General features: G+C 38.2%; 2 protein-coding genes across 6 annotated transcripts; one reads left to right on the plus strand and one right to left on the minus strand.

The window, feature by feature from the left end:
• The first annotated feature begins 5082 nt into the window (after positions 1–5082).
• MFN1 (mitofusin 1) lies at positions 5083–44173 on the plus strand. 5 transcript variants are annotated; one of them, XM_074190984.1, is made up of 18 exons: positions 5083–5101; positions 9911–10031; positions 12584–12719; positions 18762–18924; positions 19876–20000; positions 21289–21397; positions 22440–22547; positions 24139–24292; positions 24418–24485; positions 30572–30693; positions 31420–31546; positions 31649–31753; positions 32698–32800; positions 33093–33322; positions 34042–34194; positions 39058–39254; positions 40805–40939; positions 42202–44173. In XM_074190984.1, exons 2-18 carry the CDS (start codon positions 9917–9919, stop codon positions 42269–42271), a joined length of 2220 nt encoding a protein of 739 aa, XP_074047085.1. In that variant the 5' UTR covers positions 5083–5101; positions 9911–9916; the 3' UTR covers positions 42272–44173. The 5 variants fall into 5 exon arrangements, with proteins under 5 accessions (XP_074047085.1, XP_074047087.1, XP_074047083.1 ...); XM_074190986.1 differs by lacking the exon at positions 5083–5101 and adding an exon at positions 5795–5881; XM_074190982.1 differs by lacking the exon at positions 5083–5101 and adding an exon at positions 6243–9792.
• A 606-nt stretch (positions 44174–44779) lies between these two features.
• GNB4 (G protein subunit beta 4) lies at positions 44780–98926 on the minus strand. Its single transcript, XM_074190987.1, has 10 exons — positions 98825–98926; positions 70432–70544; positions 62564–62602; positions 59966–60072; positions 59388–59451; positions 57683–57845; positions 56771–56837; positions 56475–56676; positions 49986–50202; positions 44780–49065 (listed from the first exon to the last, which is right to left on the minus strand). The coding sequence occupies exons 2-10, from the start codon at positions 70486–70488 to the stop codon at positions 48959–48961; spliced, it is 1023 nt and encodes a 340-aa protein (XP_074047088.1). The 5' UTR covers positions 70489–70544; positions 98825–98926; the 3' UTR covers positions 44780–48958.
• Positions 98927–144179: the final 45253 nt, after the last annotated feature.

The raw sequence follows: 144179 nt of genomic DNA on the forward strand, positions 1-144179 counted from the left end.
TTTTTAAAAATGATTCTTTCCTCTGTTTTCTGAACCTCCTTCACTTTGTACCCTATACCATGCCAAAGAAACTTGATTTGTACATTATGTAAATGCATACAGAATTACACGTGTGTTTATATAAATATATGTTGTCTGTACAGTTTTGCCCTGCCATGTTTGAATATATCAGATATGTTTCATTTTAGCTTGTGAGTAGTGGGCTAATTTGTTAAGTATACAAAAGAATACCATGCAAGTCTTAATAAATATTTTTAAATGATGAAATGTTGTGCTTAAATTATTTCTGATCAAAACTCAAAGATCTTTTAACATAGTGTTGCCATCTTCTCACATATGATTTCCAGATCTTTATATTTCTTGATTCTTGTGCCTGTCTGACTGTTCTTTCCACAGTCTTCTTGGCTGGATCTTCATCCTCTCAGTTATATATATTAACTAAGGTGTTCCCTCCCCCCCAACCCCCAAAGTTCTCTCCTGGACCCTCTTCATTTCTTTCTCTATACTACTTGATAATCTCATTAGCACCCAAAGATTCAGTTATCATCTTTATGCAGAAAATTTCTGTTTTATGCACCCTATCTTAGTCGTTGCAGAGTTTTAGTATCATCAGTTTTGTTTTGGTGATATCAATCTGTAAGAATAAGAGTCATTCCCCTATTGATACATACTCTAAGTATATGAAAAGGTATTTCTCAAGGAAGAAACTCAGGTATATCTATAGCACATGAAAAAAATGCTTCAAATCACTAATTGTGAAATGCAAATTAAAGCAGTTTTGAGATTCTACCTGACACTCAACAGGATTGGCAAAAATGACAAAAGGAAAATGACAAATGCTGGAGGGACTGAAAAAACAGGTACATACAGCCATTCTGGTAAGGGAGTTAGAGTAAAGGGAGACACTTGGTAGACTGTGGAACAATAAGGTAGTTAATAGCCATTGCAGAGGCCACAGTCTTACTGATGAGCTGTCAGAACAAGAGGAGGAAAGGAAGATGATGGAAAACTAGATGGAATTGAGGAATGATGGTCCCAGGGAGGACAGAGCCCAGTAGCTTATGATTCTCATTGGTTTAGTTTGCATAATGTACAATGTTTAATCCTCTGCCAAGGTGGGTTTACAGCTTCAAAGGGCAAGCTGGTCTCCCTCCTAGAATGAAAGATGAGTGGAGAGAGGGATCAATAAATATTTCTGTATTTGGAGTCCTTAAAAATAAAACAAGGACTTCAATGTAAAGAACAGGAGAAAAGTGACCTCAAGAGGTGGAGAGAAATTCTGGATTGTGACAGGACCTTGGAGGATAAAAGGACATAATAGAAAACTTCCCAGATTTGTCAAAGCAGAACACTACTCACTTTCTGGTCATTTCTATAAGTGCAAATTATACTCTTCAAAGGAACCAAAAATTATAAAATCTTGGATAAGAAGTTGAAGACTGTCAGAAGCATTGGGTAGCATTTTCATCTTTGCTGCCTACAATAGCTAAAAGCATTCAGATAAGAAAAGCTGATTTTTGGGGTGGCTAGGTGGAGCAGTGGATAAAGCACTGGCCCTGGAGTCAGGAGTACCTGGGTTCAAATCTGGTCTCAGACACTTAATCTTTACCTGGCTGTGTGGCCTTGGGCAAGCCACTTAACCCCATTTGCCTTACAAAAACCTAAAAAAAAAAAGCTGATTTTGGGAATAGTTTTTGATTTACTTGATCACCTAATAACAATAGAAAGGATGATTGTCATCCTGAGGCATGATGATGACAGAGCATGATAAAACCAAGGCATGATGGAGAACCTGTTGGGAATTGTGCTTCTACTACCCCCTTTAGATTCATGTGGGCTACCTGAAGCATTGCAAAATCTTGGATAAGAAATTTAAACAGTAACCAATCAATTCTTAAATGTTTGTTACAGGTCAAACCCTGGCCAAGTGCTAGAGCCATAAAGGCAAAAAGTACCTGTCCTCAAGGAGCCTACATTCTAAAGGAGGAGACACCATGGGGTTGGAAGTTACTCTAAATGGGCTGAATTTAGAAGCCTGGGAAAGGCCTCCTGGGTGGCATTTGACCTTTTTTTAAAGGAAACTGGAATAACTAAAAACTTTTTTTCTTTAAAAATAAAGTGAAGCTTTTGGGGACAAGAGTAGTGTTTTTACTTCTGCTGCCTATCAAAGACAAGAGATTCAAAAAAGAGAGAGGCAGAATAAGACATAAACAGTTCATTGAGATGATGTCTGAGAATGGGATTAGTGTCTGTGGGCCACACCTAGGAATGCCCAACTCCTCAAAGATGGAGCACCTCAGGGCCTGCTAGGTGGTGCAGTAGGTAGAGCACAGGCCCTGGAGTCAGGAGTACCTGAGTTCAAATCTGGCCTTAGACACTTAATAATTGTTAAGCTGTGTGGCCTTGGGCAAGACCCATTTACCTTGCAAAAACCTAAGAAAAAAAATGGAGCACATCTAACAAGGGTTGATAAGATTGTATTTGGTTTATTAAAGAGACTTTTGATCCTGATCATAGGATCTTGGGGCTAGAGTTGAAAGCTGTGAAAGACACAAATACAAATGGAGCATTCCTTGCCCTCCAAGAGTTTAAATTCTATTAGGTAAAGAAAGCTGTACACAGATAAGATAATACAATCAAATCCTACTTCCTGGCCTTGTCAGCTCCCTTTTTATATTGTCTTCCCAATAGAAGAGTTGTCTTCCCAGATAGAATATAATCTTGAGGTCAGTAGAGTCTTTTTGTTTGTATTCCCAGGTTTAATATTTATTTCTTCCTCCTTTCCAACAAAACTTAGATGACATAGTGGATAGAGTGCCAGGCATGCATGGAGTCAGGAATATCTGAGTTCAAGTCCAGCCTCAGAAACTTAACTGTGTGTACCTGAGCAAAATCACTTAACCCTATTTGCCTCAGATTCCTCATCTGTAACATGAGTTGGAGAAGAAAATGTTAAAGAGTTCCTATATCTCAGCCAAGAAAACCCTCAAATGGGGTCATGAAGAGTCTGACAGGAATGAAAAAACAAACAACAAGGGTTTGCAGGAGAGCAGGGGAGGAGGGAGAAGAAATTAAAAGTTAGGAGATAACATGTTTTGATTAGAGAATTCATTCAAATCTGCTACAGGAAGTAATGTTTAACTGGTCTCCAAAGTTAACTGCAGGTAGATTATGAATAGTTTAAAGTGCCAAAGTTTGAATTTTAGAGGAAAAAGAGAACCACTCAGATTAGTCAATTAGCAAGAACTTGAGGGTCTAAGGCAAGGAGACAACCTTTATTCATAAGTATCAATGAGACTTGATAGGAGACATTGGAGTAGAAATTTTAGTCCTGAGCTCATTCTCTTGATATTTTGGGTTTCCCAAAGGTGCTGATGATTGTTCTCTTAAAGATTTTAGGGATAATCACAAGGAGTTGGAGCTTTCAGTGGTTAACCCTCTCTGTACTCTCTACTATTGATCAGTTAGGGGCTAGAACCAAGGAGGCAGAGAAAAGACAGGGACTCCCCTAAGTTCTCCCAAGTTCCCCTCCAAATAATTTTGAATAAAGTCTCAAAACAGATTCTGGAGAGGCAGAACCCATAAAAGCATGGGGGTAAAACAATTTTCCAGCCCAAGTCAATGTTGCAGTTGGAAGGAAAGGTCTGTCACACTGGGTGATGTAGAATACAGGCTATGTCAGCACAGGTAGCAAACTAGGAGCAGACTCTGGGGGTGACAGAGTCAGCAAAGGCAGTGACAGAACTCTCAAGGCATAGACAGTAAGGGAATTGGACAATTGGACAGAAGGAGATTGTTGGGGTCCCTTTGCTGGCATTGGGGACAGGGCTCTGTTACATCTAGGTCAAAGTCCAAGGGCAAGGAGGAGGACTAGCATACAGAGCTTGTGGCCCTAGGGGAGTAGAGACCTGGTCACAGTTCCTGAGCAGAAAAGAGTGCTTGCCATAGCTCACAGACCAGAGCATAGGCCAGGATAGTAGTAAACACACCTATCCTTAGGCCATACCATGTTGGAATAACTGAAAGTTCAGAAAACAGCTGCACAAAGAACCTAAAGCTTGGGACGATGCTCCTTCAACCCCAGGAGCAGAACCTAACTTTAATATAAAGTTAAAAGTTAAGAAAGAGGTTGGAAAAATGAGGAAATGATATAATAAGATCAAAACACCAACTCAGAAGACAATAAAGTTATTCCTTCTTTTCAATGAGATTATAAATTCATTGGGATATTGATATTTTTATCTCATATAGAATCTAGTCCTTCCTTGGTATAAAGTTGAGATTTATTACTGTGATTAAAATTCCCTTTACAATGAATTCTGGGATGATTTTTATTTGCTTGAATAATATATAATATATATATTTAGGTTTGGGGTTTTTGCAAGGCAATGGGGTTAAGTGGCTTGCCCAAGGCCACACAGCTAGGTAATTAATGTCTGAGGCTGCATTTGAACTCAGGTCCTCCTGACTCCAGGGCCAGTACTCTATCCACTTTGGCAACTAATTGCCCCATCAATATATTTTTTCATAAAGATTTTATTTTGTTTTGCAATTTTCCCCTCATCTCACTTCCCTCCCCCCACCCCACAGAAGGCAATCTGTTAGTCTTTACATTGTTTTAATGGTATACATTGATCTAGGTTGAATGTGATGAGAGAGAAATCTTATCTTTAGGGCGGCTAGGCGGCACAGTGGATAGGCACCGGCCCTAAGTCATATCTTTTTTTTTAGGTTTTTTTTTTTGCAAGGCAATGGGGTTAATTGGCTTGCCCAAGGCCACACAGCTAGGTCATTATTAAGTGTCTGAGACCGGATTTGAACCCAGGGACTCCTGACTCCAGGGCTGGTGCTTTATCCACTGTGCCACCTAGCCGCCCCAGAAAGTCATATCTTTAAGGAAGAAAAATAAAGTATAAGAGATAGCAAAATGACATAATGAAAACAAGAATGTTTTTTGTAATAAAATGCTTTTAAACATCCCATTGCTAGGATCCAGAAGGGACTGAAAAGGAACCTCCATCGCAGCTGGGTGAAAGAGCAGGCTTCACAAAGTGCTCAGAATGCCAAGGCAAAGGGTGGCTCTTTTCTCCCCAGCTCTCAGGTGCGTGTATTTTGCATTTGCAGCTCTCCAGCATCTAAGTGGGGTTTGCCCACGGGTTTTGGGGGGCGCTTTGAAGATGTGGGAGCAGAGACTGAAGAGCGCGGCTCATTCCTTCCTCACGGGGGGCTCCGCCGCCCGGGCCACCAGCCGCTGGCGCCTTGGGCGGGCGAGCCCGTGGCATCCAACGGGACGCAGCCGCGTGGGGCAAGTTCAAGGTCGGGGGGCGCGCTCTCCCCTCCCCCCCGGAGGTCACGGCGGCTGCTCAAGGGCGGCCTCCCGGCCCGGAGCCCCGAACGCTCTCTGCTTCTGCGGGGGGGGGGGGGGGGGGGGGGGGGGGGCCAAGTCTGGCAGCACCGGAGCGGAGAAGAGCCAAGGCCCGCATCCCTGCGCGTGCGCGCTCGTTCCGGGCCCGGGCTAAGCGCCACCGTGACGTCGGCGCGGCTCACGGTCAGGGTCAGGCGGCCGTGAGTCGCTGGCCCGCCGGCGGCTGCCCTCCTTCCGCCCTCAAGGAATATGGCGTCCTTCCGGCTCCCATCCCCGGCGGGGCGGCGGGGCCCGGAAGCCGCCCCGCCCCTTCCGGCCGTCGCCCCGCCCCCGGCCCGGCCTCGACTTTTCCCGGCACGGGACGATGAGGCGGAGCTGGGAGGCGCGGAGCGGCGCGGCTGCGGGTGAGCGGGCTGCGGAGCGGGACGGGCTGCGGAGCCGGCTGCGGGGACGGGCTGCGGAGCGGGGCCGGCTGCGGGACGGGCTGCGGAGCGGGGCCGGGCGAGCCGGCGCACGGTAGGCCCTCCGCGGGCGCCGGGGGCCGGGGGCCGGGGTGGGGGAGGGGCGGGCCTGGGGGGCGGGGGGCGGCCGCGGGGCCGTTGGAGCCCGGCCCCTCCCCCCGGGGCGGCGCGGCAGAATTGGGGGGGCCCGGGCAGAGGCGGGCACTCCTGACCGTGACCTTGGCCCACTCTCTGCCCCCCCGTTTGCTGCCCCTACGGAGCCTTCCCCGACCCCCCGATAGAAATGTGGGCCCGCTCGGCCGCGCACCCCCATTTCCCCAGGAAAAACGCGAGCTCCCACGGGGAGACTTCCTTGGGGCCCCCGGTGAGGGCCCCCGGCCCGGCCGCGGTGCCCCCCGCTGCCCCGGACCAGTGCCCGAGTGCCCTGCCCTTGATGACTTCAGTGGGCAGAAGCCGGGGTTCCCTTTATATTCCCTGAAGCAGTTATTGCTTGGCTCTAAAGCTCGGGATAGCTTTTGCCCGTCTGCCCTTGTTTTTTGGTAACAAAAACGAATGCCAGTGGCTTCTAGGGCTCAGAAATCATTCTGTAAGGTTTTTTTTTTTAGGTTTTTGCGAGGCAATGGGGTTAAGGGGCTTGCCCAAGGCCACACAGCTAGGTGGTGGGATTTGAACTCAGGGACTCCCTGCACCGCTGAGCCACCCCATTTTATGTTTGTGAATAAGTTATTGTTTCCCGACTTGCTTTCTTATCCAATTCCCTGGATAAGTAAAGCCTTCTGTAGTGACAACATAATTAAAGTGGATTCTTATCACTTAATTATAGTAGAAAACTTGTCTGAGGATAAGGGCCATCTTGACAAAGATAACGACCAAGTTTTCTCCTCAACTTCTTTTGAAAACCAATGTAGGGGGCGGCTAGGTGGCGCAGTGGATAGAGCACCAGTCCTGGAGTCAAATCCGGCCTCAGACACTTAATAATTACCTAGCTGTGTGGCCTTGGGCAAGCCACAAAACAAAAACAAAAACAAAAAACAAACCCAAATGTAGCCTTTAAAAGACTGACACAGATTTTCTGATACCTTGAAAAAAATTAGGAAAATGTTCTCTTGGAGTTTTTGTAACTTTAGAAGAAAACAGATTCATAGAACTGGAAAGAAACCTTAAAAAATCAGCCAATCTAGTTGGCTCCTGCCTAAAAAGATCTTGTTAAACTCATAAACTAAAAAACAGACCACTTTTTCTTCTCATCTGGCATTCTTCTCTCCCTTTTCTCTTCCCATACCAAGTTGATTGAGAATTCCCTGTGAGTGTGAAATTTTTTGTTGCTTTATTAGTTCACAGTATAGTTTGACCCTAGAAAATAAGGATCAAGTCTGTCCCTTGTTGGAGCTAAAGGATGTGAGAACAAACATGAGCAGAGACCTGCCCTGCTTCCTTCTACACAATTGGTGTATTAACTGAAATGAAACTGAATATTTTTCATTCCAGTTACAGTCTAGGACCTGCTTTTGCAAAGTGTAAGGAACACTGATTTTGTACTCATAAGCCCCAGGTTTAAATCTGGTCACTCACTTAAATTGTTTCCTATGGGACTGGACAAACCATTTAACTTCCCTAGGATGCAGTTTTCTCTTTTAAAATGAGGAGTAGTAGGTCTCCAATGTTTTCTCTAACTCCAAATACTATGTCCTGCCTCATTTGAGTATAGCAGTGATCCTGTGTTCTCAGAGATAGGAAGCTTCTACAATTCTGCTGTCAAAGGTGGAAAGATTACAGATGCATTGTGGCTTGATCCTTAGAGCAAGTTTAGCCAATTTGGGAGAGGCTTGTAACCTAGCCTGCCCAGGGAGGGGAGGGAGAACCCACCCATTCACCCTGATGAAATCCATTCACCCTGATGAAATCCCAGGCCTTTGGTTGTAATTGAAGTCCAGAAATAGCTGACACTGGAGCACTGGAGTGGATGAGGTCTCATTTGGCCACCAGCTCAAGATGTTATAGATATGATCCTTCATATTTGTTACAAATTGCAAACCTGAAATGAAACCTTGAACATTAGAGCTAAATCCCTTGTTTGGCAATTCACTTTTGCTCTAAAATTTCCTGTTATTACTTGAAACCTCAGTCAATTTCATGAGTTCTCCATTCCCTAGGATTCCCTAGGACCAGACAGGCTGATAAAGCACTTATTATGTACAAGAAACTATCTCTTGGGATATAAATACAAGCAAAAAAGGCTGACCCAGCCCTCTGAGATATAGTCCAACTGCATAAGATGACACATAAAAAGGAGGGAAGATTGGAGGCAGGGCCATGGTCACTACATTCAGAGATTTGGAAGCACAGCCCAGAGGGCATTGGAGCATGCCTGACTTGGGTTCTTCCCCCAAATGGTGGCCAGGCTAGGAGAAGAGGACTGGCTTGGGGAAGGGATATTACAGGGTGAGAAGGCAGCCTGGTCATGGTGGCAAGGACTATTGGGTTGTGGCAAAAATTATACTTAGAAGCCCCATAGGGGAGAAAATCACTCATCAAATCCTCTGGTTGGCATTTAAAACTTTTCATAGTCTTACCCTGTCTTCCCTTTCTAGCCTTTGTTTTTATTTTTGGTGTTCGGTCAAACTGTCCTCTATTCCTCATACATAACACTCCAGCTCCCATCTTATACCTTTGCCCTGGCTCTAGCCCATGCCTCGAAGACTCCTTCCTTACTCCCTCCTCTTGGTTTCCTTCCTATAGAAAACCACCTTCAGTTGGTACCTACTCAGTAAACATAACTAGGTACTGTATTAAGTGTTGGGGATACAAAGAAAGGTAAAAAACAGTCCCTGCTCTCAAGGAACTTACAGTCTAATGGGGAGACTACTTGCAAAGATTATGTACAAAGCTGTGTTCAAGATATATTGGAAATAATCAACAAGGGACAACATTAAAGTTTAGAGTTTGAGGAAGTTTTCTTGTAGGTGGATTCTGGTGGCCAGGAGTTAGAGATGGGGAAGAGGGAAATCCAGACAAGGAGGACAGCCAGTGAATCTCCCAGTCTGAAACCCTGAACAGGTCACTTAATACTGTTTTCCATAGCTCCTTCATCTGTAAAATGAGCTGGAAAAGGAAGTGGCAACTTGCTCCAGCATCTTTGCTGAGAAAACCCCAAATGAGTCAGGAAGATTCCAATGTGACTGAAAAATCTGAAAAAGTAACAAAACTGGAGATGGGGACTGATGTCAGTGGGTCACAAGTTTCTGGTGGAGTGTAAGTTGTAAGAGACTTGGAATAGTACTAAAGGATGAGATTGTGAAGGACTTTGAATGGCAATCAGAATTTTATATTTGATCCTGAAAATTAGAGTCCCTGTAGTTTGAGTTGGGAACCTGGAGTAGGGATGGAGTGGAGTAGAGATGATAATAGAATCAGTGGAAGTTGGTGAGGTCATCAAGGGAAATAGCATAGAGGGAAAAGAAGGCCCAGGACAGAAAGGTTCTCCATTCCTTTTCCCTGGCTTGTCTTCATTTTTATCATTCTCTCCCTCCTCATTTCTGCCTTCTGGCTTCCCTGACTTCAAGTGGAAGCTAAAATCTTCTCCAGTACTACCCTCAAGACTGCATCCTGTTTGCCTTATATATAAAATTTGTTTGCACACAGGGTTTGCATGTTTTCGTTTACAAATTAGACTTTGAGCTCCCTGAGAGCAGGAACTATTTTTTTTTTTTTTTTTTGTCTTTCATTGTATCCCCAGCTGTTAGCATAGGATTGGCACAGTGGAAGCATTGGCTGGAGTAACTTCTTGTAAAAAAGTTTTTTTTTTTCCTGCTCACCCTTACCTTTGTTGGTGTCTTCTCCCCTAAGATTACATTTTTATCTGTTTGGTTTGGAACTATAGATGACTCCTTCATTATAATGGAAGCTCTGTGAGATCAGGAACAGTTTTTTTACTTCGTGACTAACAGTGGGATTGGTACATAGTAGGTACTTATTTCCACACCAGTAAAAAAGGATTTTACATGTTTTAATAGCTTCATTAAGCCTTACAGTCTTTGTGCTTGCCTTCCCTTAATTGTCTTGGTAACAGCTATCTTTTTCACAGTTAAAAATGGCAGAAACAACCACTTCTCCACTGAAGCACTTTGTGTTGGCTAAAAAGGCGATTACTGCCATCTTTGACCAGTTACTGGAGTATGTCACCGAGGGCACCAATTTTGTGGAAGGTTAGTTGTTATAAGGTTGTATGTGTAGCATTGTATCAGAGGCATTTTATGACCACCCTTATGTGTATAAATTATATTTCCAAGCTTCCAGAAAATTTTGTTGCTAGAATATATTTTGGATCTGCCTAACAATATAAATCTAAAAGTACTTTTGTTTTCCAAGTTTGTATTATTTTAAACTATATCTGGAGGAGCAAATGTGTTCTGCCGAAGGGAGTTGAGCATTACATTTTTGAAGCAGAAGAAATGTGAATATATAGAGACATCTCTGGACCATTTTGGGCAGTATGTGTGAAATGGAGGATGATATGACCTTTAAAAGTCCCTTCTAATTTTAATATTTTAATTTAGAACTTAAAAAGGTTGTGACTCTTAAGATCCTGATTTGTAGATGATGAAACTGAGACCCTGAGAAGGCAAATAGATTTTCCTGGCTCTTATTGTTGGAGTTAAGATTAAAAAGCAAGTTTCTGAATCCTCTCAAAAGGGGTTTCAGATCACAGCAGAGGAGACTGTTTAGTAGGTGGTCCCCAGTTCTTCAAGGTTTGATTATGAAATTGGCATGAAAGGGAAATGTAGAGCAGGTTCATTATAGACATCTTTTGGCTCACAGCCATAGTTTATATATAGATATAGAATGATATGACATTCTAGATAGTCTAATGAAATCAGAAGTAACACTTTTCTCTAATGAATTACTTTGTATTTTTTGCCTAATAGTAAAAACAGGCAAAATTAACTTGGTCCCAATATTTTCCAGGTCACTAGTTACTTTGTGAATGAAGGAACAAGAGTTTAAAAAGATTTTTTTGTTTGTTTTAATTATTAATTATTCTATTAGAAATTAAAGCAGTCAGGATTGCAAAACAAAATGACAGGATACATGACATGACATCCAATTGTGCATCTGTGATCCCTAAAGAAAAAAAGAATCTTACCACCCCAGCCCATTTCTGAGTCTTTGACATGCTTAGATTCCTCAAGTTCATCAGATAGATTTTTTTGGATGCAGAGGGGCTCCTTAATCCTGTGATATGCAGTGCATGAGACAGGAACCCCTATTTTTTTATATTTTAAAATTTAATTTATTTATTTTGAATTTTACGGTTTTGCCCCTAATCTCACTTCCCTCCCCTCACCCCCCCCCCCCACAGAAGGCAGTCTGTTGTCTTTACATTGTTTCCATGGTATACTTGATCTAAGTTGAATGTGATGAGAGAAATCATATCTTTAAGGAAAAAAAATAAAGTATAAGAGAGCAAAATTACATAATAAGATAACAGATTTTTTTTTAAATTAAAGGTAATAGTCTTTGTTCAAACTCCACAATTCTTTCTCTGGATACAGATGGCACTCTCCATCAAAGTTACCCCAAAATTATGCCTGATTTTTGCACTGATAGAATGAAGGAACCCCTATTAATGGTTTCAGGAACCCCTACATTGGAGGAAAAATCCTAATGATGTTGGCTTTAAAAATCCATTAATTCCATTTTGGAAAAAAAATGACTGCTAACGACCGTTATCACCTATTGGCTTCTTGTTAAAGAAGTTAAGTATGAAGATAATGAAAGTGGAAAAGAAAGGTTAAAAAAAAAAGAAAATTAGGAATCTAGGGGGGGGGAAACCCAAGAAAAGAGTCTCCTAGCTGACTACTTGCCTGCCTATACCAGGTAACCACCCAATTGTCCTATATAGATCTTGGGTCATTCAACCTACTTGGATAAAAGGGTTAATAATAACACTGACAATTAATTTACTAGATAGTAAGAACTTAACCAATCAAATTTGTGAGGTTTGTGAGGTCTTTAGAAATTTGCTTGAAAGAATTTGAAGTACACTTGTGCATGATCCAAATGGCCATTGACTTCCTGGATGATCAGAGTTCCATGTTAGAGCTCAGCAGATTCTATAAATTTGAAGTCCCTTTACTTTAGAACTATCCTGCTAATTATAGGAATTAAAGGATCTTTCTGAGTTCAAATGGGTCTCAAATGTTTCTTTTCCCAAATTCTAGTCATTTATGTGTATATCCTTTTCTAGACTCACATATTTCATTCTGAATCATTTTCATATTGATCTTTCCAATATTTTCTATATTCAGTACATTCACCATTTTGCACTGCACAAATGATGTTCCATTATATTCATGTACTCTAAGGAGTTTGTTTTTTAGCCATTTGCCAATTCAAGGGCATAAACTTTGTTTACAAATTTTTTTCCTTTCATAAAAACCTTTATTTTTATCCAAGACTTCCTTTGGGTTTAAACCTTGTAATGGAATCTCTGGCTCCAGAGAATGGACATTTTAGGCTTTTTATTTGCCTGATTCCAAATTTCTTTCCAGAATGGTTGTATTGAAGTACAGCAACAATGCTCTAGTATACCTGTCTTCCCCAAATCCCTCCAACATTTACTGTGTGCCCAAATCTTGTCATCTTTGCCAATTTGAAGGATGTGGGGTGAGAATTGAACTGTGTAAAACCCTGTCTGTTAATCTAGAAGACAGTGATGTCTTATCTTCATCCTAATGATGCCTTCTTAATTTCATAGCAACATACAAGAATCCAGAACTTGAACGGATAGCCACTGAAGATGATTTGGCCGAAATACAGGGCTATAAAAATAAATTGTCCGTCATTGGCGAGGTGTTGTCTCGGAGACACATGAAAGTGGCGTTTTTTGGCAGGTAATTATATTTTTCCTATAGAGTTTCATATAGTTTTTAAAGTAAACAAGAATTCCATTTCCTTTAATGAAATTACCAACTTTGGCAAGTTGTTCATTTTTCCTTAAAAATATTCTTTTTAGAATTTATATATATATTATATATATATAAAATTTGAATTGTAATATTGGAATGTCTTTCTATATAAATGTAAATAATTATATTTCTGATGGCTAATTTTTTATAGGTAAAACTTGTTTGTTTGGTTAAGACCAGTGAGCATATTTGGACTTAATTCTTTGGCATGTAATCTAAAAATGGGTAATTCACAAATACATGTAAAGTAGAATTATTAATTTTTTCATTGCAATAGTACTCCCCTCCAGTTACATGTAGAGATAGTTTTTTTGTTTAATTTTTTTCAAATTTTATTTTTATTTAAGGCAATGGGGTTGAGTGACTTGCCCAGGGTCACACAGCTAAGCAATTATTAAGTGTCTGAGGCTGAATTTGAACTCGGGGCCTCCTGATTCCAGGGCTGGTGCTCTATCCACTGCACCACCTAGCTGCCCCAAAGAGATAGTTATCAATGTTCATTTTTGTAAATTCTCTTTCTACCTTATCTCTCCCCTCCCCAAGACAGCAAGCAATATGATTATAGGATATACATCACAATCATTTCCAAATTAGTCATATTGTGAAAGAAGAATTAGAACAAAAGGGGAAAAACCACAAGAAAGAAAAAACAAAAAAATATGAAAATAGTATGCTTTTGTTCTGTTTTTAGACTCCACTTTCTCTAGATGTGGATGACATTTTCCATAGGATTATTTTTTATCTATTAAAGACATTAAAGGGTCAGCTAGCTAGGTGGTACAAAGGATAGAGCACTGGTCCTGGAGTCAGGAGGACCTGAGTTCAAATTCCTTCAAAAAATCAATCAGATAACTGATATTTACTAGCTGTGTGACCTTGTTTAACCCCATTGCCTTGTAACCGCTCCCCTCCAAAAGGAGACATTAAAGCAGAAATTGCTTTAGCATTGAGAAGAAAAGAATTTAGAAGTCATATTTGGGAATTGTTTTTTTCTTCTGAGTTCATTAGAGATTATCTGGCATAGTATAATAGTATTTTAAGATTTTCTATTGTCAGGTGGAAAACATGGGGGTGAAGAGACTCAAATACCATCTAGAGGAGGGTGTTGATGAACTTAGACAAGTGTTTGCTAGTGCTCTTACCTGCCTAGAAGAGTGCCCTTTACAGATGGTTCTTACTTTTCATTCCTAACATGATTTCATCTGTTTGGTCATTTGAGACTTAAAGCCAAGTGAGGCAGAGGACAATGTAATTTAGATAGATTATGGTTTACCTTGTGTCACATAGCTAGGAAATCAGCCTCCCTAGTTTGAGTTTACTCTATGCCACATTGTACTTACTAAGGTGATTCTGAGGACTTGGTCTATGGTAGGGTGGTGAGTGGCACCAGTCACATCAGCATCCTCTCTTAAAGTTACTGTGGACTCTCTTCTCTTGCCTCTTATTTTTCAGATCTCATTATGACTAACCTTTTCTTAAATGAGGAAAGGGTAATACAAATTCTTGCTAAAGTTAATCCTTTTCTCTGTGCTCTTGATCCTATCATGTCTTTACCTTATCCAGTTCTCCCTATCAGATGCTCCTTCCCTTCAGCTTAGAACATCCCATTTCTTTCTGGACTTTTTTTTATTAAAGATATTATTTGAGTTTTACAATTTTTCCCACCTAGCTGCCCCCCTTCAGATAGTTTTCAGCATCCATCTTTGTGCAAGCTTTTGAATTCCACATTTTTCTGCCACTCTTCCCATGGCAGTGAGCAATCTGATATAGGTTGTACATGTACAATTGTATTTTACATATTTCCATAGTAGTCATTTTGTGAAGGAATTGGAACTGAGAAAAAATCATGAGAAAGAAAGAAAAAAACATAAAAGAAGTTTTAAAAAAGCAAACCTTGGGGGGAACAGTTAGGTGGTAGAGTGGATAGAGCACCGGCCCTGCAGTCAGGTGGACCTGAGTTCAAATTTGGCCTCAGATACTTAGTAATGACCTGTGTGACCTTGGGCAAGTCACTTAACCCCATTATCTTAAATTTAAAAAAAAGCAAAGCAAACCTAGTATGCTTTGCTCTGCATTCAGACTCCAAAGTTTTTTTCTCTAGATATGGATTTCATTTTCCATAACAGGTCTCTCAGGATTGTCTTTCATCACCATGCTGAGAGAAGCAGCATCCATCATATTTGATCATCTCACAGTGTTGCTGTTAAATGTGTATAGTGTTCTCCTGGTTCTGCTCACTTTATTCAACATCAGTTTATGCAAGTCTTTCCAGGTTTTTCTGAAAATATGCCTGTTCATCATTTCTTTTAGAGCCGTGACATTTCATTGTATTTATATGCCATTTTTCAGCCATTCCCCAATTGATGGGTATCCCATCAATTTCTAATTCTTTGTCACTACAAAAAGAGCTGCAATGAATCTTTTTGTGTATGTGGGTCTTTATCCCCCTTTTTTTTGTGATCTCTTTGGAATACACTGCTAGCAGTGGTATTGTAGGATCAAAGGGTTTTTATAGCCCTTTGGGCATAGTTCCAAATTGTTCTCTAGAATGGTTGGATCAGTTCACAACTTAACTCACAGTGTCCCAATTTTCCCATATTTTCTCCAACGGTTATCATTTTCCATCACATTAACCAATCTGATAGGTATGAAATGGTATCTCAGTGCCATTTTAACTTGTTTTTCTCTAATCAATAGTGATTTAGAACATTTTTTATGTGACTAATAGACAGCTTTAATTTTTTCTTCTGAAAACTGCCCTTTCATAGCCTTTGACCATTTACCAGTTGGGAAATGAATTGCATTCTTACAAATTTCACACATTTCTCTAAAGAAATAAGACCTTTAATCAGAAACAAACACTTGTAAAAATTGTTTCTCATCTGTCTGCTTTCCTTCTAATCTTGGTTACAGTTGCTTTTATTCTAATTTTCTCTTAATGTCCTTAATGTAAGTCATTGGTTTTTATAGCTTGTTATGATCTCTAGGTACATAATTTCAAAATTTATCTTTTTAGTCTTATCCTCTTTCCAGACTCTAGACTCACAGCTCCATCTCTTGGATGTCCCTTCTGTTTTTAAGTATGTCCAAAACTGACCTGAACTTTGCCATCTATTCCTGATCCATCTCTCGTACTACCACTCCAGCTCTTCATCTCAGTTAAGCAAACATTGATTTATTTTTTTTAATATTCCTTTATTATTTCTCTTAACAATCCTTGGGTACACTAGAGATGAAGGCAGTCTTGGGGTGGGGGGGCACAGGGACCTTGGCCAGCAAGAAGGGTCTATAGCACCCTTCCCTCCCTCATCCCGTTTCTGGAATCTGAGGCAGAGGCCCAGAGTAGAGCCAGGTGAAGTGCTGGCCCCTCTCCTTGTTTGACTATCCAGACCGGAGACTGAAGCTCAGAGGCAAGAAGAGTGTGCCCAGTAAGGGATCATGGGTACAAGGTTCTAATGACTTGAAAAGCAATTGGGGACATTTTTATACTAGGGCTATCCAGCTGAAATATAAAGGAGGGTCACTAAGCTGCTAAGATTGAATTTTAAAATATCTATATTTCTTTCTATTTTTATTTATTTTGTTAAATATTTCCCAATTGTGTTCTAATCTGGTTTGGGCCACACTTTGGAAGGTTCTTACCTGACTAAGAGAGTTTGGGAGTTGAGATATTCAGCAGACATTTATTGAATGTCTGCCATGTGCTGGCCATTGTGGTGGGTGCTTTCAGTAAGTACAAAGACAAAATTGTCCTTTTCCTCCATGATGGGCAAAGAAGTGATAAGCCAGGAAAGGGGAACTGGAGAGCTTTGTCATATTCTAGGACAGAGCAACTGAGAGTGTTGGTCTTGTGAGATCTGTTAGGGAAGTCGAACCCAAGAGACTTGTCCACAGATGGGATGTGAGGCATATCAGAGCCCAGAATTACTAGCAGCCAAGTCAAGTCAGCAAATCTTTATTAAGTGCTAGGCACTGTTCTAAGGGCTGGGATTTCATATTAAGGCAAAAGACACCCCTGCTCTCAAGGAGCATAGTCTAATGGAAAAGATGACAGGCACAGGTCATTCAGATAAATTTCAATTGGTGTCAGTGGGAAGGCACTATAGTTCAGAGGGACTGAGGAAGAGGTCATATTGAAAGTGGACTTTTAGATGAGACTTGAGGGAAGGACTAGCACTACAATATATAGGGACAGCCAGCAAAAGACACAGGAGATTGTCTAATGTAGGAACAGCCAGTAGACCAGTGATACTGGATGACAGAGACTGTAGAAGAGAAGATGTGAGAAAACTGGAGAGAGAGAGGAAGCAGCTAAGTTCTGAAGAGCCTTTAAAGTCCAACAGAAGATTTTGGTTTTGGATAATTGAGTTGGGGGGTTGTGGTTAGACTGAGCTTTGGAAACATCAGTTTGACAGCTGCAAGGATGATGAACTGGTGTAGAGATGTCCAAGAATGAGGGCTGGCACAAGTTGGTAACAGTATTGAGGGAGAAGGGTGCATATCAAGTGATGTTGTGAAGGTAGAATTGGCCAAAGATGGTATGAGGAAGAGGCGCTAGTGAAAGGGAACTAGATCTTAAGCCTGGTTTACTGGAGATAATAATGGTACCTCAACAGTGACAGGGAAGTTAGGAAGAGGAAAGTTTAGGGAGAAGGAAAATGAGTTCAGATATAGGCAGGCAGAGTTTGAGATGTCCAGTAAACAGAAGTGTGAGAATGGAGGGCTGGATGGACCCTAGGGCCGGGCAAATAGATTTGAGAATGATTTGCATAAAGATAATTCAAGCCATGGGAATTGATGAGATCACCAAGAGCAATTCAAGTATATAGAGAGAAGACACAGAGAAGGAAGAAAATGGATTTTAGAGACATAGGATCATAGCTAGTAGGGGGATAGATTATGTGAAGGGTTTTTTGAGGATAGGGGTGTTGGGAGTATTTTTAGCCAGCAAGAACGTAGCTAGTAGATTGGGAGAGATCAAGACTATTATTATTTTTAAAATATTGGTTTTTCCAACATACATGCAATGATAGTTTTTATCTATTTTTTTGGCAAGGTTTTGAGTGTTACAATTTTTCTTCCTTCCCCCCCCCAACAGAAAAACAATCTAATATAGGTTCTACATTTGTAACCATGCTAAACGTAGAGCTTTTTTTTTTTTTTTCAATTTAAGGCAGTGGGGTTAAGTGACTTGCCCGAGATCACACAGCTAGGTAATTATTAAGTGACTGAGGCCAGATTTGAACTCAGGTCCTCCTGACTCCAGGGCCAGTGCTCTATCCACTGTGCCACCTAGCTGCCACTTAAACAGATCAATATTAATCATGTTCTGAGAGAAGGGAGATTAAGATTATTAGGAGTGAAATTGATAAACGGGAACAATCTGCTGTAGAAGACAGTGTGGCATGGGATATCAAGTGTGTGTGCATTGGGGTGTGTGCTGGCAAGAACTACCACTTCATAAGAGACAGTGAAGGATGAGATAATGTGGGAGAAAACTGAGTGACCAGAGATGAGGGAGCTCAAGGTGAATGGTTTTCTTTTTTCCATGAAGTATGGATCAGGATTCTCAGGGAGTTGAGAGAGTGAATCCCTATATCAGAGGGATTCTACTGGTTGAGATGTCACAGAGTTGTAATGGATTCTATCAGTACAGTTTCATGATTTTTTTCTTCTAGTTCTGGTAGTTAGGGAACTTCATGAAAAAGGCATCTCATCCCCTTCTCCTCCATCAAGCCCTCTCCCCCAAAAATGCCCACCAAAGTTCAAAACTCATATTCATAAATTTAGGGGGGGATAAGAATGAAAAAGTGGGCAGGAATCTTAACTCTGAGACCTGGCCATGGTCAGAGAACTTGATATTTTGAATTATAAAATTCAGGTTCTGGTTACCTTTGAAGAGGAAGAGATTTTATTCTCCCAAGTATTTTTCTGCTTCTCATCTTCTTGTGCCCTCTTGCTCTTCAGGACAAGTAGTGGTAAGAGCTCTGTCATCAATGCGATGTTATGGGACAAAGTTCTTCCCAGTGGCATCGGCCACACAACAAACTGCTTCCTGAGTGTAGAGGGAACAGATGGGGATAAGGCCTACCTGATGACAGAAGGCTCAGAAGAGAAGAAAAGTGTCAAGGTGAGCCTTGTTAGTGAAGGACTTGTTGGGAAGTATTAGCCTTTTCAGCTTTGTTCCTGTGGCTTTACTTCATTGTTATTGATCAGGACCAAGACATTTCTGTGCAAATGTAAATATCTTTGTAATCAATGGTAGTTGATTTTTTGAATTTTTATCAAATTAAGGACTTGCTAATTCAGATCAAGGATAAATGCAGAAATACAAGAAGCACCTGTTTGTATCTATTTAAACCTCTTTTCCTTTGGTCCTGACCTTTTATTTGGAAAGGGCATTAACTTGTCTTCACAGTAAACCATTCTGAGAGAGTTTGGTGTCTGGGGCCTTGAGGAGTGGTAGGTGTGGCCCTTGCTTTCACAACTGTTGGGTGGCAGAAGGTGGAAGTGAACGAACCCCTGTCTTCTTTCTGCCGAGACTGGCTTTCTCAAGGACTCCCACATATGATCTCAAGTTATTATACTCAACACTTAATCTCAGGGAGGAAATTTATAGCCAGTCTCTGCCTACCCATATCATCATGGAATAGTTTTTTAAGATAATGAAAATTCTCCTGAATTCTCAGCTTGGATGCTAGAGGCAGGGAAAGCTTCAGGTTAATCTGACTCTGAACTAGCTTGCACTGAGTCAGTCAGTAAATATGTTTTTTATTCACCCTATTTATCATTTTACATCCAGACTTAAATATATCTTAAGTCCTAAGAACTGTAAAATTCAAGCATACACATTTACACACACACACACACACAGTAACACAGTATTCTAGACAAAGAAATAAATCCCCAAAATGGATTTGAAATAGACATGAAGGTAAATAAAAATAAATAGAAAGGAAAAATAACTTTTTTTTTTAACAAAACTCTAACTTCCTTACTTTACTGGAAAATATGTAACTTACTGGGGAGTACCACATTGACTGTAGCACTTAAAGATCTAGAAACCTCTTTTTCTTTTTAGACTGTGAATCAGTTGGCCCATGCTCTTCATATGGACAAAGACCTGAAAGCTGGCTGTCTCGTACATGTATTTTGGCCTAAGGCAAAGTGTGCACTATTGCGAGATGACTTGGTTTTAGTAGACAGGTAAGACTATGGGTTAAAATGTCTTCTTTTGTTGATTTTTATCAGACTATCATTTAACCTAGTATGAAGAAAAAGTTCATGATTCAGCCTTGGTCCAATTCTTTCTCTTTTTTTAATAATTCACTTTTCCCCCCAATTAACATATAAAGACAATTTTTAATATTCATTTAAACAAATTTTGCATTCCAAATTTTCATTCTCCATCTTAACCATTCCTAACAATTTCTTTTCTTTTTTTGAAAATTTTTTTTTTACTTTTTTTTTTTGCAAGGCAAATGGGGTTAAATGGCTTGCCCAAGGCCACACAGCTAGGTAATTATTAAGTGTCTGAGGCCAAATTTGAACTCAGGTCCTCTTGACTCCAGGGCTGGTGCTCTATCCACTGCGCCACCTAGCCTCCCCCATTCCTAACAATTTCAAGATGTTACAATCTTTCACTTACTTTGGATTGTGTTCAAAATATTCTATGTCTCTACATTTGAATCCAATTCATCTACGAACTGTAAAGATTTATTCATACTAGCCAGCAATGAAGTTGACTCAGTTCTTTGATCCAGTTTTCTCTGAATACCTGTAACGTATCTAGTAGTCTTTTAATTGCTCCCTTTGATATTTTTCTCCATTTTTAGCTTTTTTTAATCTGCATTGTACAGTGTTTAAAATAGCCTAAAACAAACAGTTGAACCTTATATACTAATACTGAATAATCTTCTTAGCCATAAAAAAATGTAAAATGTACTGGGTCCCACTAAACTTAGTGTTCCACATACAACTTTTGTTTTTAGACTATAGCTATACTGATTATTTTCCATGTAACAAATAACTTTTCAAGAAGTAGTTTACAGAGCTAACTTGGTTAGAACAATGCATCTAAAGGATGCAGATCAGTTACAGCTTTACTCTTCCATAGTAATAGAAATGCTATACTTGTATTAAATAGTTTCTTCAGTTTCAATGACCATGATGTAATAGAAACCATGTTGAGTTGACAGCAGTAGAACCTGATTATAAGTAGAACAAACACTGTCCAGACTATAAGTTTTCACTTTACCAAAGAAATAAATCTCACTTTTATAGATAAGCATAATTTAAATATTAGGCCTTGTTGATTACTAGAAATCATATCTTTATGAAAATTGTTTTTGATGACTTATCATATTAAGACTATAGGATAATTATTTTACTTAGTATTTTATGTCTTCAATTTATAGTGTACAGGTTTTTAAATTGAATTTTCACTCAGAAATGTATTTTGTTTTATAACCATGTGTTTATTTTACTCCAATAGTCCAGGTACAGATGTCACTACAGAGCTGGATAGCTGGATTGATAAGTTTTGTTTAGATGCTGATGTCTTCGTTTTGGTAGCAAATTCAGAATCAACTTTAATGAACACGGTAGGACTTGAGCAACTTGTTATCTTATAATGTTAGCATTCTGCCAATGTTAATTTTGAAAAGTGGTAGAATGGGGTGGGGACCAAGTGACTTTTAGAGATTTAGATTTTAGAGAGTTGTGTCTCTGCAAGAATTTCCAAGACTTCAGGAATTTTGTTCATCCCTTTGACCTCTTCTGATCATGACTCGAGAGCAACATAGTTGTCAAGTTTGATCTTTGGTAGACAGAGAAGTTGAAGTGTACGGAACAGAAAGGTTGCCCTGTGGCACCTAGGTGGCTCAGTGGATAGAGCACCAGCCCTGGAGTCAAGAGGACCTGAGTTCAAATTTGGCCTCAGACACTTAATAATTACCTAGCTATGTGACCTTGGGCAAGTCACTTAACCCCATTTGCCTTATAAAAAAATAGAATTAACCAAAAAAAAATAGCAATAAAAGAAGGGTTGCCCTTGTCTTCAGAGAAACCTGACTACACTGGCAATTTTGTATGTTCTCGGATATGACTGCTTTGCCATATGAGTTTCCATTCCTTTGCCCAGTTCAGCAGTGTTTGAGGTTAACATGGGTTACCTTCAGGGAGACCAGATACAATGTTGAGTTAGTTTGGTCTCAAGGGGAATTTACCAGACAGAAGACTAATTAGGGGTGGGTAAACCACTGTTAAATTCATGGACAGTGTCAGGCTTTCCCAGCTTGCCTTAGCTTGCTCTTCAACTTCTGTCTAAATAGGTATAGAGACCTAGAATGATAAAGATCTAGGACTCAAGGGATTCAGCATAAAGGCATTAGGGTGTTCCTCAGTCTGTCACTCACAGACAGGTCTAACACTTGCGTAAATCAGTAAATCAATTTGTGAATTAATTTTATTAAAATATGTGTAAAATTGTTGTTCAGTAGGTATTTAAGATTTTTCTGAGAGATCTAAAATGTTTGCATTACAATAACTAAATTGTATATATTTATATATATAGACAACATAAATATAAACTGACAAACATATATTTGAAAAAGTGAGGATTCTGTGATTTTTGGCTTCTTTTAGGAAAAACACTTTTTTCACAAGGTAAATGAGCGACTTTCCAAGCCTAATATATTTATCCTGAATAACCGTTGGGATGCCTCTGCTTCAGAACCAGAATATATGGAAGATGTAAGTTATTTTGCCTTCATTTCTTTTTTTATTTGGAACCTTTTAAATTATAATTTAAAACTATTTTGTACCAGTACAATATATTAATTTTTAAAAATGTAAAATTTTATCAGCTGTTAAAGCATTTGCAAAAACCACACATCCCACTTGAGCTTTTATTGTACAATATCCATATGAAAATGTTAATTTTTAAATTAGAAAACATAAATTATGCTTTCAGTATAGAAGAGATGATCTGATTTAAGACAATACTATATAAGAAAATTTACCCAGAAAATAACCAACTTTCACAGGTCACCAAGCTCAATGGGTGTTGCAGAATGCCCAGTTTCCAAAACCTCTAAAACCAGTACCAGGGAATCTTCATACAATTGTATCTCTGTACTCCATTATAAATCAAGTTGGTTTATTTAAAAAAACAAAAAAGTTGAGGCATTTTTTAATGTGAGCAAGTTTTCTAAGTAGCTCTTTCTGTACTAATTATTACAGTTCCAAGGGGACATCAATTGGTCCAATGAAGTCTGCAACCTATCCACATGCTCATCTTCCCTCACATACTCTATTCTGGCAATATTATCCCTGTAATGAGGAAGTTTTTCTACCCAATATAAACAAAGGCTAAGATTAGTCTTTTTTTTTTTTTTTAAGTTTTTGCAAGGCAATGGGGTTAAGTGGCTGGCCCAAGGCCACACAGCTAGGTAATTATTAAGTGTCTGAGGCTGGATTTGAACTCAGGTACTCCTGACTCCAAGGCCAGTGCTCTATCCACTGTACCACCTAGCCACCCCTAAGATTCAGTCTTTTACAAAATCAGTTTATATATTTTCATCACACAAAAAAAAGTTAGTGTCAAGAACATTGTTTGGTCTTCCTTGATACTTTGTAGGACATGGTTTTCCCTGTAGTGTAATATGTTGCCTTCATTTCTTAAGTGATCACAGAAGCATTGAATTGTTACTCAGGAAATCTTTCTGCATTGTAGAGCCTAATATTTTAATCACTAGATCTTTGGTCTGAATGCTGATTTAGAATAAAACAAAGTGATCTGGCTCTGAATATGAGCCCTTTAAAGGAAAATGAAGAATGAGAAGATTAGAAGATATTTTCCTTTTATTTCTAAGTAGTTTTACTCCTGGAGGTTTTAAAGAAGATATTAAAATAGTATAGATCACCTCATGTGTCATACTGTTTTCTGAATATCTTAAAACATCTTTCGTACTTTTGTCATAGAAGGAATTTTATCTCCTATTCACAAACCCAGGTGCCATGGAAGAAAAGTTTCTTGGAGTTGATGAGTTATGTTGAAGCATTGCCACTACCCACTATCCAGTAGAATTTATTGTAAGATTGTTCCTCATGAAACTGTGTGAACACACATAACTTGTGTAATGAACTTGAAGCCACTCCTGTGGCTCTGGAGAAAGTTCATTTTGAATGTTTTTATTTTAAATATTCAGATCTCTTTAAAGGAATGATTACTGAGCCAGCAGGACTTCCAGTCTAACACCCTCATTTTACAAATGACCAAACATGATTTGCCATCTTTCTTTCTTCAAGGTCATGGGTTTTTCAAAGCTCTTATTTTCTGCAGGTACGACGGCAGCACATGGAGCGTTGCCTGAATTTCTTGGTGGAGGAGCTCAAAGTGGTGGATCTCTCTGAAGCACAGAATCGTATCTTCTTTGTTTCAGCAAAGGAAGTTCTCAGTGCACGAAAGCAGAAGGCTCAAGGGATGCCTGAGGGGGGTGGGTACACTGATGCTAAAGAACTGGATGTGATCCCTGCTATTAGCTAGTAGTTGAGTTCATTGCAGATCTTGACTTTTTAAAAAAAATGTCATCATTATAGAATCTTTTCCTAACTATTTCAGGTGGGGCCCTTGCTGAAGGGTTTCAGACAAGATTCCAGGAGTTTCAGAACTTTGAACAAATCTTTGAGGTAGGATTTTTTGGATTTCCAATTTAGGTAGGTGGTAAAATAATACCAAACCCTTGCTATGGTTTCTATTAATTCTTTGTAACCCTTCAGTCAGTTAGTACTTGTGTGTCACAGAAAGGTTAGATAGAAGAGAGGAAGAAGCTGGGACCCAGCTAACTTGTAGGTTTCAGGAGTGGAGAATACAAAAAGGATACTTTTTCTTCTTTCTCTATGCTTTAGAGAGAATTCTTGTTATGTTTTCCTCCTTATATATGTTGAAGAAAAAACATTTGTAATGTGCTTTTTGTTTTAGGATCAAGTCTGTCAAACAGTCTTTATTAACATTATTCTCAAATCCAGGCATTTGTAGCTTAAAGAGGATACTGTCTAAACCAGCCCCCTTCCATGCTCATGGACCTATTTATTTCCCATAAGTAAGATGATTTGAGGTAACATGGATTGGAATATTGATTGAGGAAACTCAAAATATGTTAAGTCTAGTTTGAGATCCACCTTCTGTTCCTCCAAATAGAACAGTAGTCAATTAATGACTTCCTTCCCTGACCACATCCCCTTCCCCCTTCCAGAATTGGAAGGGCCCCCCCAAAGGAAAAAGAGGGCACTTTCAGTAAAAAGACAGGGAAGGTCAAAGGGGAGAATCACCGGCCAGAAGATCTATAGAAAAGCAAGGTGAAACAAAAATTTTACTAAAGTACAGGGAAATAAAAATCATCCTAGATTTTATTGGAACCTAATATTTTGACCTAAGACTCTAGAATTGAAGGCCTTCTCCAGTTTTGTTGGGGTTTTTTCTGTGCTTCATCTCTGTGTACTCTTGACTGCTTAGGGATTATAACACAGGAGAGACTAGCCAGTTGCCCAGAATGGTTGCACTATGGCTCTGTGGGAAGCTTTCATGAGCTCGAGTCAAGCTAGGAGTTTTGATGGTCTGTCAAGGCAAGTTTGAGAAGATGTTGATCATCATTTTCCTCTCACTGACTTCTTGGCTGGAGGATTAGTCATGGCTTCATTTCTCTGCCAGTCATCAAAAGGGATGGCTAGAGAGATTGAGGGACAAGAGTGTGCTCTGTGTCTCTTATTACAAGACTAGCTGTGAAATTTGACCTGTCCATCTTATGCTGACCGTGCTTATGTTGACTTTTGAACTGTTTGTGATCTTCTGCCAACCCTTAGCTATTGTGGTATGGGTGAGGATTTTTCTCCTCATATATCATTACAGTTAGAGGTAGGTAGTTTGGTATAGTGGATAGAAAGTTGACCTCAGAACCAGAAAAAAAGTTGATTTCAGTACTGTCTTTGACAGAAAGTTTCTGAGGCCTTCACATAGCTCTTAAACTCTCCTGGCCTCTTGAAGGCTGACTCTCAAATTGTATGGGTTACAGAGAAGGGGCTGACATGTATTGGGTTGTGGAAATCAAAAGGAAAAAAATCAGTTCTATCCAGAGATTCTTATTTTGTAAGCAAAGGAAATATACTGAGAGTATCAGTATCTGTATATTATCATAAGACTTCCCTTTCTACAGAAAAGCAATAAAATGAAAGGAAATGCTTTTTCTTTTTTTTTGCACTGGTTACCTTAACAAAATATAGGGATTGAGATCATTAGAAACTTAAATGTTAAATTATGTATGGTAAAGATGATAAATTATAGTTAATAAGACATCTATATTCAGGACATATGTAATAGATATGCAGACTATTAACTGCATCAAAGAAATAATATTTTTGGAAAAGGATAAAACAAAAAAATGTCTCCTCAGATATAGTGTTACACTTTGGTGGGTGGAAGAGGAGATGATTGAGGAAACAGTTCAGTCTTCTGAACATATCAGTTTATTAAGCAGTATATAATAAATCAGAACCAGATCTCCCCAGCTTAGGGCTGGACCACAAATACAGAGGAGATAGATTTTAATATGGTTTTGGGGTTTTTTTGAATTTTATAATTTTTCTCTCACTCAAACTCGCTCACTTCCCTCTAACCCCCACAGAAAGCAATCTGATAGTCTTTACATTGTTTCCTTGCTGTACATTGATCAATATTGAATGTGTTGAGAGATCAGGATGGGGCCAATTTTCAGTCATGACTCATGGATTGCTTGAACTGTATAATTGTGAAAATTCATGCAGGGTTTCTGATCAGCCACAACTTAGGTCCTTAGTTAAACGATATCTAAGCAGAAGGAAAAGGTGGTCCAGTTTCCTAGCCACACAGGACTGGGTTCAAACAATGCAATAACATTTTCTTCCAATTCCCACAATTGAATACAGTTTTCTCACAACACAGAAATTGAACTAGATGCATAATTGAATAGAGAGGGAACTGATCTGGCTTAGAATTAAGCCACAAGATGAAGTCATTATGGTTCATTCAATTCCAACAATTAACCACTTGCTATCCTAATGCCCTCAAGTCCCTCCCATTGCCCTAAGTGTACTACAGCAAGCCAAGATGGTGTTACTTAGGTTCATAATCAATTAGGCTTCATTTTTTTTTTTTTGGTAATGGGATGTTTTTTATCAGAGAATTCCTGAAAACTAATGAATTCACAGCCCCTTGATCTAGCCTTCCTCAATATTGTGTACCTTTTTATGTTTTCCCAAGGACATCTCCCAAAGAACACTTGGGATAGATGGAATAGACTACAGAGCTAGATAAGTTACTCTTTCATAGGTTACCTTCCAAAACCTTGGTAGTTCCATTTTGTTTTTTTACTTTTAGGGTAACTAGCTAATTGTGTGGCCTGAAAATGATTTAAGCATTTAATCATGTCCTTAACAAGAATTCTTTTTATACTTCAGAAACACTTGAAATGATTACCATGGAATGAACATCTCAAAAAAGATTACTAAGTCTCTAATGACTCCTGGATATCTAGCTTTATTATAATGACTTATGGAGAAAGTGAGAGGGAGAGTCAATAGAATTCATCATGTCTTTTGAGAATGAAGAAAACAGCAAATCTAGAAGGGAAGGAACCTCAAAATAGAATGGATGGGTTGACTTTTTGTAGTGGCTAATTTGGTCCTAAATGGAGTAAGGTGAATATTAGAAAGAAAACTAACCTTGAGGTTACTTCACCCTGTTAAATGTTATTTCTAGCAAACATTTAGGGCAGATACTCATGACTTAAAGTTGTTTGAAATGAATGTTAGTCCTTTTGTTGCTTTAAAATCTACTTGATTGCCACTTTTATCTTAACTCTGGGCTTTCCGCAGGGCTGCTCTTCTATCCAGTCACCTACTTTAAAAGGCATTTGAGGGGCGGCTAGGTGGTGCACCGGCCCTGGAGTCAGGAGTACCTGGGTTCAAATCCCATCTCAGACACTTAATAATTACCTAGCTGTGTGGCCTTGGGCACAAATGGGGTTCCATTTGCCTTGCAAAACCTTAAAAAAAAAAGGCATTTGACTATTTGTAAAGTAGGACTTAAATTTAAATTTTTCAACTTGTAACTCTTCCTCACATGAAAATGAGAAATTTGACCTTTGCTATTATGCCTTGTAAAATATGGAATTCTTAACATTAAAAGCAAAAGCTGGTAGCTTTGGAAAGTCAAAGTCTAGATGTTTCACTGCATGGAATGATAATTTCTACCACCACCTGGGAGCTGCTTATGGTGTGACCTCAGGTGGGTATAGATAGCTAAGTAAGCAGTGAGACAAAGCACTCCTATAGTACTTGGTCTGTTTGTTCTTCTCTCAGACTCTTTGAGGTGGGTGCTAAGATAAGAGGGTAGTTTAGGCCAAGAACACAAATGTACCAAATTCATTGCTGAATGTTAACCTCAACAAAAGTATGTTGTTTATCGTGTTTTGTTTTACTGAACCCATAAGGAATGAATAGAAAGTTTTGCAAGGATTGTATAGAATAATCACATGAAGTCAGATTGTGAAGAATGGATCTTATAACAAATTTAGTTGAGAGTTTTGTGTTTGGAATATGATGATTTCACATTTGTTTTTAAGTTACTTGGATAAAAAGCATATAAAAAACAGTTTTACTACAGAGAAATTTGTCTTCTATTCTTGGTCTTGTTTTGTTTTCTTACTTAATCTGTCTCCATTTGCATCACTAACCTTTGGAGCTCTTCTTTCCTATCCTGTCTAGCTCTTAAATTGTGCTGTTTTTATTAAACTGAATCTTCATGGCTGAAACCTAGATCTACTTCGCCGAGGAGCACTGCCTACTTTTAACTATTTTTTATTTTATTTTTTTCTCTTTCTAAAATTTGTCTTTTTCTGTTTTTCATAAGCTTTGGGCAGTTTAACTTGGGAGCTGAATCCATAATGTCTTTAGGATATAGTTTACAGCTCATTAAAAATTAGCTGTTCTCATTTTTAATGTTTACATAAACTAATATACTAGAGTGCCAGTTCTAAAGAAGTAAAAACATGGAGTTGATTAAGAGAGACATCAGACATGCAGGCATGGCCCACAAGACTCCCCAGGGCAGCTTGGTTCAGATTAAAATTAACTGGAAAGTGTCAGAATTAATAAAATGTTACAAAACATAATGTTAAAAAAAATAGTTTTCTGAGTCTGTAGCCCTTAGGGATCCTTAGTCATAAGTAGTGACTCTGTTTCTATTTAAGTTTGACACCCCTGGTTAAGGATACCTGTTTTGTTAAAAATTATAGTCTCTCCTATTCCATACTTTCCAGCTATCCAAGATGATGTGAGAGCAGAGATCTTGATCTTGATAGCAAAGTAGAAATGGAGCTTCACCTTGATTTGAAGTAGGATTTATGGGAGAGAATAACTTAACATGGAGCTCATTGGCTAATCATTAACCAAAACTCAGGAAAAGGATCTACTCACTGGTTGTTCCTATTTGAGGTTTTTAATTTTAAGAATCCTTCATATTTATTATACTTCATCCCTCCAATTCCTGCTATTACACCTCAGACATGATAAATGGATATGAAGAACTGAGGATAAATTAGCAAAATTTAGGAACATTCAGTCTAAGGAAAGATAAAAGTTTAGGGAATATGGTAAAAGTTTTAAAAATAATGAAGAATAGCTAATTTAACCATGCAATTATTTACCAAATTGTGATGCCAGATCTACTGGATATCTCTTGAATCAATTCAAAAGGTGTGGAAAGAAATAAACACCATTTTTACCATGCTAGAGACAGTGTTTCTTAAAGGATCCAGAGACTTGACTTCCAAGCCCAGAAAGCCTCATTTTTCTAACTACTCAACTTAGGGAGCTCATTTTAGCCTCTTGGGAAATGGTACAAACTTAACATTGATATTGGTAAGATTACCTTAAGGAAAAACAAAGCTCTTTGGTATCTTCCCCACCTTTTCCAAACCAAAACATGGAAGGCAACAGTGTTCTGTAAAATATACCTTCATGTCGGACTACCTGACCCAATGCAATATTTCTTTCATTGTTTTGAAACATAATAAAATTTAGCTACTTGAGTATTAAAGTTAATAATATTAATCCTTACATGAATTAAAGGGAAAATGGAGCTAATTGATTCTGACCTTTGATTTAGGAGAGTAAAGCATATTGGAGTCATCTGACAGTAGCTGTCTAAACCCAGATATATCTAGATTCATAGTTTTCAAAATTACAGAAATTTTATGAAACTCTTCAAAATTTGAGTTTGGTTTGAATCTAAGAGGTAGAATTGTGAACATTAAAGAAAACCTGCCCCCTTCCCTTGTTAGGAAGATTTTGTATTTTGTGCTAATGTATAAAATTGAGCTGCATTAGGTTGCAGATATTTAAATAGGTTCATAGTAACAAGAAATTCAAATGGAAGAAATTATCATGCTGCTTTATGTTGGAATTTTTAGCTCATTATTTGTCCTTATTTACTTTCTTTTTATGATCTTTGTTATGCAGTTGACAGTGCACATTACTGGAAAAGATAACACAAAGAGACAGACTTGCTGTTCAAAATATTTTTTAAGTTTTGAGTTTACAAATGCTTGGTACTTTTATTTATTTGGTTGTTTATTTTTTGGGGGGAAGGTTAATTTGATAACAGCAAGATTTTGTGTTTGAAATTCCTGAACATGTTGAGATGGAGTTACAGTAATGTGTTGTGGCTTGGGCCCTCGCAGGAGTGTATCTCGCAGTCAGCAGTGAAAACAAAGTTTGAGCAGCACACTATCAGAGCTAAACAGATAATAGATACTGTGAAAAACATAATGGATGCAATAAACGTGGCAGCTGCAGAAAAGAGGTATGAATTCACTTTATTCTAATGAAAGAATGTTAGCTCGTGGTAACTACTTAAATTTCCATGGTCAGAATTTTAACAGAATATGTTCCAAAACTGTCCTTGATTTACTAAGTATCTCCTTGTGCCCTTTTATGGATGATAATTTTATATGAATTACAAAAGAGTCATAATTCAAATATAAGTTTTGGGCACTCAAAATTAATTGTCATTGAGACTTTTTTTTTTTGTAAGACCGAAAATACATTTTCAATAGCCACAATACAAACCAATTTAGCAGAATATGAGAGAAGGGGATCAGGCCTGTTAATTAGATTGTCAGAGTTTCTTAGAAATGGAGGCTTATTTCAGGGAAAGACATCCTTTTTCTTAGGTTATTTTATAATGCATAGAATTATTAAGCTATGAGATTTGAGTAATATTTCTTTGAAAAGAAAATCTGGTTTGTGCCAGAAATCAGCCAACACTGGAGTGCCTCCTTGGTTCCTGGCTTTGCAGAAATTCAGAAAGGAGGGTAGCCCTAGCATCTGGAACTCACTCATGTTAGTGTAGCAATGACTAAATTAAAATTATTTTAACCTCTCAAATTTTTAACATCAGTGGTCAGCTATTAAGTGTTTTTTTAAAATACCTTATACCACTAGATGCATTTTGTGAGCAAATATAGACTTGCTTATGTTCTTTGTAGCCTCCTTCAATATGTGTTGTTGTCCCTTCATGCTACCTTAGAATTTATTCCTTGGAAGACAGGGAAGACCAGACTGACAGACTGGACTTTATTAGAAACCAGATGAACCTTTTAACACAAGATGTTAAGAAAAAAATCAAAGAGGTCACTGCAGAGGTAGAGAACAAGGTAAGTTGGAGAAGAATCTGGAGGGATTTGTCTTGGGAATGCAAGAATTCTGGAATGTTTTAAGAGGTTTCTGAGTTGAATGACTTGTTTTGATGCTTTCAGGTTTCATGTGCCATGACAGATGAAATTTGTCGTCTTTCCCTTTTGGTTGATGAGTTTTGTTCTGACTTTCATCCTTCTCCAAGTGTCCTCAAAGTGTATAAAACTGTAAGTTTAATGACCACCTAGTTCTCTTGAGTGATATTTCCCTATTTTGTATATATTTTTAAAAAATTTATTTAAGAAAGTGGATTAAATGACTTGCCCAAGGTCACACAGCTAGGCAATCATTATCTGAGGTCAGATTTGAACTCAGGTTCTCCTGACTCCAGGACCATGCTTTGACCACTGTGCCACCTAGCTGCCCCTTCTGTTTGATATTATTGAGATATTATCTTTTTTACGATCTAAGAAAGGGTCAGTTTCGAATTTTAGTCTCTTTGTATCTTTTGTTTGCTTTTAGTCTTTATTTCTATATGTCAAATGTATAAACTACTTGTCAAGTTAGTAGTTAGAAAGTACATTCAAAGAGTCCACTCATGAGTCTTATAAACTGTAATTGTCATTGCCTTGGTCAGTAAAATAAAGTTCATTTAGTCTCTTCTTCCATACAGTAGTATCTAACTTGACCTAAACATTATCCAGGATTTTATTCCTTTTAATATGTTTTGATTTGCAGGCTCTCAGCACATTGAGTTGAGTTCACTGTCCAATACATAGGTGCATTCATTGAAGGCTAAAATAAGGAAAGACTTTCCCCCTTGAAGAAGCAATCATTTTAGAGACATGTGTGTGTTTAACTTAAGTAAAAATTTTGGGGCAGCTAGGTGGCACAGTGGATAGAGCACCGACCCTGGAGTCAGGAGTACCTGAGTTCAAATCTGGCCTCAGATACTTAATAATTAATACTTAACTAGCTGTGTGACCTTGGGCAAGCCACTTAATCCCATTGCCTTGCAAAAACAAAAATAAAAACAAAAAATTTAAGTAAAATTTTTGTTAGCCTTTATTTTTTCCAGTTTTGAGACTTACATTATAAAATGTAAATGTTTTATATCAGAACTGGGATTTAATTGGTTATGAGAAATAATAATATATAGATTTAACAACAGGAACTAAACAAGCACATAGAAGATGGTATGGGAAGAAATTTGGCAGATCGTTGTTCTTCTGAAGTCAATGCCTCAATGTACCAGTCGCAGCAGGAAATGATTGGTAATACTTGTGTTGTCCTAAGATGGAGATTCTTTCTTTTTTAAACTCCTAGGATTTGTCATTTGCTAAAAATTTGTGTTTGTCCTTAACTATATTATGTTAAGTTTGGAAATTATATAACTAACTAAGAATGTGGTTTGTGGTAGTTTTTCTGCTTTCTTACATAGTCCTAAGACATTTTTACTTTTTTAGAGTAAAACAAATATAATCTTACTCCATACTCATTGTAGAAATTTTAAGAAAATTCACACAAAATCAATTCAAACTTGAAGTATTTTTTTCTGTTTTCTAGAAAATTTGAAGCCATTGCTTCCTGCTGGTGTACAGAATAAGCTCCATGTATTAATCCCTTGTAAGAAATTTGATCTCAGCTATGACCTGAATTGTCACAAGCTATGTTCTGACTTTCAAGAAGATATTGTATTTCGTTTTTCCTTGGGGTGGTCATCCCTGGTTAGTAGGTTCTTGGGGCCAACAAACGCCCAGAGGGTACTCTTAGGATTATCAGAACCCATCTTCCAGGTAAGGTAAAACTTGTTGAAATTCTGCTAAAAACTAAAAAACCAGAGCTAGTAAACTGATTTATTTGCCTTCCCTTTAGCACATGAACCATTTGCTTTCAATCCAGCTACTCAATTTGATTGCCAAACAATGTATTAGGCCTTAGATTTTCTGGAGTAGTCATAAATCTAAAAAGTCGATTCTCCTTGATCCTTGAGGGTTCTGTGTCTCTGAAGATTTTAATATCTGAATTTTTCATCTCTGGCACACTTTTTTTGGGGGGGGGTTAAGGACCTTGACTTGTAAAATGATATTAGTTGTAATTAGTGGGCACTGACCTTATCATTGGCCCTTGGTATTTATTTGCCTAAATTCTTAAGGACTTTGTGTCTTTATGGCAACTGATTTTTAAGATGCCAAAGGCGTGTCCTTGTTTGACTCAACTTCTTCATAACTGACTTTTTGAAGGTGGCCTTGACTTGGAGCACAGGTGGAGTTTTCTTTGGGCATTATTTGTGCACTATTGTCACATTTATTTTCCTCAGAAGAGCTTTGTGACCTACTCATGAAGGGGGACTTTTTTTCTTTCTAAAATTGACCAAATTTTAAGAGGACTTGCAAGGTTCAGAGAGAAAGATGGGTTCTCTACCCAACTGTTAGCTTGAAAGAACTAGAAAGGGTGCAATTTAGTCGTTTTTATAAAAGCAATAATCTGTTCTGTTTATTTTCTACACTGCCAGGTGCCTCGATCGATCGCTTCTACGCCTTCTGTTCCTCCGAATCCTGCAACACCGGATCATGTGTCTCAGGAAGAACTGATGGTCACTCTAGTAACGGGCTTGGCTTCTTTAACATCAAGGACTTCTATGGGCATCATTGTTGTTGGGGGAGTGGTAAGTAACAAGATTCTATCTTTTAATGATCACTAACATTTTGACAGGAATGCTTTATAGGACTAGGAAAAGGAGCATCCATAATTTCAAACCCAACAATAACATCTGGAAGTTTGTAGGTTAAAAATAAGCAATTTTGCTAACATTCTGTAAGCCTTAGCATAGACATTTCTTTATGAAAGCTATACATTGTCTCAAGACAGTCTTCAGTATTGAAGAACATGTTTTAAATGGTATGGTTAGTAATATGGAAAGTAATGATTTGGGAGGGAACATTTTGCTTGAAATGAGGTTTTCTTTTTTTTTAGGCAATGGGGTTAAGTGATTTGCCCAAGGCCACACAGCTAGGTAATTATTAAGTGTCTGAGGCTGGATTTGAACTAAAGTACTCGTGACTCCAGGGCTGGTGCTCTATCCACTGTGCCACCTTAGCTACTCCTTGAAATGAGTTTTTAAAATACCTCAGATAATTTTGTTTTTGTAGCTCCAAACCCCCCCAGATGTGTTGAAATAACAGATCTCAGAGATTTGCAGTTCTTAGCCTGTGAGATTTTGAGATGAAGAAAATGAACTTATTTTTGAATTTAATTTTGTTTGAGAGATAGTGAAATTTGAAGTTTGTCTATATGTGATTATCTCTAGCACATGGGAAAGTTGAATGAATTCCCACATCCTTGTGAGAGTTCTCCTTTGTCCACAAAATTTGAGAGTTGGGAAGGACTTCTGTGACCAAAAAGTTCCACCCATAAGGGAAAGAAAACTTCAGCATTGATATAACTAGGCTTGGCTTGGAGGAAGACCTGCATGAAGTGGGGGGCCCACTGGGAGGCAGCCCCTTCCCCTTTTTTTGGGTTACTTCCACTCACTGCTGTGTCTGTCCACTAAGACCAAGTAGAGCAGGCCTCATTCATTTTCAGTGTAATGGTTTTTCAGCCTCTCTGAACATGATATCCCTTCTACTTTCTTCCCCTGCAGCCCTACATCTAGATTTTTCATCATCCTGGTCTTCCTCCTTGAACATTATTCAGTTTGGTGATGGATCCTTCTTAAATTCCTTAAAACTTTAAACTGAATCCAGGACTTGAGATGAGTTCTAAGAAAGGTGGAATCCACTGGGCCTGCCAGTTCCTTATTCCTGTTAAGTTCCCCTACCTTTTCCCCCCACCCCTGATCGTTTTCAGAACAAAATGCTGCCTAACTATGCCTCATCCAGCTTTTATTGGTTAAGTTTATTTCTTGCATAGCCAAATATTTATCCCTATGCTCTTTAGCCTCTCAAGATACTTTTTGCAATCTGATGCGGTCAGACCAGTGTGTTAACTATCCCTGCAAGCTTCACATTATTTGCAAAGTTGATGGCGTTACAGGACTTCTCTTTGTCAGATTTGTTGATAAAAATGTTATTAAATATTCCAGGTCTAAGCATGGATCCCTGGGCACTCCCCTGGAGATTTGCTGTTGCAATGACATTGAATAGTTAAGAGATCCTTTAAGATTAGTCATCTAGTCAGTTGGGAATCCTCTTTCCAGTTTAAAAGAGCTCATGCTGAACAATGTGATTTGCCTCATTCTACCAAAAGGAGAACTGATGGCCCCTGAGGGGAAAGTCAAAGGCATATTTTCTGATTTTTTGCTTTTTGTTTTCTTGCAACATGGCTAGGATGGAAATCTTTAACCATGACCTTTTATTTAGAATGATTATTATATTTCTTGCCTTCTTGTGGAGCTAAAAATAAAAAAGTTAATGTTAAGGGGGAAAAAAAGATGGTGCAGGACTGAGTCAGTAAGATTTTGTTTTCTATCTTATCACAGATACTGTAGTTGTGTTGCTTTGAGGTAATCATTTGATCTCTTGGCCTTAATGCTCTGCCCTATAAAATGGGATAATAATTGGATCTGTTTATCATACTTATGTGAATCAAATGGTAGGACAGAAAAAATACTTTGCAAACTCTATATTAAAAAAAAGAGTCATTTGAGTTACCTTATGAAAAGTATTGCTAAAGTCTAGTTAAGCTCTATCCTTAGCATTCTCATCTATTCATTTAGTAATCCTGTGAAGGATGGGAATAAGATTAGTCTGGCATGATCTAACCTTAATGAAGTCATGTTGCTTTTTTACAGTCTGATTCCCCTTTTAGATGTTTGCCAATTATCTCATTAATGATTCCCAGGAATTGAAGCTGTTGTTACCCACCTGCAGTTTCTGTGCTATGGTCAGCAGTACACTAGACATAGTGTTAGGAAGACTGGATTTAGGACCTGGAGGGAGTAGCTGTGTGTCCATGGACAAATCATTTAATCTCTGTTTCGTTATCTGTAAAAGGAGGATTTGGAAAAAAAGGATTTTAAATTTGATAGCTTCTGAAGCCATGATCCTTTTTTTAATTGGTGCATTTGTATTTCTCTTTAGGGAAGAATTATACTTCTTCCCTAAAAAAGTCTTTAAAATAACACTGATAATGCATGGTAGTCACACCTGTAAGTTCTTTCAGAAACCAAGTTCATGTGGGCTAGGTGACTAAATTAAATTTTTATTTCGATTAAAATCAGTTTCCATCTCACCACCAATCTCCCTTTTTTGTAAAATAGTCATAGTCAAGCAAGACAAATTTCCACATTGGCCATTTTTTTTTTTTAGGTTTTTTCCAAGGCAAATGGGGTTAAGTGGCTTGCCCAAGGCCACACAGCTAGGTAATTAGTAAGTGTCTGAGACTGGATTTGAACCCAGGTACTCCTGACTCCAGGGCAGGTGCTTTATCCACTACACCACTTAGCCACCCCGATATTTTTTTTTAAAAAAAGAATAATCTCTTACCACTCCAGGTTCCCTCCCCTCTTTGTTTGTAAGGTGACTGACTGCTCATTTCATCCTCATTTGGCCTTCTAGAATCATAGTTGGTCATTGAACTGTTGAGAGTTCTTACAGCTTCCCAAGATGTTTGTTTTTTAATGTATTATTGTTTCTTTGTTAATTCTCGCTTCTGCTCCTTTTACTTCATCAGTTCATATGGGTTTTCCCCCACGTTTCTCTGAAACTCTTCCACTCATCATTGCTTATGTCACAATAGTATTCTATTACATACATATACTATCATTTGCTCTCCCTTAATCTCTTTGATATATAGGCCTAGTAGTGGTACTGCTGGGACAAATGATAGGCATAGGGGGGCAGCTAGGTGGCGCAGTGGATAAAGCACCGGCCCTGGAGTCAGGAGTACCTGGGTTCAAATCCGTTCTCAGACACTTAATAATTACCTAGCTGTGTGGCCTTGGGCAAGCCACTTAACCCCATTTGCCTTGCAAAAACCTAAAAAAAAAAAATGATAGGCATAGTATAATGAATTTAGAGGCTTGGTTCCCAATTGCTTCATTCACAACTCGGTAGTGCCTTAATTTTCCTATTTTCTTCCTGAAGGTGACTTAAAGACTATTAAGTTCTTTTAGTTCTGTTTAAATACTTACAGTCGTGTGACCCTGAGCAAATCATGCAATCTCTGCCTCAGTTTCCTCAACTGTTAAAGGAGAGATTGTAATAGCACTTAAACCTTCCAGAATAAGTACTATATGTATATGTTAGCCATTAGAGAAGTCATTTTCCTTAGTAGTAAAGAACACTCCAATGTGACATAGGATGTTTATCATTATCCCAGTCAAGCTAAAGTTCTCTTCATTATCTATCTTTTTTCTCTCTGGCCTCACCATTCATTAGGATACTTGACAGATGTAGTCCATTGTCTGGCCTCCCTGCCATCTTTTTTAACATGTTTTGAAAATCTAAATTGAATGAGTTCCCTGGGCAGCACAATGATCTTTTTTTACACATGTGTTGGAATTGCTTTCCGTTTGCATCTTAAGAATTTCCTTCTTTAGTATCACCTGTGCTTCTGGGAGGAGCATCCATCAAACATGATCCATTTCCTCTGAGGAAACAACTAAGTTAGCAGGCACTGTCTCTCTCTTAGGATCAAGGCTGGATTTGGAGCTGGCAAGGACTCATCTGATACATTTTACAGAAGGCTCACAAAACAGCAGCAGCTGAAATACCTTCTAGGAAGGCTGGAGCCTTAGAGGCATCCCAGGCCTTCTCTAGAAATGACAGCATGTGGAATTATTTAATCATATGTTCTCAAACTCACTGTTTCTCTGCACTGCCACACATGTTACCACTGATTCTGGAATTGGCCCTAGGTGAGCTCTAAAGAGAAGATGAGTACCAGAGAAATATTTATAGCCCTCTGAATTTAGTAGTTAGCTGACTGGTGGGCTATGAGGCAGCTGAGACATCAACCTCGGCTCTTCCTGCAGGTTAGCCCTTTATGCACAAAGGAAAGTAACTTGGATTTCACTTATAGATTCCCTAGTTTTTATTTTTTCATTTTTTATTTTTTTAGGTTTTTGCAAGGCAAATGGGGCTAAGTGGCCTGCCCAAGACCACACAACTAGGTAATTAGTAACTATCTGAGGCCAGATTTGAACTCTCCTGACTCCAGGGCTGGTGCTCTATTCACTGTACTACCTAGCCCCCCCCCCCCCCCAGTTTTTGTTTTTTTGTTTTTTAGTTTTTTTGTTTTTGTTTTTTTTTTGCAAGGCAATGGGGTAAAGTGGCTTGCCCAAGGCCAAACAGCTAGGTAATTATTATTAAGTGTCTGAGACCAGATTTGAACCCAGGTTCTCCTGACTCCAAGGCCAGTGCTTTATCCACTACTCCACCTAGCCGCCCCACTCCCCTAGTTTTTTTTTAATTGGTTTTTAAAAAGAAAACCTTAGTGGAATTTGCAACAATTAAAACAGCCCCATGAGATAGCTTCATTTCTGTTTGCTTGCACTGTCAACAATAATGGATCATTGTTTCCCTTGCAGATATGGAAAACGGTGGGCTGGAAACTTATAACAGTTTCCCTGAGCATGTATGGAGCTTTATATCTTTATGAACGCCTGGCTTGGACCACTCGAGCAAAGGAGAAAGCCTTCAAGCAGCAGTTTGTAAACTATGCAACTGAAAAACTGCAAATGATCGTTAGCTTCACAAGTGCTAATTGCAGCCATCAAGTACAGCAGTAAGTCACTAAAATGTGTATTGTAGTAAAAGTATTAGGATGGCAAGGTCTGGACCCCAAGGAAACCTTAGGTTCAGGTCTGACCCTGAGGAAGCTGACTCAAGTCAAGTCTAGATCCATCCATGTTCACCAAGGGCAGATAGAACCAAGCTATCTGCTTGTCTTCCCAAGACACAACTCTGATGCCACTTCTTCCAGGGTACCATCCTCTCAACAACTCTTACTCTAAAGCTTTTCCTAATCTGGCTTGGATCTCATCTTTGTCCCTTTCATAGTATCTCTGAGCAAAAGGGTTAGGAAACTTCTAAAGGTTGAAAGATTTCCTGGTGTGTACTTTGAAGATAGAGAAGAAATATTTGTTAGCCTTGGGTCATATCCCCTGGCTTCATGGTTTACTGTCAATGGATGAGTACATCCATAGTACTTGAAAATTGGGCCTAGGCAGCCATTCCTTGCATTGGACTGTAAGCTCCTTGAGGACAGAGGCCGGTTTTTGTCTCTTTTTGTATTCCTAGCACAACCGGCTGTTCAACTGAGTGATTGATTGATTTGCATGGAGGAGTGGACTTGGGGGGGTGGTTTAAGTACTTGATGGTTTCAGGTGATCTAATCCTGCTGTGGCAGAGCTTTGACTGGTTATACACATACTTGGAGAGAAAAGAAAGTTGGGTCACAGCTTCCTTTTCTAAAAAACAAAGGGGCTTGAGTGGACCAGAGTCACTTCTGACTTGATACATTAATGAGTAAGTTCCATGAAAGTAAACTAGAGGATATCAGTGTGATAGACAGGTAGTTTCTTTGAAGAAGGTAAAATCATCAGAAGATGGGTTGGTGGGAGCAGCAGGAGTCAACTTCAGACCTACAAGCCAAGAGCAGCTGCTTTTCTCTGTCAAAGTCTAACTGAGCATGGGGCTGGTGGGTGGGGGCTAGAGTGCTCTAGGTCGACCATCTGACCTAACGAAGGCTTTTGAGTGCTGCTACTACTTCAGCAAGTGATATCTGAAGGTTCCCATGGCCCTGTGAAATAAGCAAGCTTCATGTCTTATTATCTCCATTTTACAGGTGAGGACCTGAAGAGCTAGTCAGGGTCTAAGCAGAGACATAGGAACCAGCTTTCTTGCCTCTAAGGTCAATGAGTGCTTTATTCTCTGGACAGTGTGCCTTTCTTTGTGTTAATTGGGTGGTTCTACAATTCTATTCTTCATGTTTGTGATGAACAATCCAGGGTGTTCTGCAAAGTTGTATTTAGTTTTATAAGCTTTGATAGAGCAGCAGTCATCTCGTGGCATTTAAGAATATTGCTACAATCTTAACTGTAGATGGCTTTGGATCTGCAAGTAACAGAAAAATAAGCTGAGGGGGATATATTTGGTTAGTGGACTCAAGGCATGACAATTCTTTAGCTATGTGGTTTTATCTCATAATTTCCCCATGTTTGGCTATCTTTTATATAAATTAACTTTATTACTGAACACAAGGGTGCTGTCCCCTAAATAAAGCAGGCAATGTTCAAAGTAGTTTTTCATTCTAATCTTTCTTTTTTTGAAAAGGGAAATGGCCACCACTTTTGCTCGTCTTTGTCAGCAAGTTGATGTTACCCAGAAACAGCTGGAAGAAGAAATTTCTAGGCTGTCCAAAGAAATAGACCAGTTGGAGCAAATTCAAAGCAATTCAAAACTTTTAAGGTAGGAGTTGTAAGAAAAAATGATTTATAACAAAATGCAATAATTTTTATGTTGATCACTTAAGGAGGAGGCCTCTTAGTTATTTCGGTAGGAGATGTATGTTGACATTCACTAGCTAATTTGGTGGTTGTATATTTAATTTAATTTTTGGTGCTGCTATCAGTTAAAAAAGTTGTGATGTTCTCAATACCTCAAATAAATTATTTTATCAATCAAATATCAATTATCAAATATCAATTATCAATATAAAATATCAAATTATCAATATTTTGACTAGCCAGCTAAAAGCAGTTTAAATGAGTTTTTGTCACTGAGTGGCCAGGTCACTTCGGGGGCTTCCTTTGCTTCTTGGCTCTTGAGTGGGATGATCAAACTAGTAGGAGGAAACATTTCTGGCAGTATCAAAGATGAGCAGGATTAAAATATCACATTGGAATCTAATGCTGTGTGAAGCCTTCACTTGCTTTATAATGCAAGCTGTTGATGTATATCTGAAAAACCCACATGTACATTTAGAATACACTCATTGTTTATAAGAAAAATGGTTATTAGGGTCATGTACATGTTTTCTGATTTGGATTGTGTGGACACAAATTGTGTATATATCTGCACAAATGATTTTCTAGAGAAGCAGAAATGAACTTGGGATTTTGTATAATAGTGAAGTTTTAAGCTGTGATCGTATTAATTGAATGAATGCCAAATAATATCTGTTTGAAACCATTGGAGAAATCCTACAATTAATTGATTGCACACTGAATTGGGACAACAGTTGAATAGCCTTGTATGCAAGATTTTGAAAACTTGCCATACTTCCTTCTGATGGCAGTGATAATCAAAACTGTATTTTGCCAAATGTTAGCCACTTTAGGGGCAGCTAGGTGGTGCAGTGGATAGAGCACCGGCCCTGGAGTCAGGAGTACCTGAGTTCAAATTCGGCATTAGACACTTAATAATTACCTAGCTCTGTGGCCTTGGGCGAGCTACTTAACCCCATTTGCCTTGCAAAAATCTAAAAAAAACTCCCCAAAACCAAATGTTACTCACTTTAAGACTTTGAATTTTAGCTACCTGCAGAGCAGCTAACACATATGGTAGATGATATAATGAAATACTCTGAAAGAATTTGCTAATTATTGAATCTCTTCTAAGTGGCAGAAGCTCTAGCACTTGAAGAATTTTTTTTCTATTGTTGGATGGAATGCATTTTTATGAATCCATATGCTAATTTTTGATAACCTTTTGTCAACTTTTACAAACAGAAATAAAGCAATTCTACTTGAAAACGACCTGGAAAATTTTACGAAGCAGTTTCTCCATCCAAGCAAATAGAAGAATCTCAGCAGATGGCTCTGGTGGCACCAGAGGAAAAGCAGGACTTTGACTCTTGTGTTGACTTATATGAAAAATGACTCTAAATATGAATTATATTGACTGTGCTTGTTGAAAACTGCAAATTTGGGTTTAGATTCTGACAGTGGACTATCTCAAGATGTTTGCATTTCTTAACAGTGGTTACATGGTATGTTCGTATCTTTAGTTGTAATGGGGGTACATGTGTAAAAGAACCAAATCTTTTGCTGATTTAAAATGATGAATTTGTGAAGGGAAGTACAACTAATTGTGAGATTTATGGCTGGGGATTGGGCTCTTTAAGCTCTTATTTTAAATAGTTTTGTTTGATTTTGAAAAGCCCTGCTTCCTGGCATCCAGGAATTAGAAACACTATTTCAGCCCCGTTTTTTCCAGGATAATTTTCAGTGTCCTCTTTTATTGAGAATAACCAATCTTATTTTTTTAAAATAGTCATTTATCTTTTAGTCAAGAAGAGGAAGATTTCTTAAAGTGTCATTATTTATGCAAATAATCATTTTTGTCACTGGGCAGTTAGCATGTAACACCTAAGTTTCTCATTGTTGCCCATTACAACTACCAAATCATATCACAGGTCTTGTCATTAAATTATCCTTCACTTAAAACAGAATTTGTGGGTTACCCGTATCACCCGCCTCTGTTTGGGATAGGAACCTCATCTATGAAACTCCTAAACTGAAACTGGAAGTGTCAGGGATCTGTACAGGAATGTTTTCACATACAAAGACAAGAAAGGTGTGCTTGCCTATTTGGACTTGGGTTTCATGTGGAATGTTGGACAAGTAGGGTTGGCCAGTGTCCTTCGCATTTGAATGTGTGAATTTGCCAACTTGGACAGAAGTTGGAGTGGTTTGTGTTTCATCTTAGCAAGTTTTTTATGGGTTTGAATATATGGTGAATCACCCAGTTTGCTTTTATATCCCAAATGGGGTTGACCGTTAATAGGGGAATGAATAAAAATTCTATTGCTATTGGTGGGGGGAAAGATATTGACCAGATTTGACATTTTTATTGGGTAAAGAAAAGAACTTCAGATTCCCTTATTTTAGATCCCAGAGCTGAGCTCTTTACCCAGGCTGCTTTGAGCAGCTTTCTGTTGAGAACATTGTACTGTAAATAAGGATTTTGGGGTGGGGTATTCATTCATTGCTTCCCTTTTTGTGCCTTCAAGGCTTCAGAATGCTATTTATTATTCAACCTTCTCCAGGCAGGTGTGCTGCTATTTTTAAAGAATAAATAGCATTGGTTTTTGGCCATTAAAAAGCCTTTCAAATTATTTATATATTTTTATGCAAATTAAATGTTCAACAGGATAAAATATTCAGGTCCAGAACTGAATGAAAACTTTTAAGTTCTACAGATTGCTAATAACTGACAAGGCCTAACTGAAAAAATGGGGGAAATGGCAAAACTGGGTGGTCTTAGATTAAATTTGATACTTATCCTACTGAGGCCACAAGTTGGCCCCCAATGAGCCAGCTCTCTGCATGTGGACAGTGACGTCGTGCAGAGCAGTCATGTTTCCTTCAGTACTTTGAAATAAAGAATTGCCACCTGACTGTTTGGACATCTGTTGTGTGCATGTTGGAAATGGGAAAGATGGCTTAAGAAACCAAAACCAATCCCCTCCTCTCCCCAAGCCTATGACTTGCACAGAAATTATGTGATTTTAGTACTAATGTGGTTCAGACTTTTTTGCAAGATACTTGATGTTTATTTTCTATGTATGTTTGTTTGCAAGATCATTTATAAACTTTGTATAATCCTTAAACTTTTTACATAGTTATTTTGTAGCTGTTCAGACTTCCAAGGGAAAAAAAATAAAAGCTATACCCATTGTTTGCCTGATGATACAGAGAACACTTAGTTTTTGTTCTTTCATCTCAAAGACAACCATGATGTAGGAAAGGGATGTCATGACATTGGCACCAGATTTGTAGGAGATACAATAAGCTTGGAGAAGATTGTGTTCAGCTTGTCCCCTTGTAGTTTTTGCTGCTTCCCCCATGGTGATCTGGGCAAGGTGTCTGGCCTCCTGCCATTGGGACTCTGGAATATGGCAGAGCTGGCTAGCCTTGATGTCTGTTGAGCCAAATGAATATTGAACTTACGTTTACATTCACCTCTTCGGGGAGGCACGGCTATCGTGCACTTGGATTGAAGCCGCTGCTGGGCTGGGATAGCATAGACTTAGAACACGTCTAAATGAGTCTACTTTCTACTCTGAGGGGAACTCCCCAAAACCTCCCCTGAACTGATACAGACATTCTTCAAGTTTTCATTCAGGTTAAAGACTGCTGGGAAAGCTCAGACTGCTCATGTTGCCAAAGGCCATGTTTCTGCCCTTCAGAAGGTGGTCTGTACACGAGAGGCCAGCAGAACAGGATGCCACAACTCTATCCATCACCTAGCTAGCTATCTGTGACTAGGCGGCAGTGCAGGGGGAAAAACACTCTTGCCACAAAGTCTGGTTAAAAGCACTTGTTTATTGGTTACAATATCAACTCATGGCAACATGTTTCACTGAGCCACTGTACAAATACAAAGATCAAATCCATTGGAAAAAGCTATAAACAGAAGTTCATAGCAAGTGACCATTTTCACAGGGAAGTCATTGATGCGAAAGCACTATTGGAGGATGCACGGCACAAATCCCTGGTTTGTTTTTTTTATTCATTTAAATTAAAGCTGTTAAGACTTTTATCTGGATTCAGACACACTCCAAAGGCAGTGTGGAATTGAGTCATCTTTTTGTGATTATATTTACTGACTTCTCTGGTCCAAGTCAGCACAGAGTGTGTAAAACAAATGTTCTAAGGAAGATGAGAAGGAATACATTGGAAATTTGACTATTATACAGTGACTGCAAAACAAAAGTTTGTAAAAACCAATTACATTTGGACTCCTTTGGATGTAATATGTAGTACAAGTGTTCGAATGCCTCTTTGAAAGGAGAAAAAAACCACGGAATAGAGCACCATTGTGTAAGTAAAACAAAGGCTTGAAATATCGAAAGACTATTCCACTGAAGTCCATATTAGTCAAGAACCTAACACATTGTGTGTGGTACAAGATTTTGTCAGGCACATTGAGTCTGTTATCAGTTATAGTGATTAGTAACACTTGACACATTTTTACCATTACAACACTGCATTAACATTCTGCATGGATAAAAAGGCCTGGGCGCCTCTGAAGGGCAGGGAGAAATTTAGCCGGCATGCAGGCCAGATTATGGAGGACGAGGCACGCCATCAGCCCATGCTTGCTGAATTTGTACAGGAAAGGCGATCTTAAAAGTCAATCGTTCTGCAGAGAACACAGCAGAGAATGTGTTTGTTTTCACTAATTCCTACTTATTCTAACCAGTATTTTAAAGTATAGCACTAAAATCTAGTGGTGGTGACTGACCTTGGAACAAAGGGAGAAAAATGATAATGGAAATGTTTTTCATGCTCTTTTATAAACAGAAAACATGTCACAATGGGACAAGTGGTACATTTATTGAATTGTAAAGGTTATAATGTATCAGGATCTGCTAAGTTCATACAGCAGTGCTAATCCAAACGGGCAGAAGGCTTTACTCACTCCATGATTTTAATTATCTTAATGGAATGTTAGAAATAAGTTTCAGACATTATTCTTGTACCATTCTTGCTTATACTGTCTGTAAGAGAATTCGATCACTTTTTAGTCTCATTTTGGGCATGACTCAATCCATCTCCATTGTTCAACCATAGTTCATTTAAACGATGAGGCACACTCATGTTTCCTTCAAACATCCTCCCCAAAATTCTGTATTACAATACTGAAAGTGACACCATCTTAAATCCTCCTGTCACACGGATAGAGCAGACTTCTTGGAGGCAGCAGGTGGTGCAGGCTGCTGGCCATAACCCAACAGATCTGAAAAATCTCGGGAGACATCTTCATATGACACAACCTACCAGGTCGGGGCACCTGAGCCCTTTGCTGGAGCTCCAGTGAAATCTCTTGAAGATGAAGAAATAAAGGCAACTTCAAAAGATTTTTTAGGAACCTCATTATGCCAGAAGTATTATAAAGTGCACTATGCTCAAATGTCAATCATTTTCTATCTAACAGGCATCAGAAATTGCTAACATTTTTGTTTTGATTTCGACAAATTTAAAGTGTATGAATTTAAAGTCAACAGTAGATGTGTACATCTTTCTACTGATTTTAGGAATCTAAATAGAATTATTTGGTGGCAGCCAAGCTGGACTCCAAATCTGCAAGTAACTTTATAGTAAACTGGCAAGTTCTGCCATTCATCACTTTTAGAAACAAGGGACCTGATAACCTACCTATTTTAAATTTACTGATACACAACTTCACATACAACTGGCAGTCAACACAGCACAAAGATGAGTTTTTGACATCAATTATATGCATACATTTTTCAAATACTTAATCATTCACATCAGTAATTTTAAACTGACCTATTCAAATTGTTTCAATATTAAAGTGAACACTTAAAAAAAATCTGTTGGTGACTTTATAACACTTGTGGCTTGTCCAAGTGCCAAAGACAGTATTGGAACTGCTGGCGAGCACCTCTTTCATTTATCTATGAGGATGTTTTCCCTTGTCAGGAAAAATGCTTTTTTAGCCATTTTTCATAATTATGAGTCAAATGGCCATTGTTTTCTAGAGTTAACCATATGCACCTTTAAAATCCATCTTCTGCCTGACCTCAAAGAGCTGCTCTTTATGAAGATACACACAGACACGACATAATTAGTGCAGCACACCATTCATAAAAGTCACATAAAAAAATGAAAATGTAGGAGATCTTGTATGCAACAGATAGAATCATTTTGGTCCTCTACCTCCCTAAGTGGTCTTAAGTGTATTCCCTTTCGAGCACACGATGTAGAACGGATACTGAATTCACTGGTTGGCACGTTTGAACTATTTGTAAACAGACTGACAGGCACAGTTTGAAAGCTGACATTAGGAGTAATGAGGGATCACAATTTCAGGTGGTTCTTTTAAGTTTCTAGAATCTTGGGCCTTTATAGGTTCACAAAAATGACTCAACAGGATCTTCCCCACACAGAATGGAACATCACCAATTAAATAAATGACTTGAAGGGGGAATCCAAGAAGGAAAGCACTTTTTTCTCTTGCTCCTTATAGTCTAGTTTTTGTGGCACATCCAGTGCTAGTAATAGAAAATCAGTTTGGTAAGGAAATGTAGCAATTGCACAAGCATACTTAAAAACTTTGCTGAGATTAGTTCCCTTATGGTCCCTTGGCTTAGATTAGTTTTATTAGCAAAATAGCTTAAGAAATGGACACTTGGCACTGGAGGGAATACTTTGAAAAATTAATCACTTATTTGTCTATTTAATAGACTTTTAGTTTCTACTAAAATGTGAAGGCACAGGCCATTTTCACCAAGCTAGATTTTTAAATTGAAGTCATAAAGTCCATAGAAATTTGGTTTACTTAAGGTTTTAAAATAAGGTTACTGACCTTAGACGAGATGTTCTTCATTCAAATCTTACTACGTTAACTATACATAAAACAAGCATATATACTCAGGTAAAATACTGGGAAACATCCTTATGTTTACAGGGGAAAACAATTCAATCTCTGAGGCAAAGGAAAAAATAAATCCAACCTAAAATTTTCCAAGTATCCTAAAAACTCAGTGCAATGAATTTCAATTGGCTAAGTTCACAGAAGGACCTGCCACTCATTGTGTCATTGTATTAAGATTAGATTTGAAGAATGTGCAAAGCGTGTTGGCCATCTGTTTGAACATTCTAATCAATTCTAAAATTTCCTGTATAGTACAAAAAAAAAAGCCTATTTGGCAAGTGAGCACTTCTTCCAGGAAGTTCATCACATAGTTCATTACATCATATAGTTCATTTATTCCAAATCAATGTGGGCATTTAATTAATTCTGGGTAATAATGTCCACTGATGTTAAAGGATACACCAAGGGGAAAAAAATTATCCTCAGTGTTTGCAAAGGTGATAAAATGGAATGACTCAGGCCCATTTTATAAAAAAGGAGGCCATCCTTCATGTTGTCCACACGTAGGCACAACTACACGTCAAAAAGACTGCCTCACTTCCCACATAGAGCAATTTCACCAAGACCTCAGCTATTTCAAAGTTATCATTTGATTCATCCTCCAAAAAAACTCAGAAATGACATTTAAGAAAGATGCAAAGCTATAAATGTAGTTCTTTTTTAAAAAAAATGCAAACATCTTTTCTAGACAGAATAATGTTACAGGAGAGGCTGCAATTGAGTGCGCATTCTGTTCCATCATACCAGGAAAATAAAGAATTAGCAGACTTTGAGCACAAGCAGAAATTCCTCAGATCAAGCTAACCAAATTTTCCAAAACAAAACTGGGTCTGTATTTACTTTCCTGTCACCATGATTTTATACACCAGTCCCCTCTCCCCTTTCTTCATTTTCTTCTAGTTTACAGAAAGCCTGTGTGTGTGTGTGTGTGTGTGTGTGTGTGTGTGTGTGTAAAATAGTGAATTAAAAAAAAAAACTTCACCTGCAAATTACAAGGTAGAAATGTTATTTCACAGCTACAGGCTGCAGCATTGATCTCTCCAGATCTCAACGGAGAATGTAAAACATATTACAACCCAGTTAATTCCAGATTCTAAGAAAACTGTCCCAAGAGCCTGTTGCTACAGCCATGCCATCATCAGTAACACCTAAACAGCTGACACGGTTGTCATGGCCAGCAAGAACACCTAAAAGAATTGGGAAGGAAAAAAAGAATTAGAAGTTGTAGCTAATAAATCTTAAAATTGAAACAAGCTTCAGAATATGAGGAATTTCAACATACTTTTTCATTATAGAGAATATTACATGGAACCATATGCCATATTTACGACCATGTGAATAAAAACAAAACCAAAAGTAGAAAAAGTCCTTCACTTTTGGTATGAATGATCAAGCATTCACATTCAACATGGGAGCTTCATGGGAACCACCCTACTGGAACCTGTGGGAACAAGAGAAGCTCAGAGTTGCCTGAGCAATTCAAAGAGGTTCTACTACTTGTGGAGTGGTTGCCATCAGACCCTCCAGCAACTGTCCTCCTGTATCCTGGCTAACACCTAAACCTTTGTACCAAGATAGTTATCAGAACCCCTGGTCAGTGAAGTCCACTAACTTGGGCAATGATTCTGAATGTTCCCATTTTAGGGATTGTCTGCCCTCAGTAGAAAAAGTCAATTTTTCAATTTTCTCTCCTCCCTACTGGCCCCCTGCAGAAGCTCTTGTCCCCTGCTCCTCTGGCCCATATTGTCTTCTTCTCACCCCCCCCCCCTTCTATTTCCTCTGTGCATGAAAGAGGGATCAGGCTGGAAGGGGGGGGGCATTGAAAGGAGCCTCTATCCTCATCTCACAGCATCCTCCCCCTCCTGCCAATGCTCTAACCCTTGGGGAGAAACATGAGGCAGGAGCTTAGGTAAATTATTGCAACAGCTCAAGTGAGAGGGGGACAGAAGAAAGGGCAAGGTCTAGAGGGCACTGTGAGAGGAGCTGAAGTTAAAAAAGATGAAAGGATGTACATTCAGAGGTGGAAAGAATTTTAGAGGCCATTATACCTTGTCCAACCCACTTAATCACAAAAAAGGAAAATCTCATAATGAAAATATTTACTGACCTGCACGTTCTCCTTTCAATGTGTCCCAAACATTGCAGTTAAAGTCATCATAACCAGCTAGCAAGAGGCGCCCACTTTTTGAGAAGGCGACAGAAGTGATTCCACAGATGATATTATCATGAGAATACATCATTAACTCTTGGTCTGCACGAAGGTCAAAGAGCCGGCAAGTGGCATCATCAGAACCAGTGGCAAAGGCATGCCCATTAGGAAAGAACTGAAAAAAAGAATCCAAAAATAATTATTAAAGACAGGGAGAGATCTCATGGATTTTTATTAAACACTTTGATCCAAGATAAAATGTTTAAAAATCTTAAAGTTATAGAGCTATAGAAAGGCCTCAAAGAGTTATATAAAACAAAATAAAGAACTAAGAAAAACAATTGCAAAGCACTTCCCTTAGGACAGAAGGTAAATCCAATTTTGTAATTGATTAGACTTGGCTATCAATTCCAGGGCATTAACAGCTATTACACTGCTTCCATGTAACTCTCCTTTTTAGAAAGGGAAACTAAATGCTTAGCTTTATTTAAAGTTAATTAATGATGATCATAGATGGCAGCTAAGAAAGACTATTGGTCTTGGATTCAAGAATACTGCAACAGTACTTCTACTCCAGGTGAAAATGGTTAGTATCTACAACTCATCTTTTACTGTATAAGTTCTTATTGTTAATAAACAGAACTTGAAGAGTGTCAGATTTAGATAAAAATGTAGACATGAACAAAACCTCTTTCCTAAGTGGTTCCTGCTTAAATACCATAGATTAATTATATATATAATATATATCTTATTATATGTATATAAAATAAGCTATATATCTGTGTAAGATATAGGCAACAGACTTCATTCTCATACAAAAGAGATTATAGCAAACAGCAGAAAATAAAGGGTAGGGCTTTCTAATTGAACTGCAAAAGAAGATAGCTTGAGAGCAGATCTTAGTTGGAGATTATATTTGAGAATTTGCTATTTCATATTAAAAATACCACACAATCTAATGAAAATTATCTACTTGCTAGGGAGACTACTAAAAACAAGCACAAAATTTAATCTTATAATATAGATATAAATGGTTGATTTAAAGCCCAATACTTTAAATAACTTTTATGGACCAAGAAGACAGAAATTAATATTTCTAATTTTTTAATAGAAAAAAATTTCAATGAACAAAAAGTTGTATGTCCCTGTCCCCCCCCCCCTTCCCTCCCTCTCTCTCAAGATGAGGCAAATGACGAGCATGTGGGACCAAGGAAAGGATAATTGATGAAATAAGAAATAACAGGAAAATTTGGAAGAAGGCTGAATTTCAAATATTAAAGATGAAATTGCTGAAGCAGGTCAATAGCTAAGGATAGGTTCTGGTTAAACTAGAGCTGTTCTCCTCTAGGGATCTCTGATCCCTCTTTGTCTCCTTTGCCAGCTCTTCCTTCATGTCAGAACTCGAATGTCTGTCACTGGACCTTTTCTCACTTCAGTCCCTGACTTGGTAATCTGATAAGTCCTACTAGTTCAATTTTCTCTGTACAGTTTGAAGAGGAGAGAAAATGGGTGTGACTGGGACAATCTGGTATAGGAAATGGGAGTGCAAAGGCTCCAGTGTCCCTGCAGGAAGACTGACTCTGAAGGGGGAAAAGGGTTACTTCACTATAGATAAATATAAAGGGGAAAGGAGAAGAGGATGCTATCAAGGTCTTCTAAAGAAGACCAAAACGTCAGGGAGGTGATGCCATGACAAGCACATGAACTGAATTTGAGTGAGGGGAATGCTGTGCTAAGTCACCAGTCTCATTTTCTCACCAGAGGCATCTGGGTCTAGTAACTATATATGAGTCAGGATGACTGGAGATGGCCCTAAGATTTGAGTTAGGCAGGGTTAAGTGACTTACCCAAGGCCTGACTCCAAGGCCAGTGCTCTATTCACTGCATTATTTAATATGTAGAAGGCATGACTAAATTCACATCTAAGAATTTCTATTTTCTGATGATGCTGATAAGGAACCTAGAAAGCATTGTTAAAGATTACAAAGGCTTCAGGAAGAAACTGGAGATCTCAGAAGTACAAGTGGTAATTTTATCAGTGCTGTCACTAAAGGATTCAGTGAAGAAAAAGCAATGTGTAAACATATAAGACATTGTATGAGTATGTAAGAAAGTATGTAAGAAGATTGTGTATGAGAATAAGATATGGATTTCTGAACCACAGGCTAAAAATATAGGAATAATGCAAACACTTGGCCAGGGATGAAGTAAATTTAACCAGGTCTGGTTAAGAATGTTTTTGCCTAGTCATTGAACTTCCCTCTGGCTCAGTTTCCACTTCTGTAAAATGAGAATGAAGATAATTACCCTCTCTGCTTCACAAGAATGTCATAAGAAAAACACTGAATAAAGGGTAAGATACTCTTTTAAAAAATGGATTTGCAAATCTATCAGAAGGGTTTTACACCAAAAGGGAAGGGGAAAGGGAATTGGGTGAAACTACCCACATATCCCCAGGATAGATATCATATTAAGTGCAATGAAGATAAAAGAATAGCAGTGAAGACACTCAAGGAGGTTACAGGAGACAAAATCTAAGAAAGAAATCAATAGTAGAATCCATGGCCTTACATGTCTTCAGAAATTCTCAGTTTAGAAAAGTAAGAATTACCAGAAATTCTAAAGCAAGGCCTGATCTTTATCTCATAGGCATCACTGAAACTTGGTGGAATGAAACATATTCTGAATAGATATAAGTTAATTGAAAAAAAGTCACATAGAGGAGGAAGGTAGTTTGGAATAGCAAAATTTATTAACTAAATCGTGTTAGAAAACCCAAGAACTATAAGGTAAAAATAAAACAGGACACTTGGATGATTTTCTCAATGGAGACTGAAATAGAAGTGATGATTTCCATTGTAGTATAGGTCAAGAGAAAGAGAAAATACATTAGCTGTATAGGAAAGAAATGATAATTCTTGAATGGAGACAAGATACCATATTGATGGGAGGCTTCAATTAAATATCTACTGGTTATCTTTTTTGCCTAAAGTAGAGCAGCACTTCCTGACTTCCATTAATGATAGATTTTTTCCTTCCAAAAGAAGAGAAACTAATATGTATATTCTATCCTAGATCTGATTTTTGCCAAGGACAAAGTGATTACTGTTAGAATCGATGGAAACCTAAAGGCAAGTTGGCTTTCTTTCCTAGAGTTTATATGTATATAATTACTTGCATTTTATCTCTTCCTTTAGAATGTGAATTCCTTGAAAGTAGCAGCTGTGTCTTTTCTGGGGGTTTTTGTATTCCCATTGCTTAGCAAAGTGCCTAGCAAATAGTAAATGCTTAATAAATATTTGCTGACTGACTGTGGTCTATTTGTTCCATGCAAACATGCTACTAAAACACCAAAAACAAACAACCCAACAACAAAAAGGAAAGAAACAAGGAAACAAGGTTTTTTTTTTTTTAAGTCTGCTTCAATCTGCACTCAGAGTTCATCAGTTCTCTCAGGAGCTGAAAATTTGTTATCATGGGTCTTTTGGAAACTGTCTTAGATCACTGTCTTAATCAGCGTAGCTAAGTCTTTCACAGCTGATCATTTAAACTATATTGCTGTTACTGTGGACAATGTTCTGGTTCTGGTCACTTCATTCTGCATCAATTCATATGGTCAGGTTTTTCTGAAACTATCCTGCTCATCATTTCTTATAGCACAATAGTGTTCTATCACAATCATATTCTACAAATTTTACTGAAAAATTTATAGAGAATAAAAGGAAGGAAGGGAAGGAGAAGGAAAATTAGATCCTAGATTTGGAGAGAATAGATTTTCAATGGTTCATAGGATAGAGGAGCAGGTTTCCAAATGGTACCAGGGAAGTCTACTCACAAGAAATGGCTGTTTGCTAACCAAAATGATGAAGTAAATCCTGAAGAAATAAAAGAAATAACTGATGATAGAAAACTGATTGTGGATGTATAGAAACCTCATCCATCAACATAGATTTGAAATGCATAGAGGATGGAAGCAAGGTCAGTGGACAGGTATAAGAATGTGGAACAGCAGTAGAGCTCAAGTTTATAATGAGCTAGTGATGGGAGGAAAGCTAAGGATAGTTTTCTTGCAGGAGTTCTTGTTGAACAGAGAACCCTTCTCACTACAGCTCACAATTGGATTTATTGAACATGACACCTACTGAATTCAATTTTTTCCTTAGTTTTATTTTTCTGTGCTGTTCAACTGATCTTTTTTTTTTCAAGGCAATGGGGTTAAGTGGCTTGCCCAGCTAGGTAATTATTTAGTGTCTGAGGCCAGATTTGAACTCAAGTACTCCTGACTCCAGGGCTGGTGCTCTATCCACTGTGCCACCTAGCCACCCCAACTGATCTACTCTTAAAAACCAAACTAAAACCAGAATTTTGATGATTACTATTTTCTAATATAGTTGAGGTCTAGAAGCTCTACGCTTTCCTTCATTCTTACTTCTTATCATGATTTCCCTTGAAATTCTAGGCCTTTCATTTCTCCAGAGGAATTGTGTTATTTTGTCCAAATCTGTAAACTTCTTGATGGTCTGACAGCATACAATCAAGTCTGTTGATTAATTTAGTCATATTTTTATTATACTGAAGTGGCCCAAACATGAGCAAAAATTATCTAATTATTCAAATCTTCTTTATCTGTAATGAGAGCTTTACAATTATATTTAAATAAATTTTGAGTGTCTTGGTAGGTTAACTTTTAGATATTTTATACATTTTGTTGGTATAAATTAGACTTCTCTGTATTTCTTTTTTTTTTTTAATGTTATGCCTCTATAGGAATGCTCAATTTTTGTGAACTTATTTTGTCTCCTGGTACTTTACTAAAACCACCAATCAACTCAATTTCCAGTGTTTTGCCACCACAAAGAAATACACCTAATGATGCTGTTATTGTTGAGTCAAAGGGAAAGCTCATCAGAAAACTAGAAGACCATGGATCATATCACCTATCAGACTTAAGGACTGGATAAGAATTTATGAATAAACAAGAAATAGAGAACAATGTAAGAGCTAAAACATGTAATTTTGAAATAGAGAACATTGTAAGACATAAAGTAGCTAATTTTTATTGCATTAAATTAAAAAGGTTTTGTTTGAACAAAACCAATGTAGCCAAGATTAGAAAGAAAGCAGAAAACTGGGGGGAAAATTTTAAAGATAATTTCTCAGTTAAAGGTTTTATATTTCAAATATATAGAGAACTTTGTCAAATTTATAAGAATATGAGTCATTCCCCAATTAATAAACAGCCAAGGGGCAGCTAGGTGGCGCAGTGGATAGAGCACTGGCCCTGGAGTCAGGAGTACCTGGGTTCAAATCCGGTCTCAGGCACTTAATAATTACCTAGCTGTGTGGCCTTGGGCAAGCCACTTAACCCCGTTTGCCTTGCAAAAAAAACCTAAAAAAAAAAAATAAACAGCCAAAAAATACAAACAGGCAATTTTTTTGAAGAAGAAATTTGTAATATGTGTCAAATGGGGGAAAAAATCCTCTAAATCATTATTAATTATCAAAAAAATGCGAACTAAAACAACTTTTGAGATATCAATGATAGAAGGGAAAAATTAGAGGTGTGGAAAAATTGGGACACTAATAAATTATTCATAAAACTAAACTGATACAAACATTATAAGAAGGCAAATTTATTGCTGATGTAAAGAAACAACAAATGAGAGCTTCGTGTGCAATGAAAGGGGCCACCTTTTTGGCAAATCTAAATGTCCACACAGGTCATTTCTTTTTTCCTTTTTTTTCAATTAGGTTTTTGCAAGGCAAACGGGCTTAAGTGGCTTGCCCAAGGCCACACAGCTAGGTAATTATTAAGTGTCCGAGGCTAGATTTGAACCCAGGTACTCCTAACTCCAGGGCCGATGCTCTATCCACTGTGCCACCTAGCCGCCCCTATACACAGGTCATTTTTAACTGAAATTCTGTGATTCTTTGGTAACAGACCATTTGACCAGCCAAATTAATTGAATGCTTTTGGGTCTTCCTTAGTCATAGTCATAACACATAAATTCTAAATCCTGGTAAACTAGATTACTAGGAATTTTTCTTTCAACCCTAGCCATTTCTTTTCTATTTGGAATTTGTTTTTATTTTTTAAATGAAAGAATATTTTTTTCCTCTTAGGATTTTTATTATTCTTGCTTTTGAAGCATCCTCATTTGTTTGACCTATTTATTTCTCAAATTTCAAAGAGATAGTATTGAATCTTCTCATATGATAACATAGTTGGGGGAACACCTCTATTGTTTGAGATAAAAAAAAATATGGTTTATCTCCAGATAAGCCAATGGTTAAACCACAGTTCAACCACGAGGACTGTTTTCTTAGGAACTCTGTATGTATTTTAACATTTTATAAATCTAATTTGAAGCAAATGACTTAAGTTAAGAATGTAAGATTATTTATACACAATATGATAAATTCTCTGTAGTGATACCATTCACTTACACAGACAGCATTAATATCTGACACATGCCCAATGAAAGACTGCCTACACATTCCATCTCGGATATCCCAGAGTTTAGAAGAGGCATCGCAAGCACCAGAAACGAAAGTTTTCATGTCAGGGCTTAGAGAGAGACTCATCACATCTCCAGTATGTCCAGTGAATGTGGTGGTCTGTTGGCCAGTTTCAATGTCCCATAAAGCACTGTAGAAAAACAAATGAAAATACTTAGTAACATTTTTCCATTTTTAAATATACCAAATTTTCTTCAACCAGTTTTCTTCTTATATAGACATACCAAGTTGTATCTCCTGAACTTGTAACAATTTGGTTGTCATCTAAGAAACGGCAGCAAGACAAGTAGCCTACAATAATATACAAAGTAGAAAATGTTATGATTCATTCGGGAAGTTCAAGGTGTATATATATATATATATATATATATATACACACACACACACATATATATATATATATACATATATATATAATGGTATGTGTGTAACAAATACACAAGGGTTACATTCTATTATAGTGTTGTTCAATAGTAAAGGAATTCTTTTAATATCTAAGCATCTAAAAATCTATACTATTTGCAAATGAATGAAGATAACTAAATATACCTAGTAAATATTGGCTAACCAAAAAGTATTTTTACCTATTATTTTACATACTCTGACTAAAAATTAGAATCAAATTAAGAAGGATCTATGTCATTACAAAAAATTCTTAATTTGGATTAACTACTATGAATTTCTAGTTTAGTAACTGTACAGTTGTAATGGTTTGAAAATGACAGCAGACCACTCAGAAATCTGATTTAAACACCCAAAGTCCTATTTTTGAAATCATCAGAAAATGAAAGGTTCTCATAGTTCAAAACATTTTCTGCTCTCTTGTCCACTTAGTACTAATACTGTGGCTTGCTTAGCCCAAATTTTGCTTATACCTGTGATCACTTCTCCAGCTCTTTGTAGATATGAGAATATAAGGCAAATGGAGTGAAGTGCCTTGCCTGGGTCACACAGCTAGTGTCTTCTGAATCCAAGAAAGATGTATCTCCCTAAGTTCAGGCCCTACATCCTTTCTCTGTGCCAATTAGCTGTCAACTTATAGGTCAGCTCACTACAAATAAGTAAAGAATAGGCTCAGGGCAGGGGGGAAAAGGTCAGACTAACTAGAGAAACATGGTTCTAATGCAATAGCTCACCTGTATGGCCCGGTAACTCCCGGCTCACTCTCACATTGCCTTCCCTAGTTTTCAGGTTGTAGATGGAACAGATGTTGTCCAAACCACCACAAGCCACATAATTACCAGAAGGAGCATAAGCACAAGTCATCACCCAGGAGGATCTCAAAGGAATGGCATGCATCTTGAGAAGAAATATATCAAAGCATTGATAAAACATTTATTTTTTGAAAGTAATCATTGCTTTCAAATCTTAATAACACCAAAAATTAAATATAACTTATAAGACTCAAAAAAACTACTAAAGTGAAGTCTTTTTTGGGGGGGGGGGTTAACAAAAAAAGGAGAGGAAAAACAGCCACTGTAAATTGTTGCTATTGTTTTCTTATGATCAAAACTATTCTGAAACAAGGCTCCCCAAAATTATTTTTTACTCTACTCAAATGACTCTCTGTGCCCTTTTAAAGCTTACAAAATTTGCTAAAAAGTTGAGTTCTAAAACCTTTAAAAATATAATAAAATAAAGCTATTTCCCTAAGGAAACCATGGTGTTTCAGATATCAGTGATGGTATTTCAGAAATGGTTAAGTGCTAAAGTTTGATATGTTCTTTAAGAACTAAAATCTAAATAAAACTAAATCATTTAAAGAATAGAGAATAAAGCATGTATAGGGCCTGAAATGAAAGAAATATTATATCTATCAATATATTATATATCTATCTACCTACCTACTAATCTATATCTCTCTATAAATGGACTGATTATTCCTTCAGTACAACACTAGGGAAAGGAAATATTCTAGATATTACTTTTATACCATAATAACCCTTTAAATGTATAAAAAAATGATACTAGTCCTCACTAGTCAGGTTTATGGATTTCTATTAGTTCATTCACATGACCACACGGTCTCCTTATACCCAAACATGAAGCACATCCAAGTCAGCAAGACAACTAACTGAGGTTGAAACAAAGTGCACCAACCTGAACCACAGAGGTTCAAACCCACCAATCTTGGTGTTACTGGTGTAATGCTCTTATACCAGCTACAGTTACATACGATACATAATTTCTATAATGTCAGGATCTTGACCCTGAGAAGGTCGTATCAGTTTGTAGGTCACCCAACAAGTGCAGGTCATTTCCCTGTGAGGCTGGAGTGAAACCATGAAAAGGTCATTTCTCCCTCTAGGGGATATCCAGACTTGTGCATTTCCCAAAGTCAATCTAAACACCTATGAAGTGTATATAACATGGTATCTTGAAAGCAATTTGCTAAGAATACAAGTTTAAAGAACCATTCTTGATATTTAAGAAATCAAAGTTTTCCACAGATCAATTTTAATCAATTATATTCCATGTAACAATGTAAATTTAATGCCTCAAATTTAGATAAAGATGTCAAAACATGCCTACAAATTTATTTGTACAGTAAAATCCAGATAAACTCAAAAAAACCCCCAGGGTTGTCAGACTAGTGGAAGGGTCTTTTAAGATTTTATGTGCAATAAAAATTTGAAATTTGAACATCCTATACATAAGTATTCTTGTTGAATTAGGTTTGAATTATGTTTGCTGAAGAAAAGAAGACGTGAAACATTCAAAAATTTAAACCAAGTTGTTCTTAGAAGTAAATAACAATTTAAAACCATATTTAAAGCAGCAAAATAAAATGGAAGAAACAATGAGTAAAGCAAATAAAAGGACTTGTATAAACAACCCTACCTTATTTGTTGTATAGCTATCCCAAATGATTAGTTTTCCATCTTGGGAAGCACTGACTAGTAGCCTAAAGGAAACCAATACAGATAATTCAAACATTGTGAACAAAGTTTCATATTAGTTACATGGTATATGTTAAAATAGAGAACTATTCAGAGTATTCTTTTTTCCTAATGAAAAATAAATTTGATTCAAATTTACTATAATTTGGTGAAATGGGCGAGGCAGAAAAATCCTATGCACACACACACACAACAAAATAAGGATAATATTTAATTAGTACCTTGTTTATTCTTATTTAACTTTATCACAATGGCAGCTAAGAATATCTAAAACAAAAAAATCCAGCCAGTGCATAGATATAATTAAAATAATATAATTTGTTGAGAATTAAGTTTACTAAATTAGCTAAAGCTTTTCAAAAACAAAAAGGAAGATTTTTGAGAGAAAGGGAAATTAATTTGCACAGTGGGAGTATTTTGTAATTGTTCTAAATACCACTGTAACATATTCGAATTTTCATTATGAAAAAAATCAGAACAATGATTGTTGATAATATTAAAAACTGCAGGTGTACAAACCTTGAATCATATCCCCAGTGCATTGCATAAATCTTAGCTAAGTGTCCTCGAAGTGTACGTCTTGTTCGCATCTGGATTCTTCCTACAGAATCCAGACTAGTTGTCATCTTTAGAAAGAAAAACAGAAAATTATTTATTTTAATTTTTTTTGAAGGCAATGGGGTTAAGTGACTTGCCCAAGGTTACACATCTAGGTAATTATTAAGTGTCTGAGGCAGGATTTGAACTGGGGTCCTCCTGACTCCAGGGCCAGTGGCTCTATCCACTGCATCCCTATTATTTATTTTAAAAATAATTCTAGGTGCTAATAACAAATTTTTCCAAATATATCCCTCACTTTCCCCTACCTAGCAAGTTGTCTTTTTATAACAAAGATTTTAAAAGGATTGCTTAATGTGAACTGATTCAACCACTCTGGAGAGCAATATGGAACTATCCCAAAGAGCAAAAGAAATGTTCATACCTTTGACCCAGCAATTCCAATTCTAGATCTATATCCAGAAGAAATAAAAAAAAAAGGAAAAGTTCCACATGTTCCAAAATATTCATAGCAGCTCTTTTTGGAGTGGCAAAGAATTGAAAATTGAGGGGATGCCCAACAACTGGGGAATGGCTAAACAATTTATGGTTCATGAATACTATGGAATATTATTCTAAAAGAAATCATAAATGGTCACACTCCAGAGAAGTATGCAATGAATTACAGGATCTGAATCTGAGTGAAGGAAGCAGAACCAAGAGATCAAGGTACACATCAACAAGAACACTGTGAGATGAACAACCTTGATGGAAGCAGCTCCTCTCAGTAGTTTAGAGAGCTAGGACAATCTTATTAGATTGACTGTGGACAATGCTATCCTCATCCAGAGGAAGTAAAACCAAACCAAACCAAACCAAAGAAATCCTTCAGAATCTGATGAACACTATATTCACTTCTTAAAAAATATCTCAGTTATTTTTTTCCCTTAATCCTAATTCCTCATACTGAAAATGATTAATCTGTAAACATGCTTAACACAAATGAGTATGTACAATATTAACCTGGGGGGGAGGGTAGAAGGAAATTTTCTAACTTAAAAATATACATAGACATATGGATGAATGTTGAAAAACTTTTATAACATGTATTTGGAAAAATAAGATGTCAATAAAAAAATAAAAGCATAGCTTAAACTAAATTAGAAATACTTAAAATACCTTAATCTTACAACTATACAATCTGGAAAATTATTCTTCAATTATTCCTCATAAAATTATTATAGGGGTAGTAGTTGAAGAAAGCTCACAGAATTTTTTTAAAGCTGAAACTGACTTTGACATTATGTGGTCAAGATATTAATTTTATAAATAAAGTACTTTAGCCAAGGTCACAGAGTTACTAATTGGCAGAGTTAATAATGACCAATACAATGCTCAGTATATTACACTATATAGCTTTTACTCAAAAACATGATAAACTGTAATTGATTCAACTTCTTTTGTAGATTTAATTAATACTAAATTAATACTCATAAATATTACTCTTGAATCAACAAAATTTTAGAAGCAGGTGATCAGAGGATAAAACCAGGTTTCACAAGGAATTATACTTCATAATAAATAAATAACAATATGTAAATAACCAACCATAAATTTTGTTCACTAAAGAGAGAAAATGGCCTGAAATATCATATTTTGATGTCTTACCAAGAAAATATTTTAATAGTAACAAAATAACAGAATCTTAGGATTAGACAGAATCTTAAAGAGTTCATCATTTATCCATCCTCATGAATTTGCAGATGAAGTCCTGTTAAACTAACACTTCATGCAAAGGAAATCACAAATCTTATTCACCAGGTCCCTAAAAACAATGTAGTACTACTTGAAGTGAGATTTATATGATTAAATACTATATGAACATTATCCAAATAAAATTTAATTTCATAATACCATCATTAATATATCACCATCAAACCTTACTCTAATAACTGAAGCCCTGCTCTGATGCCATTGGTCTGATTACTTAAGATGTAAATTGAATGGCAGAATCCTATTATGTTGTTGGAACTTTAAAGTAGCTTAAAGAAATCTAAAAAAAAAAAAAAAAAAATCATCTTGCCCAGGCCTGGCTGTTTTTATGTCATGAATTCCTTTGGAAGGCTGGTTAAGATCTTGGAACCTCCACAAAATCATCTTTTGTTTATCTTCATTCATTAAATGAAAGATAGACCAAATTTCAGTTAGATTGAAAAGATTTTTTCCTAAGTTCATGAACCCTCGAGGTCTATCACCCCTAGTCTAGTCTAATTGCCTCCTTTCCCATATAAATAAAGTGAGGCTGAGAGAGATGACACTACTTCTCAGCAGCTGCCTGGGCCTTCCAACTTCCCTGAAACACCACTGTATTCACAGCCACATTTTCAAGCTCAGCATTTCACATTCTACTTCTTAGAAACAATTAAGGCAGAGGATGCCTTCATTGTCTTTCCATTTTCTATAACTTTACACATCTATTTGTCCTTGACTTGTATGTACTATTAAGAGGGAGGATGATTTTTTTCCTTTCAATGTCAAGATACCACACATAATTAATGGAATCTTAACAAATAATTTTACCTGAGTGAGTGTTGTATCACCACATGCTTTCCTGGCATCCTAAAGAAAAGAGAAAAAACACATAATTAAAATGAATTCAGATAATGTTTTTAATCATTTGAAAAAGGCCATTTTTTACTGAAAAGCATTAAGATCTGCAACACTTCCTCTAATACTTTTGGTTAACAATGAACTACAAATAAGAGTGTTCTAAATTTGTCTTTTTCTGAAACTTTAGTACATAGTATTCAGGGTTATTCTTATTGAGAAGTCTCAATGTAAATTTACTATAATGAGAGTTCTTCTATCTGTTTCTTTCTAGAAGCAGTTAAGGTTGTTCAGTTGAAAAAAAAAGAGACCAGAGTCTAGGTCAGACAGCGAGATTTTAATTTCCAGCAAATTATGTAGTACATTACTAGAAGGACAGTTAGTAAGCAACTGGGAAGTACTGATGACAAAGGGCCCACACGGCTTAGTTGAATAGAGGAACGAGTACTCCCACTGGGAGTCAAGAAGACTTAAGTTTGAATCCTATTTTAAGCACCTGCAGATTGTGTGTCTCTGATCAAGTCATTTAGCCTCAGTTTCTTTAGTGGAGCTGAACTTGATGTCCTTTAAGGTCTCTTCCAGATCTAATTTTATATTCTTATTGCTTCTGAATAAGTTATAATATTTTATAACAACATTTCTTCTGATAGCAAAGACATGATAAGTGTGTATCCAAATTGTGACAGTGTTACTGAATATTATTATTTCATAAGAAATAAAAAAATATGAAGAATTCAGAATAATTTATATGACCATAGTAAAAAAATAACGAAGGGGCATACTTATTTTTCTATTTTTATTTTATTTTTTCCAATTACATGCAAAGATATATTTTCAACATTCATTTTCTCTAAGATTTTGAATTCCACACTTTTCTCCTTCCCTCACTTCCCTTCTCCTTCCCAATAATAGTGAGTAATCTGATATAGATTAAATATATGAACAAACATGCTAAATATATTTCTATACTGGTCATGCTGTTAAAGAAGCTAAACAAAAGGGGGAAAACATGAGAAAGCAAAAACATAAAACAAATTTTAAACACGTGAAAATAGTCTGCTTTGGTCTGCATTCAGGCTCCGTAGTTCTTATTCTGGACGTGGAGGGTATTTTCCATTATAAGTCTTTTGTCTTTGATCATGGTATTGTTGACAAGAGCTAAGCCTATCATAGTTGATTATCATATAATGTTGCTATAAAGTTGTACAATGTTCTCCTGGTTCTGCTGTCTTCACTCTACATTATTAGTTCAACTAAGTTTTTCCAGATTTTTCTGAAATCCACCTGGCCCTGATTTCTTACAGAACAATAGTATTCCATCACATTCATGTACCCCCATTTGTTCAGCTATCCCCCAAATGATAGATACCCTCCCAATTTCTAATCCTTTGCTCCAAAGGGCCACTATAAATATTTTTGTACACTTAGGTCTTTTTTCCTTTTCCATGAACTCTTTGGTATACAGACCTAGTGGCAGTATTGCTGGGTCAAAGGGGATGTAGTTTTAGAGTGTAAGTACTTAATAAATTTGCAGCTGGCACAAATCCAAGAAGGACAGTTAACATGCTGAAAGGCAGAGATAGGACACCAAGTTAAGTAAGATGGAATATAATAAAGAAGAAGTAAAGTCCTATATTTAGGTTTCAAAAACACCAACTTGAGAAGATATATGTGGCAAAGCTAGGCAGCCATCCATCTGAAAAAGTTCTGGGGATCTCCTTCCTGGTTACATGATGCTCAATAGCAGATGAAAAAAATGGGCTGAATCCACTAAAATTTATGATTCATAATTTCAACTGGGCCCTCACTATGGCAAACTTCTTATATCTCCTTATTTCACTATCCCACTCACCAGTGGGATTTCCAAATTTTTTTTCCTTTCCTCAAGATCTCCCATTATATTCCTTCCCCAACCTAAAGAAAATGCCTCATAACTCTCTCTCTCTCTCTCTCTCTCTCTCTCTCTCTCTCACACACACACACACACAGTCCATTTGCAGAAAACTTCCTCTCTTCCCCATGCCACATCACTCACCCTACTTTCTCCTCTTTTACCTTGTCTTACCCAGAGATGGCCTTTCTCTTTGCCAATCCAGACCCTTCTGTTGTCACCACTCCGAAAAACTCAATTTCTCCTTATTTGCTGACTGCTTCCATGCTGCCAAGGAAACATCCTTACAAAATATCTTTACTTGATCAAACCATTCCTTTAAATTATTGTCCTAGACTTCTGTTTCCTTTCATGGTTAAACTCAAGAGAAATTAATCTACATCAGGTGTCTTTACTTGTTTTCTTCTCACTTTTGTCGAAATTCTCTTCTTTCTGGGCTTTCAATCTAATCATTTAATTTAATCCCATTTCCTAAAGTCATCAATGCTCTCTTTCTCCCTTCTCCCTTATCAATTATCAAGTTTTTCTCTTTCCTACTTTCCTCTTTCATTGGGAGAAATAATACAAAACTCTTATATAAGCAAAACCATTTCCCATATAAATTATCATATTGGTCAAAGTCCTCAAAAATATGTCTTATTCTCCACATTCATCTATCAATTCTTTGTCAAGAGATGGGCAGGATTCATCATTTGTCTTTTGGAATTACATTTGATCCAATATGTTGACCAGAGCTAAGTCTTTCAGAATTATTTATTTTTACAATACTGAGAACATAAATTTTCCTGGTTCTGCTCCCTTTATACTGTACCAGTTCATTCATGTTTTCCAAGATTTCTCTTAAACCAGAGAGTATTCTCTTAAGCAAGAGAGTATTCTATTATATTTCTATATCATAATTTGGTAAGAACATCCCTCTTTTGGTCCTCTTCTCTCAAGTTCCTCCCTCCACCCAGACTCTCCACCCCACTTTTGTAACTACTTTCCTCCATTAGGCTGTAAAGATGCTTGAGGACAGTCTTTTTATTTGTCTTAGCTCTGGTGCCTAGCACACAGTGCCTGCCGGTTCCCTTGCTGCCTTCTCCTTTGCTCTTGTTGGCATACAGGCCCCAATAATGCTATCATTGAGTCCAAGGGTAGGCACAATTTAACTGTAGGGGTACAGTTCCACATTACCTCCCGGAGTGGCTATACCATTGGCACAGTTCAATCAATAGGGGATCAGTAAAAGCTGCTTTCCTATAATCCTTTCAATATTTGTCACTTTTGACAATCTCAGATACAAAGAACCTCAGAGTTGCTTTAAATTGCATTTCTCTAATTATTAGTCATTTGAAGCATGAGTTTTGACAGTAGGTTTCTTCCTATGAGAACTGTATTAATAAATATCTCAACAATTTATCAGCTAAGGAAAGCTTTTATTCTTATAAATTTGAGTTAGTCTATATATCTTGAAATTTCTGTATCAGAAAAGCTTGCTAAAAGATTTTTTTCCAATTAAGCGTTTTCTTTCTAATGTTAGTTACATTGGATTTGTTTGTGCAGACAACACATTTTTAATTTTATGTAAACAAGACTGTCTGTTTTGTGTTCTCTATCCTTTTGTCATGAACTATTCTCCTATCTACAGAATAGAAAGATAAGTCCTTCCTTTTCCTTCTAATTGGTTTATGATATATATATATATATATATATATTTTTTTTTTTTTTTTAAATCTGGGTCCTAGATTTTAGGACACATATTCATTTCAAGCTAATCTTGGTCCAATTTTAATTTTGCAAGATGCTGACCAGTGTTTCCTATAGCTTTTGTCCACTGGTATGCGCTTGTGCCTGGAGCTGGGTCCTTCACATACAGGCCACCTCTCGGTTCATTTCCTTCAGCAGGCTGTGTCTTGTTCTATTTCACTGATCAACATTTCTACTTTTTAACCAGTTCCCAAATGTTTTTGAGGATTACTACTTGGTCATATAATTTGAGAATAGCTACTGCAAGCTATTACCTTCCTTCCCACTTTGCCTTTCTTCAGCTCCTCTGAGATTCTTGATTTTTTAATTCTTTAAGACGAATTTAATGCTTATTTAGATGTATTTTAGATCTTAAACTTTCCTGGTTATTACTTATTTCAAATATTCTTACTTTACTATACCCCATCATAAGCGATCATTTTAAACAGAAATGGGTGTTGTGCTTTGACAAAAAGTCCTTTCTGTGTTTAAGATAATCATATGGTTTTTGTTAGTTTTGGTATTAATGTCAATTATGTTTATACGTTTACAAATTTATATAACTAGATGGTGTAATGTGTAGAGTGTTGAGCCTGAAGTCAGACTCATCTTCCACAATTCAAATCTGGCCACAGACTCCTTTTTTAGCTTGAATAAGTCCCTGTTCATCTTGGTTTCCACATCTTTAAAACAAGCTGGAGGGTGGCTAGGTGGCATAGTGGATAAAGCATCAGCCTTGGAGTCAGGAGTACCTGGGTTCAAATCCGGTCTCAGACACTTAATAATAATTAATTACCTAGCTGTGTGGCCTTGGGCAAGCCACTTAACCCCATTTGCCTTGCAAAAACCTAAAACAAAAACAAAAACAAAAAACCCCCCAAAACCGCAACAACAACAAAAAAACAAGCTGGAGAAGGAAAATGGCTAATCACTCCACTATCTTTGCCAAGAAAACCCAGAATGGGGTCACAAGCACAACTGAACAATAATTTAATACCACTGCCATATCTCTGGTATAAATCTGATTTGATCAATTTAATCTTTGTTATCTCCATGATGTGGTCTCCATTTTGTTTAAAATTTTTGCATTGATATTTATTGAGGATATCGGTCTATTGTTTTCTTTTTCTGGTTTGATTCTCTTTGTTTTACCAATGGTTTTGCAAACAATTTGTAAAATACTAGAATCAACCGTTCTTTGAATATCTGATAGAATTCATTTGTCATGGCATCTGGATCCTAGGATTTTTCCTTTAGCAGTTTATTTAAAACTTTTTCTAATGTTGGAGTTATTTATATTCCTCATTTCTTGTTCAGTTAACCTGGATATTTTATATTTTTGTAAACATGCATCCATTTCATTTAAGTTGCCAATTTTATTTCTATATGATAAAGCAAAATTGTTGCTAATAAAATTCTTTATTGCTTTGTTGTAAATTCTCCTTTTCTCCTTTTTTTTTTTTTTTTTTTTAGGTTTTTGCAAGGCAAATGGGGTTAAATGGCTTGCCCAAGGCCACAAAGCTAGGTAATTATTAAGTGTCTGAGGCCACATTTGAACTCAGGAACTTTTGACTCCAGGACTGGTGCTCTATCCACTGTACCACCTAGCTACCCGCTCCTTTTCTACTTTTGATACTTTTAATCCAGTTTTCTTTTCTTCTTTAAAAAAAAATACAGGCAATGGTTGTTTATTTTATTGGTAATGGCAAAGTAAATTCTTCAAATATCTAAAGATAGCATATGTTCTCCATACCAATTGCCCCTCAATCTTTAGCTGTTCCTCATGAATCAATTTGGGGTCCTTTTATCATCTTAGCTACCTATCACTGGACACATGAATTTGCTGATATTCTTCTTAAAATGTAGGACCCAAAATATCAAATATTATTAGGCATCTACTATGTTCAGTCCTCTCTTGGTGGGGAGGAGGATGGCATCCAGCATCCTCCATACATTGAAGGCTTCCAAAAGCATCACAGACACCTCAGTTAATAGCAGAGTATTTCTTTCTCAGGTCAAAGTTGATTAGTGATTTCTCCATGGGCATGCCTTAGCCCTTTTTAAAAAATTTTCCATTAAAGTTTTACCAATCTTTTTTTTTTTTGCAAGGCTTTGAGTTTTACAATTTTTCTCCCTCCCTCCCATCCCTCTTCCTTCCCCCAAACAGAAAGCAATTGTAACCATGCTAAACACAGATTGATATTGAACATGTTGTGAGAGAAGAATCAAATCCAAATGGAAGAAAGAAAACTTTAGAGAAAACAAAATCCCATAATATGTAAGACAACTTTTAAAAATTGTCGATAACAAGCTTTAGTCTTCATTCAAACTCCAGTTCCTTCTCTGGATATGGATGCTAATTTCCATCACAAGTCACTTAAAACTGTCTTTGATTCTTGTACTGCTGAAACGAACAAGTCCATCACAGCTGATCATCACCTCATGTTGTTGTTAGTGTGTATAGTGCTTTTCTGGTTCTGCTCATCTCACTCAGCATCAGTTCATGCAAGTCTTTCCAAGCTTTTCTGAAACTCCATCCCTCATGATTTCTCATAGAACAATAGCCCTTCATCACATTCATATACCACAATTTGTTCAGCCATCCCCCAATTTATGGGCATCACCTCAATTCTTTGCCACTTCAAAAACAAGTTACAAATGTTTTTCTATATGTAGGATTTTTTTCATGATCTCTCCAGAATACAGACCCAGTAGTGCTATTGCTGGATCTAAGGGACTGCACAGTGTGTCCTTTGGGCATAGTTTTAAATTGCTCTCCAGAATGGCTGGATCAGCTCACAGCTCCACCACCAATGCATCAGTGTTCTAAGATCGATCCCCTCCAAGATCGATCATTATCCTTTTAGGTCATACTGGCCAATCTGAGAGGTGTGAGATGGTATCTCAGAGATGCTTTAAGATACATTTCTCTAATCAGTAATGACTTAGAGCAATTTTTCATATGACTATACAGAGCTTTGATTTCCTCATCTGCAAATTGCCTTTGCATCTCCTTTGACCATTTGACAATTGGGGAATGGCTTTTTTTTTTATAAATTTGACTCAGTTCTCTCTATATATATTTTAGAAATGAGTCCTCTGTCAGAAACACTAGCTATAAAAATTGTTTCCCAATTTACTACATTCCTTTTAATCTTGGTTGCATTTAATTTAATTTTAATCTTGGTTTCATTTAATGTAATTAAAATCATCCAGTTTGTTTTTTATAATATTTTCTATCTCTTCTTGTGGTCATAAACTGCTCCCCTTTCCACAGGTCTGACAGGCATACTATTCCTTCTTTTCCTAACTGGCTTATAATATTATCTATTCCTTAGCTCTTAAAAAAAAAAACTTTTAAAATTGTTTTTTGAATTTTACAATTTCCCCCCAATCTTGCTTCCCTCCTCCAACAGAAAGCAGTCTTATAGTCTTTACATTGTTTCCATGCTATACATTGATCAAAACTGAATGTGTTGAGAAAGAAATAATATCCTTAAGGAAAAAATAAAATATAAGAGACAGCAAAATTACATAATAAAATATCTTTTTTTTTTTTTAAATGAAAGGTAATAATCTTTGGTCTTTCTTTAAACTCTACAATTCTTTCTTTGGATGTAGATGTTATTCTCCATCGCAGATACCCTAAATATTCCTTAACTCTTGATAATCAATTGCATGCCCCCATGAGTGTATCCTTGGAGGTTCAGCCACTGGCATGGATGGAGCAGTGTCTGGACATCTCAGACATCTGATGAAGATTGTGGTGATCAATGTCAAAGAACTTCTCACTGAATCAAAATTACACTTTGACAGGTTCATTTCAGGTTTCTATTGGGCCTAAAGTAGTCAGTCAACAAGGATTTATGAACCCCCTAGTATGTGCTAAGAATTGTTCGGAGTGTTAGGGATTCAAGCAGAGGCCAAAAATTTCTGCCTTCAAGTGACTTACCATCTTAATGAGGGTGACAAGAAGGAAACACAGGGTACAGACAGAAAGTAATGGAAGGGGGCAGGTGCTGCTATCACACTTATTTTATACATGAAGAGCGTGGCCTAGGGCATTGCCTGGCTGGAGGACTCTGAAATCCAGCTGGGCCGTCCTGCCTGTCCTATGGCCTGGTCGGCCTCCTGGGAACTGTGCTAAGGGAACATTGGGCCATCTTCTCTATAATGAGCTGCTTGAACTCAAGCACCCAGACAAGGGAAGCACAGGCCTTACCTTGATCTGCCCCCGAAGTTGCTCCGCTTCCTGCCGAAGCTGCTCCAGCTCACTCATCTTTCCACGCCTGTGTTTACCTCACGCTTAGTGACAGACAATACTTTTGAAGATGACTGTCAAAAAAGAAATTGAATTTCCCATGTAAAATATTAATCTTTTTAAACATGCATATGCAACTCTGGGCATTCTTTATGAGACTTAACTAAGAAAGTTATTACTGGAACACAGCTATTTTGTATTACCTACAAATCCCTTTAATACCTTAGAGTCTTTTAAAAAGGAATATGACTGGGGGCAGCTAGGTGGCGCAGTGGATAGAACACCGGCCCTGGAGTCAGGAGGACCTGAGTTCAAATTTGACCTCACATACTTAATGACTAGGTGTGTGACCTTGGGCAAGTCACTTATCCCCATTGTTTTGCAAAACAAAACAAAAAAAAGGAATATGATCAAAGTGATAAGTGGGAAGAAAAAAAATCTTAGCTCCTAAGTATCCAGCCCTAATGACAGGGAAATAGTGCTGCTAGAGGGAGTTACTAAGAAATGAATTTAAATCATCTTTAAGCAAGATGAGGATTGGTTATTGGGTTTAAGGAATGAAAGGGCTAAGTATGAATAATTTAAGAAGAAACAGCATATTTTAAGAACAAATTATATATAAAAGTCATAACAGAAAAGCCTAAGATTACTTTCCAAAGTTTGCCTGCCTGACAAATGTCTCAAATAGCAACTAGCCATAATGATAACAAGCAATTACTGTGTGTTCTGCTTCTTCTGTCCAATGCACTAGGAACCACAATGTGGCCCAGCCCCAGCCATTCAGATGAACCCGTTACAGAAGCAGCCAGGTCCCATGGACCACTTTGCAGTCAGACAGTCAACCAAGCTTTGAGGAAGTGCCTTCTGTGAAGCAAAGTGTGGGAATAAAAAGAAAGGCCAAGAAAGAGCTCACAGTCTGAGGGGGGCAGGAGGAGTCAAGACGCAAATACCTATGAACAAACAATCTAGAGGATAAACTTGAAATAACCAAGAAGGAAACCAATCCCATTAAGGAGGACAAGGAAAGACTTTTAGACTTGAAAGATGTCAGGGAAACCAGGAGGCGGGAGAGTACCAGGCCTGGAGGATGGCCTGAGAGTCCATGGGGCTAGTCTAAGGGCCAGGTCACGCAGGGCTTTAAAAGCTAAGCTGAAGATGGGATGTTCCATCACAGATGCAACCTAGAGTCAATGGAGTTGACTGAACAAATGATGCCTTGTGCTTTGATAAGATTTGGCAGCTGAATGAAACAAGAACTCAAGTGGGGGAAGATAAGCAGAAAAAATGACCAACAAACTGCTTCCATGGTCAAGGTCTGAGGCAGTAAGAGCGTGCCCTAGGACAGCAGCAGTGCAGTGTCACAGGATATGGTCTCTGAGAGGGAGGAAAGAGCTGAGGCTGAAGCCCAGATGAGAGAGGAGACAGAGGACAGTGGCACCACTCCAAGAATAGGGTCAATCTGCTGCAGACGACAGGATAGGATCACTTCTACATATGGAGGAGTTTGTCTTGGAAAGAAGAAGGGTCACTTCACTATGAGAGATAAGAATGAAAGAAAAGAGTGGTGAAAAACACCTGGAGGGATGTGAGAAGAGGAGGGGAACAGAGGGAGCCCTCAAGGGTGGCCTCAATTTTTTTTCACTGAACTCTGAGGCAATCCCTCAGCTAAGGGACTTGGTGGGGAGCATGGGAAGGTTGAAGAAGGAAGGAAAGATAAGGAACAGCTGAGGTAGTGAGATTAGGGAGGTGTTAAAACATTGCCTTTCTGCATCAAGGACCCAGTTGAAATTCTGTAACACAATCCACAGTCTTGTGATTTTCTCCATCATTCTGCAGGAACTTAAATAGGAATGAAGGCAGGAAGTGGTGAGAATGATTTAAGGCTGGAGTCTGAAAAGGGAAAATCTTCTATAAGATAAAAGAGGAAATCACAAGATGATGGCATAGAATGGAACTGGTTTACCAAGGGTTCAAGTCTGGGAAGGGAGCAGACATGGTTGAAAGCCTGGGAAATAATGGAAGGGTTAAGGGATCAGATGATGAGGATAAAGAACAGGTTTTGGGGGTTGCAAGGCAGAGGGAAAGGTGAGATTCCAACAGATCACAAGATAAAGAAATTTCAGACTTCATGGAACTGGAACCCTTATGGATGACAATCTCTATATAGCTACAGCAGGGCAGGGGAGTAGGTCATAGGAGAGAAGTAAACTGAGAAACTAGGAGGTCATGGTGTTTGAGGGAGTAGCCTAAGGATACTGATGTTCCCTAGTAGGAAGACAGAAATCTGAGGGCAGAGTAAGACTGTATGTAGATCTAACTGAGGAAGGACAGAAGCTATTGTCCAAACAATAGAATTTTGATTGGATTTGACTGACTTTGTCAAATGGATTGAGTGAACCTCTAAGAAGAAGGGGGAATAGTGGCAGAGGAAGAGCATGGAAATGGCAATGTGGCAGCAAGAAGCATTTAAAGTGCCACCAGCGCTGGAGAGGCCAGCCAGGGAAGTCGCCATCAGGAGGGAGTCTAAGATGAAAGGAGTGGAAAAGAAAAGGCTGACAATGAAAGCCAGTCTGTTAGCAATGAAGCAGGCATTCCAGGAAGCTTTAAAGAGGGCCTGGGAGGAGGAAGTGGGTAGAGGGGGATGGGGAAAGGGTTGGGCACCAGAATCAAGGTTTGAACAGCAGCAGCAAGGAGATCAAAATTACTAGGAAGAAATGAAACTTTTTGGTCTGCCACCAGAATCCATTCTAAGATCTAAAACACTGCTCAACTGGAATTCATTAAATTTTTATTCACAGTAAGTGCAACATTGATTCTCAGTTCTCTTTTGCCCATGAAGCATTCCAATAACAGTATTCCTTTTCTGAAGTGGGCCTGAGAAGATGATAGTATCATTAGCTAACACCTGGAGGAACAGCAGTCACCAACCCAGCTCCTCTGTATGGATCCCTGGTTCTGTCCACCTGCCCCCCCATACCTTCCATTCACCCATGACCTCCTCTTAGATCGACTTGCTTTGGAATAGACTGTATGGCCATGTGCTGCATAATAATCTAAATTTGTATGATTCTATAAAGTTCACAAAGCACTTACTTTACAACAAATCTATATGGCAGGGAGCACAAATACTAATATTCTCTTTTTGGCTATGAGGAAACTGAGGCCAAAAAATTGTGATTTATAGTCACTGTAGTTACTCAATCAGCCTATGAACATTTGTTGGTGCCTACTATGAATTAGGTGGAGCAACTGGTCAGATCAATGGATGGAGTGCTGCTGGGTTCAGAGTCATGAGGAACTGGGTTCAAATCTGACCTTAGTCACTTACTGGCTGTGTGATCCTGAGAAGTCACTTAACTCCTATTAGAAGGAATTGGCAAATAGCTCCAGCATCTGTCTGCTGTGATCCAGGGGGTCACAAAGAGATGGACACCACTGAGAGATTCAACCACAATGGTCAGGGGTGACAAAGAAAAGCCAAAGAACCCCCTGCTCTCAAGCAGCTCCCAAGCTGACGGAGACAACAGGTCCCCAGCAACAGACAGACAAGATCAAACCCAGGCGGCTGCCCTCAAGTCCACAGGCCTGACTCCTAGCTACTTACTAAGCTTAACAGGAAGGGAAGGACATAGAAATTATTCTTGCTCCTGACAAATGAGGTCAAAGAACCATACGTGGAAGTTTCTCTTTGAAACAATTATCATGCTCAAGATTAAACATTTGAAACACTTCTGCCCTTAAGACACATTTTATCAAGCAAGACAACCTATAAGCATACAACATATATCTAAATCTATCTAAATCTATTACACACCCATTTTTAAAAAAGCTAGTTTGATAGATCAGTGTGTGAAGGGGAGTAATGTAAAAATCAACCTGGAAAAAATAGGTTGGAATGAGATTGAAGGGTTTTAAATACTAAAGAGGAGTTTCTGTTTAGTCTTGTTTTTTTTGGGGGGGGGGTTTCAAGGCAATGGAATTAAGTAACTTGCCCAAGGTCACACAGCTAAGTGAATATTAAGTATCTGAGGTTAGATTTAAACTCAGATCCTCCTGACTCCAGGGCTGGTGTTCTCTAACTGCTGGCCTGCTTGAGTTGTGATATAACAGGTAATCAGTGAAGTTTATTAAACAGGGGATGGATAAGTTCAGGTCACTACTTCAGGAAAATCATTTTGGAAGTCATAGAGAATCAAATGGAGAAGGGAGAGACTTGAGGAAGGGAGATTACTCAGAAGCTATTAAAATAGTAGAGCTGAGAGGATGGGGGCTGGAAATAAAGTGGTGGGCATGGGGGGGAGAGCAAGAAGAGAGTGACTGGTGGGCATGGGGGGAGGGCGAGAAGAGAGTGACTGCAGGAGATGCTGCAGAGACAGAATCAATGAGATTTAGTATCAGATTGAGCATAGTGAGCGAAAAGGTAAGGAGGCAAAGATGATTCTAAGGTTGTGAACCTGAGTGATTAGAAGGATAAGAGTGCTTGCAAAAGAAATAAAGAAGTTCACTGGAAGGGAGGAGGAGACTAGGAATTATTTCAGGGATGCCGAGTGTGGGACAACCTAGTTTGAAATGTGTAATAGTCATTTTATTACCTAAGATTAGGAGAGAAATTTAGCTTTGCAAAAGTTTTAATGCAGTTTTAATAGCCAGGTAGTTATTAAAGCTTATATTAAAAATTAAAGTAATTAGTAATAGTTTTAATAGCTTAAAACTGTAGTAAGACTGCAAATTAGATGTGTATAAATAACAGAATCCATGGAAAGCTGCTGAGGTCACTAAGAGAACATCTAGAATGAGGAAGGATCAGAAGAGAGGCTTGGGGTACAGCCACAATTAGGGAGCTCGCATGGTGACTTTTCATGGATTTTGTACACACACACACACACACACACACACACACACACACACACACGTGCATGCCTATGTGTGCCATCTCTTTTGGAATCCAAGATCTTTGAGGGTAGGGCTAGTTTCACTTTTGTCTTTGTATCCTCATATCAGGAACATCCCAATCACTGAATAAATGCTTGTTAATTCAGATAGATCTTCCTCATTCAAAAACCAACAGTTTGCACATCTCTTACTATGTGTGAGGCACTATGCTGGCCATAGAAATGCCATCAATACAATGAATGAAATTATCACAACTTTTAAGGAGTATGTAATTTTAACATTATTTACCTTTTTTTAAAAAAAATCTGCATTTTTTTTATATGAATGTAGATTAATTTAAGTTTAAATGCAATTTAACCTCTTCACAAGTTCTTTAGTTTTATCTAATCAGGATGAGCATGGCAATGACATCATAATAAATGGCTCAGAGTTGAGTTTAAAATTTCTGAAATTATTAGCAATGATATTTTTGATGGACAGTTCTGACTACTGCCAACTAGAAACACAATTATTATAATATTTAATGGGATCAGATTGAGAATTAAAAATGTTAAAACTTGTTTTTGTTTTTTTCAGGATTTTGCAGGTCAAATGGGGTTAAGTGGCTTGCCCAAGGCCACACAGCTAGGTAATTATTAAGTGTCTGAGACCGGATTTGAACCCAGGTACTCCTGACTCCAGGGCTGGTGCTCTATCCACTGCGCCACCTAGCTGCCCCTAAAACTTGTTTTTTAATCCAACAGAAGTACTATTAAAAATATTTTCTTCCTTTTAAAAATAAAATCACAATAAAACCAATCTCCCATGCTTGTTTAGATCCTTGACAATATGAGGAGGAGCTGATTTTCAAAATGAGTCATTTTCTGCATATGGGATTTAATATGAAAAATGGTAGTAATGGTAGTAACATTGTTATTATTATTCAATACTGATAACAATACTATAAGCATACACGTATGTTATGGGAGAAGCACAATAGACACCATAATTTCTTGCGTGGGTGGGGAAAAATGTCATGTGAAAAAACTGTGAGGGTTTGGACCATCTAAATGGATATCTAAATTTTATATTACTACTGACCAAACTAACAATATATATTATTGCTTTTTATCAAAGTACAAAATCAAGACTTTTTAAAAACAAGCCATTTCTGGAACTGAATTACAGTTATTTTTCTATGAAAAAGGTGGGCCTTGGCTCTGTTTATAAGCATAACACCAATAATTCTTGTCTCCTGAAGGAATACATTAATATAATGGGTTGGTTGGAGAAAAACTTATTTAAGAGAATAGTTAATTTTACTTGGAGTAGAGCAGCTATTTGTGGTGGGCATGTTCATTTGTCAGACATCTAATCTATATAGGGTATTATTTTATTTTTCTTGTCTGTCTTCTTCAGTGTCGCTATTCTTTTGTTATTTTAACATTAAAATATACTATTAATCATTTTTACTTGTCTCTGGAATCATAACACTTTGTTGTTATTTGTTTCAAGAGAAAACAGCATACTCTTTTTCTAGGTCCAAAAAGGTAAACAATCATTAACTTTCAGTATAATATGAGAATTAAGTATAATTAGTATTTTGCTTTTTTACAATCTGATCACATACTCAAACCCTTTGAAGCTCAAAGGGAAGGGGAGTGAGCCTACACTGGTAGTCTCATTCTTAAAAGAAAAATAAGTGTCTGAAAATACATGTCCTAAAATCAGCTCATTCAATCAACTGGTCTTTTTCAAAAGAAAGCAGCTCAATTCCAAATATGTGATCCAACACATTAAAATTATGTTATTGATATTTTGAAATGTTAGGCACACAGTAAACACTAAATGCATGAACAGAATTGAGAGTCAAAAGCTTGAGATTTCTTTTTTCTACCTTAACAAAGGAAACTACTCAACACTTCTCTGGCATAAAAAACCTCTGAAAATCAGCAAGAGAAATGGCCACAAGAGTTACTGGTAAGAACAACAATGTTCACTTCCCAGATTGGCATTTCATTTCTAAAGTCATTTCTTGCTTGGCTGAAGTAAGGAAAAGAGAAGGTACCACATAACTTGAGAAGAATAAATGTAAATCCCACCTCACAAAAAAAAGTGAGGAAGGGAAAAATGTAGTCTAACAAAGTGAGTCCAAATTAATTCACTTCTTGGCAAAATTCTAGCATTCCTAAAAGAATAATGTGGTGAACATCTACAAAAGGAAGCAATGATCACAAAGATGCACTATGGTTTCATTAAGACTTTCCCAGAACAAATCATAAAAAGCTTTTTTCTTTCTTCTTTTTTTAAATATATTACTGGATTGGTAGATCAGGGAAGACTCTACAGAAACAACTAACATAGATTCTAATTTCAGCAAGAGTGAGACAAAGCCCCCCCCTTCTAAGGGGGTCAGTCAGAAATCTGGGCTTCATGATAGCCCAGATATGACAGACTTAGAAATGACTGAATGCAAAGACCCTAAGAGAAGTCATTAACTCATTTTCTATCAACATGGAAGGAAGCCTCTAGTGAAGTACCCAGAACTAGGTAGTTAGCCCTGTGCTGTTGAACATTTTATCAATGATCAGAATAAAGACCCAGGAAGGCAGGATTGTCAAATTTTCAGATAGTATTATCAGCCAGAAGAAAAACAAAATAAGTCAAACTGATATATTGTAATGGCCAATCTTAGTTGCTTTTAAGCCATAGTGTTTGAAACACAACCCCTCTTTTAAGTAGAGTTGTGGACAGTGTGTACAGAAATTGTCAGAGGTAGCTGCTGTGTGAGTTAGTTATTAAATGTGTTTTATTGTTGCTGAGAAAGGGAAGAAAATAATGAAAAATGATTCAGATCTAATATGATAATGCAAGTATTTGAAGGGTTCATGAAAGAGGTTTGGTCCCAGAAGGCAAAGCCGTAGGTGTTAAGTCCTGAAGGTAGTAGATTCAGGTCTCACTAGGCTTCCTTTTAGCCTCCATCCCTCCTCCCACCCCAAAATGAATGCAAATAGTGATTTATTTCTATTTTGGCCAGAAACCTTTTGAGGATCTATCCCTCCCAGATTTTTTTTTAAACTATAAATGAAGTCATTCTGCCTCATTTTTTTTTGTTTTTTGTTTTTTGCAAGGCAGTGGGGTTAAGTGGCTTGCCCAAGGCAGCCACACAGCTAGGTAATTATTAAGTGTCTGAGGCCAGATCTGAACTCAGGTACTCCTGACTCCAGGACCTGTGCTCTATCCACTGAGCCACCTAGCTGCCCCTTGCCTCATTTCTTACCTAGCCTTAGTTACCAAGTAGACTTTGCCTTAGACAAACTGAGATCTGGGAATGATCTTAGCTTAAAAAGGCCAACATCTGGGGCCATCTCTAGTCGTCCTGATTCATATCTGGTCACTGGACCCAATGGCTCTAGAGGAGAAAGTGAGACTGGTGACTTTGTACAGCCCTGCAACACCTCCCTGATGTCATGGTCTTCTTCCAGAAGGAAGGACAGACAACAAACAGATTTAGAGGTGATGAAAGGAAGCAATTAAAACTATTCAAACTTGACTGGGCTGCCTAGGAAAGTGATGGGTTTCTCCAAATTCATCTCCAAGAAAGGTGATCGGACTTCTTATCACAGAGGGGTTCCAACAATCGCTGCTCTGGAAAGATGCAGTAAGTTGATCTAAATGGCTTCCATAGTCCCTTCCAACTCAGATTCTAGAATTCTACAACTGTGGTTCTCTTTGCGTTTTTACAGATTTCCTGGATCTCTAAGCAAGGTGATGGGGGACGGACTGCCCACATCTTGATTGACCAAATAAAGGGAGAACAGAATGAAGGCATTTTTAAAATAATTCTCTCTCAAGGGGCGGCTAGGTGGCGCAGTGGATTAGAGCACTGGCCTTGGAGTCAGGAATACCTGAGTTCAGATCCGACCTCAGACACTTAATAATTACCTAGCTGTGTGGCCTTGGGCAAGCCACTTAACCCCAATGCCTTGCAAAAACTAAAAAAAAATAAAAAAATAAATAAAAATGATAATAATAATTCTCTCTCTACATCTGACCACCTAGAGATAATAACTTCTTCCTTACAATACAAAGGAGCCCTGGGAGAGTGAAGCCTGATTGACATCTTTATGTGAATCAGTTTTGATCAATAAATGTCAATCTCCTCAAAGGCCGGCACTGGGTTTTGTGATTTTGGTTTTTGGGTTTTTAACATCTTTATATCTTCAACACTATTCGCACAGCAGCCTGGTGAAACACATCTTTGTTGAATTAACTGTTTGGGAGAGGAGAAGAGGGCAAAGTGGCAGTCCTAGTCTTTCAGGGGTGCAGTGGGGTCACTGGACAGCATCACGGGGGGGGGGGGCCAGCTCTGTTTGGATGAGGAAGAAAGTGTGTGTGTGTGTGTGTGTGTGTGTGTGTGTGTGTGAGACAGACACCCTTCTGCCAGGGCAACCAGCCAGAAAACAGAGTCATGAGTTCCAATCCCTCCCCAAAGTGATCTATAAACTCAGCTTCTTGAGCTCCAAGGCCACACCAGCTCAGCCTGATGTTTTCTCCTCCAAAACTTGCTATTCACTCCTAGGATGAAGGAAATCAAGGGAAATGGACTTTTTTTTTTAACCAATCAATCAAGAAGCATTTTTTAAGTGCTCACTCTGCTCAGTCCTGGGCTAGGTGGTGGGGACATAAGGATAAAATGGCTGGTTTCTGACCTTAAGGGACTTACAAGAGGAGACAATGTGTACAAATATAAATATACAGATAAAAAATAAACAAATTAAAAGGTAATGGGGTTGAGGGGGAGGGAGGGAATTAGGAAAGGTCTTATGGGAGAGCTGGTGTTTAAGCTGAGCTTTGAAAGAAACTAGAAATTTTAAAAAGTAGGAAGGAATAAGAGGGCATTTAAGGCTACAAGTCTGGTTATGAGAAACAGAAAGTTCTATTTAGCTAAATTGTGGATGGTTCTGAATGGATAAAAAAGCAGTCTTATCTTACTAGGTGCCCATCTCCACACTATGGACTGGCAAAGGATAGTATTGAATCTGTGGTCAGGAAAACCTGAGTTCAAATGCTACTTCAGATACTAGCTGTGTGACCTTGGGCAAGTCATTTACCCTTGGCCTTAATTTTCCCATATATAAAATGGGGATAATATTACACAAGGCTGTTGTGAGGAACAAATAAGATACTAAACTCACAGTACTTTTGCAACTTTAAGACACCTTATAAGCTTACATTCTAATAGGAAGAGGCAACGTATTTGGAAGATTCAATTGTGAGGGTGGAAAGGACCTACAAGTCCTTCATGGGGCCTGGGCAAGGCTTCAGGCACACCTGGAGGCTTGTGCAGGTCGGGAAGGTGGAGCAGCAGGGAGATCATCAGAGGGTGCTCCACCTTACCATGACTCCTGAGCTAACTTTGACTCCAGAGCTAGTGTTCTACCCACTGTACCTTCTAGCTGCCCCCCAGCACTTGAGTCTAAAGGCAATAGGGAGCTACTGAAGTTTACCAAGGAAGGAAGTAGCACGGTTAGATCGAAGCTTTATAATAACTCTTTGGTAGTTGTATGGAAGGTGAATTGGAAAAGGGAATTACTTGAAAGGTCAATTACACAACAGACAGGTGAGAAGTGAGATTCTGAACAGAAGTTATAGCTTCGAGGGGAGAACGACAGAATTTGAGATTAGGAAGGAATAGCCATCATGCCTTCACCCCGCCCCCGCTGCCAAAAATGGATCTCCACTACAGTCCACCCAAGTGCTCATGCAGCCACTGCCACAGAGGTCAAGGAGCTGCCTCAAGATGGGGTAAACTCCTCTCTTAGACAATTCTAATAGGAAATTTTCTTGACATCAAGCCTAAATTTGCTGGTTTGCCATTTTCATATAATCCAATCCCTCTTCTACATGACAAGTCCTTCACATACTTGAAAAACAGCTATCATCTTCCCAGTGAGTCATCTCTATTTCCTCTAGTCATTCTCCCACAGACATGGACTCAGGGCTCTTCATTCCAGGTGCTCTACCTGGGAACCTCTCTGGCATATCCCTATCATTCTGAAACTGAGCAGACACCCGAGTAGAGATGATCTCTCCCCTTTTTTGTTAGTAGTACAGTAAAATATATAAGAAATTGCTTTATCCAAGAGAATTAGCTTCTAAAAAGACTGAATTTAAATCAGAATAATTAAATTAAAATTAAAATTATAGAGTCCACTAACAAATTCACTGTGACATTCATACATTCAAAGACAGAGGCAGGACTAGAGAACTAGTAGTGAGAATAGTAGACTAAATTTTAGAGTTTGAAGATGAAGTACACAAACATCAAAACCAAAAACAAGAGAGCCATCAAGTAACACGGTTTCTGAAACAAAGATGAAGACAAAAGTATGATATGAAAATTAATGGCATATTTTCTATATAAGAGTAAATAAAGGGAGTTCAGCAGGCTGACCAACTGTTAACTGAAAAATGCAAATGCAAATTCTTAAAGATATTAATTTCTTCTTGCCTAATATAGTTTATATTTTTCTTTTGCATGGAAAAATTTTCCAGCAAATATGGCATTCCATATACTTTAAAATATCATCATATAGTTAGACCATTATGAAGTTGGGAAGAAAACAGTAAATCCAGACATTTTATAAAAACAGCTGAGCAGTACCAGTTACGATAATTTGAATGATACCAATGAACCATTGTATCCAAGCCAATTTGTTAAATGAATTTTAAAAACACACACTCACACACACACAGATGTGTAATTCAGATGGTTTTCCTTTACTCTCTCCCTTTTAAAATTCTGACAGAACTAGTACTAAAATGAAACATTTTATGGCCCATACAATTATGCATCTGTGTCAGTCAGTATATAGCTATATCAATCCATAATCAAACAAGCTTTTTTTAACCTACTTGTAATTTTTATACTAATGCTAAAGCAAGTAATTCCTAAAATCCCTATTTTAAGATCTCAACATTTCTTTTTGCTTCTGAAAAACTTAAATCTACAAGACAGTAGTAAAAGATTTACTGAAAGGAGAATTATTTCAAATGTGTGATTATTAGAAAAATCGAATGCTCACAAATATTCTATTAGTCCATTTGAGTTTTATTTTAGTCCAGACATGCGCTTTCACAGATATAGAGAACTGCTAGTGTAACTACTAATGTAAACAGACACAATCTTTACAACTTTGAGTACCAAGAGAGTTACCCAGAGTACAGGACTGAGGGGTTTAGTGACTTGCCTGGGCTCACCCACTTTGAACTCAAGTCTTCCTGTTCTAAAGGCAACAGGAAACCCTGGGATTTTGTTAAGTAGAGGAATAGAATGATTTGCATTTAAATGATCTGGCAGGAGTTTAGAGGAGAAACTTGAGCAGGAAAAATAATTGGAAGGTGGCAGCAATAATCTAGGAAAGAGATAATAAGGCCTAAACTAAGGTGGCAGCTGTATGTCTAATGTGAGATGTTGAGGAGCAAAAAATGCTAAGATTTATTAACTGAATGAAAACCAGAGTGATGGAGCAAGAATAAGAAATTGAGGATAATGCTGAAATTACAAACCCAGGGGCACATGGCATAAATAAGAAAGTTTGGAGGAGGGGAGCATTTGGGGGAAAATATTTTTAGATATGTTGAGGTCTTAGAGGTCTCCAGAATATGTTAGACATAAAATGTCCAATAAGTAATTAGTGGAGCTTAGCCCCCCCCAAAAAGCCCCCATATATACCAAAATAGTTATAGCTGCATAAATGGTAGTAACAAAGAACCAGGGAAAAAATGTCCATCAATTAAGGAATGGCTAAACAAATCATGGTTTATTCATAAACATAGTAGATTCTTATGTACTATCAGTAGGATTATTCCTATATAAGAAATGACAAATATGAAGAATTAAGAAGTATGAGAAGTATATGAACTGATGCAGAATGAAATAAACAGAACCAGGAAAACTATATATACAATGACAACAACATAATGCAAAACAACAAAAAAGGAAACTGAACTGTGTAAATTAATGAAGAATCTTGGCCCTGGGGAAAAAAATGCTAAAACACATCTCCTTTCTTTCTTTGTGGGAGAGGGACAGGAGGAACATAGAAATTATAGGTATAGAACACTTCCTAGACCATCTGATTTGGCAACACATCAGTAAGTTTTTAATTCTTTGTTATAAGGGATGGCTTACTTGGCAAAAGAATGCAGAGGTTAGGAGTGGAAATGTGGGCAATGTTAAAAAAAATGGCAATAAAATTTTCAAAAGGAAGTTGGTTGATAATGTTGAGATGTGAAGCAATACTCTGTTCAAGTCCTCCTGAACTGGCACTGTCAAGATATTAAAATTACATGAACATCTAAACATCAGATAAATTATCTATTAAAGTTTAATGGAAAAACAGAAACACTGGAATATAGTGTTGGAATAATTTTGTTCCCCCCAAGCACCCTTCCCTAAGGAAGCAGAGTATCATTCTTCTCAAACACACAGAGGTGCTACTCTCAGGGAAATATATGAGATTTCTAGGTGCTTCTTAGGACTTCAGAGTCTATATACTAAATACAGTTTAGATTATTTTCCTAACTCATCATTCACCTGTCACTTTTATGCCACTAATACGGAATAAGAGAGAGTTTGGCATTTTATAACTGGCAAAGCTTAAAACACATTTGTAAAGCCAGTTCCTCTCTTCCTCTACTTCTCTGTTACAGGCTCTTAAACTAAGAACAGTCTCAATACTGATTCTTCCGGAACCCTACTGCTAAAATTTGTCAATGCATTTTTAGCTCTATTCTCTTGAACTCATCTAAAATCCACTAATAAATTCTCTTTGTTAAATAGTTCCAATCTAATTGCTGGAATAATATTTAGAGGTGGAAGGGATATTGAAGTCGCTGATTCCAAACGTCTTGATTTTACAGATGAGAGATTAGACTTGCCCAGGATCCTAAAGTTAGTGTCAAAGGTAAAGTCTTTCTGACCAACACCAGCCTTCTATCTACTATACTACCTAGTGGCCTAATTTCTCTGTCACAGAGAATTTAGAGGTGAAAAAATTCTAAGAAAAATTCAATTAACTTCCTTCAAATTAAATCAACTTATACTTTGAGTCATTCTTTCAATGAAAAGGTAGAGTTTGATAAAAATGGATAAAATTGTTTAAGAATACAATGGTGTTACATTAAAGAAAAAAAGTGAAAGAGGGAAATGCTCCTGAAGCATCATAAGTACCATCTTCAAAAAAAAGAATTGGATTGCATTGCAACAAGCACAAAAAATGAAATTACTATTTTACCAGTTAGAAAATCACTTGTCACAGATATGCCTGTGTACAGAACAGCAACTTAGTGTAATAGAGATCAAAGTTTTTACAAAGTTAAAGAACAAAATTGTGAGAGATGGGAGGGAACACCCCAACTTTAACTATTGAAATAAGTTATTGATAAAAAAGGGGGGGAAGGGGTATGATATAGACATCAATTATAGCAACTTCATACAATGAAATTAAATTAAAGGAGTAGGGGGGGAGTGTTTCAGTCAACAAACATTCTTATCTCTTTTTGCCAAGTAAAGAGATATGGAAGCCCAGGGTCATGAAAGTTTAGGATATTCTCATTTGTACAATCCTTCAGGGTAAAATGACAGAAGATTATAATCACTAGAGCCTCATAAAACAGTAACAAAAAAGACCTATAAAGAAAAAAAGAAAGTTTAAAGAAAGAATAGAGGAGAGATCGATATAAACAAAATTATTCTAAGGGTATTAAGGATGAAGTTGTAAGAAAGAAAACAGACCAAAGGCAGAAAATACAAGCAAAAAGAAACCTCTTTCAGTCTCAAGGTCGATAAAGGGTTTGAACATGAGTGTGCTTACAGAAGAGAAAATAAGCTCCTTGAAGGCAGGACTGTTCAGTTATGTCTTTCCATCTTTGGACTGAGCAAATCACCAGGACAACAGTATTGAGTAAATGTTGACTAAATTAAACTAAACAAGTGGAAATGGCACTGAAAGGAGAATGAGATTGGAGGAAAACAGCTTAATGACACCAAGAGCAGCCAGAGAAGATCAAGTGTACATTGAGGAGAGGGTATGCTGGCAGTTAGGATATTAAAAGAGCATTTCTCAAAGTGTGTGAAAGGAAAGGTACCAAAGTCATGGGAAAAACTAGACTTAATTATTACCTCTAAAAGGCACTGTAACTAGAAACCCAGATGCCTATTTTTCCAGCTATAGAAATGTTTTCGAAGAATAATATATGTACACATAAGGCATCCTTGATGAGAGTATCTGAAGGGAACTGGCAAGTTTTCTTTTTTTCAAGTAATATTCTACAGCTGACGACATCTTTATCATCTGCCTGAAAGATGTAGAGAATTTAAGTCTGGTAGATTTCCCTGAGAGTAGCACCTCATTGTGTGTTTGAGAAGAATGATACTCTGCTTCCTTAGGAAAGGGCGCTTGGCCCAACACTATATCAAATAGTGTTTCCTTTCTGTTTTTCCATTAAACTTTCATAGATAATTTATCTGATCCTTAGATGTTCTTGTAATTTTAATATCTTGGCAGTGCCAGTTTAAGACCTGGACAGGGTATCGCTTCACATCTCAACATTATCAATCAAACTCCTTTTGAAAATTTTATTGTCATTTTTTTACATCACCCACATTTCCACTCCTAACCTCCCCATTTTTTTGCTTATATATATATATATAATATACATAATATAATTGTTACATGTTTTTATGTATATTTACATTACATATATTATATATAATATAAAAATTCATTGAATTCAGTAAAACAAAACTCTGTCAAACACCCTCCCTCAACAGGTACAGCTTGTGGCAATGTTGAAAAGCTACAAGGGACCTTTGTCTGATAACCCTCTGGTTCCCAAGACTGTGTGAAGGTCAAACCTTGCCTGTGCTGCTATGTTTGTGGATGACATGTGATGAGATCAAGCTCAGGAATATGACACAGCCTCCTGAATGTCACCAATGGCTGTTTAAAAATTCTAACCAAATGCATAGGAAAAAACATGTGGATGAGGATGCCCCAATGAGCATCTGAAGTTCTCCTACAGGCCAGGAATGTCCCTGGACATTTGGACCATCTCAGATGTCACTGGTTCAGTGTCAGGTGTCCTCTGTCTGCATCTCATCCTCTCCTCCCATTCTCATGAGAACCCTGGGAGGGAGGCACTCTAGTAGAGATACTAGATGAGGAAATGGAGGCAAATGGAGGTGAGGTGACCGGTTCAGAGTCTGAGGTCAAGGCCAGCAAGTAAAGTAGGATGCTAACAAATTACAAACAAGGAATTATGAAGTGTGGAAAAGGATGTCATCCAAGACATCTCGGAAGGTAAAGGCTGGCTATTCAAGTGGTGAGACCAGGTATAGAACTAACCAATGAGAGTCCACATGTTCCACTGGTTCTGTTGTAACATCAGGAGAAAATGAGTATGGCTACTCTGGCCAACTAATAAGAGGGTGTCTACGTGGTGGTGGAGTGGACAGAGCACAGGCCAGGAATCAGGAAGACCTGAGGGTCAATCCTGCTTCAGGGATAATAGTAGTACCGACTGCCTCAAATTGTGAGGAGTATGTAAAAATGTTACATAAAAAGTGCTATCTAAGCTTATTCACATAGGAAGGCAGCAGGGATAGTCCTACCCTTGCTATGAGATGGCCGAAGAATCCTCACAGCCATGGAAGTCGCAGATCCAGTTCCCCATTCTCCACCAAAGTTCTGCTGGGCTTCCCTTCCACTAAACAATGTATCCCTAGTCCCCCCCCTCAGCTTCCTTTCTGTGGGGACCTCACCAGGGCTTAGCACAGGGCCCTGCCCACAGTAGGCTCTTACTAAACATAATGGAACGGAGTGTCATTGAATATCATCGTGCTGCATCTGGCAAGATTCACTAACATAACTTTTTGTCTACTACAAGTGAACATGAAAACCTATGAATTTAGAGGCTTGTCCCAATGCTAAGTAGTTATATGGTCTTGGGCAAGTGGTCACAGATCTCAACTCCACTTTCTCATCGTCTAAGTTGATCTCTAACTGCTGAGCCATCTCCCACAGAGTTGAAAGTAAAGAAGTCCTTCACAGCTGTCCTTTTGTTTGACTCTATTAGTCTATTTGATAGACTTTCTCAAACAAAAATACCTTCCCCCAAATCTTGAGTTACATTAGCAAAGAAAAGTTCAGTGGTGAAACATGAGCAATGTGGGCAGTTGCAGCTAAGAATCAGAAAAAACTCTCAACACTAAAGTGGGGGGGGGGGAGAACATTCTTTGAGATGGCATGGCCAAGGTGTTTGACTCTGATAGAGTTCACAACCTAACGAGGGAGACAACATGCAAACCAATATATACAAACTATATACAGTCTAAGTAGAAAATAATGCACAGAACAAAGGCACTACTAGCATAAAGAGAGGCTGGGAAAGGGTTCCTAGAGAAGATTCTAGTTGGAACCAAAGAAAGTCAGAAAAATCAGTGGGGTGGAGTTGAGGAGGAAGAACAAGAGAAAATGCCCCAAACTGAGAGATGGGGGGGGGTCTTATACATGAAACAAGCAGAGGGTCAATGTCACTGGATAAAGAAATGAGGAAGGAAAGTAAAAAGAGGAAAGGCAGGAGATTAGGTTATAAAGGGTTGTGAATGCCAAACACAGGATTCTATCTTTGATCCTGAAGGCACTAGAGAGCCCCTGGAGTTTATAGAGTAATCCCTCTGATGTCCGATGAAGGATGGGCCAACCTGGAGAGACATAAGACAGGCTGGCTCAGTAGCAATGGTCATGGGGGTCTGCACCAGAGTGGGGTCAGCATCACAGGAGAGGAGGGAGCTTAGAGAGACAACACTGCAAAGGTGAATCTGGCAGGCCTTGACTATTGACTGGCTATGTTAGGGGGATAAGATAGTGAGGAACTAGAAGGACTCATGGTGAAAAACTAGAAAGAAACTGTTGTTTTCTCCAGTAACAGACAACTGGAAGCAGGGGAAGGATGAGAGAACTTAGGGGAGGGAGGGGGGAAAGATAGAGAACTGTTTGGATATGTTTAGTTTAAGGTAGCTACTGCATGCATTATTTGCTTTATTGGAGAAGTGGGGGAGGAAAGAAAGGAGAAAGAAAAATTTGGAACCCAAAATCTTTTTTTTTACGTTTTTGCAAGGCAAACGGGGTTAAGTGACTTGCCCGAGGCCACACAGCTAGGTAATTATTAAGTGTCTTAGGCTGGATTTGAACTCAGGTCCTCCTGACTCCAGGGCCAGTACTCTATCCACTGTACCACCTAGCTGCCCCCAGAACCCCAAATCTTACAAAAATGAATTCTGAAAACTATCTTAACATATAATTAAAAAAAATAAAATACTATTAACTAAGAAAAAAATTAGGGGGCAACTGGATATTCTATTTGAGATAACTGAGATGAGATATTTGAGATGAAAAAAGCAAGATTGGCAGTAAACAGAGAGTTGGGACAAGACATGTAGATTTGAGCATAATTTGAGACAGTAATTATAACCATGGAAGCTGATGAGATCACCAGAGGGCAAAGAGAGAAGGGCCCAGGATAGAACCCTGACAGACACCCATAGTTAGAGGGCATGATTTGGATGAGGATTCAGCAAAGGAGAAAGAGCAGGAATGATCAGAGAATTAGAGAGGGGATCCTCAAAACCCCAGAAAAGGCACTATCAAGGAGGATAAGGCTATCAGCAGAGTTAAAAGATGCAGAGAAGTCAAAGAGAATGAGGATCGAGAATGAGCACTTTCAAGACTGCTGACAACCATACAAAGAGTATTTTAACATGCTATGACCCAAGCCATAGAATTATAGTCAGGAAGGGTGCAAAGATTAAATGAGAAATAAATTTCTAAGATAAGTAATGAGAACATTCAAATAAAACATGGGGGGAGAGGAAAATATAAGAAAACACTACAAATTCTATTCTAAAATAACTTCAGTTTCCTCCTTCAAAATGGTTGTAACCATCTCTTAATTTTAGATATCTGGGGAGAAAATTATTTTTATAGAAATAAACTGGAAGCACTGTTACTAGAGAAAATCTACTTTACTGGCTAGTCTATGTGATGGCAGACTCATATAAAACTGTGCTCATGAAGACAGTTTATGTCATGTCAAAAATTAACCATTATAATAATAGGGTTCAACTGTCTTCTACAATATTATTAGGAATATTACTTGTTCTGAAAGGGGAATTTTGATGAATGATAAAAACACTCCATATTAAAAGTATATTTAAGCAGCAATTATTGCATGTAGTTAAAGTATTTTGACATTAAATTGACTTTTTAAAAAACTTTTATTCCAAATCTGATTTCCTTTTTCTTCTTTCTTACTTACATGATGATCAATTTGTCTAAAACAAAGTGAAATTAGTCAACTCTTGATTATTCTTATGTTTTAGTAATCAATCTTACCTCTTGTTTTTTATTCCATTTTTCTCCTTTCCCTAACTTTGGTCATTTTGTTGTTATTATTACCTCCACAAGAGGGCAGACAAATGAAATAAGAGTTTAGGAAACTCAACAATGCTACTTTTTAACTTACTGAGAAGTTTTTTAACAGTTTCACTCTCATATTCAATGTTAAATGGTGGGGGTGGCTAGGTGGTGCAGTGGATAAAGGACCAGCCCTGGAGTACCTGGGTTCAAATCCGGCCTCAGACACTTAATAATTACCTATCCATGTGGCCTTGGGCAAGCCACTTAACCCCACTGCCTTGCAAAACAAAAACAAAAACAAAAACCTAAATAAAATGTTAAATGATGGGCCAGACAGGAAACTCTGCAACAGGTCTATTGGAATTCAAACAAATATGTTACAATATGGCCATGCTAGCCTTATGAGTGGGCAGAATAGAAAGGAAACCATAACTGGAAAGGACCAAAATATTCCCTCATCTGCTTACCATCATGCCAGAATCCCACAATGAATATCCCTTGCTTTACGATATTTTGTCACTAAAATGCTTTAAATCCCTTTTGTTGTTGGAGGACTATTGATCCACTATGCCCTAACAATATCTTAAAATTTTTTAAATTAATATGTAATAATGAATTAAGTTTCTTTGATTACCTAAGAGGTATATTTTTATGAGGAAGAAAAAACAATCAGAATATACATTTAAGTAGGAGCTTTGAGATATAAAGATTTAAAAATAAGTATTTGTGCTTTTGCAAAATAAACTCTATAGGGAAATGGAATTCTTGGAGAAAAAAAAAAACAAACCTCACCATTTTACTTAGACCTAACCGAATACAGCTGCTGAGAATTGGACAAATAGCTACTATATAGACAGTAAAATAGGGTCAGACAAAAGCGAAAATTTTAAAGAATTGTATGAATGCTGGTAAACATCAGCAGACCACATGAAGAACGTAATAAAAAATGATATTAAGTCTTTAAATTCATTCAAGCAGCAAGACAAAGTGGTGAAGCTTCAAATAACAAGGGATGCAGCTACCAATCAAGGAACATCTTCATCATGCATACACTGCAGGAAGGATTGTTGACCTTTTCAGTGACTAGCAAAGATAATACCAATGCAAAGGTATTATCATTGTTGGCAATTTTTAGATGCCTAATGGCATAATGAGACTTTTGCCTCTCCATGCTATTGACCCCCATCACCAGACACATTGCTTTCTTTTCCTTTCAAATAGTAAAAGCACTAAATAGGTCTTTCTTATATACAAGGTGAGAGAACATAACACACATTCCTGATCCAACAAGTGGGTTCTGGTACGGCTAGGTAATTATTAAGTGTCTGAGACCAGATTTGAACCCAGGTACTCCTGACTCCAGGGCTGGTGCTTTATCCACTGTGCCACCTAGCCGCCCCTGGCTCTAAACTTTGATGACAGTCCAATACCATTAAGAAACCAAACAGTTTGTGAGCCTGAAGAGTTTGTCTCTGACATCTGTTCTTAGATTAGTTACTGTCCACTGCCCTTGACCAGAGAGACCTAGACTCTACCTACAATTCTTCCTCTTAGTCTAAGCAATAAAATTCCTATTAATAAGACAATTGTAAATCTGATATACTCAAAAGCCTATCAGCCAAATTTACTATGTACAGAACAATGTTACTATATTATTTTATTCAAACAAATTTGGCGATGGGACACTTGACTCGAATGGAGAATATTTGCTGATTGAGAGGAGGAGGGAACAGGGGATAGGGATATGTAATAATCTCCTGGTTAATAAAGGATAAGAAAATTGGGAAATTCTGGAGCAAGAAAGGGTTAAATCAAGCCTAGTTTCTTAACATCAAAAAAAGTTGCTATAAGTATTTTTGATAATGTTTGTTAATATTTAATTTTTAGAGGATGAAATTTTACTAGCATTAAAAGTCTCACGGAACTCATTCACAATTTGGAACACCAAGATTCTGTAGACTAAAGCTTGGAAAATATGACTTGAGAATAATTTTCAGCATATACACTACAAAAAATAAGTAATCAATGTCCTATGGATAGTTTCCATAAAAATTCAAGGTCAATGTCATTGAACCAATTTCAGTAATTGTCCTCTCCCAATATGAGAGCAGGCACACAAAAGAATTCTGATGTCCCTAAGATGATTTCATCAAGTAATTGGGAGGGGAAAAAAAATTCTAGAAAGGAAATTTGAGTCAATAAAAGCTTCCAAATTTACATATCCATGAAATAAAATTCAATAGCACAACTACGATGATAGACAGCTATTTTGGTTTGTACACATTTATTTAACTATTTTTGTACAATAGGTAAAATATTATCCATTGTTTCATAATATTGAATAACTTTTAGGAGAAGAAAATTAATCTTGACAATACACTAGAAATTTGATAATTAGTCTGTCATAAAGGCTAACCAAAGTTTAAGTATCAAAGAAAGAAGGCAAGGCTTTTCCACTGCCATACACTGTCCCCAAACCAGTCTTTACTGTGCTGACACCATGTGTTTCCTCAGGTTCTTTTGCCTACTTGTCCAGAGGATAAATGAACCATTAAGGAAAGGGGAGGGAACCTAGCAATCAATCAACCAATAAGTATGGAGAGGAACAGTGGTACAGTGGAGAGGGAACCCCTACCTAACAGTCAGGACAGGGCTGGATGAGAAGTGAAGACTATAAATTGCAGAGCAGGTACCCATCCTATTTGCAAATAACGTTCCCTCACCAGGACCTGAGAGGCCAAAGGAGACTGTGCGAACAACTTTTCAGTACAAAGATGAAAATGAAAAGTTTCTGCCCTCAAGGAACTTATATTCTATTTAAAGAAGAACACCAATTTATAACATCTCTCCTTTATCACACTTCTAATGGACATAGCCATGACAAAGTTATACATTCATTCTAGGTTCAACAGTAAAAGATTCTTACAGAAATACTTTGTTATCTAAACACAATCTGCAACCATGCAAAACAATGTAGTCAATTTTAGCCCAGTCCTAATTATACTAACTCTTCAATAAGTTCAAATGCCTATTTTTAGCAAAAAAATAACAAAATAATAACTCTGATACATCTTAAACTTTCACCACACCCTAGTCCTGCTAAGAAAATCAATTCCACAGATTTAAAAAGAAAGTTATCAAATTTCTCATTTAGTGGTCCTAGATATATGCTTTATCTATTTTTGTGTCTAAGAACCTATATTCATCATAACCAACTTTACAAATGTATATATAATTTTTTTAAAAAAGTAAACAATGAAGGGCGTTAAAACATAAATAGAACGTTATCATGATGGCTAAACTTATTATTCTGAGCCTTAGGTACCATTTAGAAGTTTCTTATACTTCTTTAAATTGATCTCCAAATGAACTGCACTAGGAGAAACAAATACTTATGGAAAACTATGATTTTTGGTCTATGTCTGCAACAAGGGCTCAGTTAATTGATGAAAAATAACATTTCAAGAATCTAGGAGTAGTAAGGAAGAAAAGTGTCACTTAAAAACCACAACTCAATTATGCAAGGCAGAATTTCTCCACTCTAGTTGGAATGAACATGGCTGAACTCCCACACACAAGTTATTTTTAAAACAAAATTTGAAAATATGTCTTGTCAAAGGGCCTAAAAGCACAGGGATTATATTTTATAGTTGTACATAATTTTAAGAATCAGGAAAACAGCTTTCAAAATATGACTTCTCCACTAAAATGACTTCCAAAGATTGGAAAGATAAAAGGACCTGTCTCAATCTCAATTCATAAACCTGGGAAGATGAGGGTTAGAAGGCTGTTTATTCTGGTAATCATATACTGATTATTTCCAAATCCAGTCATCTCAATAGAATGCAGATTTAAGGGGGGGGTAGAGGAACCCAACTCTGTCTTCATTTACCTTAAAAAAAAAAAAGCCACATTAGCAAAGGCTTACCTCTGTATTAGCACAAGTAAAAACCTGTTTGTTTTCTTCATAAACCCTACTTTGAATCAGGAAATAGAAAAGTTTATGGCAGTGATGCATTAACGGAGAGGAGGGGAAAAAATGTTAAGTCATGAACAGAAAAAAAGAAAGGAAAATAACTTCTCAATACACAATTTCTTCATTAACAAACAACCTTTTAAAATCCAGTAGTATTTCTAGAAAACTCTCTAGACCAGGAGTTCTAAAATTTGAGTGTCAGAGTCCTTTGGCTAGTGATTCTTTCTTTCTCTATTATTTAATTGAGATTATTTAAATGTATGTAGAATGACAAAGGAAACTGCTTATACTGAAATGGTCATCAAATTATTTTTTTCAAAAGTAATCCCATTTAGCCTGGGCTAAGAACCTAATGTTCTCAATGTATAGGAATTATCATTGAAGAAATATTTTGATTTGATATCACTGATATCATTTTTAATTATCCATCTAGAAAATATTTGTTGACTTGTACAAAGCTGCTTTTATGTGGCTTATTAATGTATTTCCCTTCTGCCTGTTTTTTTTAAACAAATTTTTGTTGTTCAGTCATTTCAGTCATGAACCACTCTTCATGATTCCATTTTGAAATTTTGGGGACAAAGATACTGGAATGGTTTGCCATTTTCCTTCTCCAGCTCCTTTTATTGATGAGGAAATTGAGGCAACCATGGTTAAGTGACTAACCCAGGGTTCACACAGCTACTAAGTGTCTGAGTCTAGATTTGAATTCATGAACTTCTCCCCTCCTTCCTTCTTTCCCTCTTCTGCCCTTCTTCCTCTCCCTCCACTCCTTCTCCCCTCCTTTTTTCTTCCCTTCCATTTCTCAACCCTAACTTTAAATATTCAAGAACCATCTAATGGTAATGAAAGGGTACCTATGCTAGATTGGTCTCTAAGAAAAAGGTACTATACACAGCACTCATATCTAAGGATCGATTTACTATGTATACACACACAAAGACAATGAGTCAGTCTCCTCCCTCTCTTTCTCGTTCTCCTGGAGAAAGGGATCATTTATGAGACCAAAGCCCAAACCTGCAGATAATATAACAAAAGCAATAAGCAAAATATATGATTCGAGGGTAGTGGGGGTGTGGAGAAACAGCAGAGCATAGTATAATGGAAAAAAATATATAACTTTACTGTCAGAAAATCTGGGTTTAAACACTATCTCTGCTACTATGTGACCTGGACTTCTCTGGTCCTGTTTCCTTATTTGTAAGAGAATAGGCATGGACTAGATTATTTCTAAACTCTAAATCTGTGATGCTGTTTTTCTCACATCAGGATAGCAGAAGACAGGAAATAAAGCAGAAACCCAAGTCCTAATCTCAAGATGCAAGTTGAATAGAGCACCCTTAAACACACACAAAAAGGAAGTCAACATAGGAAGAGAAAGAAAGTCAGAGAATCACAGGATCTAGAAGTAGGAAGGAATGTAGCAACCAACCTTCTATTTTCCAGATGAGATAACTGAGACCCGGTAAGGAAAAATAATTTGTCCACGGTCCCACGGCTAATTGGAAACAAAGCCAGGAATAGAACTCAGTCAATTTTTCTTTTTACTACACAATAAAGATGAGTTGGATCCATGTACCAATATGCTCAAATGCACACATGGAATCAATATGTTATCCAATGATTGCTCTATATATGAAGATAAGGACTAGAGAAGTGGAGACCTCCTGGCCAAAGAGCAGACAAAACTTTCCTTCCTCCAGATCCATCAGAGGTTAAGGACAACAGCCCCGATGACATCTCCTGGAAAAGGAGGAAGCTCAGCAGGAAGGATAAGGGCACCGGAAAAAGGAGGTTTTAGTACAAAATAAACTTAATTACAAGCCAAAAGTTTAACATAGCAAGGGAAAAACCCTAATGCAACTCTCAGCTTTATCAAGACAGTGTCTATGACTAGAGAGGTGATGATGCTCCTCCTGAAGGCCTCACACGCCAGACAGACCACATGGGCACCTCATTTTGGAATGGCCTTTGATAAACTGTAAAAAGTCCAGAGAAGGACAACTGGGGCCTGGAAATCACACTGGGTCTGTTGCATGAACTTGGAACGGTTAACCTAGAGAAGAGGAGAAAACTCTGGAGGGGTCATGGACAAAAATCTTCAAGTAAGGCTTCAATGGGAAAGAGTTATGATGGAGGTCAGGATTAGAAGTGAAATGCATTTATTGATGTTCTACCAGCTTGGGTGCCCATTAAATAATAGGATTAAAAAAAAAGCAGAAAAATTGTGTGTGTGTGTGTCTCTTTAGGGATTTTACATTCTATCAGCTGAGACAATACAGACAAAAGCTGATTTAGATTTACTATAAGGAAAAAAAGCCAAGATTCCTCAAATGATCCCAAATCAGACTGCATTAAGGGGCTGCACAGAGGCAGTCAAGCAAAAATTGAAAAACCCCTTGTGTGTAGGGGTGGCCTGGTGTGGCCCGGCCTCAGGAAAGTCCTTTTGCCTTTAGGACCTCAGTGTCTGCATATGTAAAATGAGGGCCCAGAGCTGCCATCTAGCCCAGCCCTCAGTCCCTCATTTTACAGCTGGGAGAAACTGAAGTCTGGTGATTTCTCAAGTTGCAAAATAGGGATTAGAACCCAGAACCTTTATTCCCAATACTGATGTTTGCAAAGTTATCCTATCGCCAGTCCCCCAAAGGGAGAGAATAAGCAATTATTAAGCACCCATTGAGTTCACTCCAACTGTGAGCCTGGCATTATTGTGATCTCCTCTGCTCTTTATAACAACCCTGGGAGGTAGATCCTATTATTCTCCCCACTTTACAGGTGAGGAAACTGAGGCTGGCAGAGAGGAGGTGACTTGGTGGCTCAGGGACTTTCTGCCCCGACACCCAGCCCTGCACCCACTCTTGTGCCCCAGCTGCCCGGGGTCCCTCTTAGTTATGGATTGATGATCCCTCCCAGGGTTCTAAGGGATGGGCTGGTTCCAAGGCCCCCATGGGCCCTGCCACCTCCTCAGAGTCATGGAATTGGGAAAAACTGCTGGAGGAAGAAGAGGGAAAGGGGAGGGAAGGAAGGAGGGAAAGGGCCAGAAGAGAATGGGAGGGGAGGAGAGAGGAGGAAGGAAAGGGGCAGAAGAGGAATGAAGGGGAGGAAAAGGGGGTGGGAAGGAGGGAGGAGGAGGAGGAAATGAAGAAGGACGGGGCCAGAAGAGAGGGAGGAGAAATGGAAGGGGAGAAAGGAGGGAGGGGAGGAGGGGGGGGGGAAGAGGAAGGACAGGGGCAGAAGAGGAATGGAAGGGGAGGGAAAGGGAGGGGAGGAGGAGGAGGAGGGAAAGAGGAAGGACAGGGGCAGAAGAGGAATGAAGGGGAGGGAAAGGGAGGGGAGGAGGAGGAGGGAAAGAGGAAGGACAGGGGCAGAAGAGGAATGGAAGGGGAGGAAAAGGGAGAAGAGGAGGAGGAGGAGGGAAAGAGGAAGGACAGGGCCAGAAGAGGAGTGGAAGGGGAGGAAAAGGGAGGAGAAGAGGAGGAGGAGGGAAAGAGGAAGGACAGGGGCAGAAGAGGAATGAAGGGGAGGGAAAGGGAGAAGAAGAGGAGGAGGGAAAGAGGAAGGAAAGGGGCAGAAGAGGAATGAAGGGGAGGAAAAGGGAGGGGAGGAGGAGGAGGGAAAGAGGAAGGACAGGGGCAGAAGAGGAATGGAAGGGGAGGAAAAGGGAGAAGAGGAGGAGGAGGAGGGAAAGAGGAAGGACAGGGCCAGAAGAGGAGTGGAAGGGGAGGAAAAGGGAGGAGAAGAGGAGGAGGAGGGAAAGAGGAAGGAAAGGGCCAGAAGAGGAGTGGAAGGGGAGGAAAAGGGAGAAGAGGAGGAGGAGGAGGGAAAGAGGAAGGACAGGGGCAGAAGAGGAATGGAAGGGGAGGAAAAGGGAGAAGAGGAGGAGGAGGAGGGAAAGAGGAAGGAAAGGGGCAGAAGAGGAATGAAGGGGAGGAAAAGGGAGGGGAGGAGGAGGAGGGAAAGAGGAAGGACAGGGGCAGAAGAGGAATGGAAGGGGAGGAAAAGGGAGAAGAGGAGGAGGAGGAGGGAAAGAAAAGGAAAGGGCCAGAAGGGGAGTGGAAGGGGAGGAAAAGGGAGGAGAAGAGGAGGAGGAGGGAAAGAGGAAGGACAGGGCCAGAAGAGGAGTGGAAGGGGAGGAAAAGGGAGGAGAAGAGGAGGAGGAGGAGGGAAAGAGGAAGGACAGGGGCAGAAGAGGAATGAAGGGGAGGAAAAGGGAGGGGAGGAGGAGGAGGGAAAGAGGAAGGACAGGGCCAGAAGAGGAATGGAAGGGGAGGAAAAGGGAGAAGAGGAGGAGGAGGAGGGAAAGAAAAGGAAAGGGCCAGAAGAGGAGTGGAAGGGGAGGAAAAGGGAGGAGAAGAGGAGGAGGAGGGAAAGAGGAAGGACAGGGCCAGAAGAGGAGTGGAAGGGGAGGAAAAGGGAGGAGAAGAGGAGGAGGAGGGAAAGAGGAAGGACAGGGCCAGAAGAGGAGTGGAAGGGGAGGAGGGAAAGAGGAAGGACAGGGGCAGAAGAGGAATGAAGGGGAGGAAAAGGGAGGGGAGGAGGAGGAGGGAAAGAGGAAGGACAGGGCCAGAAGAGGAATGGAAGGGGAGGAAAAGGGAGAAGAGGAGGAGGAGGAGGGAAAGAAAAGGAAAGGGCCAGAAGAGGAGTGGAAGGGGAGGAAAAGGGAGGAGAGGAGGAGGAGGAGGGAAAGAGGAAGGACAGGGCCAGAAGAGGAGTGGAAGGGGAGGAAAAGGGAGAAGAGGAGGAGGAGGAGGGAAAGAGGAAGGAAAGGGCCAGAAGAGGAGTGGAAGGGGAGGAAAAGGGAGGAGAAGAGGAGGAGGAGGGAAAGAGGAAGGACAGGGCCAGAAGAGGAGTGGAAGGGGAGGAAAAGGGAGGAGGAGGAGGGAAGAGGAAGGACGGGCAGAGGAGGAATGGAAGAGGAGGAAAAAGGAGGGGAAGAGGAGGAGGAGGAGGAGGAGGGAAGAGGAAGGATGGGCCGAGGAGGAATGCAGGGGAGGGGGCGGCAGGAGGGGGAGGGGCTCACCTGGCCGCGCCGCCCGCGCTCTCTAGCCGCGGCTCATAGCCCCGGGGCCGCCCCGAGGCCCGGCCACACCCAGCGCCGCGCGGCCGCCCGGACCGCCGGGGCCGCCTGGGCCGCCGGGGCCGCCTGGGCCCGAGGCTCCGCCGGGGCCGCCGCTGTGGGGCCGCGCCCGCTCCGCGCCCCGCGCCCGCTCCGCGCCCCGCGCCCCGCGCCCCGCGCCGCTCCCGAGCGGCTCCCGCAGCCGAGCCAGCAGCGAGCGGAGGAGGGAGTGGCCCGACGCGCCGCGGGGGGGCCGCGCAGGCGCCGCCCTCTCCCCCCCGCCCCCCGCGCCGCAATGGTACGGCCCCCGGCCGGGCCCCCGGCGGACCGACCCACTCCGCCCGGGAACGGGGGAGGCCGGGGAGGGAGCGCGGCGCATGCGCCGCGGGCGGCTGCGGCCCGGCCGGCTTCCTGGGGCCCCGGCCCCGGCCCCGGCCCTTCTCGGCGGCGGCGGCGGCCCCGGGAGCCGCGTCACCCCGCCCCCAGCCCGGATCTCGGGGACCTCCCGGGGGGGGCGGGGGGAGCCCCCCAGACTGGAAGCGGGCGGGGGCGGGGGCGGGGCTTCCTGTCAGCCCGGGGCGCCTCGTGACCCGGGAGCGCGGGGCGGGGGGCTCCGCACCCGGGCTCCTGGGGGTGAGGGGCGGCCCGGGGGCCCTGCGGGGAGGCGCCCCGCTGCCAGCGCGGGGTGACCCGCTTGTCCCCGCATCCCTGCGCGCAGCCCCCCCGCCTTCTCGTACGAGGATAAATACGGTTTTTCAAATGTTTCCACTCCGCAAAACGCGGGGACGCTCAGATTTCCGTGGGGGACCCCCCCCCATGTTGAAACCACAGGCTCAGGACCCCAGGCGTGACGAGCCCCCGGGCCCCCGGGGCCCCTCGCCTTCCCTGGCGCCCGCACGCGGCGGGTGCGACCGGCTGAGGGAGCCGCGCACACTGCTTCCATTTCTGAACCGTGAAGTGGGGCCGGGGCCGGGGGGCCGGGGGCCGGGGGGCCGGGGGGCCGGGGGGCCGGGGGGCCGGGGGCCGGGGGGCCGGGGGCCGGGGTCGGGGGGGCCGGGGCCGGGGGGCCGGGGGGCCGGGGGCCGGGGGGCCGGGGGCCGGGGGGCCGGGGGCCGGGGGGGCCGGGGGCCGGGGTCGGGGGGGCCGGGGGGCCGGGGTCGGGGGGCCGGGGGGCCGGGGGGCCGGGGGGCCGGGGGGCCGGGGGGCCGGGGGCCGGGGGCGGGGGGCCGGGGGCCGGGGGGCCGGGGGGGCCGGGGGGCCGGGGTCTGGCTCCCTCAGGGCTGACATGCAGACGCTCTGTTTTGGCCAGAAACTCCGAAGCCCTTCCCCTCTCCAAATACACACACGTATCTGAACTGTGTATGCCATGATACATACACACACTATAAACATACGTGCGTGTGTGCATTGGAACTGTGTCCTCCTATAGCATTCACATGTGTGTAGGTGAACCGTGTCATAACACAATATAACATACGCATCTATGTATGTTTTTGTACCATGTCATAACAATACAACATACACATAACACACACGTGTATATGTGTGTATCTGAACTGTGTCATACTATAACACAATATAAACATACACATAATAAAATATACACACCTATGTATGTGTGTATTTGAACGATGTAAAAGAGACCATTTTTGCCTCATTTCTTTCTCACCTGCCTTGATCCCTTGAATGGGTGTTGCCTCAGTCAAACTGAGACCTGTTTAAAACCTTAACAAGGCCAAGGTCTCCCACGGCTTCCAGGACTTTGCACAGCCCTGCCTCACTTAAATCCAACTCATTTTTATGTCACAGCATTACATCCTTGATGTTACATTCTTTCCAGAATAAAGGACAAACAATGACGCCGAGTAAGCTAGAACCCAATTTGCTTCCGCTTCATAGTGACCCAAGAGAGCTGCACATGCTTGCTACCTTCTCCGCTAGCTGAATCGGGTATTTTAGATTTGTGTATCCAACCAAAACCCCAAATCAATGCAACCATTGTATTGGCTCACTCTGAAACCTATGCAGCAAAAAAAGAGCAGTCCCCCCACCCTCTTTCTCCTTTCTGCCTCCCTCCCTCCCTTTCTTGGGGGCTAATGCCATATGATGGACGGTTGCTATAGCATTAGATCTCTGACGTTAAACATTTTTAAAGAAACAACACTGAATTGTGAAAGCTGCTGAGGAGTTAGTGCACTGAAGCCTCTTTGTTGGGGGGAAAAAAAGAGAGAGAGAGAGAGATTTGAATAATATCATTTCAAGGCTGGAATACTCCCACAGGGTTCCAGGCTGTCATTCTTGCACACTTTTACCTGCAAGAAATTAAGAAAGATGTTGAAAAAGGTGCAAGTTCCTAGGAGGCAGAAAAGAGAAGGAAAGGGAAAAAGGAAAACAGGAAAAAGAGGAAGAAAATGGAGGAAGAACAACAGGAGGGGACCCTTTTGGGGATCAGGCTAGGAACACTAGATTTAATAGCCTTAAACAAACTGGATCTCCCCTTTACCCACATTAGATTGCAAGCTCTTGAAGGATAGAGACTTTTTTGCCTTTCTTTTTATCTTTGGTACTTCCCATAGCTGACACCAGTAAAGAAACTTGTGGAACATAAGATCCCTGGATAGACTGTAAGCTCCTTGAGGGTAGAGAATGTTTAATTTTTATTTTTGTGTCCTACTGTGCTTGGAACATAATAGATGTTTATGATACCTACATATATACCAATGTGTGTATGTACACATTTTGTGTGTGTGCGTGTACACACACACATACATTTCCCCTCAGTCTCATTTACACCACAAAGACCCTCAGAAAATGCTATAGGTTTGGTTGGAATAAGAGTGTCCCATGTTTCAGAGACCTCCAGTAAAATCAAACTGAGAAATCCCCCTTTCATCAGACATGAGCAATTCTTAATGTGAGATGGAGCTGGAGGTGGGGCAGGGTGAAGGAGAGGGAGAAGTACATTAGAGTTCTCAACAGATTATCACCTGACTTTTTCCATTAGACCCTATCCCCTTAAATCAGATTGCTTTTAAAAGCATCACCAATCTAAAAGCTTTAAAAAGAATTTTGTTGCTGTTGCTGTTGCTGCTGCTTCAAACCTTGAGACTAAATAATGCAAAGCCAACACTTCTATATCTCTTTGACTAATAAATGATCTGGGCAGAGAAACTGCTGCATGGATAAAGTCCAAGTACCAAAGGGGTGAATTTTAATTATCACCACAACTCCCCTTCCAAGAACATCATTCGTTATATTGGTGTTTTGCTTCATCTGCTGCCATATCATTCTGCAGCCAGTACTGGTTAAAGCATAAAGCCATACTGCAAATCTGAAAGCGGAATTGGTGAACAGAATTGTAGTACCAGAAACCTCTTGCTAAGACCCAAGATTGCATCTTAACCATCTAGCAATGATTGTGCTAAAAAAAACAACAGAAATTACAAAAGAGAGGCAGACCACAAAACATAATTAAAAATTTTCAAACCTGTTGTACTTTGGAACTGATAATTGCAGTAGGATATTTTTATTCCACTGTTTTATTCCTTTATATTCCCAGGATTTAGCACATTGTCCAGTAGGCACTTCTATGCTTACTGTTTGATTGATTTTCCCCTTATACACAAAATATTTTTCTCTCTGAATGTAAAGCACTAATAGTAATATTCAAAATTTCTGCCCACCCCACAAATAGATCACGGGTAAGAAAAGTAGATGATTGATGCTGGAAATGGCCAGGATCATCACCAACAAAACCTCCATCTCCTTTCTCAGTCTTAGAATAGCAGAAACGGTCATGCTTCAGTCTTTAGAGATGACTGAAACTGGCCCTTTTTGTCTTTCTCACAGTTGTGCCCCCTATGCATAGCATCATCTCCATTATCAACCAACTATGAAAATTAAAAATGAAAGTTTTTCACAGTATCATGGTTTTATTGCTACCCAATGATGGGGCGGCTCAGGTATTTTTAGGAATCTGGAGGAAGCAGCCACTTAATCCTTCCCTGTAAGAAGTGTTTATTGGTCTTTTGTTTAATTCTCAGAAGACAGACATTCTCAGCACACAACAGTGATCTGGAAGCTCTCCCCTTGCCCGCATAAACACAATGCAATGCACTATTCTTGTCATATCTGTCTTCTGCTTGGGTTTTTGAAGCTTCCCTTATATTTGTTTTCAAGGTCTAAAATGATCCTAGTCTTGACTTTCATAATCCACAGCATTATTAATATCATGTTACAGACCAGCCTACTTTTTTCCCTTGCACTCCCTTTCTCATATAGCTCTAGTCCATGTGCGTGTCAGGATAATGGGAAGTCTCATAATTCACACGACCCTCCCTCTGAGACTACCATCAGTAGCTGTTTGTACATAGTTCTTAGCATATTTTCTTCTCCAATAGACTGAGCTCCTTTAAGGATAGGAATCATGTTTTTTGCCTTACTTTGTATTCCCTCCACATTTTGAATCATTTTTTTTGTTCAGTCATGCCCAACTCATCATGACTGCTTTTGGGGTTTTCTTGGCAAAGCTACTGGAGTGATTCATGATTTCCTTCTCCAGCTCATTTTATAGATGAGGAAACTGAGGCAAACAAGGTTCAGTGACTTGCTCAGGGTCACACAGTTGAGACTAGATTTTTAACTTAGGAAGAGGAGTCTTCCTGGCTCTAAGCTAGGCACTCCATCTACTTGCCCCCTTGCTGCCCCAGCTGCTACATAATAAGTTCTTAGTTGTTGACTTGACTCTCAGCTCTGCTTATCCTGTCACTGAGGATGTGAGATCTGCTACCAAATGTGGGAGGCAGCCCTAGAGACTTGACACTTACTTGCTGTGCTAAGTCCCTGGGCATCATTTAACCTCACTCAAAAACAAACCCAAAACCAAAAACGAAATAAAAATAAAAAAAGAGTGGCAGAGATATCGGCCTGACCAAGAGAATTAGAAGCGTGGCAGTGAGCAGTGGAGAAGAAGCCTAAATATTTTGAAAGAAAATTGATTTTTTTCTTTTGAGGAATACTTGTCAAATACCAATTGTTTTCTATACAGTTATTATGCAGACAAAGGGATGTTTCTGGAGTCAAGGACTCAGCATCCCTGATACTTAGTTACTCTTCTCTTCACCACACCCATCACTTCCTCTGGCTTAGGTTTCCCGTCTGTAAAATCAAAGACAAGACCTTGAGGTTCCTTCTGACTCAAAGTCTTTGATCCCAGGATCTGTTCAACATGAGGTGTATTTCCTTGTTAATGAGATCACTATTCTGTTTTATTCCTTCATTCACTGAAAAAAAATGTGCTAGACACAGTGCTAGAGTGAAAAAGGCCCAAACAAAAACCAATTCCTTCCATCACTCACTGTGTTCAGCAGGGTTGGGAAAGGAACAATAGAAAAAGAAGAACATGGAAAATATGTACAAAGTCATTACAAATCAATACAGAGATGAGTGTGGGGGGAGGGAGAAGGGAGGGAGAATTAGGAAAGGCCTTGTAGAGGAGGCAGCAAGTCCTGAAGGAAATTGAAGGCAGAGGTAAAGGAGGGAATTGTGTTGTTTGTCCTTTGTTCTTTAAAAAAATAAGACCATAACATCAGGGAGGTGATTCCATGACAAGCATGTGAATGGGATTTGAATGAGGGGAGGCTGTGCTAGATCCCCAGCCTCACTTTCTCCTCCAGAGCCATCTGGATCCAGTGGCCAGATAGGAATCAGTATGATTGGAGATGGACCTGGATGAGAGGCAGTCAGGGTGAAATGACTTGCCCAAGATCACACAGCTTGTGTCTGAAGTTGGATTTCAACTCAGGTCCTCCTGACTCCAGGGCAGGTGTTCCTCCCACTGCTTCTCTTAGGTGGGAGTACATTCCAGGCATGGGAGTAAACATGGAAAGGTGAGATGAGATTTTGCATATGAACAATGACCAGTAGCTATTTCTTCAAAAGAAGCTTTGCTAAGAGTTAGTTTTCCAAACTTCTCATGAAATGACTTTAACCTGTACATTTCATTTCATTTTTATTATTGAAGACATTATTTAAGTCTGGGTTGAACCCCAACCCCCCCCCACCTGTTGTGTGTCACCTGAGTCAAATAATAGAATTTTGCCTTTTCACTGACTGTCTACCCAATCCCCAGAATCATTTTCCTTTTTACTTCTACCTCCTAGATTTCTTGGAATCCTTCAAGAATCATCTCAAATCTCACCTTGGCACAGACATTTCTGGGTCCCTTCCCCTTACTATTGCTTTTCCTTTGAAAGGTGGCAGGGTTTGGGACATGGAATCAGGAGAATCTGAGTTCAAATGTGACCCGAGGCTACTCATTGAATTTCTGCCTACCTTAGTTTCCTCATCTGCAAAATGGACATAATAATAGCACCTAATTCTCAGATTATTTGTGAGGATAAAAATAAAAAAAAAAACTTTATAAAGTGCCTTGAAAATCTTGCAGTTCTATAAAAAAGATAGCTATTCCCATGTGATTTCCTTTCATTTAAATTATATATCTTATATGTGCATGTTGAATGACCTCATTTTAAACCCAGAGACAGGTTAACTATACCTTACTTTAGAAAGACTATTATCACAAAATTACCTTACTGATGATTAGACCATTGAGAGACAGGTTAGCTTTACTGTATTATCTATCACAAGTTTGTCAACATAAAATTACCATATTGTTGGGAAAGATCCCATTCCAAAGGCCAAGGTCTGTAACCTGTAACCAGACCATCACCAGAAGTCCTGTTTCCTATTAGATCAGGCAAGGGTGAAGATGATTCTGGATGAGGCAGTGAGAAGGATGTCTTTGCACAACACTCCCCTTACTATAATCAACACAATGTGCAAGTCATGCTACCATTCAGATGACATCATGGTCTTCTTCAATTACAAAAGACACCAATCAATCATATTAGACAGGCTTGCTTCTTTAAGTGCCACTATATTAATGCAGTTCTCAATTAATTGTATTATTTAGTTCTCAGATCACTTCACAGTAAGTATCAATATCTCTCCCAAAGGAAAAGCACAACCAATCAGTTACATTATTGTTGATTGTCTCATTTTATATCTGGAGAAGCTGAAGGACCTAAAAAAGGAAGTCTTTTTGTCTGGGCAATGCAAAGAAGACATAACAAGTTTATCAATTAGCACATACATTTAAGACTTTTAGGAAACTATTCAAAGACCATACTACTTTGTACTCAGTAGGTACATATTAAATGTTTCTTGAGTTGAATTCCTCACAACTGTCTTAAATAAGGAGCTGCTTTTCTCAAACTCCCAGTTAGTTCTATATATGTTGAAAATTGATAAAGCAAGACTCTCCCAATCTTAAAAAACCCAAACAACCCTTCTCCCATCCCTATGGACAGTCATCTGAAATCTCTTTCATTTCCCCAAAGGCTGCACCTGGATTTTATCATGCTCTCTGTAATCTCATCATCTTGCAAAATCACCCTAATCCTGATCTCAGTCCTCAATTCTTCAGTACCACTTACCCCTCGGCTCCTTCCTTCTCTCTAAAGAAGATGGATCATGGACAGTGGAGAGCCAGATTCTCCATTTAAGGAGGATGCCTTGAATAGCCATTTCATGTCTTCCTATCCACAGCTACTTCTCTGAACTTTATCATACTCTCTCTTTCCTTCCACTCTTTTTTTCATTTCTGTTTCTAAGTTGTTTTCCCTCATAATGTGAGCTACCTGAGGACAGGATTGCTTGTTGCCTTTTTTTGAATCCCTAACAAGGCTTCCACTTCCTCTCCTCTCATTTATTCCTTAACCCTTTTTGCAGCTAGGTAGGATAGAGCACTGGCTTTGGGTGCAGGAGGACAGGAGTTCGAATCTAGCATCAGACACTTGACTCTCAAGCTGTGTGACCTTGGGCAAGTCATTTGACCCTGACTGCCTCACAACCAAGACCATCTGCAGTCCTCCTGATTCATATCTATCCACTGGACCCAGATGACTCTGGAGGAGAAAATGAGACTGGTGACTTAGCACAGCCCCCCTCGTGTGGTATTCTTTAAAAATGAGGAACAAATATTAACCTTAACTCTTTGCAACCAGGCTTCTAATCTCATTAATTCAGATTGCTTTCTCCAACTTTACCAATAATCTTTGGGGTTTTTTTTAGGTTTTTGCAAGGCAAATGGGGTTAAGTGTCTGAGGCTGGATTTGAACTCAGGTGCTCCTGACTCCAGGGCTCCACTGTGCCACCTAGCCACCCCTCAATAATCTTTTTCTTTTTTTCTTTTTTTTTTAGGTTTTTGCAAGGCAAATGGGGCTAAGTGGCTTGCCCAAGGCCACACAGCTAGGTAATTATTAAGTGTCTGAGGCTGGATTTGAACCCAGGTACTCCTGATTCCAAGGCCAGTGCTTTATCCACTATGCCACCTAGCCGCCCTATTCAGACCCTTTAATGTGTTCTGGTTAGTAGCCCCAGCTAAATGACTTTATTTCGATAATTTGGCCAACATTTATAAGTACTGGGGACACAGACAAAAGATGTAATCCCTGCCCTGAAGATACTTACCTTCTCCTGCAGGAGAGTGAGAATACCACATGTACCACATAATTTAAGGTAGTTTGAGGAGGGAGAAAGCACTACAACTGGAGAATAAAGGGGCATGCAGGGATCATGAAAGGTTTTGTGGGGAAAAAATGGCACTTGAGCTGAGTCTAAACTTGTTAGGAATTGTATATATACATATGCTAAGCAGGTTTGAGCAATGTTATCTATTGTTATCTATAGAGATATAGTTATCTATAGATAGATAACATTGCTCAAACCTGCTTAGCAGAATCCTTTTGGGATATTCTCCAAAGTCACAGTCATACTCATAAACAATTGCTAGGTTGGGGAACCTAGAAGGTCAGTTGTTCCTAATTGATCTCAAAGTTTTAAGGATAATCTTGAAGAACTATGCATGGCACTTAGCCTTAACTGTCTTGAAATCCCACTAATGTAAACCCCCACCTCATTAACAATCATGCCAATCATTAGCTTTGTTTTTGTTTTTGCAAGACAATAGGGTTAAGTGGCCTGCCCAAGGCCATACAGCTAGGTATTTATTAAATGTCTGAGACTGGATTTGAGCCCAGGTACTTCTGACTCCAGGGCAGGTGCTTTATCCACTGCCAGATAACTTTTTTTAATTAAATTCTTTCTTTGGATGCAGATAGTATTCTCTATCACAGATACCCTAAAATTGTCCCTGATTGTTGCACTGATGGAATGAGCAAGTCCATTAAGATATGTGTTTTGAATATAAATATACATATATATATACATAAATATACATATATATACATAAATATACATATATATGTATACACCCATATATTTTCTCCTTCATTAGAATATAAGCTCCTTGAAGGCAGGAACTGTTTTTGTCTTTGTATTCCCATCATAGGAAGAGATGAAATGAAATGACTATTCAAGGCATCCTCCTTTAAATGGAGAATCTAGCTCTCTACTGTCCATGCTCCATCTTCTCTACAGAGAGGGAAGGAGTCGAGGGGTAAGAGGTACTGAAGAACTGAGGGTTGAGATCAGGGTTAGGGTGATTTTGTAACTGGCCTAGAGTGACTTCCTAATAATTGCTAGTGCCTTCTTCAGATTTCCTTTTTTTTTCAAGGCAATGGGGTTAAGTGACTTGTGAAGGTCACAGCTAGGTAATTATTAAGTATCTGAGGTCAAATTTGAACTCAGGTCCTCCTGATTCCATGACTGGTACTCTATCTACTGTGCCACCTAGCTGCCCCTTCGGGATTCCTTTTACCTGTTTTTATTATCTGTTTGCTTTATATGTGTTTTGTTATATGGGCATTTTATCTCCACTATTAGAATGTAAGCTCTTTGAGGGCAGGGGTTGTTTTGCTTTAAGTCTTTGTTTTCTAACACAATTGTTCTGGTTCTTATCTTTTTAATACTAGAATCTTGCAGACAGCAGATGCTTAATAATTTCATAATAATTTAATTGGATTTTAAGTGCTACCTGCATCACACAGTTGTTGTGAGGAAACCACTTTGTTAGATAAGCAGCACTGTACAGTAGAAAGAATACTGACTTAAGATTCATTTAGAAGTTTGCTGTTCAGTTGTTAAGTCTTATCTCACCCTTCATGACCACATTTGGGATTTTCTGGGCAGAGATACTAGAGCAGTTTGCCATTTACTTCTCCAGTTCATTTTATGGAAGAGGAACCTGAGGCAAACAGGGTGAAGTGACTCTCCCAGGGTCACACAGCTAGGAAGCACCTGAGACTGGATTTGAACTCAGGAAAATGAGTCTCCTTGACTTCAGACCCAATGCTCTGTATTGTGGCACTTCCTAGCTTTCCTTGGTATCATAGAATCTGGGTTCAAATCCTAATTCTCATACTTATTACCCCATGGCCTTAGGCAAACCACTGAGCCTTAATGGATATTCTGGCCCAAGATTAACTCAGACTGCTCCATTGGTTTAGCTTCAGCATGGGTACAAAATAAGACTTTTGTGGACCATCTAACATTTAACAAAAAAACATGTACTTAGCAATAGTGTTGAAAGGATCTTTAACAAGACTACAACATCGACTCATTTGGGCATGACTTTACTGACTCCATATTTGTCATGGTGATGCCTACTGGACAGGACAGGTGTGTGTGTGTGTGTGTGTGTGTGTGTGTGTGTGTGTGTGTTTATATGTATGTAAAATCTAATTGACAACTGACTTTTCAGGCACTGGGTATTTGTACATTGATGACCAGGAAGTCCTTTCAAAGGTTCAAGCCCCAAACAACTTGGGTTTCAAAGATGGTTTCATTACTTGGTAGGAAAAAATAAGTCTCATCTACAAGGCAGGGACATTGATGATATTGCTTTTACCACAGTGGACTTGAGGACTGTCATTTATAAAATGAAGGAACTGGACTTGATGACCTCTATGGTCCTTTCCAGATCTATAATCCTATGAACCTTATATTATTGTCTACAAAAATATGAATTCTTCTCCTCTTCCTTTTCTTCTTCTTCTTCCTTCTTCCTCCTCCTCCTCCTCCTCCTCCCCCTTCTCCTCCTCTTTCTCCTCCTCCTCCTCCTCCTCCTGGTAGCTCTTGCCAAGGTGGAAAGACCTGAAGTCCAGGTCCAGTGACTTTCCAAAACAGATTGATTAATTTTGGAAAACCTCACAATCAAGTTGGCAATAAGAGAATGAGGGTTTTAATCACATTAACTCTCAAAGGTCATTCAGCAACCATCATCATTTATTGAATCTAGAACTAGAAGGATCCAAGAGGGCATTTAACCAGAGAATTCATGGAGCTCAGAGGGTATCTTGTCTGACTCCTTCAATTTACAGGTGAGAAAACCCAAGACCTAGAGAGATGAAAGGTTTCATCAAAGGTCCTACATCAGAGGCAGAATTTGAACCTTAGTCAGTTGAAGAGGCCTGACTTGGGTAAAAAAGTGGCAAGATCACCAGTTCAGAAATATAGGCATGGCAGCAACAACAATAAAACAAATTTCTGTCTTTTAGAGCATCCTTTCTTCCTTCTCAGCACTTGAATGAATTAAGAAGCTAATAAAGATTCAGCTCCCTTGTTCCAGTGGTAGGTTTCATGCTGGAGCTTTGATGGCTCACTCCATCATCCTATTTAAGTAGATGCTGCAACAAGGGCTCAAGGCAAGGATGAACACAAATGTGCCTAATAATAGCACCAGATAAGGGTTCCCTGGTCCACAAAGTTATTAGCATAATTACTCTGTTCAGGAGCAGACATGGGGATAGCAAAAGGCTTGTTCTACATGCTTCTCCTAGGAATAGAAGCTGCTTCAAATAGCTGACTTTGGAACATGAATGTATGCAAAACATCTTTGCTAGAGTAAATTTGATTCAATTCTACAAATCTTCATTAAGTGTCTACCAGGGGCAAGGCTCTGCACCAGATACTAAGCTAAGGGATATAAACACAATATGAAAAACTACCCTTCAGGTTCAAAAAAAATTCTATCTTTTTGCATTCTACATAAAACATTGACACAGATAACTAAATGGTACTATTGGAAGGAGAAAGCATTGGTTGGTTGGTTGGTTGGTTCTTGTCCTTTGTTACTGAAGATCAAAACCACATCACTATGTTAGAGACTATGTAGATGTCCAATTGTGACTGATCAGACCAATATGAGCTGGGAATGCTCTACCACAAGTTGGGCACAAGTATGCCTTTTGAACACCTGGGGTGGGTTCTCTAAACTTGGGCATCTCATATTTCTTTGGAGCTACTTCAATTCTATCTTTCTCATCTCTAATGAGGGCATACCATGCTGGGTGATCCTATGCCATATTTTCTCCCATGCAGCACAAAAGACCCCTTTTCATCTCCAGGTCTTCATAAAATTTTTCTTTGACCTCATCAAGGTTCATCATGGTGGGAGTATTGGCATTGATGATGGTGGCATGGCATTTTCCTGCAGGTCATGATCCTGTCATTCACTCCTTTTGGTAGGCCTCTTGTTGACTAGATTAGTTTTGATTGTAAAACCTACCCCAGCTTCATGGCACTCCCCTTCACTGTGGTCACTCCAGAAATATGTGTATCCAGCTCTGATTTCAGTAAGCTGGCCTTCATTTACTAGCCTTGTTTCAATCAGGGCTGCTATTTGGAAGTTCTTGTAATAAGAGCTGTTCAGCTTTCAGGATCTTGGTTTGTCTATGAGTGTGAGCACATTCCATGCACCAAAGATAAGTGAAATCATCTTTGCAGAAGTTTGGTACATTTTTATGTGTTTTGACTGCAAGGTGGGATCCCTACCAGCTGTGGTAATCAGGCCAGGGTTGGGTAAACAAAGTATTTTTAGGGCACCTTTTCTATCCCCTTCCTCACATCAGGAGATGAGCAGTACAATCCTTAAAAGGCTTCTCAGACTCCCAAGGGGACTGCTGAATCACACTACTGCTTCCTCTGAGGAGACAACTCTATGGTCTCGGCCTCCTGTATATAGCTCCAAGTGTATCTGTATCTGTTGCTTTGTCATTTGTCACCACAGAATTTTGAGATAGGAATGGTAAAATGGTATGTGTGCTTTGATTTGTGCATAAATTGGATTTAAGAGGGGCAGAGTTGCACATACTCATCAACCTTATTCTCTCTTCCAAAGTCATTATAGTCCAATGGTAAGACAGAATCAAGACAATTATTAATGTCTTGAGGTGTGGTGGATGATTTTGGCATCTTCGATGCCTAGCCAAGCCCTAAGCACCCTACAGCACCCACTTCATTTGCCTTCATGGTCATTGGAATGAATTGTTTTCATCTGCCCATTTCACCAGGGGAAGTCTTCACATGCTTGGGGTAGACAACCCCTCAACCCCTTACCAATTTACCAGCAGGCTTGAGGCCCTTTCAGTTACCCTCAACCTGGTTTAACCCATCTGCCAAAATAGGTTTGCATGCTTTAGTTTCTTGGAGTCACAGATGAGAGTTATATGGCTCAGGTAGACATCAAAGATGGAAAACAGCCCTGATAAGGGCTCAACAGCTCTTATCCCAGGGGTACTGGTCATCCTTGAACACACCCTAAACCCTTGGAAGGAGGAAGGAGAAAGCATTTTGGCATATATATGGAGATCAGAAAGGGCTACCTTCCCCTAGGAGATGGCATTTAAGTGGAACCTTAAAGAAAATTAAGGATTTTGAGAGGCAAGGAGGAGTGTGTTTCAGGGTCCTAGGATCATAGATCTAAAGCTGAAGGGGACCTTGGAGGCTACCAAAACTAACTCCCTAATTTTCAGTTCCCACTTTATTGAGTAAAGTTTAGTTTAGGCAGTCCTGTGAAGACTGATGGGTGAGGGGGAGATATTGGGGAGATCAATGAGATGGCTATTGCAATGGTCTTGATAAACTGAGATGAAATTAGGGCCTGGACTAGTGTGGTGGCTGTGTGATTGGAGGAAAGGATAGATGCAATAATGTTTTGGAGATAGAATAGACAACACCTGGAAACTGATGAGATGTAGAGGTCAGAGGGAATAAGTAAAGGTGACTAGAAGGTTGGTATTTCCTTAACAGAAACAGGGAAGTTTGGAGAAACAATGGGTTTATTGGAGAATATATTGAGCTCCATTTGGAACCTTTTAGTTTTGAGATAGGCATAATATATCCAAGTAGAAATGTCCAAGATGGGTCTTTTCTGTGCCACTATTGGGAAGAGATGGGAGAGGATAGAAAAGAATCAAGTTTTAAAGGTCCTAAGATTAATTTCACTTTTCTGAGTAGAATCTTTAGGAGGAAGTAAATCCAGTGTTTTAAGTTTTGCAAAATATTTTAATGACATCTCACCAAGATCTATCTTTCCAACCTCATTGTAGGTTACTATCCCTTCTGTACCCCATAATCTAACCAAACTGGCCTTATCAATATTTCTCATGCATGATATTCTAACTCCCACAATGCCTTTGCACTGGCTATGGCTATGGTGCATCCCCTTCTTACCACTACCTGGAGAATTCTTTTTTCCTTCAAAATTCAACTGTAGCACATCCTCTATAGGAAACTATTCCTTATGATCCTCCCAATTAAACTATTTTGTAATATATATATATATATATATATTATATATGTATATAATATATATATATATATATATATATATATCTCACTTTATTCTCACAACAACCTTGGGAAGGAAGGTATTATTATCCTCAGTTTATAGATGAAGAAACCGAAGCCCAGAGAAATTACGTATGACTCCTCATGGTTAAATAACTGTAAATGTCCGGGACTAGATTTGAACTCAGGACTTCCTGACTACAATCCCAGTATTCTATTCACTGTGTCACCTACCTGCCTAATTATGTGTGTGTGTGTGTGTGTGTGTGTGTGTGTGTGTGTGTGTGAGAGAGAGAGAGAGAGAGAGAGAGAGAGAGAGAGAAAGAGAGAGAGAGAGAGAGAGTGTGCATGGTGTATCCTCTTTCAGGGATAGAAGTTCCTTGAGAAAAGGTATGTTTCATTTTTCTATTTGTAGCCTCCTTCAGTGACTGGCCCATAATAAGTGATTATAAATATTTTTTGATCAATCTTGGTGATTGCAATTAACTAGATGTCTTGAGAAAATTTTGCTTCAACAAAACAAAGAGAAGCAATATATATGATGACCACAAAAAAGGCAAAGGAAAACACCCCCCAAAGTATCAGATATCATAACAATACAATGATCCATCTTGGATCCCTAATACAAATGGTGAAACCTATCTCCTTTCTTCCTCTCATCAGGAGATTAGTGGACTACAGAAGCAAAAATAGGCACTTACTATCTAACATGGTCAATATGTTGGTTTGTTTTGCTTAACTGTATTTAATGGAAAAAGACAATAATATATAAAACAAATACCAATAAAACTTTTTAAAAACATCACTCTGTCTAGGGAGCAGAAGTGAGAGCTTGCTAACAGGCTTGAGTTACTTTTTGTTCTTAAAATCATTCCTGGCAACATTGACCTCTGCTCCCTCTTCACCTATATTTAAGTGTTTTCCAATTCATCCTGAGCTTTTGAACTCTATCTCAAGAGAAACAAATGGATTAGTATAATAACAGTTGTTTAAACAGGAACTACTTTGCAGTTCCCCCAAGAGTCAAAAGAATGTATTATTAATAATAAGCACTTGGAAGCATTTAGAATATCCACATCTCTCAGAATAAGAGCCTCTCTGATATTTGCACTAGCTGTGTAATCAGTGGCAACTCTTCTGGCAACTTAGAATGTCTTTACTAAGTCAAAGTAAGATTTTTCTCACAGATCAGAATCTTAAACTCAGTTAATCACTCAAAACAACCTCCTTTGACGTCCATGGAATACAATAAATAATAAATAAACATCAACTCCTCTTTACAATCCCAACAGATTTCTTTTGAATCTCATGATTTTCACTTTGGGAATACCAATTTCTAAATCCCCCTTTTCCATCCTTCCTTCCTTATTTCTCTCCCTTTTACTTTCCTTCTGTCCTTCTCTCCTTCCTTTCCTTCTTTCCCTTTCCATCTTTCCTTCCTTTCTTTTTAAAACTAATTTAATTTTAATTTGTGTAATAAAACAATTTCCAAAATATAGTATTATAAAAAAGATGGCTGCACATGAAACTGCAGATCTACGGTGTACAATTTGTTATCCTTTTCAATATAAATATCTTTCACACCCTTCCCTCTAACTCTAAATAGCTAGATGCTGTCCTTTTCCAGTTTTGCTTTAACATCAACTAGTATTTGCTGTTGTTCCTGTAAATCTATTTGATGAACTTTTTATGGTTTCCTATTTTAAGTTTTAAATTAAAATGGCACCACTTCCACATTTTGTGGATGCCACAACACTGCTCATTATGAATATTTTACCTATTTCATTTTATGTTTTCAGAGTTTTAATGAATTTATGATTGAAATCATCACTTTTCTGGATTTTCACCAAACCAAAGAATTTCAGAGTTGTGAGAGTTTTCAGTAGACATGTCTCAACTATTCATGAAACAGATCTTTCTCTTAAACTCACTCAACAATAGATTATCCAGTCTTTGTATAAAATCCTCTAGCAAGGGAGAACTGTCCCAACTTATGAATATATTTCACCGTTAGATAGCCCTCATTGGTTTTTTTTTTTAAGTTTTTGCAAGGCAAATGGAGTTAAGTGGCTTGCCCAAGGCCACACAGCTAGGTAATTATTAAGTGTCTGAGACCAGATTTGAACCCAGGTACTCCTGACTCCAGGGCCGGTGCTTTATCCACTGCGCCACCTAGCCACACCTGATAGCCCTTATTGTTAAGAAGTTTTTCATTGAATATAAAGCCACATCCCCCCCCCCCCTTTTCAATTTCTACCCATTTCATATTAATCATTTTCCCAGTGGCAAGATTGTAGTCCTTTGTTTTAAAAATGTAAATTTATAAAAAATCTATATGCTAGTCCATGATTTTTTTTTGTCTGAAATATTGCTTTATTTACAAAGATAGAATTAGATTACATTTGTACTCAATGAAACTAAGAGAAACATTTTTTTAGCAATGGATTACTAAACAATTGCTCAAATTTTTGCAAAGAGGGCTTTTTCTCTGCTTTGGTGACAGTGACTCAAATTTATATTGAATCAGAATTGAGATGAAAAGGGGAAAAAAAACCTTGACAGTCAGTGAATGGTTTTCTTTTCTCCTTGTTTGGTAGATACAGCAGCAGCTCTAAAAATAAAATTACCTAGGAGGGTTTTTTCCTTCTATATTTCAAAATCAAACTTTTTCTTTTGATTTATTGCATTATTGTACTTCTTTTTCTCATAAAAAGTTAGGAAAATTCACAGTTGCATGCTGAAATACTTTATGTTTGGTTTCAACAAAATTGTAGTGGCCAGTCCAAATCTCCAGCAGCATCTTCCCTCGGGAGATTATGTTACATGTTTCATATATAATTTCCTCTCTTTCTACTATATAATTCTCCATATGTGTGAGGCATTTGCATTCCCTATACTCTTGCATTGCTCCATAGTGCCATAACAAAGGAAGCATTGGATATGGAGTCAGGAGACAAAATAAATCAAAACTTACTAGTTTATGCATGGGCAAATCACTTCATATTCTGGATCTCATTTTACTTATTAATAGAACCAAGGAGTTAAGTTAGATGATACCTAAGTTCCTTGCTCTTCTAGATCCTATGTCCTATGATAATTTTTTTAAGTAGTAGTTTTTTAGGGTATACATGGATGAATAATTTATATTAGGCAAGTTCACCAAATGGAGTTTGGGGGGTGGATTTTTTACTTATTTAGAAAGCTAGGAGGACCTAGATCTTCCTAGGGTTAGTAGAAGGTCATACAATAGACAGAGAAATGGCTCCAGAGTTAGTAAGACCTGAGTTCACATGTGATTTCAGGTGCTTATTTGTGTGATGCTAGGTAAATCATTTAATCTTTCTGCCTCAACATCCTCATTGATAAAATGTGGTTCATAATAATACCTACCTCCCAGGGATGTTACAAGAATAAAATGAGATAATATTTGTAAAGCCTTTTGCAAATCTTAAAGCATTCTATAAATGGTAGTTATTATTCTAATTATCCCATTAGGAGTGAGCTTTATACATGAATACCGTTTTCACTTGGGCGACCATTTAATCAACTGGGGGAATAGCTACCCCTTTACAAGTTTCTGAGGAAGTCTGCTAACCAATTAATATGTCACTCTGACTCAGTTGATTTTGCTAAACCAGTATAATCAGGGGCTAAACCTGAATATAAATGCATATCTAAAAAGATAAGTGGTACCATCAATTGACCAATTATTTGGAATAATGTTCCAGACTACAATCTATGGAGAGTTAATAAGCATGGGGTCTGACTAGACAAGACTGGTATTATATTAGACTCAGATTTGTGATCTCAGAGTAACTAATTACTGTCCAATAAGTGTTATCCTTTTCATTAACCTCCCAATTAGTGAACAGTGAAAAGTATCAACTGTTTATAGTCTAGGGTTGAGTTAAAAATAATCCTTTATCATATCAAGCTGAGATGTCCAAAGAAGTTGTATCGTTCTTTAGCATCATAATGTGCTGTGATATAATCCTGAGTCAAGTCAAATAAATCATCATCTATTAAGTACTTGCCATGTGCTAGATATTATGACAAACCCTATGGAAAAAAATAAAGATAATTCTTGCCCTCAAGGAGCTTACAAATAAGTGAAAACAGATAAATGAGACCAAGGTTGATATAGGGGGAAAAGCATTCTTACCAATAAGTCATTGGATCATGATCTCCTCAATTTCAAAGTTCTTTCTAGTGATACAAAATGCAACCCATCCTGTCCATCCTGTGTGACTCTTGTTCACATCTTTCTATTGATTCATCATGAAGGGTTCATCTAATGGGTTCCTCACCTGCTCTTCACATTCTGAGTATGCTACTTGAGATCTGAGGTTGCCACTTGTTAACTCTTTTGTCATGTAACCTACTCATATCCTTTTTTCTATAATACATTTCCTTGAAATGGATTTTCATTCTGACATTCCTAGGAATTTTCTTTTTGAGGTTCTTTCAGGAGATGACTAGTGAATCCTTTCTATTTTCACTCTGTTCTCTGGTTCTAATAAAGCTGAGAAGTTATCCTTTATGGTTTCTTGTAATATGATGTCTAGGTTTTTTCAGATATTCTAATGGGTGAGCATGGTTTTTAAGTTGTCTGTCCACTGATTCTTAAAATTCTATCTTCTTAGGGGCAGCTAGGTGGTGCAGTGGATAGAGCACCATCCCTGCAGTCAAGAGTACCTCAGTTCAAATCCGACCTCAGACACCTACTAATTATCTAGCCTGTGGCCTTGGGCAAGCCACTTAATCCCATTGCCTTGCAAAAATCTAATAAAAAAATTCTATCTCCTTGATCTATTCTCCAGGTTCATTGTTTTTGTATGAAATACCATTCTTTTTCATCTATTCTTTTTAATCTTTTGATTTTATGTTCATGCTTGTTGTTATCTTGTGGCACTGTTAGCTGCTTGATCCATTTTAATTTTCAAGAACCTTTTACTTGTTGTCATACATTTTGCTGAAGACATCAGTTCTGCAAAGTTCCTCATTTGTCCTAAGTTGCAGCCTGTTCACATCCACTGTGGCCTCTGCATTGCTCTCTGGGTAATTTCATTTTCAGTTCTTCAAAGACTGTTGTTACTTGGTCTCAAAGACATACAATCCTGGTAGGAACTAATGTTAGAAATCTAACCCTGCATTTCTTGAAGAAGTGGGGAGTTTTATAATATGATGAAGGCCATGAAACCCAGTTTCCTTCTCCCATCCAACATATCAACCCCTATGCAACTGGACAAATTAATGATGAAGAGAATGATGATGATGATGATGATGATGATGAAGATAGAAAATGCAGTGAATAGTGAATAGAGCACTGGCCATGGAGTCAGGAGAATCTGAGTTCAAATCCAGCCTCAGACACTTGACCCTTATTAGTTATATAATGCTGGGCAAGCCACTTAACCCTGATTGCCTTGCCTTATGCCCCCCCCCCCAATATGATGATGATGATAAAGAGGTAAAAATATTATAATGTCTAAAGGCTTCAGGAAGATCAGAGTTCAACTCCTATCTCTGGCAGGTGTTTAGCTGTGTGCTTCTGGGAATCATTTAACTTCAGGGTTCTAGAAAACTCTCTAAGATAGTCTAGTAAGGTGCTGACCTACCTTGGTAGAGAAAATTTCCTCATCTGGGAGTTCTCTAATGAAATCAAAGTTTCCATCCCTATTCCTATCCCTTCCTAATGATAATATCTAGTTTAATGCCGCTATGCCCATCTCTCATTCTCTAGTAGGCACTTAATAAATATTTAGTTATTGATGTGATTACTTTACATTCTAGTCAAGTGCCTAGAAGATTGGAATGGGTCTGCTTTCAGGCAAAGATGATGGAAAGGCCATTTCTACCTTCTTCCCCTCTTTCCAACCCTTTAGAATGGGTACTTATATCCTCTGACTGATTCCTAGTCACAGGAATAACTTGAGTTTCTAAGTACCAAAAAATCTTTTAATGGGCTCTAAACCAGAACTCTTTGGACATATTAATGGAATGATCCATCCTAAGCTTGAAAGTACAGAGAAGACTTTCTGGAGTGGGAACTGGGCTTCCCCCAACCAACCACAAGCTATGAATTCATGGATTCTTAGTGCAGCCTATAACTGATTGGCTTGCCTCCTGTTTGTGTCTTCTTTCCTTTGATAAAGAACCAGGACAAATCTCACCATTCAGTTGATATCTTCCCCCTCTCAGTTACAGCAAGAGCATGATGGGACCTAATGGAGGAGTTGAGGTGGTGACAAAGGATAGAGGAAGGCACACTACAGGGAGAGCTCTTCACAGTTTGAAAGACCACCAGAAAGAGCCCACTTGGTATTGATCAGATTACCTTCATTGGAGGTGAAATGTGAAAGAACTAATTGGCAAAGAAACTGCAAAGAAACTGCAAATATTTCAAGAAAACTTGACTATTAGACTTTCAACAGACTGTACTAAAAGTGAAAAATTGGGGTGGCTAGGTGGCACAGTGGATAGAGCACCAGCCCTGGAGTCAGGAGCACCTGAGTCCAAATCTGACCTCAGACACTTAATAATTACCTAGCTGTGTGGCCTTGGGCAAGCCACTTAACCCCATTTGCCTTGCAAAAACCTGAAAAAAAAAGTGAAAAATTACTGGATTCTTTTTTTCAATCATTCTACAATTCTTAATGCTTTAGCATTCTCTTTTATTGTGGGGGAATCAAACTACCTTTTCATTATCCGATTCATGTTTATATGTGTTTATATTTGAATTATTTATATTTATTTATATTTTGTATCCTTTATTTTCCTTCTCTTTTTTTACCTAGTGAGTATCCATAGACTAGAGCCAAAAATAGAATTGTTCCTCTCAGGAATCTGAGGTGGGCTTGGAATGGAAGCACTAGCGAGTCTAACTCCCTGAGAAAACAACTCCAGATCAATGAGCCCAGGACAAACCATCAAGGCTGTAAAGGTCATCAGCCACTCTGGACTTAGCCTGGCAGAGTCTGACTAGTCATTATGATAGATGAGAACTTATTTAGTATGTTGATATTTGTAAAACACTCTAAATATGTGACCTCATCTGATCTTACAACATTCTTGTGAGATAGGTGCTATCACTATTCTCAGGGAGGAAACTGAGACTCAGAGAAGTTAAGAAAATTGCCCTAGGTAACATAGATACAAGGTATAATCTCAATTTTCCACCAAAGTCCTACTATTTTTTAGTTCTTTCTTCTGAAAATCCACTTTCAGGGCCTTCCACCTTTGCAACTCCTCAACACCTTTTCTAGCCTCTACCATCTTTCAAGAAGTTGGATATCATAACTATTTTCCTGACCTTCTCTATACAATAACACTTCAATACAACTTGACAGTTTCAGAAGTCCTAAGGATTCCATCTTTTTAGCATTGTGGCCTTAGAATCCACTTCTCAAAAGCTTAGTCTTTCCATCTATAAAACAAGATGACTGAAAAAGTTGTTCCTTAAAAGGTCCATCACAGCTCAAAAATGCTATTTCTGAGTTATCTGCCCCAGTGGTAGCCTACAATTCCTCTCTCTTCCCTTCTTCCTAGCCCAGTCAATTGGCATCAGATTGGAAAGATTCTATAGTCCTCAGAAATAACAGACTGGATTGAAAAGTGCTTAGAAATTCAGAGTCAATATACATATAATTTATAAGGGCTATGATCAGATCTAAGTAGGGCAGAAGAGAAAGGGTATCGAGAGAAAAAAGAATACTTCACCATTGCAAGTGTGAAGTGTTCTTTTTTTCTCTCTACACACTTTCTCTGCTTCTCTACTTAGAACTGGTCATAGCCCTTATTTATTTGGAGCCTCAAATATAGTATTATAAAGAAATTGAGCCAAGGAGACATACTGAGGAAGCAAAAAGGAATGAACTATCAGTTCAAAGAAGCAAACCTTTTTTCATTCTTGAAGTGTATCTAACCATAGCTCTCTGAATGGGATGAGGGTGGTACCTTGATGATGGAGTTCTCAGTTAACTGCCAATTACTCCTAATCCCAGAATTAGAGGTAAGTGGCACTTTGGGAATGCTAAAGAGGAGAAAGTTTTGGCTTTTGCTGCTCTATTTATTTGAGAAAATGCTGAAACATTTTCTAGTTCTTTCTAAAGCTGAGACGAGAACATAGCCCATCTCCTATCATTGAAAACATCACTTTACTAAATGTATGCTATAGTGCCTTGATGACATTTGAGTTGTTACTTCCAAAGAAGGGTGTTCACTTGGGGAAAGGCTGATGCTCCAAGAAAAACCTAACAGTAACAGAATGTATGCTCTTCACAGACTGGGATCTGGGGGACTGGCTTTCAAATAGGGGAAGAAATGTCACCAGAAGCTCATGATATTTCAGTGGAGTGTGGTATGATGGGGAAAAAATTCCACAGAAATAGTATAATGGAAAGGATATTGGATTTAGCATCAGAAGATGGGTTCAACTTTCAGCTCTTCCATCTGTTTGACCTTGAGCTATTAAATAATCAACAGGTGTTTTAAAATACTCCTTTGATATGTTACTTTTACCAATCACATATAAAATAATATTTAACATTTGTTTTTTAAAATTTTAAGTTCCAAATTCTCTCCTCCATCCCTCCATGGCCATCCCTGATTTCCACTCAGCTCATGGAGAAGGCAAGCAAGTTATTCATGTCTGATACACTTAATCAATAGGCATTTATTAAATAAGAACAATATGCCAGACCCCCATAGTTACTAGGGATATATTTATAGAAGAAGAAAAAAACCCAGATCATGCCTTTCCATTCTATTGGGGAGATATAATGTGCACAAATGTAAGTATAAATTAAAAAAATATATGAATGGAAGATAATTGAGAAAGGGTAGTAAGAGTAAGGAGCTGGAAAAATCAGGAAAAACTTCATGGAAAAGGTGATACTATTTGAGTTGTGAAGGAAATTTGAAATTCCAAGAGAATGAGGAGAGGAGGGAGTACACTAGACAGGGCACAGTCTGGAATAAATTACTTTCCTTCAGTTTCCTTATCTGTCAAATGAGGGGTTGGACTAGATAAGCATTAAGGTCCCTTTCAACTCTAACTAGGATCCTAGGATTCAGAGGAGCTGAGTTCAGATGCTGTTTCTGCTATTTTACTTTTTTTCAGACTCAGTTTCCTCAATTGTACAGTGTAGAGGTTAGTGTAGGTGATTTCTTCTATCCTTTTCGGTTCCAACTTCTATGAATGTCTTTGTTCATATTCATATAGTCTGAGGTCAGATGCAGGATACAGTTTCAGTTCTGGTCTGATTCCTTCCTGGTCTGAATGCGAGTCAAGTTTGCCCATCCTGTTTCCCCATTTCAAAAACAAGGAAATAACTTTTCTTTTTTTCTCCAACTTGCTTTAGATGTAACTTATTGCTGGGTTAGATTATAAATGCAATTACTGATACATAACCTCTCTTAAAGAATGATTGGCATTTTGGTTTTGGGGGAAATTGTCTAGCTTGGGATATGCATCATCTTACAGTAATAAATGATCAGATTCAGGCAATTCCTGCCTTAAGCTTATGTGACATATGGAGTGAAGAGCAAGAGGGGTACTGAGATAAATCTTAGAACATTTTCCTTTGAGGATTGGATCTACATTTATCAAAAGATAAGGATAAAGACAGTGTTAAATTAGGTTGACATCTGGATTAAAACAAACAAAATGATCTGGCTACTTTTTTTCTTATAAGTTAGTTACACGTACCATCCCTCAGTAGAAAAGAAAGTATTTTTTTCATCTTCCTCTCTAAGTGTCAAGACAAGATTTGTACTAGACAGAGACATTTGCAAAACTGACTCTATGCTGAGGTTCTTCACAAAATAACAAGCACTTGAACTTTATAACTACTTCATCTAGCCCAGTGCCTGGCCCATCCAGATGCCTGCTGGCTAACACTATGAAGAGTAAGTCTGTAGAATTTGGGGGGGGGGGTTAAATCCTTGTTTCTACTTTCAGTTCTCTCTAGGAACCCAACTCATCAACTTTTTATCTCTCACACTTGGAGAAATATTCTTCAATGATTGTGTGGGAAAACAAAAATTAAGAGGCAACTTGATGACAGTGTTAGCTTATCTAAAGAAATGGTGAAGAAAAGACTTAAATATATATATATACATATATTTGTATGTATGTATATATGTATGTATGTATGTATGTATGTATTCTTCTATCTTTAAGACTAGGTCTACCCATCTCTTCCAGGCTAAAACTACAACAGTCATTCACCTTTCTAATGCCACTCCTATCTGCATGGGAGGTTTGACCCTTTTCCAGGCTGGGTTGGTTCTCCCTTAGGCAGCACACTGGGGCCTGGGGGTGGGGGGCTCACTGCATTAGGGCTAGACTTAAAGAGAACGCTATGGCTTAGTACATTGCAACTCAGAACTCCTGAGCTCAATCCTTTTTGTTCAATAGCAAGGATTATTGGTATGCACCATCATACTCAAAGTGAAAAAATATTCAAGTCCTTGAACCAGAGAAAGAATTTCAGTGGATAATACTAATCTTTTCTTGAGTGACAAATCGCAGTTTCTAGAACCCTTGAATTTTTCTACAATATTGGGCTTCATCTGGAAATTTTACACATTCTTTAGCAATAAAATCTTAGCTTTTGGAGGCTAGAAGGCAACATTGTAGAGGGGAAAGAATACTATACTCAGAAAAGGGAGACTTGAGTTCCAGGGTCAGCTCTGCCGTTCACCAGAATTTTGATTATGAGCAAGTTGTCTATCTTCTCTAAGATTCAGTTTCCTTTTCTATAAAATGGAAATAGTTACAGTGGCTATACCTAGAGCTTGGGATGCACTCCTCTCTTCTTTCTGTTTCTAAGAATCTCTGGTTTTCTTCTACTCTCACCTCAAGAATCATCTTATACATAAAGTCTGTCCTGATTCCTCTTTCTCCTAGAGCATTTCCTCTTTCCTATAAATGATAGACATAGATAGATAGACAGACAGATAGATATATAGATAGATGATAGACAGAATATTTACTAAACATTTTAGATGCAACAGAGAAATACATGATAGAATATTTACTAAGCACTTTTAATTGTAACATAGAATATTTACTAACTACTTTAGATGGAACACATAGACATAGATGGATAGATAATTTACTAAGTATTTTATATAGTTATAGTTTATAGTTTAGTTATAGTTTAGACAGTTATAGATAGAATATTTGCTCAGCACTTTATTTTTTGATTTTTAGTTTTATTTTTTAGGTTTTTGCAAGGCAATTGGAGTTAAGTGGCTTGCCGAAGGCCACACAGCTAGGTAATTATTAAGTGTCTGAGACCAGATTTGAACCCAGGTACTCCTGACTTCAGGGCCGGTGCTTTATCCACTGTGCCACCTAGCTGCCCCTGCTCAGCACTTTAGATGTGATAGATAGACATATTGATAGATGGAATATTTACTCAGAACTTTAGATGCAACAGATAAACATAGATAGAATATTGATTAAGCACTTTTAGATGGAAAGATAGACATAGTTAGAATATTTACTAAGTTCTTTAGATGCAACAGACAAACATGGATAGATAGAATATTTATTAAGCACTTTAGATACTAAGCAACAAATAGATGTATAGATAGATAGATAGATGGATAGATAGCTAGATAGATGGATAGATAGGTGGGAAGGTGGGTAGAATATTTACTAAACTCTTTAGATGCCAATTGCATAAATGGGAATACACATTCAAGCAAATTAGATAGTCCTTACTCTCAAGGAGTTTATATTCTAACAGAAGACCAAACAAAGGAGAAGAGAGGGGAAATCCTGGAGAGATGAGACATTTTAGGGAATGAATCGAGCTGGGAGTGAAGTGGCTGGCTAGGGTTCCCTCAAGAAATGACAATTCCAGGGTGGCTAGGTGGCACAGTGTATAGAGCACCAGCTTCTGGGGTCAGTAGGACCTATGTTCAAATCTGGCCTCAGACACTTAATAATTACCTAGCTGTGTGACCTTGGGCAAGTCTTAATCCCTTTGCCTTAAATAAATAAAATTAAAAAAAAAGTAATGACATTTCCAAACAAGGACTCACCAATTCTAAATTAGAGACTTCAGGTAGGAGTCATTGCAAAGTAGGGAGGTCCACTACCCATTAGATCATGTATGAGATCCTTAAGAACAAGAGTCATCTTTTACCTTTCTCTGTATTCCCAGCACTTAACATAATACCTAACACAGTAAATACTAAATGAATGTTTATAGAATGACTGATTGAGGTGGAATAATCTAGTGAGTTGAGAGGTAGTTGGTTGCTTTGTATTTACTTTTTAAAAATTTTTTCTTGGTTGATATTTTATTTTTCCAATTACATGTTATGAAAGTTTTTCAACATTCATCTACTTGCATATTTTAAAGTTACACACTTTTCTTCCACCTTTCCTTCCCCCACCTCCACCCAAGGCAAACAGTCTAGTGAACATTGTACATGTATATTTATGTTTAACATGTTTATATATTAGCCATTTTGTGTATGAGGAATTAGAACTAAGGGAAAAGAAAGAAAAACCACGAGATAGAAAGGAAAAACATAAGAGAAATTTTTAAAAAAGTGAACACAGTGTTCATTCAGATTCTGTGTTTTTCTGGTGTTTTTTTTTTTTTTTTAGTCTGGATGTGGATGGTGTGTATTTACTTTTATATGTATGGGGTGAAATGGTTCTGGAAAAGACAATGAGAAGGATATCTTTGCACAGCATTCCCTCACTATTATAAACATAATGTGTAAAGTTGTATCATCATGTATATGACGACATGGTCCTCTTCCAACACAAAGGACACTACCTACCTAGCCACCTATCTACATACAATTTGGGATGGAAGCTCTTTGAGGGCAGGGACTATTTCACTTTTGACTTTGCAACCTTAGCACAGTGACTGGCACAAAGGAGTTATTCACTAAATGCTTGTTGTCACTAAGTGTTCTGAAGGATGTAATAGTTTTGTATTGACAATTATGGTCATTGTGTTAAAACAGTTTCTATTTCCCTTTTAAGACTTTGTATTCTATTAAGATGGACTTTAAAGAGAATTATGTCTTCAGATTCTTGACTTTATAATTTCCACAAAATTCAGAAGACAACTTTGCATCTAATTCATTGGTGTAATAGTTGGTAAATACATTAAATTAAGAAATGACAAAGTTACTACTTTAGAGGGCATAGAGCTAAGATTAAAAGAGGGTTGAAAATATTGTCTTCTGTTAGGAAAAATACCAGAATTGAAAAAATTCCATGATGTGGTTTATACATGATGAAAAGGCATATTAAGCTACAATCTGGGTGGAGGATGGAGAACTGAGATTATTATAAGTCCATTGAAATATAGATTGATTAATCAATTAGTTAACAAGCAAAAGCCAAAATTAATTCCAAAATAGGAGAAAGGATACATGAGAAGACTGTTGTTATTCAATATATCTGATTCTTCATGACTCCATTTGAATTTTTTTTTTTTGGACAAAGATACTGGAGTGGTTTGTCATTTCCTTTTCCAGCTCATTTTTCAGTTGAGGAAACTGAGGCAAACAGGGATAAGTTACTTGCCTGGGGTTACACAGCTAGTGTCTGAGGCTAGATTTTAACTCAGTAAGATGATTCTTCCTGATTCAAGGGGCACTTGATTCACTGCATCACTTAGTTGCCCAACAATAACATAAAGATGAGAAGACTGGGTCCATGTAATTGCCATCCTTTCAAACTACTTTTGGAACCTTCTAACTTCAGAAAATAGGTAATGGATGAGGAGAAAGATATTGAATCCTTAGAACAACTTAACTGACTTAAAACCTGTGATAGAACTACTGTCATTTTTTAATTGGAAGATTGGTCTTGGTTTACCTTCCAATTTCATTCAGTAGAGCAGCTACGTTGGGCAGTGGATAGAGCACTGGCCTTGGATTCAGGAGGACAGGAGTTCAACTCCAGCTTCGGCCTTGGGCAAGTCACTTAACCTTGATTACTTCGCATCCAGGATCATCTCCTGGTCACTGGACCCAGCTTGGGAGGAGAAAGTGAGGCAAGTAACTTAGCACAGACCCCTCTCACTCAAATCCAATTCATATGCTTGTCATGGCATCTCCTCCCTGATGTCATGATCTTCAAAAATGAAGGACAAACATTAATTTCAATCTATATCTAAATTCTGTTTTTCTTCAAGGGTTAACACTAATATATGATTTCTTTTCATTCCCAGAATAGTCTTTATTTTTTTTTAGGTCTTTTGCAAGGCAAATGGAATTTAGTGGCTTGCCCAAGGCCACACAGCTAGGTAATTATTAAGTGTCTGAGGTCAGATTTGGACCCAGGTACTCCTGACTCCAAGGCCGATGTTTATCCACTGCACTACCTAGCTGCCCCTAGAATAGCCTTTATTGACTGATATTCCCTAATGATGAGGGGTCAGAAAGGAATGAACTAAGTTGTAAAGGCTCAAATTGGTATTTCTGCAAATGAGTCTTCAGGAAATAGCAAAGGATTAAGGTAATAGATGTATCTGTATTAAGGTAATAGATATACATCTCAAACTCAAAAGCATTTCAGTTATCCTCTAGACCAACCCCCTCATTTTATAGATGAGGAAGTAACTTACCTAGGATCAAACAGGCTTTTGCCTGCTTTGCCCACACAAAACTTTGACTGACTGTACTTCCTGGTACATCTAAAACTATAGGGATAACAGGATGGAAAAATTTTTTTACTATAGGCAAGCCTATAGTAAAAAGTCTAGTACAGTAGTAAGAGTACTAGATTTTTGTTTGTGGTTTTTTTTATACTTTTTTTTGTTTTTGCAAGGCAATGGGATCATGTGACTTACTCAATGTCACACAGCTAGGTAGTTTTTAAATGTCTGATGCTGGATTTGAACTCAGGTCCTCCTGATTCCAGAGCAAGTGCTCTATCCCCTGTGCCACTTAGTGACCCCAACTACTAGAATTTTTTTTAAGGCTTTTTGTAAGGCAAATGGGGTTAAGTGGATTGCCCAGGGCCACACAGCTAGGTAATTATTAAGTGTCTGAGGCTGGATTTGAACTCAGGTCCTCCTGACTCCAGGGCCAGTGCTCTATCCACTGCACCACCTGGCTGCCCCCCAAGTACTAGATTTTGAAGGCAGATACCTTGGGTTCAGTTTCCACTTCAGTCACGTACTTTCTCTGCCAAGGAAAATGATCTTTGCATTGGGAAGGATAGACTAGAAATAGAGTTGTTATTCAAGAAAATCAAGAGATCACCTTGTAAGAGAGAGAGCACATAGCTCTCCGATGTGAATTCACATGACTTTAGTCCAGTTGACTTAAAGAGCTGGCAGAGCGGACTACTGGTTCACTAGGGTCATGTAAGATGGGAGAGTTCTCTCAAGATCAAAGAAGGGCAAATGTTGACCTAAGTTTTAGAAAATAGAACAAGAGTTTATTCTACAAGCTCAGTGAGGTTGACTTTAGTCAAGATTCTGTAAATATGATTAAAAGGTTGTTTAGTGAAAAGAATACGTAGTGAACAATAAGAAAAGGAAGCTATGATATAAAAAAAACCTAGTATGACTTCATCAATAATAGGTCATATGGGGGTAGCTAGGTTGTTTAGTGAATAGAGCCACCGATCCTGGAGACAGGAGGACCTAAGTTAAAATCTGATCTCAGACACTTAATAATTACCTAGCTGTGTGACCTTGGACAAATCACTTACCTCCATTATGTTGCCAAAAAAAAAGGTCATATGAGATGAACTTTTTTTCTATAGGCTCCTGGATTACTAGATCACAGAAATGCTATAACTATGCTTTATTCAAATTTTTATTAAAGCATATGATCAAGTTTTTTGTGCTATTCTTAAAGACAAGATACAGAGATCTAGCCTAAACAGTAGTCCAATTAATTAGATTCTGAAGTGAGTTAGTTGATTGAATAATAGGACCTATTAATATTTCTGGTTCAGTGTTCCATTTTGACAGCTGTCCCTCTCAGGTGTTGTATGATAGCTACCTTGACTTGAATGAAGATTTTTTTTTTTTTGATGAGGCAATTGGGTTAATTTGGTGAGGGATTGCCCAGGGTCACACAGTTACTAAGTGTCTATTGTATGAGGAGGAATTTGAACTCAGGTCCTCCTGACTTCTGGGCTGATGCTCTGTTCATTGTGCCACGTCTGTTTGTTGTGCCCCTTAAGTGGAATTTCTTTTTTTTTTAGGCTTTTTTTTTTGCAAGGCAAATGGGGTTAAGTAGCTTGCCCAAAGCCACACAGCTAGGCAATTATTAAGTGTCTGAGATCAGATTTGAACCCAGGTACTCCTGACTCCAGGGCCAATGCTTTAATCACTCTGCCACCTAGCCTCCCCTGGGATTTCTTTTAAAGGATAGTACATCATTAATTAGGGAATGACTAAATAAACTGAGGAATGTAAATACAAAGGAATTACTGCACCATAAGAAATGAATATTAAGACATCAGAGAAGTATGACGAGCATTCTATGAACTGATGCAGAGGGATAAGCAGAACCAGGAGAACAATAGACACAGTGATTACAACATTTGAAGCAACTTGGTGCCATAGTGGCTAGAATGCTGAAGTCAGGAAAACTTGAATTCTAATTCTGCTTCTGATGTTTACTAGCTATATGACTCTGGGCAGATCATTTGCTGTTTCAGCTTCAGTTTTCTCATCTGTAAATTCAGGATAATAATAGTACACATACTGCACATTGTATGTGTGAAGATCAGATAAGATTTATATATATATATACATATATATGCATATATGTACATACATGAATATCTCTGCAAACCTTAAAGTGTCACATAAATATTCCTTATTATCATTTTAATCACAATAGTGTTCTTAGAAAGAACAACAACAAAAAGAAAATTTTTTGGGGGGGATAATTATAATGATAATTATAGTCCCAACTTGACTTCAGAGATGACTTGAGAAGTTACATCTCTCCTTTCTTTGAATAGATATGGACTATGGATTTAGAATATTCCATATGGTCAGACTTGGTTGATACATGGGCTACTTTTGCTGAACTTTTCCCCCTCTCTTTCAGTTTCCGTCTTTGTTACAAGGGATGACTTTCTGGAAAGGAAACATATTTGAAAGTGAATGTGATAGAAAAAGTAACAGATATTTCTACAATTAAATTTTTGAAAGTGATTACAATATGATAACCCCAGCTTAAGAATGTAAAAGTCTAGTCTTAACTGTGAGAACTTTGTAACCTTGATACTGTTAAGAAACTAAGACTTCATAGTTCCTGAAAGCACTGTCCTTCTTGAAATTGCTTCCTTTGCCAGGAAGTGATTACCAGTTCTCCAACAAGGGCTGTAAAACACTTAGAATGACCATTTGTCCTTAAGCCACAGGATGTATGTAGATAACAAAACATCAGAATGAAAAATAGTGGATCAGCATGTGTAGGGGTTGGGCATCTTAATGACTAAATTGTACCAATGCCAGGCTAGTTAGCTCAGTTATAGACATATCCATTGCTGTGCTTGCCAAAAAACGTGAAACTAAATGAAAAAGAAAATTGACTTCATTGTTATGTACAATTAAGGGCACAGTCATTTCTAGTTCCTACCAATGAAGTCTCAGATGCAGATCAATCACATGCATCATTGGCAGAATCTGACAGAAAGCATTCTCAAATTGGCATCAACTGTCCCTGGACTCTGGACCAGTACCTCAACCTGAACATAGGCTGAGAAGATACCCTTAAGAGAAACATATGTAAGACCTATTCTGACCACAACCTCATTTTATAGAAGAAAAAACTAGGATTTTTCATAGTAAATCTCAGAACTGAAAGGAACCTTAAAGTCCATTTAGTCCAAGGATCCTTGACATCAAGTTCATGGACCCTTTTGGGAACTATGAATAAAATTAAGGGTTCTGTATTTTTGGAAGGAAAAAAATCACATTGTTTTAATGACCTCTAGTTGAAATTTACCATTTCTTCCAAGTAATTTGAAAGTGTTATTCTGAGAAAAGGTTCATCAATTTTCCTAGCCTTTCACATTGCTCCATATCATAATAGAGGTTAAGAACCCCTGATCTACTCAAACCCCAACCCTCACAAAAGTCATGGTCCCTTAACTTCTCAGTGAAGGGAAGTCTTTGAGCACTCTCAAAATGGTGGCTTCTTAATGATGCAGCCCATCTCTCTTGGAATAATTCTAACTGTTGGGAAGGTTTTTCCTTATGTTAAACCAAAATGAACTCTCTACACCTTCTGCCCAATATTACTAGTGACAAGAGCACTAATTCTTAGAGACAGAAGAGATCTTAGACATAATCTAGTGCAATCCATATCTGAATGACCTCTCATAATTATTACAATGATACCTGACATGTTCTCATTTGAGCCTCACAATTACCTTTAGAGTTAGTTTCTACAGGGATTATTATTATTACTATCATCTCTTAATTCATGAGAAAATTGAGGCCCATAGAGCTACTCATGGTGATAGGCTCAGAGTCACAATTAGGAAGCATCAGAAATGGAATCAGAACCTCAATCCTACCTGACTCAGAGTTACAAAGTCACAGAATTTCAAAGTTAGAAAGGCATCTCAGAAACCATCTATTCCAACCTGTACTCGAACACAAATCCCCTTGGAATACACTTGGCCAAAGGTCCTCCTGTATCAGCTTGAAGTCATCCAATCTCAGAGGGATGCCTAAAGCCCAGAGAAGCTGGAGCTCTCCCATAGTCACACAGCCAGGATGTGCCAGACAAAGGACTTGAACTCAGATCTTCCCAGTTCTCTAGGCCCAGTACTCTATCAATCTTTTATTTAAATATTAGTCCTTCCCTCCCACTAGGATTAATTGTACTATCCTCTGTTCTCTAACTGAAGAATGCTCAAACTAAGTGACTTTCCAAATGTCATTCTGAGTTGCTTCCTCTTATGCGATGAGATACAAGGTACAACCTCTTTAAACCTCAGCTTCCATAACTGTAAGTTGGGAATACTAGTACCTCTGATTCAAGATTATAAGAAGGTTCAAAGCTATGCAAAGAGCATTGAACCAAGAAGATGAAGGTTAAAATTCTGCCTCTGATACATACCAACTTCTAAAGTCAAGTAAATCAATGTTTAGGCACTTTCCAAAATTATGAATTGCAGAAAAAGTGCCAAATTGTACAAGTAGAGAGCATTTCCTCACTTGGAAATTCCCTATCCCAGTGAAATCAGATTATGTCTCTCTCTCATACTATAGTGAAGATCCTGCAATTGAAAGGGAATCTAATTTTCATCTAGTCCAATCTCCTTATGTATAGATGAGGAATTTGAGGTCTAGAGATATTAAGGACTTGCAAATGAGGAATCTAAAGTCAGGACCTCCAACTCCAAATCTGTTTCTTTTTGTCTATTAATCAAGTCAACATGTTATTGAGTCTTGTCAACAGTGACATTCTGGCTATCAAAAACCCCAGAAGTTATAAGTGGTAACAAAATGGAGGGATGTCTCACAGACTCTCCTTGGGAGGAAAATTAAGAAGCTGGTAGACTTAATTTCATCATGGATCCCAAGGCAACAATAAATATCTCTGGATAGGATGCATGCCCATTTTGCACTGCAGAGCTCCTGAGGAGCATTTGCAAAAAGATCCCCATGAAGCCTTAGGTGTAGCTCATGTGCTAACATCAACTAAAGAGGAGAGAGATGTAGAGAAGCTTTACAAAGACCTCAACAAGTAATCTCCAAGAAAAAAATAGTTTATCCTTTAAAAACTGGCAAAAAGGGGGCAGCTAGGTGGTGCAGTGGATAGAGCACCGGCCCTGGAGTCAGGAGTACCTGAGTTCAAATCCGACCTCAGACAACAATTACTCAGCTGTGTGGGCTTGGGAAAGCCACTTAACCCCATTTGCCTTGCAAAAACCTAAAAAAACAAAAACAAAAAAAACTGGCAAAAGTGAACATAGGAGAGGTTGGTGAAAAATGTCTTGGAAAATAAGGTTCTTGAGTGAGAAATGAAAAAGACCAGATGTTTGCAGACTACGCAGACACCCCATATTTGATCAGTTATTCTGCAAGCAATTATTAAGCACTTTTTAAGAAAGGCAAAAGAAACCTTGTCCTTGAGGCACCAGTAGGGCAGACGACATATAAAAATAACTGGGCACATCCAGGACACATAAAGAATATTTGTCAAGAGAACTTTCTTTGAAAGAATTGGAAGGCATTGACCACCAAAAACATCCAATGACATTACAGAGTGAAGCTGATAGCATTTACCAGTCAGAAAACTATTGGTTATGAATTCATAAGAATAGTTAGTATTAATATACTAGGGACCAGGGATTGTACAAAGTGCTTTACAATTATTATTTTACAACAGTCCTGAGAAGTAGATGCCATTATTATCCTCATTTTACAGATGAGGAAGGTGAGGTGAATAGACTCGCCTAGGGTCATACAACTAGCAAGTATCTAAGACTGAATTTTAATTCTGAATTCTGAATTGACTGTCAGTGTACAATTAAATTACTGGCTTGTTAGAGCAAAGAGGCAATAAGTCAGCCAATATCTCCTGAAAGGGAGTTCATTGGTTATATAGACAAAATGGCCAGAGCAGTAAGTAATCCTAACCAAGAACAAAGCAGATCAAAGTTGGGGGGACAGTGAAAGTAGGGTGAAATGAATGGTATATTGGAGTAACTTGTATCCATTAACAACATCAGGTGGCATCTACAGCAGGTGATAGAGTATGCCTGTCTAGTATCCCCACCTCATCACCCTTATATGGTGGAATTTGCCTCTTTGTTTTCCACGGAATGGGAGTTCTGACCAGTGGCAAATATTTAGAATACTATGTGGCATTCAGAAATAAATCTTCAAGAAAGATGTGAAGGATTGACATCTTTTGTCATTATTTTAAATGTAAATTTTCATAACCAGTCTTTCAGCTCTTATAGGAGAAAAGGAGACTCATTTCCTACATTGCATCTTTAGAGAAAGGAAACAGAGGAAGGAAGGCAAACATCCCTGTTAACAATAGAAAAACTCTTTTCCTGCCTGGGCCCTGATTAAGATTCTAACTGCTAAGCAGGCAGAAGATCTTGTTGTTTTCATGTGCATGTTCTGGTATATATCTCTGTACACAGGGTCATTAATTTTCTAAACACACATTTTTGTTTGGGTTTTTTGTAGTTGTCTTTGTTTTTATTAAAATATAGATTGTCTTGCTTATATTTGCATTTCAAGTGTTTAACATGGGGGTCACTTCATAAATGTCTCTCTTCTCTCTCTCTTTCTACCTCCCTCCCTCTCTCTCTTTCTAATACACACATGCACATACACCTCTATCCATCTCTATCACTCCCTCTGTCACCTATCTCTATTCAGCTTTCTTTACTTTTCTTTCTAAACTATCATCTCTATTTATCTATCTATCATCTATCTATCTATTTATCTATCTAAATGATCATCTAGCTGTCCAAAAATGGTACAGTGGAAAGAACACTGGACTTAGATCCAAAAAGATGAGTTCAAATTTGGCTTCAGACACTTACTAACTGTATGATCCTGGGCAAATCACTTAATCCAATTTGCCTCAGTTCCTCATCTGTAAAATGAGCTGGAGGAGGAGAAGGCAATTCCCTCCATTTTATTTGCTAAGAAAACTCAAATTTGATCACAGAGAGTTGAAAATGACTGAAATAACTGAATAGCAACTATTGGTCCTAACTACCTACCTATCTCTGTATCTCTCTATTTTTATTCATCTCTATCTCTTATCTAAATTATCTATCATTTATCTATCATCTGTCTATCTATCTATCTATCTATCTGTTTTTTTATGGTTCATAATCTGTCCTCTGGATCCTTGATTCTACATAGTAATGATAGGAAAATAATAGTTAATTAGTACTTTCCCACCAAACACATACTCCAACTTTATTAGTTCATCTATTTCTGCATTTAGTGAGTCTTCCTTTACCTTTTGTTTTTATTTAAAAGATAACTTAGGTGCTCTCTTTTTCTTTTAGGGGTTTTTTCCCAAGGCAAATGGAGTTAAGTGGCTTGCCCAAGGCCACACAGCTAGGTAATTATTAAATGTCTGAAACCAGATTTGAACCCAGGTACTCCTGACTCTAGGGCCGGTGCTTATCCACTGTGCCACCTAGCCACCCCTACTTAGGTACTCTCTTACAAAAAAAAGAAGCTACCATTTATGTTTCATGGGAAATTGCAGGTCCCTGTTATGTGTTGCTTTGCAGTTTACAAAGCACTTTCATCCCAACAACCCCGAGAGGTAGATCATATTACCTAATAAGTAAATACTATTCCTATTTTATAGAAGAGGAAATTGAGGCATTGAGTCAAGCTCAAGGTGATTTAAGAAGGTTAAAAATGGTAGAGTCTAGCTTTGAAGCAATGACCTGTGACTAGCCCAGTTCCATTTCTTTTAAACCCATATGGCTTTTCAGGGGAAAATATGCACACAGATGGTCTGCTTCATTGTAATCTGAAGGTGATTATAGGAGCTTAGCAAACCAGCTAGAAAATTGGTGCAGCTTCCAGGTGGAAGGTGAGTAGAACTGAACAGTGGTAGCTGGGATGAATAGGAAGGGGACCAAACAAAGGTGCTTTCATGGAAACCATAATCTGGTGAAAATAAGGAATGAAGGAGAGGGGTGAAAGATGATGCCAAGGCTTCAAGCTTTGGGAAAAAGTATCATGTTGCTTCCCTACTCTCACTGATGCACACATTAAGAAGATCTTACTTTTGACAGGTAGAGTGATGTGATAAGTGTGGTTTTGGTCAAATTGAATTTGAGGGGATATAGAAATAGTAAGATGGAAATTTGCATTGTCTTTTTGCAAAGACAATATGGTATTGTAGAGCTAATTTCAAAATGAGGAAGACTTCAGTTCAAGTACCTCTTCTGACACATGTGGGCTGTGGGGTTACTTCTCAATGATCTCAACAATGCTCTAAGCTGAAACCCAAATTTATTTGCAGAGAGTTGTTGACCTGCATTGGTACAGAAAAATTTCTCAACTGGGATTTCCATTTAGTGATGAAAATGAGTCCAGTTCTTATTTCTTAAGAAAAAGACAAAAGAGGTTTCTCTTAACCTAGGATCTATAAAATGTTTTTTCAAAAAATTTTAATAGCTGAATTTCATTATAATCAGTGCCCTTTGTAGTCCTGTGCATTTTATTTTATATATGTAAAAACATTTTAAGCAGGAGTTCATAGCTTTCACCAGACTGCCAAAGGGGTTTATGATAAAAAAAAAGTTAAAAGCCTCAACTCTAATATAAGGTATAAACATAGAAGTGAGAGCTGAAACTGGAAGCATGAAGGAGTTCTCTAAAGTAGTTCAAAGAAAGGAGAGTCAAGAACATGTTTCTGAATTCATCCAGATGTTGCCATGGTTGCAAGACCTAACAACCCAGTTGCTTTTCAAACTAGAAGAAATTATGACAAATTTAAATGATTACAAATGGACCTAGGTTAGCATTTTATGCTTTCCTGCCTGAACTCCTTGAGCATTATTGTGGACCAATCAGCATATTACAAATGATCACCCCAGGCCAGGAGAATGAAAAATAATGAGTGATAAACAGTCAACTGAACATATGGGATGTAAATACAGAAACAACTAATTATTTTGATGATCCTCATCTGGGGTGAGCAGCACACAAGGGAATTTCAAATCAACTTTGTATTTCGTGATAGAAAAAGCCAGCTCTATTCAGGAGAATTAAAGATGTTAGATACATCTTTCCCCAGATGCCTACTGTTAGTTTCTTATTTTAACTTATGTTTCTTGCTGACTAGATCCAAGATTTAGTTGTTTCTGCCGTAAGAACATGTATTAAATTTTTGCATTCTCTAAATTTCTGAGGTCTGGGATGAAACCACAATCACCCTGTGTTAGTTATATCCATGTATATAGACAGTAAGCAGCTAAACATGGCACTTCCTCTCCACATTCAAGTCATACAGTTTTGCATTTATACAGATTCATAGTTTTAGAGCCTTAATAGAGCATGAAGGGACCTTAGAGGTAATAGAACCCACCCTTTCATTTTGCAAATCGGGAAACTGAGGTACAGAGAGGTTAAGTAACTTTCCTGGGGACCATGTAGCAAGTAAATGTCTGAGGTGAGATTAGAAGACAAATATTTCTGACACCAAGCCCAAACTTCAAATTATCCACTATACTATACTGATGTTGTTGTAATTGTTGGTCCTGGTGGTGGTGGTGATTTTTCTTTTTTAAGGCAACTAGGTGGCATAATGTATGGATCCCTGGACTCAAGTTCAAATACTGTCCCAAGATACTAACTGAATTACCCTAGCAAATGACTTAAACACTGTCTGCTTCAGTTTCCTCTTCTCTAAAATGGGAATAATAGAAACCTCTACTTCTCAAGGTAGTTATAAGGATTCATGAAATAATATTTGTAGAGTGCTTTGCAAACTTTAAATCACTATATATAGAGAATAGTCATTATTATTTTATCATTCTACTAGAAGTGAGATTAGACCATATTTTTTGCTTATTCCCAAATCCACTAGCATAAGTTTGCTCTAAGTATTAAATTATAGTTTTTGAAGTAAAGAACCAGATAGATTCCTTAAAGTTCAGAACATTTAAGGGAAAAAGCTTTTGGGGGACTCCAGACTATCTCTTGGATTCTGACAGTCTCGCCTACTCTGCTAAGATGAAAAAGAGAGTTTGAACTCAAATATAGCCTTCTAAACATCTTCTTGATCTCTCTCTGAGAACATCTTTATGCCAAGACAGAAATACATATATATAATCTTATGTGTGGGGAAAGAGTAAATTTGGATTCTTCTTAAATTTCAAAGTTATTTTGTAATTTCTCAACTTGCATAGTTTCAGATGTTGGCAAGGCTTCTTTTAAGGCTGCATTTTATAAGTTAAGAATCTCGTATTCAAAAAGTGTCTATTTCACATTCATAGTCTGTAGAATGAATCTGATCAAAGCCTTTACATTAATTACTAATGGAAATCTTGGCCTAGAGCAATTTAGAATATAGGCATTGAGAAATCTAGGCCTTAGATACCTATCTGCCAAAAGTTTTGAAAGTTTTGAGTTTTGAAAGTGAGTGATTTTCCAATAGTCATTAAAAGTGACTTCTATTCTCATTTAAGGTGGATGGAACAGTAATAATGGATGATGGAGAAGAGGAAGAATTATACCACATTTAGTTTTCTTCCATTTTTCTTGCTGTGAAGAATAATCTTTGTAATGTGAAGGATATAATCAAAATTACTCATATGGTCTTGATAGTACCCCAAAATAATCATGGCAATAGTAAGAGAGCACCTAGATGCTCATCATCAGTTTAAGTCATGAGGCATAGATGACATTCATTTTTGGGTACTGCAAAACTTCTGGCAACTGTGATTATTGAACCACTGTCAATTTTCTTTAAAAGATCATGGAGAATGGGAAAGATGCCATAGTACTGAGGAAGAACAACTGTTCTGCCAGTTTGGGATAAAAAAGACTGAGAATGGAGGTTGAAATGATAGGTCAATGGGCTTGATTTCAATTCCTCAGAAAAATCTAGAATATATTAAAGACATGGTTGGATGAACATCCTATTTCATAGGGTTGTTGTGAGGCTTGAGATAATGTACTTATAAATATTTTGTAACCATGAAGTACCATTCATATAGAAAATATCTCATTATTTGTTTGGTAAAGAATAGTGGGTATAATTACTAATAAAATCATTATTTTTAGATAGATTTAACTAGAGCAACAGTTCTCAAATCATGATCTAAAGACTAGTATTGGTCTGTAGTTGTTTTCCAGCTGGTTCCAGAATGATGTTTCATGACATCAATAATTATATTACTTGCATATATTACTTTATTTGATCCATGGCAGAAATAAAATCTTTTCCTTAGGATATATAGTAAAAATCAGGCATAACTTCACTGGTATCTTATCAAAGTATGATCATCAAAAAATGATTATTATTCTAATAATTGATATGCATGCAATTCTTTTCTGTTATGTGCTTCATCTATATACATTGCCTTATTTGAGCACTACTTTTTAGTTCCAAGATGTATTATAAATCTAGATGACTTTGACTTTGTCTCTGAGGGCTTCTTACCGTGTGTGTGTGTGTGTGAACCCCTTTTAAAAGTCTAGGTGGTGCAGTACATAGAGCAGAGAGTTCAAATCTGGCCTCAGAAATTTAATAATTACTTAGCTGTGTGACCTTGGACATGTCACTTCACCCCATTGCCTTGCAAAAACCAAAAAAATCATGATATACCTAGAGAATCCTAAAAAATCATCTAAAAACTACTAGAAATAATTAGCAACTTTAGCAAAGTTGCAGGATATAAAATAAACTCTCATAAATACTCAGCATTTCTATATATATATTAATAGCAAGATACAGTAGCAAGAGCTAGAAAGAGAAATTCCATTTAAAGTAAACTTCAGACAATATAAAATACTTGGGAGTCTACCTACCAAGGCAGACTCAGAAACTCTATGAAAAAAACTATAAAACACTTTTCATACAAATAAAATCAGATTTTAAAAAACTGATCACAAATAAAATCACGTTTAAATAACTGATCAACTGATCATGGATAGACTGAGCTAATATAATAAAAATGACAATTCTAGCTAAATTAGTCTACTTGTTTAGTGCCTTACCAATCAAACTTCCAAAAAATTACTTTAATGAGCTAGAAAAATTGTAACTAAATTCATATACAGAAACAAAAAGTCAAGAATATCCAGGGATTTAATGAAAAAAAAATGCAAAAGAAGGTGGCTTAAATTTACCAGATCTAAAATTATACTATCAGTCATCAAAGCTGTCTGGTATTGGCTAAGAAATAAAGTGGTGGATTAGTGGAATGAATTAGGTGCAAAAGAGGCAGCAAGAAATGATTATAGTAATCTGCTGTTTGATAAACCCAAAGAGTCCAGCTTCTAGGATAAGAACTCTCTCTTTGATAAAAATTGCTGGGGAAAATTGGAAGTTAGTATGACAGAAACTTGGATTAGACCAACATCTCATACCCTATACCAAGATAAGATCAAAATGGGTACAGGATTTAGATATAAAAGACAATATTATAAGCAAACCAGGAGATCAAGGAATAGTTTACTTGTCAGAAAGGGAAGCAGTTTACATCCAAGGAGGAATTTTAGAATACGATTAAAACAAATTAGATAATTTTGATTACACTAAATTAAAAAGCTTTTGCACAAACAAAACTACTGTAACCAAGATAAAAAAGAAATATAGTAAATTGGGAAACAATATTTGCAACTAGTATTTCTAACAAAGGATTCATTTCTAAAATATATAGAGAACTGAGTAAAATTTATGAAAAAACAAGCCATTCCCCAACTGACAAATGGTCAAAAGATATGCAGAGGCAATTTACAGATGAGGAAATCAAAGCTATCCATAGTCATATGAAAAATTGCTCTAAATCATTACTGATTAGAAAAATGCAAATTAAAGCAGCTTTGAGGTACCATCTCAGACCTATCAGTTTGGTCAATATGACCAGAAAGGACAGTGTTCAATGTTGGAAAGGATGTGGGAAATCTTGGACACTAATACATTGTTGGTGGAGCTGTGAATTCATCCAACCTTTCTGGAGAACAATCTGGAATTATGCCCCAAAGGCAATAAAAATGTGCATACCCTTTGATCCAGCAATATCACTACTGGGTCTATACCCTGAAGAGATCATGTAAAAGGGTAAAACCATCACTTGTACAAAACTATTCATAGCATCCCTGTTTATGGTAGCAAAGAACTAGAAATCCAGTGAATGTCCCTCAACTGGGGAATGACTGAACAAATTGTGTTATATGCATGTTATGGAACACTATTTTTCTATTAGAAACCATGAGGGATGGGATTTCAGAGAAGCCTGGAAAGACTTGCATGAACTGATGTTGAGTGAGATGAGCAGAACCAGAAGAACTTTGTACACCCTAATAGTAACATGAAGGTGATGATCAACCTTAATGGACTCGCTCATTCCATCAATTCAATAATCAGGTACAATTTTATAGCACCTGTAATGGAGGATACCATCTATAATTAGAGAAAGAACAGTGGAGTTTAAATAAAGATCAAAGTCTATTACTTTCAATTTTTTTAAAAAATGTCTTATACACTATATAATTTTGCTATCTCTAATATTTTATTTTCTCCTCAAGGATATGATTTCTCTCCCAACAAATTCAATTTTGATCAATGTAAAGATGGAGGGGGAGGGAAGGGAGGGTGGAGGAAAAATTGTAAAACTCAAAACCTTACAGAAAATGCTAGAAACTACTATTGTATATAATTGGAAAACAAATAAAATAGTAATAAAAAAACCAAAAAATGTCTTGGAAAGTCCATAAGACGACTTCTTCTCAACATGTTTGTTACCTACATTCATAATTGAAGGAAATGCTAAATTTCAATTACAGGTGAATGAGTGAGAATCAAGGTGTAATTTTTCACCCATACAAATGGACAGATCCTCTGAAATCCATGAATTCCTGAGCAGGGTCTGTGGAATGAAGGTAAAGAATCCCTGTCCTAAAGGAAGGGGATTCCTTGACTTTTGTATCATGGAGTGCTTTTTTTCTCTTCAAGGAGGCTACTTCAATGCATAAATCTAGAGGACTTTACAACCCATTGGTTGGAGAAGGCAAGTTGTTAGATTGATAAAGTGTCATTTATATTCAGTGTATTGTTAGCCAGAGTGTTTACATGGAAATTAAGGACCCCTTTTCTTTTCTTTTTCTGTAGAGACTTAGACGAAAGTCAAATTCTAATACTCTTGTGGAGTATTTGTGGAAACTTTGGATCATGATCCAAAGAAAGATTCGTATATGAAATTTGTAAGATTGAATCCTCTTCAGTGCTTTCATTCTGATCCACAGGTTACAACTTGGTTCATATTGGCAGTATTTGACCTTTTATACTGATCTATGCTGAAGATATCTGTGGGTCACTAAACCATAGTATACCATTCTATTGAGGTAGTTGTATAAACCTAGACAAACAGATGAAAAAAACACTCACAAAAACTTATTGACTTCTTGCTAACTGGACAACCCTTTAAAATGTATTGTATGTATTGTATTGGCTCCAGTAACTGGGCCAATATGCTAAAACTTGACATTCCCATTAAACAGACATTCCACTGAATTTAATCCTAAACCAGCCCCTTTGCAGTCTGGGGGAGCATTATGAAGATATTTGCTTTACATTTCTTGATTTTCCTGTTACTAATTTTAGCCCCTAATAATTAACACAGTAGGGAGCATGACGCCATCCTACCTTGTATTATGTAGCTCTGGCATATTGAACTAGACATGGGAAGATGTCTTCATCATGGGGTGGCTCATTATCAGAAATGTGAGGGTACTGTTCTACTATGGTTGAGTTCAAAAGATTAAATTAAAGGGTAGTGGTTTTAAATGAATAAGTTGGTCACAAACCAAACTTGTTCAATCTGTTATTCATGGCAGCCAAGATCTAAAAGATTATTGCTGAGTCTGAATTTCTCTTCACTGTTGTACAAATGAAGTGAAGTCTAACCAGAATGTAGGATGGCACTAGATTCCTATTTCCTTTCTTCAAAAAAATGTTTTAATGATTTTTTCTTTAAATTGTTGTCACCTCTCATTAAACTTCCTCTTTCTCCAACTCCATCCTTCCATAACATCAGAATCTCTCATTAAAAAGAAGCAAATCAAACTAGCAAATTAACCAAAGCTGGTAATATGAATCTCCCTCTACCCCTACCTAGCACTCTCTATTAGGTGGAAGCAGTCTTATTCACTGTTAGTCCCTTGGAATCAGGATTGGTCATTATGTTGATCAGAATTCTCAAGTCTTTCAATATTAGTTTCCTTTATGTTACTGAGATTGTTGTGTAAATTGTTTTCTTGATTCTGCTTACTTTGTTTTGGGAACAAGTTTCCCTAAATTGCTAAGAATTCTCCATATTCTTTGTTGGATATAGAGTGATAATAGTCTGTTCTATTGGTTTATCACTCCTGTCACTCCCAAATAATAGGCATTAACTTTTTTATAAGTTTTTTTCCTGCCTCAAAAATGTTGCTAAAAAAAATTAATCTAGACTTAAAATTAGAGTAAGACTTTTGGGATTCCCTGTACATAGGACCTTCCTTTCTGATTCTTTTCTTTTTTTTTTTTGGTGAATATCAGTAGTCTCAAACTCAAATAGAAATAGATTCCTATAGGCTTACACATTTACTTAGAAAATCACAAATTAATAATATCTATGTAGTACTCTATTTTTATTTATTTTGTTAAACATTTTCTAATTATGTTTTCATCTGTTCTCTTTGCTGTTGAAGGGACAAAACTTTTTTTGGCTCTAGCCTTAGCTTAGCTCTAAATCTCTTGGAGTCTGACTTATTAAAGAAGCGATATGCAATCTTATACAGTCCATTATAAGAAAACTGTCTATAAGGAGTCTTAAATTCTATAACCTAAAATAGAATTACTAGCCACAGAAATCATGTAAACCTAGAGAAGAATGACAGCAAATATTATTTAAATCATTTGAATGCTCACTTAACTTTTCAAAACAGATGCATGTAGGGCATGTACTAGCAACAGTGGCTGATGATTCATAGTTAATGTAGATTAGTAGTCCCCTTTAGTGGTCTAAGAAGTTATCCCTAAAAAT

The sequence above is a fragment of the Macrotis lagotis genome, chromosome 6 (genome assembly GCF_037893015.1).
Source record: "Macrotis lagotis isolate mMagLag1 chromosome 6, bilby.v1.9.chrom.fasta, whole genome shotgun sequence".
Classification (NCBI taxonomy): Eukaryota; Metazoa; Chordata; class Mammalia; order Peramelemorphia; family Peramelidae; genus Macrotis; species Macrotis lagotis.

Excerpts from the sequence above, each read along its gene's own strand:
- MFN1 (XM_074190984.1), top strand. The coding sequence starts at position 9,917 with ATGGCAGAAACAACCACTTCTCCACTGAAGCACTTTGTGTTGGCTAAA. Across the intron at positions 20,001-21,288 it reads GACTTGGTTTTAGTAGACAG|TCCAGGTACAGATGTCACTA; the intron begins GTAAGACTATGG and ends TTACTCCAATAG. Across the intron at positions 31,754-32,697 it reads TCCTCAAAGTGTATAAAACT|GAACTAAACAAGCACATAGA; the intron begins GTAAGTTTAATG and ends ATTTAACAACAG.
- GNB4 (XM_074190987.1), bottom strand. The coding sequence starts at position 70,488 with ATGAGTGAGCTGGAGCAGCTTCGGCAGGAAGCGGAGCAACTTCGGGGG. Across the intron at positions 56,838-57,682 it reads GGAGTTACCGGGCCATACAG|GCTACTTGTCTTGCTGCCGT; the intron begins GTGAGCTATTGC and ends ATATTATTGTAG. Across the intron at positions 49,066-49,985 it reads ATTGAAAGGAGAACGTGCAG|GTGTTCTTGCTGGCCATGAC; the intron begins GTCAGTAAATAT and ends CAATTCTTTTAG.